Here is a 144,179-nt window from a genome sequence, read left to right as displayed (position 1 = left end):
TTTGGTGCTCATAGCTATGGTGGTTCCCAATGCTGCTATTTTTTCACTCAAAGAAGCGTCTTTGCTTACAAATCTACCAAATGCAGCCTCTTCTAATTTCTTGTCTGCAACATGTCTCTTGTCAAGATCAGAATGTGTGTTGTATGCTATGTCATGGTCTCTGCAAGCACCATCTAGGGGATTTACACCAGGATCCCCTCTGTTTAATCTATGATCCAATTTTGTGCCTGGACCACAATACTGATAGCCTGGAATGTGTAGTTCAAATGGCAACTTGTTTATAATGTCATTAACAAGCCCCCGACCCTCAGAAACATTCCAAAATTTAGGTGGTAGAGTATTAATAATTTTTATGAGATATCCAATCCCCTTAGGGTCATTCACTATAAAATTAGATAATTTGGTGCTTATCATGTCCATAATTCCAACCTTTTCATTGTAAAAATTGTGGTTGCCAGCATTTTCCTCCCCAGCTATCACCAGCAACCTATCCACAAGTTTCCTGACATCATCAACCCAGACAAATTCTTTGGGCAGGGTGTTGTATTGTTTGATTCCACTCCCTGTCTTGATCTGTGACCATATGGGCTTGATTAAATTATTGTATTTTGCTCCACTGCTAGACTTGACTCTTTTTTGTGTGGGATCATTGTTCTGGTATAGAGCATCTGATTTTATTAATATTTCCTTGTAATCCTCATAATCTTGATCTGTATAGCTGCCAGGCCTTTTCCTAGTGATCAGTTCCCACAATCCAGGTGTGCCGGTGTACTTAACAAAACCACCTTTTTCTCCGAGACGAGATTCTGAATATACAATTATATCATCCCCCATAAATGTTACTCTGAAATTGCCAATTCTATGTATGATGCTGCCATCAAGCTCTGTGTCGGCATATAAGCCAAAGACCTCATCTTTGTTGTCTTTAGGTGTGGTTAAATATTTTTGAGCAAGAAGACCCAATTCAATAGGATCCTGACTAGCTTCAATTCTTCTAGGAGCAACAGGACTAGGTGTATGAATACTGGAAAGTGGGGTGAATGGATAATCTAATATGTTCCTTGCAGCTACAGGTACAAGCTCTGTGATCAAATCTTGATTCTGCTCTGTAACAGTTTTGATATTCTTACCTAAATTATTAATAGCATCAATGACAGGCTGTTCTGTTTGTTTGTGTTTTTCATAAATTCCACGGTTCTCTGATTTCCATCCCTTAAATCTTTTTACAAGATAATCTCTTAACTTAAGATCATCAATGACTGGTCGTTTCATGGTTATTTATATATGTTTCAACGTCTAGAAAATCGTTGATTTTATTTCTGTATTTGCCACTACTGGGTGTTCTTGTCATATCAATTGTGACAAACCCATAACTGTCCTGGTTCCAGCACCTGCTGCAAAACTTGGAAAAATCATTGTAGCTCAAGTCCCCACCTACATATTCATCATGTATGTGTTTGAGGTTGGTATGATCCTGATGAAACACACATATAAAATTGCTGTTGTCTCGGATCAGCTGCTTCGGAATTTTAGAAAAAGTCTGTGCCAGGTAGAAACAATCAATGTTTTTGTGCCGCCCCTGTGTAAAAAAATTTCTAACCTTGTTTTGATTATCCAGTATAATGTCATCAAACACAACAACAGAATTATCGAGACATTCATCAAGTGGCTTAACATCTGGTTCAAAAGTGGCTATATCCAATCCATCATATAGCTTCATCAGCTGCTGATATTTTAATTGTTCCAAGCTCTTAGAAAAGACATACAAGTGCCTGTTTTTCCAGTCTAACCAGTTGGGTGCCAATAAAAAATTATCAACCATTAGTGTAGTTTTACCACAAGCAGATGGCCCAACAATAAGACACCTAATATTATCAGGCAGCAAGTTGCCATTTCTCTTATTCTGTTGTTCAGGTTCTGGCAGCCTTTTTATAACATCCCAGGTGCTCATATTATTATTTTGTTTGCATCGATCCAGCTGTTTTCCGGATGACCCAGCCATTTGACAAATAACTTGTTGCCTTTTCTGCGGATTATTTTTTCTATGAGATATGTGTCAGGCTGTTTAGTTTTGCTGAGTTCTTGTTCATAGAACCTGCCTTTGAGAATTTCTCCTCGGTGATCTTTTATTATATATGTGTTAAGGGTCCCGGGTTTAACTTGAACTACTGTAAATAATTCGGTGCTCCAGTTTCTTGTAAAGCCTCTCTTGAATAAGTGCTTATATTTGCTGATTCTTACTTGATCCCCCACCCTGTATTTGGCCTTTCTTGTTGTTGGCTGGTATCTAGGATAATAAACAGTCCTGATCAATTTTTGCTCATCAGATGAAGTTACTTCAGAGGGTTTCATGTTGATTGTGGAATGGACCGAGTTGTTATATTTATGTAGAAGTTCTGGAAGGATTGTAAGCCATTTATAATTTCCTTGGAGGGTAAATTGTTTATACATAAGATTTTTTAAGGTTCTGTTGAATCTCTCTACAATTGAGGCTTTGAGATCACTGTAACTCGAATAATGTTTTATTGCCTGGCTTTTAATAAATTGTTGAAACACTGAATTATAAAATTCTTTGCCATTATCTGTTTGCAAATAGCGCGGTGATCTTCCTGAATGATTGATGATTGTCCTGAAGGCTTCTGTAACACATGCCCCAGTCTTAGATTTGAGTGGCACAGCCCAGGCAAATTTTGAAAATGTGTCTATTACAGTAAGTAGATACTTGTAGCCCTTGTTGATTTTGTCTAAGTTTTTCAACTGTCCAGTTGCCATCTCAATCAAGTCGCTCTGCCATAAATCATCTATGCCTTTTGTAACTACTGGGAGTCTCTTATAATTATGTCTGGCTTGTCTGTGTAATTCATCAACAATAATTTGTCTAGACATAATATGAAAACAAGAATATTGCAACTATGGGGTGTTCAGCAGCTGAGACTGCAGGATTTTCTAAATATAATTTGTCTCCTATTTGTATTTTAAATTCCAGAGAGCCATCATCTTCAGTATAGGCTGTTTCTAATGTATTGGGGTCTGTAAAATCCTCTAACTCTACACTGGTGATTTTCGGTTTGTTGTCAGCATTTGTTATTGATAAGGTGGGGTAGTGGTGTGCCTGTGGCTGATGCCAATATTTGATCTTGATTGGTCTCAATGTGCCCCCAACAAAAAACTGGTAATAAAATTGTGCAGGGGACAGCATATATATTTTGCCACCTGGTGTAAATGGAGAATCATATTCTTTGTTGGGGATGCTGTACAATTCAAGAATTACTGAATGTTTTGGATTCTCGATTATGCCTGTTATTTCCTTTTCTGCTGTGAGCAATCTGCTTGTTACAGATTCAAGGTGCTCATTGATGGTCCTAACAACATCATCGTGGCCTGGCTTGATCTTTATGTCCACAGCAAGTCTCTTGTATTGTTGCACAATCTCTTGAAGCTGGGTGGCAAAAACAGACAGGGCATTTGCTTGATTGGATTCCATGGTTCCTAGCTGTTGCTTGATATTAGCTACAATTTGTTGCAAATTTTCAACAACTGCCAATTTTGAATTTTGAGCAGTAAGATCATGGACCTGTCTTCTGATATCCTCAAACAGGGCATGCAGTTCATTAATATGTTGATTGGTTGGTAGAGTGGCCACTGTCTGAGTGAGATGTTTGATCTCTGTTTGGATATTCTTGATATCTTCTGATTTCAATATCCTATTCACTGCCCTCTTAATATTTTTAAGTTCCTGTGATGTGGGGAGATTTGATACTGTATTTTGCAAAGATTCAAGTGCCAATTTCACATTATTTAATTCAGATGCATCAGCCACATTTTGCATAGCATTTTGGAGCAGGGCTATATCTGCCTGAGTGGGTGTGGATTGTTGTAAAATTTCAAGTTTTGTTTGGATATCATCGATCAAGTGATGAAAATGAGATAGCTCAGATTCAGTGTTGAGGTTTTCAAGCTTTGTGATCTGTTGCTGGACACTGAGAAGAGTATCTACAATCCCAGGCAGGCGAGTTTCTTGTACATTTGCCAAATCACTTTGCACTGCTGCTATTGTACCTTCAAGATGGGTTATGGTACTTTGAATTTTTCCAAAATCTTCATATGTTTCAAGTTGCAGCTTGATGTTTGCAACACTCCGAGTTATTGCATTCAAAGCATCAGAAGATGGCAAATTGTTCATAAAATTTTCAAGTGCCTCAATTTTTTCTTTAACCTCGGCTATGGCATTGTGCAGAGGGTCCAGATTAGGTATCTGCAGTGACTGAATCTGTTCTTTTAGAGTGGAAATCACTAGATCAAAATCTTCTTGTGATTTTATGCTTTTGACAATTGTTTGGAGCTGTGCCTGGACATTATTTATCTGCTCTTCCAATTGTTGTTTCAATTGCTCGGAGTTGGTGGCCTGGGTCTTAAATTTGGCTTGAAGAGCTGCTACAGCTTCTTCTAAACTTTGAAAATTATCTAATGTTGCCAGATCAGTATATTTCTGAAGCAGCACTTTGAGTTCAGAATCAATTTTGAGAAGAGGGTCCATGCATTGTGATTGCAAATTTGTAATTTCTAATTGAAGACTGGCATTGAGTGTGGTTTGCAAAGCTTGTAAATCACTTCTTAATTTCTTGACTCTGACATCAAGCATCAGAATCTCATCACTGTGATCTTCATGTCTTGTATGGCCAAATATATCATTAGGCATTTTTGTTTTAATGGTTATTTATTATAGAGTATCTGATTCTTAATTCTATAAAAAAGGGTATAAGCTTGTCATATGATCCCGGGACCTCAATATATAAGCAGTCACCAGCAGAAACAGTATATACAGTGCCAGAAATCATGTTTGAGTGCTTAATTCTGTAAATATTTCTCCCTACTGAAATCTTGACATCACCCTCAGGGGTTGTAATAAATTGCAATTGCCCACCTACAGGTAATTGGTAATGATTTAAATTATTGTTAAATATGTACAATATTTTGCCTGTTTCTTCATCATTATCTGTAAGTATGCTGTTCAGATGAATAATTAACAAGCCACTCAGTTTAGACATTACAGATTGTAAATCAGGAGAGGCTTGTGGTGTGGGCAGGTCCATAATAGCCTGTTTTTTGAACCCAAATAAGTTCATAGGCATGTTTATTTATTTCAAATCATGCTCTGTAATTGGGCATTGTTTGCCATTTTTCAAATCACAATGCCCCCAAGGTAAAGTATGTATGTTACATGATAAAATGCATCTCTTGTCATCATGTGGGTCCAGGGTCACTTTTCTTACAATATTGCTAGTCAGCAAGTGATTCTCACTCTGAATTCTATTTTCTGATGTTCTCATTGAACTCTGTGATTTGATGCAATTTTTATAATCTTCAAATTGGAGATCTTTTTCAACAGTAACTCTGCCAATACCCTTGGCCTTTTTGGCAACAGCACCACTACATGTTTCAAAACTGTACATCTTGGCACTTAACCCAGCAAATTCCACAATAACATCACCAAGTGTCTCATCTTTTAACTTGCCAGGCACCTTTTTGTTGTGGGGTTGAATTCTTGTATGTTCACTGGTATCAAAGTATTGAAACAATTCAGGCTGTGACATATCTTGATAAACATCTTCTGTTTGAATTTCAAGAATAAAACTATCCGTGTCCATGTACAATAATTTTACACGATCACCATAAAAAGGTTTCAGCACATCATAATATAATATTAACATATGTAATTTGGACAATTCCAATATCACAGCCCCTACATAAATAGGTTTATCAAATTTGATCTTTGTTTTCATCATGTTGAAAAGTGCCATGTGCTCATCATAAATTCTTCTGTAATTGAAGTTGGGCTTTGCAACCAATTTTTTGCTCCGGCTGGGGTCAGTAATTATTTTAACATCGGTATGTTTCCTGACATTTTCAATTGTTTTGCCATACACTGAATTCACCATCAATTTAAACAAGCTCTTATCAAATTGGCTCTTTGCAGATGTTCGAAGCTCTGTGTTTGTATCAATATAAGGTTTCAACCATTCTGAGTGCCTGAACCTCAAAACTTTTCCAACTTTGGTTACTTGAACACCATGCTTCATCAGGAACTGGAGGTTTTTGTAATATATGACATATCCCTGTTTCGGCTCCAGAGTCATCATGAGCTTCTTCTGTTTAGAACCAGGTGAACACTGAACCTCGGGAATTGGGGGCAGATCAGAAAATTTATTGTGCAAATGATCTGGAATTGTCAGATCAAGAAGCTCTAAGAAGAGGCCATATTCACTGTCATCAAAGTCCTGAAGATCTTCAATCTTGAAATTTTCAACCCATTCAAGCTCTGCATATGGCAGTTTATCCATCATGGCGTGACCATAGAGGTTGTTTGCATCCACATAAAGTATATAATTTGATGGCCGTGTTGCATCATAATCAGGCATATGCTTGTTATTTGCTCTGGCATATCTCTGGGAACATTGCACCATCCCTCCTCTTATACATTTCTCCATAAACTGATACATATCTTGATCGTGGATCAGATCCAATTGCATTTTGGTGTTCAAAAACGTTGCGGCCCATGCTAGGCCTGGGGCACTGAAAAAATACACTGGGTCCAGTCCATAATTTTGCATGGAAGATTTTCTGAATGCTTGCAATATATCAGCTAAGAGGGTGACATCAAGTTTTAAATATGCCATGTGATAATCACCAAATGTCTGGCAATTTAAATTGTTCCACATCAACTGGGCATGGTGATAATCTTCATCAGTGATTCCAGATCCTCTGATTCTGCTGTAAAACTCTTCTTGTGGTGGCAGGGAACACTCATCAAATTTAGAAAAATCTGTAACATAGTCATATGGATATACACCCTTCCGCCTAATTAATTTCAGGTCCTGATTTGGAAACAATGCACGTGTGATTTTGAATTGATCATCAGATAATAGAGTGGCCAGTGTATCTAGGCTAGCAGATAAAAATCTGTAAGAATCAAGAAATCTTATGTGAATAGGAACACCATCAACTTTAATTATCTTGCTAATAGATATATATTTTTCATCATTTTCAGCTAAAATGTTTAAATTCTGCTTGTCAAACCCCTCGTACCTGATCAGATGATGGAAATCATAATTGGATGCTCCATGGCAAAATATGGGGACAAATCTTGGTCTCTTGATCTTAATATTACAGCTATTACACAGGGCCTGTTTATATCGACCATCTGTATGAGAATGGTGACGTACCTTGATATTTGTATCTGAAAATTCAGAATCACATACCGGGCATTTTTCTGCATTGTTGAAATCTTCAATCTGTTCCTCTGTTAAAGGCAACATAGGCTTTGATATTAATAAGATGTTAGATGCTATGTCACGACACTCATTTTCCATTCTATGTGCAAATTCTTTGATGGCATTTGGTCCCTTGTATGAATATTCTTTAATAACAACACCATCCCGTATAACTATATAACAAAAACTGGAAGGTTTATGTAGCTGGTATGGTGTAATTGAAGATTCATCAGGATCTGGATTGCAGAATGCAAGAGGTTTGAGGTTCGATTCGAAATCACAGACAATATATGCTGGGTGTTCCAACAAGGCTTCATACTTTTTGAATTCTGCTTTTTCACTTGGATTGGGCATCACCATATGAACAGGTTTATGGTTCCCACAGTATTTTAGATGCTCAATTAACTTGTTTTTGGCAATTTCTGCATTCACTTCACTAATCCCATTTATTATTTTTTTACCATCAAATACAGTCAAACATCTTCTGCACAACTTGAATATTCTATGAGTTTTGTCTAGTTGTGTTCTCACTAAAGCTTCAAGACTGTGTATCAGAGTGTAATGATATGTGCCATCTTTTTCAATTAAGAGCAGATCAATCGGAATTGCAGATTCATCATCAAGTGTACTGATTCTGAGAGGATCTATCAAGCAATTGCCAGTGGAACAAGTAAATACATTAATAGATAATTGCTTGCCATTGATATGCTTGGCCCTTTTTTCAAATTTATCAATATTCTGAATAGACATTGGATATTCCAAACCCTCCATTGCATCGTCAAAATCGTGCTCGTGTTGTTTGTAATAATTTATTCTCTCAGGATGCCTTGAAACTGGATACAAAGCAGCTAAAATACACCACAAAAAGCATTTCTGGTCGGTATTTTTTATATTAACCACGGCTTGTTTGTTTTTAATATTAGCAGGTAATGGCAGATATGTAGAACCTTGTAATGGGCTGAATTCAGAAATATTAACATATAATTTGTGTGATGAACCGCATAGGCTCCATCCTGACTCTTTTGCTGCAAATTCAGAGTGTTTAATATTCAATTGATTTATCAAGCTGCTTATTATTGTGTCCGAATTTGCGTTTGAATATACCGGTACAGTTTCTGTTATGTGGGGCTGTGTAAATTTTGTGCCATTTGGTTTCTTATATTGTGCAAACAATTTAAGGGACAGTTTATAAGATCCATTTTGTGCATTAAGAATTGCCTGCAGATCAGAATTTATACTGTTCAAAAAATTCTTAATGTCACATCTTGGCTCTGATACAAACAGGTAATCCCTAAGTTGGGCATTAAAACTGCTATGGATGGGTGCATGGCGTGGCTGCTTTGCTGCTCTGGTATTAAGAGGTGCTTCGTGCTTTCTTTTCAGAGCAGATGTAGATGGTTGTGAGGGCAATGTTGCTGACTGTGCAGAGCAAGTATCTTTATGTATATATATGAAGTATTGCATGCTGTATTTTCTATTGCATTTGGGGCAAATTTTTGTGGGAGTTCTGTATTTGTCCGGGTTACAAATCTTTTGGTGCTTGGCCCAATTGGGGCTGGATATATTCTTATTGCATTGATTACAATATTTTTGACTTGGCATTTTTGTTGTTGTTTATTATATACAATTTCTTGGGATTCAATTCAAAATTCTATGCTGGATAAAAATAGCAGTTGGGTTCAACACTGTCCTGTGTATGTGTGTGTACGTGTGTATGTGTGTGTACACTTAATATTTTTGGCTTTGGTATTTATATACAATTTCTTGGGATTCAATTCAAAATTCTATGCTGGATAAAAATAGCAGTTGGGTTCAACACTGTCCTGTGTATGTGTGTGTACGTGTGTATGTGTGTGTACACTTAATATTTTTGGCTTTGGTATTTATATACAATTTCTTGGGATTCAATTCAAAATTCTATGCTGGATAAAAATAGCAGTTGGGTTCAACACTGTCCTGTGTATGTGTGTGTACGTGTGTATGTGTGTGGGTGTATGTGGGTGTATGTGTGTGTACGTGTGTATGTGTGTGGGTGTGGGTGGGTGTGGGTGTATGTGGGTGGGTGTGGGTGGGTGTGGGTGTATGTGGGTGGGTGTGGGTGTGTGTGGGTGGGTGTGGGTGTATGTGGGTGGGTGTGGGTGGGTGTGGGTGGGTGTGGGTGGGTGTGGGTGGGTGTGGGTGGGTGTGGGTGGGTGTTAATACGTTTGGCGTAGTTTTAGGTGTGGCCAAAAAAAATATCAAGAGGGGCATATTTTTGACAGGATTATGGACAACAATCTCACAGAAGTGCCTTTTGTAAGTATAGACAAATCAATCTGAGGGGGTTCATACTTTCTGAGAAATTCCCGAGGGCATTTTTACAAAAATCTTGGATTAGACAAGATTCCACACTAGAGCAAAAAGCTCATGTAGGCATGTTGAGCTTGTTTTAAGTATAGCCAAATCTGCTTGAGGGGGGTTCATACTTTCTACACTTGTAAGTGGTCCTGGTAGTATATACTTTTATACTACTCACGTGGAAAAAACGTACAAAACAAGAGATTGGAGACATCAAGATTTTGGACGAATTTTTTAAGAATTTTCAAATTTTCAGAAAGGATGTTCCAGATAAGGTCAAAAACGACATACTCAGATCTTCACCAAACTTTGCAGGGATACATTGGAGGTCGAGACACGTGGAAAAAAAGTACAAAACAAGAGATTGGGGTCATCAAGATTTTGGACTGATTTTTTAGGAATTTTCAAATTTTCAGATGGGAGGTTCCAGATAAGGTCAAAAACTACATACTCAGATCTTCACCAAACATTGCAGGGATACATTGGATGTCAAGACACGTGGAAAAAACGTACAAAACAAGAGATTGGAGACATCAAGATTTTGGACGAATTTTTTAAGAATTTTCAAATTTTCAGATAGGAGGTTCCAGATGAGGTCAAAAACTACATACTCAGATCTTCACCAAACTTTGCAGGAATACTTTGCATGTCAAGACACGTGGAAAAAACGTACAAAACAAGAGATCGGAGACATCAAGATTTTCGACGAATTTTTTAAGAATTTTCAAATTTTCAGATGGGAGGTTCCAGATAAGGTCAAAAACGACATACTCAGATCTTCACCAAACTTTGCAGGGATCCATTGGAGGTCGAGACACGTGGAAAAAACGTACAAAACAAGAGATTGGAGACATCAAGATTTTGGACGAATTTTTTAAGAATTTTCAAATTTTCAGATAGGAGGTTCCATATAAGGTCAAAAACTACATACTCAGATCTTCACCAAACTTTGCAGGGATACATTGGATGTCAAGACACGTGGAAAAAACGTACAAAACAAAAGATTGGAGACATCAAGATTTTCGACGAATTTTTTAAGAATTTTCAAATTTTCAGATGGGAGGTTCCAGATGAGGTCAAAAACGACATACTCAGATCTTCACCAAACTTTGCAGGAATACTTTGCATGTCAAGACACGTGGAAAAAACGTACAAAACAAAAGATCGGAGACATCAAGATTTTCGACGAATTTTTTAAGAATTTTCAAATTTTCAGATGGGAGGTTCCAGATAAGGTCAAAAACGACATACTCAGATCTTCACCAAACTTTGCATGGATACATTGGATGTCAAGACACGTGGAAAAAACATACAAAACATAGGATTCGGAACATCAAGATTTTGGTCGAATTTTTTAAGAATTTTCAAATTTTCAGATAGGAGGTTCCATATAAGGTCAAAAACTACATACTCAGATCTTCACCAAACATTGCAGGAATACATTGGATGTCAAGACACGTGGAAAAAACGTACAAAACAAGAGATTGGGGTCATCAAGATTTTGCACGGATTTTTTAGGAATTTTCAAATTTTCAGATGGGAGGTTCCAGATAAGGTCAAAAACTACATACTCAGATCTTCACCAAACTTTGCAGGGATACATTGGATGTCAAGACACGTGGAAAAAACGTACAAAAAAGAGATTGGAGACATCAAGATTTTGGACGAATTTTTTAACAATTTTCAAATTTTCAGAAAGGATGTTCCAGATAAGGTCAAAAACGACATACTCAGATCTTCACCAAACTTTGCATGGATACATTGGATGTCAAGACACGTGGAAAAAACGTACAAAACAAGAGATTGGGGTCATCAAGATTTTGCACGGATTTTTTAGGAATTTTCAAATTTTCAGATGGGAGGTTCCAGATAAGGTCAAAAACTACATACTCAGATCTTCACCAAACTTTGCAGGGATACATTGGATGTCAAGACACGTGGAAAAAACGTACAAAACAAGAGATTGGAGACATCAAGATTTTGGACGAATTTTTTAACAATTTTCAAATTTTCAGAAAGGATGTTCCAGATAAGGTCAAAAACGACATACTCAGATCTTCACCAAACTTTGCAGGGATACATTGGATATCAAGACACGTGGAAAAAACGTACAAAACAAGAGATTGGGGTCATCAAGATTTTGCACGGATTTTTTAGGAATTTTCAAATTTTCAGATGGGAGGTTCCAGATAAGGTCAAAAACTACATACTCAGATCTTCACCAAACTTTGCAGGGATACATTGGATGTCAAGACATGTGGAAAAAACGTACAAAACAAGAGATTGGAGACATCAAGATTTTGGACGAATTTTTTAAGAATTTTCAAATTTTCAGATAGGAGGTTCCATATAAGGTCAAAAACTACATACTCAGATCTTCACCAAACTTTGCATGGATACATTATGTGTCAAGACACGTGGAAAAAACGTACAAAACAAAAGATTGGAGACATCAAGATTTTCGACGAATTTTTTAAGAATTTTCAAATTTTCAGATGGGAGGTTCCAGATAAGGTCAAAAACGACATACTCAGATCTTCACCAAACTTTGCATGGATACATTGGATGTCAAGACACGTGGAAAAAACGTACAAAACAAGAGATTGGAGACATCAAGATTTTGGACGAATTTTTTAAGAATTCTCAAATTTTCAGAAAGGAGGTTCCATATAAGGTCAAAAACTACATACTCAGATCTTCACCAAACTTTGCAGGGATACTTTGGATGTCAAGACACGTGGAAAAAACGTACAAAACAAGAGATTGGGGTCATCAAGATTTTGGACGAATTTTTTAAGAATTTTCAAATTTTCAGATGGGAGGTTCAATATAAGGTCAAAAACTACATACTCAGATCTTCACCAAACTTTGCATGGATACATTGGATGTCAAGACACGTGGAAAAAACACAAAACATAGGATTCGGAACATCAAGATTTTGGTCGAATTTTTTAAGAATTTTCAAATTTTCAGATAGGAGGTTCCATATAAGGTCAAAAACTACATACTCAGATCTTCACCAAACATTGCAGGAATACATTGGATGTCAAGACACGTGGAAAAAACGTACAAAACAAGAGATTGGGGTCATCAAGATTTTGCACGGATTTTTTAGGAATTTTCAAATTTTCAGATGGGAGGTTCCAGATAAGGTCAAAAACTACATACTCAGATCTTCACCAAACTTTGCAGGGATACATTGGATGTCAAGACACGTGGAAAAAACGTACAAAACAAGAGATTGGAGACATCAAGATTTTGGACGAATTTTTTAAGAATTTTCAAATTTTCAGATAGGAGGTTCCATATAAGGTCAAAAACTACATACTCAGATCTTCACCAAACTTTGCATGGATACATTATGTGTCAAGACACGTGGAAAAAACGTACAAAACAAAAGATTGGAGACATCAAGATTTTGGTCGAATTTTTTAAGAATTTTCAAATTTTCAGATGGGAGGTTCCAGATAAGGTCAAAAACTACATACTCAGATCTTCACCAAACTTTGCAGGGATACATTGGATGTCAAGACACGTGGAAAAAACGTACAAAAAAGAGATTGGAGACATCAAGATTTTGGACGAATTTTTTAACAATTTTCAAATTTTCAGAAAGGATGTTCCAGATAAGGTCAAAAACGACATACTCAGATCTTCACCAAACTTTGCAGGGATACATTGGATATCAAGACACGTGGAAAAAACGTACAAAACAAGAGATTGGAGACATCAAGATTTTGGACGAATTTTTTAAGAATTTTCAAATTTTCAGAAAGGATGTTCCAGATAAGGTCAAAAACGACATACTCAGATCTTCACCAAACTTTGCAGGGATCCATTGGAGGTCGAGACACGTGGAAAAAACGTACAAAACAAGAGATTGGAGACATCAAGATTTTGGACGAATTTTTGAAGAATTTTCAAATTTTCAGATAGGAGGTTCCAGATAAGGTCTAAAACTACATACTCAGATCTCCACCAAACATTGCAGGAATACATTGGATGTCAAGACACGTGGAAAAAACGTACAAAACAAGAGATTGGGGTCATCAAGATTTTGCACGGATTTTTTAGGAATTTTCAAATTTTCAGATGGGAGGTTCCAGATAAGGTCAAAAACTACATACTCAGATCTTCACCAAACTTTGCAGGGATACATTGGATGTCAAGACACGTGGAAAAAACGTACAAAACAAGAGATTGGAGACATCAAGATTTTGGACGAATTTTTTAAGAATTTTCAAATTTTCAGATAGGAGGTTCCATATAAGGTCAAAAACTACATACTCAGATCTTCACCAAACTTTGCATGGATACATTATGTGTCAAGACACGTGGAAAAAACGTACAAAACAAAAGATTGGAGACATCAAGATTTTGGTCGAATTTTTTTAGAATTTTCAAATTTTCAGATGGGAGGTTCCAGATAAGGTCAAAAACTACATACTCAGATCTTCACCAAACTTTGCAGGGATACATTGGATGTCAAGACACGTGGAAAAAACGTACAAAAAAGAGATTGTAGACATCAAGATTTTTGACGAATTTTTTAACAATTTTCAAATTTTCAGAAAGGATGTTCCAGATAAGGTCAAAAACGACATACTCAGATCTTCACCAAACTTTGCAGGGATACATTGGATATCAAGACACGTGGAAAAAACGTACAAAACAAGAGATTGGAGACATCAAGATTTTGGACGAATTTTTTAAGAATTTTCAAATTTTCAGAAAGGATGTTCCAGATAAGGTCAAAAACGACATACTCAGATCTTCACCAAACTTTGCAGGGATCCATTGGAGGTCGAGACACGTGGAAAAAACGTACAAAACAAGAGATTGGAGACATCAAGATTTTGGACGAATTTTTGAAGAATTTTCAAATTTTCAGATAGGAGGTTCCAGATAAGGTCTAAAACTACATACTCAGATCTCCACCAAACATTGCAGGAATACATTGGATGTCAAGACACGTGGAAAAAACGTACAAAACAAGAGATTGGAGACATCAAAATTTTGGACGAATTTTTTAAGAATTTTCAAATTTTCAGATAGGAGGTTCCAGATGAGGTCAAAAACTACCTACTCAGATCTTCACCAAACTTTGCAGGAATACTTTGCATGTCAAGACACGTGGAAAAAACGTACAAAACAAGAGATCGGAGACATCAAGATTTTCGACGAATTTTTTAAGAATTTTCAAATTTTCAGATGGGAGGTTCCAGATAAGGTCAAAAACGACATACTCAGATCTTCACCAAACTTTGCATGGATACATTGGATGTCAAGACACGTGGAAAAAACATACAAAACATAGGATTGGTGACATCAAGATTTTGGACGAATTTTTTAAGAATTTTCAAATTTTCAGATAGGAGGTTCCATATAAGGTCAAAAACTACATACTCAGATCTTCACCAAACTTTGCAGGGATACATTGGAGGTCGAGACACGTGGAAAAAAAGTACAAAACAAGAGATTGGGGTCATCAAGATTTTGGACGGATTTTTTAGGAATTTTCAAATTTTCAGATGGGAGGTTCCAGATAAGGTCAAAAACTACATACTCAGATCTTCACCAAACATTGCAGGGATACATTGGATGTCAAGACACGTGGAAAAAACGTACAAAACAAGAGATTGGAGACATCAAGATTTTGGACGAATTTTTTAAGAATTTTCAAATTTTCAGATAGGAGGTTCCAGATGAGGTCAAAAACTACATACTCAGATCTTCACCAAACTTTGCAGGAATACTTTGCATGTCAAGACACGTGGAAAAAACGTACAAAACAAGAGATCGGAGACATCAAGATTTTCGAAGAATTTTTTAAGAATTTTCAAATTTTCAGATGGGAGGTTCCAGATAAGGTCAAAAACGACATACTCAGATCTTCACCAAACTTTGCAGGGATCCATTGGAGGTCGAGACACGTGGAAAAAACGTACAAAACAAGAGATTGGAGACATCAAGATTTTGGACGAATTTTTTAAGAATTTTCAAATTTTCAGATAGGAGGTTCCATATAAGGTCAAAAACTACATACTCAGATCTTCACCAAACTTTGCAGGGATACATTGGATGTCAAGACACGTGGAAAAAACGTACAAAACAAAAGATTGGAGACATCAAGATTTTCGACGAATTTTTTAAGAATTTTCAAATTTTCAGATGGGAGGTTCCAGATGAGGTCAAAAACTACATACTCAGATCTTCACCAAACTTTGCAGGAATACTTTGCATGTCAAGACACGTGGAAAAAACGTACAAAACAAGAGATCGGAGACATCAAGATTTTCGACGAATTTTTTAATTATTTTCAAATTTTCAGATGGGAGGTTCCAGATAAGGTCAAAAACGACATACTCAGATCTTCACCAAACTTTGCATGGATACATTGGATGTCAAGACACGTGGAAAAAACATACAAAACATAGGATTCGGAACATCAAGATTTTGGTCGAATTTTTTAAGAATTTTCAAATTTTCAGATAGGAGGTTCCATATAAGGTCAAAAACTACATACTCAGATCTTCACCAAACATTGCAGGAATACATTGGATGTCAAGACACGTGGAAAAAACGTACAAAACAAGAGATTGGGGTCATCAAGATTTTGCACGGATTTTTTAGGAATTTTCAAATTTTCAGATGGGAGGTTCCAGATAAGGTCAAAAACTACATACTCAGATCTTCACCAAACTTTGCAGGGATACATTGGATGTCAAGACACGTGGAAAAAACGTACAAAAAAGAGATTGGAGACATCAAGATTTTGGACGAATTTTTTAACAATTTTCAAATTTTCAGAAAGGATGTTCCAGATAAGGTCAAAAACGACATACTCAGATCTTCACCAAACTTTGCATGGATACATTGGATGTCAAGACACGTGGAAAAAACGTACAAAACAAGAGATTGGGGTCATCAAGATTTTGCACGGATTTTTTAGGAATTTTCAAATTTTCAGATGGGAGGTTCCAGATAAGGTCAAAAACTACATACTCAGATCTTCACCAAACTTTGCAGGGATACATTGGATGTCAAGACACGTGGAAAAAACGTACAAAACAAGAGATTGGAGACATCAAGATTTTGGACGAATTTTTTAACAATTTTCAAATTTTCAGAAAGGATGTTCCAGATAAGGTCAAAAACGACATACTCAGATCTTCACCAAACTTTGCAGGGATACATTGGATATCAAGACACGTGGAAAAAACGTACAAAACAAGAGATTGGGGTCATCAAGATTTTGCACGGATTTTTTAGGAATTTTCAAATTTTCAGATGGGAGGTTCCAGATAAGGTCAAAAACTACATACTCAGATCTTCACCAAACTTTGCAGGGATACATTGGATGTCAAGACATGTGGAAAAAACGTACAAAACAAGAGATTGGAGACATCAAGATTTTGGACGAATTTTTTAAGAATTTTCAAATTTTCAGATAGGAGGTTCCATATAAGGTCAAAAACTACATACTCAGATCTTCACCAAACTTTGCATGGATACATTATGTGTCAAGACACGTGGAAAAAACGTACAAAACAAAAGATTGGAGACATCAAGATTTTCGACGAATTTTTTAAGAATTTTCAAATTTTCAGATGGGAGGTTCCAGATAAGGTCAAAAACGACATACTCAGATCTTCACCAAACTTTGCATGGATACATTGGATGTCAAGACACGTGGAAAAAACGTACAAAACAAGAGATTGGAGACATCAAGATTTTGGACGAATTTTTTAAGAATTCTCAAATTTTCAGAAAGGAGGTTCCATATAAGGTCAAAAACTACATACTCAGATCTTCACCAAACTTTGCAGGGATACTTTGGATGTCAAGACACGTGGAAAAAACGTACAAAACAAGAGATTGGGGTCATCAAGATTTTGGACGAATTTTTTAAGAATTTTCAAATTTTCAGATGGGAGGTTCAATATAAGGTCAAAAACTACATACTCAGATCTTCACCAAACTTTGCATGGATACATTGGATGTCAAGACACGTGGAAAAAACACAAAACATAGGATTCGGAACATCAAGATTTTGGTCGAATTTTTTAAGAATTTTCAAATTTTCAGATAGGAGGTTCCATATAAGGTCAAAAACTACATACTCAGATCTTCACCAAACATTGCAGGAATACATTGGATGTCAAGACACGTGGAAAAAACGTACAAAACAAGAGATTGGGGTCATCAAGATTTTGCACGGATTTTTTAGGAATTTTCAAATTTTCAGATGGGAGGTTCCAGATAAGGTCAAAAACTACATACTCAGATCTTCACCAAACTTTGCAGGGATACATTGGATGTCAAGACACGTGGAAAAAACGTACAAAACAAGAGATTGGAGACATCAAGATTTTGGACGAATTTTTTAAGAATTTTCAAATTTTCAGATAGGAGGTTCCATATAAGGTCAAAAACTACATACTCAGATCTTCACCAAACTTTGCATGGATACATTATGTGTCAAGACACGTGGAAAAAACGTACAAAACAAAAGATTGGAGACATCAAGATTTTGGTCGAATTTTTTAAGAATTTTCAAATTTTCAGATGGGAGGTTCCAGATAAGGTCAAAAACTACATACTCAGATCTTCACCAAACTTTGCAGGGATACATTGGATGTCAAGACACGTGGAAAAAACGTACAAAAAAGAGATTGGAGACATCAAGATTTTTGACGAATTTTTTAACAATTTTCAAATTTTCAGAAAGGATGTTCCAGATAAGGTCAAAAACGACATACTCAGATCTTCACCAAACTTTGCAGGGATACATTGGATATCAAGACACGTGGAAAAAACGTACAAAACAAGAGATTGGAGACATCAAGATTTTGGACGAATTTTTTAAGAATTTTCAAATTTTCAGAAAGGATGTTCCAGATAAGGTCAAAAACGACATACTCAGATCTTCACCAAACTTTGCAGGGATACATTGGAGGTCGAGACACGTGGAAAAAAAGTACAAAACAAGAGATTGGGGTCATCAAGATTTTGGACTGATTTTTTAGGAATTTTCAAATTTTCAGATGGGAGGTTCCAGATAAGGTCAAAAACTACATACTCAGATCTTCACCAAACATTGCAGGGATACATTGGATGTCAAGACACGTGGAAAAAACGTACAAAACAAGAGATTGGAGACATCAAGATTTTGGACGAATTTTTTAAGAATTTTCAAATTTTCAGATAGGAGGTTCCAGATGAGGTCAAAAACTACATACTCAGATCTTCACCAAACTTTGCAGGAATACTTTGCATGTCAAGACACGTGGAAAAAACGTACAAAACAAGAGATCGGAGACATCAAGATTTTCGACGAATTTTTTAAGAATTTTCAAATTTTCAGATGGGAGGTTCCAGATAAGGTCAAAAACGACATACTCAGATCTTCACCAAACTTTGCAGGGATCCATTGGAGGTCGAGACACGTGGAAAAAACGTACAAAACAAGAGATTGGAGACATCAAGATTTTGGACGAATTTTTTAAGAATTTTCAAATTTTCAGATAGGAGGTTCCATATAAGGTCAAAAACTACATACTCAGATCTTCACCAAACTTTGCAGGGATACATTGGATGTCAAGACACGTGGAAAAAACGTACAAAACAAAAGATTGGAGACATCAAGATTTTCGACGAATTTTTTAAGAATTTTCAAATTTTCAGATGGGAGGTTCCAGATGAGGTCAAAAACGACATACTCAGATCTTCACCAAACTTTGCAGGAATACTTTGCATGTCAAGACACGTGGAAAAAACGTACAAAACAAAAGATCGGAGACATCAAGATTTTCGACGAATTTTTTAAGAATTTTCAAATTTTCAGATGGGAGGTTCCAGATAAGGTCAAAAACGACATACTCAGATCTTCACCAAACTTTGCATGGATACATTGGATGTCAAGACACGTGGAAAAAACATACAAAACATAGGATTCGGAACATCAAGATTTTGGTCGAATTTTTTAAGAATTTTCAAATTTTCAGATAGGAGGTTCCATATAAGGTCAAAAACTACATACTCAGATCTTCACCAAACATTGCAGGAATACATTGGATGTCAAGACACGTGGAAAAAACGTACAAAACAAGAGATTGGGGTCATCAAGATTTTGCACGGATTTTTTAGGAATTTTCAAATTTTCAGATGGGAGGTTCCAGATAAGGTCAAAAACTACATACTCAGATCTTCACCAAACTTTGCAGGGATACATTGGATGTCAAGACACGTGGAAAAAACGTACAAAAAAGAGATTGGAGACATCAAGATTTTGGACGAATTTTTTAACAATTTTCAAATTTTCAGAAAGGATGTTCCAGATAAGGTCAAAAACGACATACTCAGATCTTCACCAAACTTTGCATGGATACATTGGATGTCAAGACACGTGGAAAAAACGTACAAAACAAGAGATTGGGGTCATCAAGATTTTGCAAGGATTTTTTAGGAATTTTCAAATTTTCAGATGGGAGGTTCCAGATAAGGTCAAAAACTACATACTCAGATCTTCACCAAACTTTGCAGGGATACATTGGATGTCAAGACACGTGGAAAAAACGTACAAAACAAGAGATTGGAGACATCAAGATTTTGGACGAATTTTTTAACAATTTTCAAATTTTCAGAAAGGATGTTCCAGATAAGGTCAAAAACGACATACTCAGATCTTCACCAAACTTTGCAGGGATACATTGGATATCAAGACACGTGGAAAAAACGTACAAAACAAGAGATTGGGGTCATCAAGATTTTGCACGGATTTTTTAGGAATTTTCAAATTTTCAGATGGGAGGTTCCAGATAAGGTCAAAAACTACATACTCAGATCTTCACCAAACTTTGCAGGGATACATTGGATGTCAAGACACGTGGAAAAAACGTACAAAACAAGAGATTGGAGACATCAAGATTTTGGACGAATTTTTTAAGAATTTTCAAATTTTCAGATAGGAGGTTCCATATAAGGTCAAAAACTACATACTCAGATCTTCACCAAACTTTGCATGGATACATTATGTGTCAAGACACGTGGAAAAAACGTACAAAACAAAAGATTGGAGACATCAAGATTTTGGTCGAATTTTTTAAGAATTTTCAAATTTTCAGATGGGAGGTTCCAGATAAGGTCAAAAACTACATACTCAGATCTTCACCAAACTTTGCAGGGATACATTGGATGTCAAGACACGTGGAAAAAACGTACAAAAAAGAGATTGGAGACATCAAGATTTTTGACGAATTTTTTAACAATTTTCAAATTTTCAGAAAGGATGTTCCAGATAAGGTCAAAAACGACATACTCAGATCTTCACCAAACTTTGCAGGGATACATTGGATATCAAGACACGTGGAAAAAACGTACAAAACAAGAGATTGGAGACATCAAGATTTTGGACGAATTTTTTAAGAATTTTCAAATTTTCAGAAAGGATGTTCCAGATAAGGTCAAAAACGACATACTCAGATCTTCACCAAACTTTGCAGGGATCCATTGGAGGTCGAGACACGTGGAAAAAACGTACAAAACAAGAGATTGGAGACATCAAGATTTTGGACGAATTTTTGAAGAATTTTCAAATTTTCAGATAGGAGGTTCCAGATAAGGTCTAAAACTACATACTCAGATCTCCACCAAACATTGCAGGAATACATTGGATGTCAAGACACGTGGAAAAAACGTACAAAACAAGAGATTGGGGTCATCAAGATTTTGCACGGATTTTTTAGGAATTTTCAAATTTTCAGATGGGAGGTTCCAGATAAGGTCAAAAACTACATACTCAGATCTTCACCAAACTTTGCAGGGATACATTGGATGTCAAGACACGTGGAAAAAACGTACAAAACAAGAGATTGGAGACATCAAGATTTTGGACGAATTTTTTAAGAATTTTCAAATTTTCAGATAGGAGGTTCCATATAAGGTCAAAAACTACATACTCAGATCTTCACCAAACTTTGCATGGATACATTATGTGTCAAGACACGTGGAAAAAACGTACAAAACAAAAGATTGGAGACATCAAGATTTTGGTCGAATTTTTTAAGAATTTTCAAATTTTCAGATGGGAGGTTCCAGATAAGGTCAAAAACTACATACTCAGATCTTCACCAAACTTTGCAGGGATACATTGGATGTCAAGACACGTGGAAAAAACGTACAAAAAAGAGATTGTAGACATCAAGATTTTTGACGAATTTTTTAACAATTTTCAAATTTTCAGAAAGGATGTTCCAGATAAGGTCAAAAACGACATACTCAGATCTTCACCAAACTTTGCAGGGATACATTGGATATCAAGACACGTGGAAAAAACGTACAAAACAAGAGATTGGAGACATCAAGATTTTGGACGAATTTTTTAAGAATTTTCAAATTTTCAGAAAGGATGTTCCAGATAAGGTCAAAAACGACATACTCAGATCTTCACCAAACTTTGCAGGGATCCATTGGAGGTCGAGACACGTGGAAAAAACGTACAAAACAAGAGATTGGAGACATCAAGATTTTGGACGAATTTTTGAAGAATTTTCAAATTTTCAGATAGGAGGTTCCAGATAAGGTCTAAAACTACATACTCAGATCTCCACCAAACATTGCAGGAATACATTGGATGTCAAGACACGTGGAAAAAACGTACAAAACAAGAGATTGGAGACATCAAAATTTTGGACGAATTTTTTAAGAATTTTCAAATTTTCAGATAGGAGGTTCCAGATGAGGTCAAAAACTACCTACTCAGATCTTCACCAAACTTTGCAGGAATACTTTGCATGTCAAGACACGTGGAAAAAACGTACAAAACAAGAGATCGGAGACATCAAGATTTTCGACGAATTTTTTAAGAATTTTCAAATTTTCAGATGGGAGGTTCCAGATAAGGTCAAAAACGACATACTCAGATCTTCACCAAACTTTGCATGGATACATTGGATGTCAAGACACGTGGAAAAAACATACAAAACATAGGATTGGTGACATCAAGATTTTGGACGAATTTTTTAAGAATTTTCAAATTTTCAGATAGGAGGTTCCATATAAGGTCAAAAACTACATACTCAGATCTTCACCAAACTTTGCAGGGATACATTGGAGGTCGAGACACGTGGAAAAAAAGTACAAAACAAGAGATTGGGGTCATCAAGATTTTGGACGGATTTTTTAGGAATTTTCAAATTTTCAGATGGGAGGTTCCAGATAAGGTCAAAAACTACATACTCAGATCTTCACCAAACATTGCAGGGATACATTGGATGTCAAGACACGTGGAAAAAACGTACAAAACAAGAGATTGGAGACATCAAGATTTTGGACGAATTTTTTAAGAATTTTCAAATTTTCAGATAGGAGGTTCCAGATGAGGTCAAAAACTACATACTCAGATCTTCACCAAACTTTGCAGGAATACTTTGCATGTCAAGACACGTGGAAAAAACGTACAAAACAAGAGATCGGAGACATCAAGATTTTCGAAGAATTTTTTAAGAATTTTCAAATTTTCAGATGGGAGGTTCCAGATAAGGTCAAAAACGACATACTCAGATCTTCACCAAACTTTGCAGGGATCCATTGGAGGTCGAGACACGTGGAAAAAACGTACAAAACAAGAGATTGGAGACATCAAGATTTTGGACGAATTTTTTAAGAATTTTCAAATTTTCAGATAGGAGGTTCCATATAAGGTCAAAAACTACATACTCAGATCTTCACCAAACTTTGCAGGGATACATTGGATGTCAAGACACGTGGAAAAAACGTACAAAACAAAAGATTGGAGACATCAAGATTTTCGACGAATTTTTTAAGAATTTTCAAATTTTCAGATGGGAGGTTCCAGATGAGGTCAAAAACGACATACTCAGATCTTCACCAAACTTTGCAGGAATACTTTGCATGTCAAGACACGTGGAAAAAACGTACAAAACAAGAGATCGGAGACATCAAGATTTTCGACGAATTTTTTAATTATTTTCAAATTTTCAGATGGGAGGTTCCAGATAAGGTCAAAAACGACATACTCAGATCTTCACCAAACTTTGCATGGATACATTGGATGTCAAGACACGTGGAAAAAACATACAAAACATAGGATTCGGAACATCAAGATTTTGGTCGAATTTTTTAAGAATTTTCAAATTTTCAGATAGGAGGTTCCATATAAGGTCAAAAACTACATACTCAGATCTTCACCAAACATTGCAGGAATACATTGGATGTCAAGACACGTGGAAAAAACGTACAAAACAAGAGATTGGGGTCATCAAGATTTTGCACGGATTTTTTAGGAATTTTCAAATTTTCAGATGGGAGGTTCCAGATAAGGTCAAAAACTACATACTCAGATCTTCACCAAACTTTGCAGGGATACATTGGATGTCAAGACACGTGGAAAAAACGTACAAAAAAGAGATTGGAGACATCAAGATTTTGGACGAATTTTTTAACAATTTTCAAATTTTCAGAAAGGATGTTCCAGATAAGGTCAAAAACGACATACTCAGATCTTCACCAAACTTTGCATGGATACATTGGATGTCAAGACACGTGGAAAAAACGTACAAAACAAGAGATTGGGGTCATCAAGATTTTGCACGGATTTTTTAGGAATTTTCAAATTTTCAGATGGGAGGTTCCAGATAAGGTCAAAAACTACATACTCAGATCTTCACCAAACTTTGCAGGGATACATTGGATGTCAAGACACGTGGAAAAAACGTACAAAACAAGAGATTGGAGACATCAAGATTTTGGACGAATTTTTTAAGAATTTTCAAATTTTCAGATAGGAGGTTCCATATAAGGTCAAAAACTACATACTCAGATCTTCACCAAACTTTGCATGGATACATTATGTGTCAAGACACGTGGAAAAAACGTACAAAACAAAAGATTGGAGACATCAAGATTTTGGTCGAATTTTTTAAGAATTTTCAAATTTTCAGATGGGAGGTTCCAGATAAGGTCAAAAACTACATACTCAGATCTTCACCAAACTTTGCAGGGATACATTGGATGTCAAGACACGTGGAAAAAACGTACAAAAAAGAGATTGGAGACATCAAGATTTTGGACGAATTTTTTAACAATTTTCAAATTTTCAGAAAGGATGTTCCAGATAAGGTCAAAAACGACATACTCAGATCTTCACCAAACTTTGCAGGGATACATTGGATATCAAGACACGTGGAAAAAACGTACAAAACAAGAGATTGGAGACATCAAGATTTTCGACGAATTTTTTAAGAATTTTCAAATTTTCAGATAGGAGGTTCCAGATAAGGTCAAAAACTACATACTCAGATCTTCACCAAACGTTGCAGGGATACTTTGCATGTCAAGACACGTGGAAAAAACGTACAAAACAAAAGATTGGAGACATCAAGATTTTCGACGAATTTTTTAAGAATTTTCAAATTTTCAGATGGGAGGTTCCAGATAAGGTCAAAAACGACATACTCAGATCTTCACCAAACTTTGCATGGATACATTGGATGTCAAGACACGTGGAAAAAACGTACAAAACAAGAGATTGGAGACATCAAGATTTTGGACGAATTTTTTAAGAATTCTCAAATTTTCAGAAAGGAGGTTCCATATAAGGTCAAAAACTACATACTCAGATCTTCACCAAACTTTGCAGGGATACTTTGGATGTCAAGACACGTGGAAAAAACGTACAAAACAAGAGATTGGGGTCATCAAGATTTTGGACGAATTTTTTAAGAATTTTCAAATTTTCAGATGGGAGGTTCAATATAAGGTCAAAAACTACATACTCAGATCTTCACCAAACTTTGCATGGATACATTGGATGTCAAGACACGTGGAAAAAACATACAAAACATAGGATTCGGAACATCAAGATTTTGGTCGAATTTTTTAAGAATTTTCAAATTTTCAGATAGGAGGTTCCATATAAGGTCAAAAACTACATACTCAGATCTTCACCAAACATTGCAGGAATACATTGGATGTCAAGACACGTGGAAAAAACGTACAAAACAAGAGATTGGGGTCATCAAGATTTTGCACGGATTTTTTAGGAATTTTCAAATTTTCAGATGGGAGGTTCCAGATAAGGTCAAAAACTACATACTCAGATCTTCACCAAACTTTGCAGGGATACATTGGATGTCAAGACACGTGGAAAAAACGTACAAAACAAGAGATTGGAGACATCAAGATTTTGGACGAATTTTTTAAGAATTTTCAAATTTTCAGATAGGAGGTTCCATATAAGGTCAAAAACTACATACTCAGATCTTCACCAAACTTTGCATGGATACATTATGTGTCAAGACACGTGGAAAAAACGTACAAAACAAAAGATTGGAGACATCAAGATTTTGGTCGAATTTTTTAAGAATTTTCAAATTTTCAGATGGGAGGTTCCAGATAAGGTCAAAAACTACATACTCAGATCTTCACCAAACTTTGCTGGGATACATTGGATGTCAAGACACGTGGAAAAAACGTACAAAAAAGAGATTGGAGACATCAAGATTTTGGACGAATTTTTTAACAATTTTCAAATTTTCAGAAAGGATGTTCCAGATAAGGTCAAAAACGACATACTCAGATCTTCACCAAACTTTGCAGGTATACATTGGATATCAAGACATGTGGAAAAAACGTACAAAACAAGAGATTGGAGACATCAAGATTTTGGACGAATTTTTTAAGAATTTTCAAATTTTCAGATAGGAGGTTCCAGATAAGGTCAAAAACTACATACTCAGATCTTCACCAAACTTTGCAGGGATACATTGGATGTCAAGACACGTGGAAAAAACGTACAAAACAAGAGATTGGAGACATCAAGATTTTGGACGAATTTTTTAAGAATTTTCAAATTTTCAGATAGGAGGTTCCAGTTGAGGTCAAAAACTACATACTCAGATCTTCACCAAACTTTGCAGGAATACTTTGCATGTCAAGACACGTGGAAAAAACGTACAAAACAAGAGATCGGAGACATCAAGATTTTCGACGAATTTTTTAAGAATTTTCAAATTTTCAGATGGGAGGTTCCAGATAAGGTCAAAAACGACATACTCAGATCTTCACCAAACTTTGCAGGGATCCATTGGAGGTCGAGACACGTGGAAAAAACGTACAAAACAAGAGATTGGAGACATCAAGATTTTGGACGAATTTTTTAAGAATTTTCAAATTTTCATATAGGAGGTTCCATATAAGGTCAAAAACTACATACTCAGATCTTCACCAAACTTTGCAGGGATACATTGGATGTCAAGACACGTGGAAAAAACGTACAAAACAAGAGATTGGAGACATCAAGATTTTGGACGATTTTTTTAAAAATTTTCAAATTTTCAGAAATGCGGTTCCAGATAAGGTCAAAAACTACATACTCAGATCTTCACCAAACTTTGCAGGGATACATTGGATGTCAAGACACGTGGAAAAAACGTACAAAACAAGAGATTCGGGTCAACAAGATTTTGGACGGATTTTTTAGGAATTTTCAAATTTTCAGATGGGAGGTTCCAGATAAGGTCAAAAACTACATACTCAGATCTTCACCAAACTCTGCAGGGATACATTGTATGTCAAGACACGTGGAAAAAACATACAAAACATAGGATTGGGGACATCAAGATTTTGTTAAATTCTTTTAAGAATTTTCAAATTTTCAGATAGGAGGTTCCATATAAGGTCAAAAACTACATACTCAGATCTTCACCAAACATTGCAGGGATACATTGGATGTCAAGACACGTGGAAAGAACGTACAAAACAAGAGATTGGAGACATCAAGATTTTGGACGAATTTTTTAAGAATTTTCAAATTTTCAGATAGGAGGCTCCATATAAGGTCAAAAACTACATACTCAGATCTTCACCAAACATTGCAGGGATACATTGGATGTCAAGACACGTGGAAAAAACGTACAAAACAAGAGATTGGAGACATCAAGATTTTGGACGAATTTTTTAAGAATTTTCAAATTTTCAGATACGAGGTTCCAGATAAGGTCAAAAACTACATACTGAGATCTTCACCAAACGTTGCAGGGATACCTTGCATGTCAAGACACGTGGAAAAAACGTACAAAACAAGAGATTGGAGACATCAAGATTTTCGACGAATTTTTTAAGAATTTTCAAATTTTCAGATGGGAGGTTCCAGATAAGGTCAAAAACGACATACTCAGATCTTCACCAAGCTTTGCATGGATACATTGGATGTCAAGACACGTGGAAAAAACGTACAAAACAAGAGATTGGGGTCATCAAGATTTTGCACGGATTTTTTAAGAATTTTCAAATTTTCAGATGGGAGGTTCCAGATAAGGTCAAAAACGACATACTCAGATCTTCACCAAACTTTGCATGGATACATTGGATGTCAAGACACGTGGAAAAAACGTACAAAACAAGAGATTGGAGACATCAAGATTTTCGACGAATTTTTTAAGAATTCTCAAATTTTCAGAAAGGAGGTTCCATATAAGGTCAAAAACTACATACTCAGATCTTCACCAAACTTTGCAGGGATACTTTGGATGTCAAGACACGTGGAAAAAACGTACAAAACAAGAGATTGGGGTCATCAAGATTTTGGACGAATTTTTTAAGAATTAAAATTTTCAGATGGGAGGTTCAATATAAGGTCAAAAACTACATACTCAGATCTTCACCAAACTTTGCATGGATACATTGGATGTCAAGACACGTGGAAAAAACATACAAAACATAGTATTCGGAACATCAAGATTTTGGTCGAATTTTTTAAGAATTTTCAAATTTTCAGATAGGAGGTTCCATATAAGTTCAAAAACTACATACTCAGATCTTCACCAAACTTTGCAGGGATACATTGGATGTCAAGACACGTGGAAAAAACGTACAAAACAAGAGATTGGAGACATCAAGATTTTGGACGAATTTTTTAAGAATTTTCAAATTTTCAGATAGGAGGTTCCATATAAGGTCAAAAACTACATACTCAGATCTTCACCAAACTTTGCATGGATACATTATGTGTCAAGACACGTGGAAAAAACGTACAAAACAAAAGATTGGAGACATCAAGATTTTGGTCGAATTTTTTAAGAATTTTCAAATTTTCAGATGGGAGGTTCCAGATAAGGTCAAAAACTACATACTCAGATCTTCACCAAACTTTGCAGGGATACATTGGATGTCAAGACACGTGGAAAAAACGTACAAAAAAGAGATTGGAGACATCAAGATTTTGGACGAATTTTTTAACAATTTTCAAATTTTCAGAAAGGATGTTCCAGATAAGGTCAAAAACGACATACTCAGATCTTCACCAAACTTTGCAGGGATACATTGGATATCAAGACACGTGGAAAAAACGTACAAAACAAGAGATTGGAGACATCAAGATTTTCGACGAATTTTTTAAGAATTTTCAAATTTTCAGATAGGAGGTTCCAGATAAGGTCAAAAACTACATACTCAGATCTTCACCAAACGTTGCAGGGATACTTTGCATGTCAAGACACGTGGAAAAAACGTACAAAACAAAAGATTGGAGACATCAAGATTTTCGACGAATTTTTTAAGAATTTTCAAATTTTCAGATGGGAGGTTCCAGATAAGGTCAAAAACGACATACTCAGATCTTCACCAAACTTTGCATGGATACATTGGATGTCAAGACACGTGGAAAAAACGTACAAAACAAGAGATTGGAGACATCAAGATTTTGGACGAATTTTTTAAGAATTCTCAAATTTTCAGAAAGGAGGTTCCATATAAGGTCAAAAACTACATACTCAGATCTTCACCAAACTTTGCAGGGATACTTTGGATGTCAAGACACGTGGAAAAAACGTACAAAACAAGAGATTGGGGTCATCAAGATTTTGGACGAATTTTTTAAGAATTTTCAAATTTTCAGATGGGAGGTTCAATATAAGGTCAAAAACTACATACTCAGATCTTCACCAAACTTTGCATGGATACATTGGATGTCAAGACACGTGGAAAAAACATACAAAACATAGGATTCGGAACATCAAGATTTTGGTCGAATTTTTTAAGAATTTTCAAATTTTCAGATAGGAGGTTCCATATAAGGTCAAAAACTACATACTCAGATCTTCACCAAACATTGCAGGAATACATTGGATGTCAAGACACGTGGAAAAAACGTACAAAACAAGAGATTGGGGTCATCAAGATTTTGCACGGATTTTTTAGGAATTTTCAAATTTTCAGATGGGAGGTTCCAGATAAGGTCAAAAACTACATACTCAGATCTTCACCAAACTTTGCAGGGATACATTGGATGTCAAGACACGTGGAAAAAACGTACAAAACAAGAGATTGGAGACATCAAGATTTTGGACGAATTTTTTAAGAATTTTCAAATTTTCAGATAGGAGGTTCCATATAAGGTCAAAAACTACATACTCAGATCTTCACCAAACTTTGCATGGATACATTATGTGTCAAGACACGTGGAAAAAACGTACAAAACAAAAGATTGGAGACATCAAGATTTTGGTCGAATTTTTTAAGAATTTTCAAATTTTCAGATGGGAGGTTCCAGATAAGGTCAAAAACTACATACTCAGATCTTCACCAAACTTTGCAGGGATACATTGGATGTCAAGACACGTGGAAAAAACGTACAAAAAAGAGATTGGAGACATCAAGATTTTGGACGAATTTTTTAACAATTTTCAAATTTTCAGAAAGGATGTTCCAGATAAGGTCAAAAACGACATACTCAGATCTTCACCAAACTTTGCAGGTATACATTGGATATCAAGACACGTGGAAAAACGTACAAAACAAGAGATTGGAGACATCAAGATTTTGGACGAATTTTTTAAGAATTTTCAAATTTTCAGATAGGAGGTTCCAGATAAGGTCAAAAACTACATACTCAGATCTTCACCAAACTTTGCAGGGATACATTGGATGTCAAGACACGTGGAAAAAACGTACAAAACAAGAGATTGGAGACATCAAGATTTTGGACGAATTTTTTAAGAATTTTCAAATTTTCAGATAGGAGGTTCCAGATGAGGTCAAAAACTACATACTCAGATCTTCACCAAACTTTGCAGGAATACTTTGCATGTCAAGACACGTGGAAAAAACGTACAAAACAAGAGATCGGAGACATCAAGATTTTCGACGAATTTTTTAAGAATTTTCAAATTTTCAGATGGGAGGTTCCAGATAAGGTCAAAAACGACATACTCAGATCTTCACCAAACTTTGCAGGGATCCATTGGAGGTCGAGACACGTGGAAAAAACGTACAAAACAAGAGATTGGAGACATCAAGATTTTGGACGAATTTTTTAAGAATTTTCAAATTTTCATATAGGAGGTTCCATATAAGGTCAAAAACTACATACTCAGATCTTCACCAAACTTTGCAGGGATACATTGGATGTCAAGACACGTGGAAAAAACGTACAAAACAAGAGATTGGAGACATCAAGATTTTGGACGATTTTTTTAAAAATTTTCAAATTTTCAGAAATGCGGTTCCAGATAAGGTCAAAAACTACATACTCAGATCTTCACCAAACTTTGCAGGGATACATTGGATGTCAAGACACGTGGAAAAAACGTACAAAACAAGAGATTCGGGTCAACAAGATTTTGGACGGATTTTTTAGGAATTTTCAAATTTTCAGATGGGAGGTTCCAGATAAGGTCAAAAACTACATACTCAGATCTTCACCAAACTCTGCAGGGATACATTGTATGTCAAGACACGTGGAAAAAACATACAAAACATAGGATTGGGGACATCAAGATTTTGTTAAATTCTTTTAAGAATTTTCAAATTTTCAGATAGGAGGTTCCATATAAGGTCAAAAACTACATACTCAGATCTTCACCAAACATTGCAGGGATACATTGGATGTCAAGACACGTGGAAAGAACGTACAAAACAAGAGATTGGAGACATCAAGATTTTGGACGAATTTTTTAAGAATTTTCAAATTTTCAGATAGGAGGCTCCATATAAGGTCAAAAACTACATACTCAGATCTTCACCAAACATTGCAGGGATACATTGGATGTCAAGACACGTGGAAAAAACGTACAAAACAAGAGATTGGAGACATCAAGATTTTGGACGAATTTTTTAAGAATTTTCAAATTTTCAGATAGGAGGTTCCAGATAAGGTCAAAAACTACATACTGAGATCTTCACCAAACGTTGCAGGGATACCTTGCATGTCAAGACACGTGGAAAAAACGTACAAAACAAGAGATTGGAGACATCAAGATTTTCGACGAATTTTTTAAGAATTTTCAAATTTTCAGATGGGAGGTTCCAGATAAGGTCAAAAACGACATACTCAGATCTTCACCAAGCTTTGCATGGATACATTGGATGTCAAGACACGTGGAAAAAACGTACAAAACAAGAGATTGGGGTCATCAAGATTTTGCACGGATTTTTTAAGAATTTTCAAATTTTCAGATGGGAGGTTCCAGATAAGGTCAAAAACGACATACTCAGATCTTCACCAAACTTTGCATGGATACATTGGATGTCAAGACACGTGGAAAAAACGTACAAAACAAGAGATTGGAGACATCAAGATTTTGGACGAATTTTTTAAGAATTCTCAAATTTTCAGAAAGGAGGTTCCATATAAGGTCAAAAACTACATACTCAGATCTTCACCAAACTTTGCAGGGATACTTTGGATGTCAAGACACGTGGAAAAAACGTACAAAACAAGAGATTGGGGTCATCAAGATTTTGGACGAATTTTTTAAGAATTTTCAAATTTTCAGATGGGAGGTTCAATATAAGGTCAAAAACTACATACTCAGATCTTCACCAAACTTTGCATGGATACATTGGATGTCAAGTCACGTGGAAAAAACATACAAAACATAGTATTCGGAACATCAAGATTTTGGTCGAATTTTTTAAGAATTTTCAAATTTTCAGATAGGAGGTTCCATATAAGGTCAAAAACTACATACTCAGATCTTCACCAAACTTTGCAGGGATACATTGGATGTCAAGACACGTGGAAAAAACGTACAAAACAAGAGATTGGAGACATCAAGATTTTCGACGAATTTTTTAAGAATTTTCAAATTTTCAGAAAGGATGTTCCAGATAAGGTCAAAAACGACATACTCAGATCTTCACCAAACTTTGCAGGGATACATTGGAGGTCGAGACACGTGGAAAAAACGTACAAAACAAGAGATTGGAGACATCAAGATTTTGGACGAATTTTTGAAGAATTTTCAAATTTTCTGATAGGAGGTCCCAGATAAGGTCAAAAACTACATACTCAGATCTCCACCAAACATTGCAGGGATACATTGGATGTCAAGACACGTGGAAAGAACGTACAAAACAAGAGATTGGAGACATCAAGATTTTCGACGAATTTTTGAAGAATTTTCAAATTTTCAGATAGGAGGTTCCAGATAAGGTCAAAAACTACATACTCAGATCTTCACCAAACGTTGCAGGGATACTTTGCATGTCAAGACACGTGGAAAAAACGTACAAAACAAGAGATTGGAGACATCAAGAAGTAGTGGGGTTTGTGGTGGGATAAACTCACGAAAGTATGAACCCCCCTCCAGCAGATTTGCTTACACTTAAAACTTGCTTAACATGCCCATATGAGCTTTTTGCTCTAGTGTGGAACCCCCCTCTAATCCAAGATTTTTGTAAAAAAGCCCTCAGGAATTTCTCGGAAAGTATGACCCCCTCAGATTGATGAGGCTATACTTATAAAAGGCACTTCTGTGAGATTGTTGTCCATAAACTTGTCAAAAATATGCTCTTCTTGATATTGTATGATATCTTAAGTATAGTAACTGTTATAGTGCCCTAGCATGTATAGATTTCAAAATTTTGTTAATATTGTATTTTTCAGAAAATTCTATTTTTAAAAATTAGGCATTTACAGCTTAAATATTTCATATATCAGAAAAATTATAGAGACATAAAATGTAGAGAATCTCGAGTAGAATGTGTATACAAAATTTCAAGTCTCCAGTACTGATAGTTTTTGAAAAATCTCAAATTTAAACAAATTATCGATTTTTTCAAAAACTTCTAAATCTCATCTAGAATTGAAATAAACAACTCCCATGCACCTATCTTAAAAAATAGGTGAGTTATTCACGATCTAGAGAACTGTAAAATATTTTGAAAAATTTAAAGAGACCAAAAAATTGCGTCTTGCCGTGCTGAGTCCAAAGCAACAAACCCCATGTCTCTAGGATTTATGGTTCTCAAGATATAAGAGAAACAAAATTATCCCAAAATTTCAGTATGTTGTTCAGGGGACCCGCGGTAGGTTCGTGCTAGGAAATCAATATATTGATTCTCAACTCCCACCTTGTTGGGGGAAAACAAATAGTTTTATTACCTTCAACAACTCTTATTAGTTCTTCAGATTCTTGCGGCGCGGCGCTGGCAGTACCAAGGTGGGATTAATACTTGAGCAAGTTCCTCAGATTCCTGCAGAGCATGGCGCGGCACTGTAGGATGGGGCAGCACCGAGGGGTATGGGATCAATACTTGAACGATGTGTGCGCATGGCAGCCCTGAGGTACAAGATCAATTATTGGCGCGGCAGTTCTATTGCCGCAAAACTCCGGCAGATTAGTTCCAAACAATTCCACCGCCGCACTGGGAACATGGCGCTGCGGTATGGATTGCGTGTACGCTCAGCAGAAAAACGGGATGTACGCTCAGAAGAAAATACTTCAGCAAAAATATTAGAGAAGAGTTCATGTTTCTGAATACACCCCCAACACACCCCCAACACACCCCCAACACACCCCCAACACACCCCCACCCACCCACACCCATACCTACCCACCCCCACACCCACCCACCCACATCCATACATATTTACTTCCCGGTCCACTTCTATTGCATCATGTTGTGCAATATTAATTGATTAAATGGTTATGACATAATGTGATTATGTGGTGTTTTCTGATTGGCTAAAGCAAGCAAGGTTTTGATTGGTCCGACAAAACTATAAAAGCCAGGGCACAGTGCAGATTCTTCACCATTGCTGGCTCGGCAGTGGAACCCACAAGTGGGGGATAGAACCTGAACAGGCTCCACCAAAGTATAGGAGACTTGAAGCATATAATTTGGCGGAATAACCTAAGTAAGGTCATAGAGACAATATACACTGATACAATAAAAGCCAATTTTTGGCAGGGGGGGGGGGCCAAAGTGGTTCCTAAATACAAAATAATTAATATCTCAAGAACTAATTGACATAGAGCTATGCGGTTTTTTTTGTCTGCACTGGAATAGCCCAAGTAAGGTCATAGAGACAATATACACTGATACAATAAAAGCCAATTTTTGGCAGGGGGGCCAAAGTGGTTCCTAAATACAATATCTCAAGAACTAATTGACATAGAGCTATGCAGTTTTTTTGTCTGCACTGAACTCAACTGATCCAGCATAGAGTTTTGATTTGAACCCCAGGAAATTGTATATAAATACCAAAGCCAAAAATATTAATACACATACACACATATATACATACACACACACACAAAGCACAGTACTGAACCCAACTGATATTTTTATCCAGCATAGAATTTTGATTTGAATCCCAGGAAATTGTATATAATAAACAACAACAAAAATGCCGAATCAAAAATATTGTAATCAATGCAATAAGAATATATCCAGCCCCAATTGGGCCAAGCATCAAAAAATTTGTAATCCAGACAAAAGCAGAACTCCCACAAAAAATTGCCCCAAATGCAATAGAAAATACAGCATGCAATACTTCACATATACACATAAAGATACTTGCTCTGTACAGTCATCAACACAACCATCCACATCTGGTCTGAAAAGAAAGCACGAAGCACCTCTTAATGCCAGAGCAGCAAAGCAGCCACGCTATGAACCTATCCGTAGCAGTTTTAATGGCCAATTAAGGGATCACCGGTTTGTATCAGAGCCAAGATGCGGCATTAAGAATTTCTTGAACAGTGTAAATCCTAATGTGCAGGCAATTCTAAATGCACAAAATGGGTCTTATAAGCTGTCCCTCAAATTGTTTGTACAATATAAGAAACCAAACGGCACAAAATTTATACATCCCCACTTAACAGAAACTGTACCGGTATATTCAAATACAAATTTAGACAGAATAATAAGCAGATTGATGGATCAATTGAATATGAAACACTCTGAATTTGCAGCAAAAGAGTCCGGATGGAGCCTATGTGGCTCTCCGCACAGGCTCTATGTTAATATTTCCGAATTCAACCCGTTACAAGGATCTACATATCTGCCATTACCTGCTAATATCAAAAACAAAAGAGCCGTGGTCAATATTGAAAATACTGACCAGAAATGCTTTTTGTGGTGTATATTAGCTGCTCTGTTTCCAGCTTCAAGAAATCCTCAGAGAATAAATTATTACAAACAGCATGAACATGATTTTGACGATGCAATGGAGGGTTTGGAATATCCAATGTCTGTTCAGAATATTGATAAATTTGAAAAAAGGGCCAGGCACATCAATGGCAAGCAATTATCTATTAATGTATTTATTTGTTCCACTGGCAATTGCCCGATAGCACCTCTCAGAATCAGTACACTTGATGATCAATCTGCTATTCCGATTGATTTGCTCTTAATTGAAGGGGATGGCACATATCATTACACTCTGATACATAATCTTGAAGCTTTAGTGAGAACACAACTAGACAAATATAAAAAAATATTCAAGTTGTGCAGAAGATGTTTAACTGAATTTGATGGTAGAAAAATGGTGAAGGGGGTTTGTGAAGAGAGTGCAGAAATTGCCAAAAACAAGTTAATTGAGCATCTGAAATACTGTGGCAACCATAAACCTGTTCATATGGTGATGCCCAATCCAAGTGAAAATTGCAAATTCAAAAAGTATGAAGCCTCGTTGGAACACCCAGCATATATTGTCTGGGATTCCGAATCAAATCTCAAATCTCTTGCATTCTGTAGCCCAGATCCCGAAGAATCTTCAAGTACACCATACCAGCAACATGAACCTTCCAGCTTTTGTTATATGGTTATACGGGATGGTGTTGTTATTAAAGAATATTCATACAAGGGACCAAATGCCATCAAAATATTTGCACATAGAATAGAAAATGAGTGCCGTGACATAGCATCTAACATCTTATTAATATCAAAACCTATGTTGCCTTTAACAGAGGATCAGATTGAGGATTTCAACAATGCAGAAAAATGCCCGGTATGTGATTGTGAATTTTCAGATACAAATATCAAGGTACATCACCATTCTCATACAGATGGTAAATTCTTAATGGCCCTGTGTAATAGCTGTAATATTAAGATCAAGAGACCAAGATTTATCCCCATATTTTGCCACGGAGCATCCAATTATGATTTCCATCATCTGATCAGGTACGAGGGGTTTGAGAAGCAGAATTTAAATATTTTAGCTGAAAATGATGAAAAATATATATCTATTAGCAAGATAATTAAAGTTGATGGTGTTCCTATTCACATAAGATTTCTTGATTCTTACAGATTTTTATCTGCTAGCCTGGATACACTGGCCACTCAATTACCTGATGATAAATTAAAAATCACACGTGCATTGTTTCCAAATCAGGACCTGAAATTAATTAGGCGGAAGGGTGTATATCCATATGACTATGTCACAGATTTTTCTAAATTTGATGAGTGTTCCCTGCCACCACAAGAAGAGTTTTACAGCAAAATCAGAGGATCTGGAATCAGTGATGATGATTATCACCATGCTCAGTTGATGTGGAACGATTTAAAATGCAAGACATTTGGTGATTATCACATGGCATATTTGAAACTTGATGTGACCCTCTTAGCTGATATATTGCAGGCATTCAGAAAATCTTCCATGCAAAATTATGGACTGGATCCAATCTATTTTTACAGTGCTCCGGGCCTAGCATGGGCTGCAAAGTTTTTCAACACTAAAATGCAATTGGATCTGATCCACGATCAAGATATGTATCTGTTTATGGAGAAATGTATAAGAGGAGGGATGGTGCAATGTTCCCAGAGATATGCCAGAGCAAATAACAAGCATATTATGCTGCCCGATTATGATCCAGCACGGCCATCAAATTATATACTGTATGTAGATGCAAACAACCTCTATGGTCATGCCATGATGCAAAAACTGCCATATGCAGGGCTTGAGTGGGTCGAAGATTTTAATATTGAGGATCTTCAGGATTTTGATGACAGTGACTGTGGCCTCTTCCTAGAGGTTGATCTGACAATTCCTGATGATTTGCACAATACATTTTCTGATCTGCCCCCAATTCCCGAGGTTCAGTGCTCACCTGGCTCTAAACAGAAGAAGCTCATGATGACTCTAGAGCCAAAACAGGGATATGTGACATATTACAAAAACCTCCAGTTCCTGATGAAACATGGTGTCCAAGTGACCAAAGTTGGCAAAGTTTTGAGGTTCAGGCACTCAGAATGGTTGAAACCATACATTGATACAAACACGGAACTTCGAACATCTGCAAAGAGCCAATTTGATAAGGCCTTGTTTAAATTGATGGTGAATTCAGTGTATGGCAAAACTATTGAAAATGTCAGAAAACATACCGATGTTAAAATAATTACTGACCCCAGCCGGAGCAAAAAATTGGTTGCAAAGCCCAACTTCAATTACAGAAGAATTTATGATGAGCACATGGCACTTTTCAACATGATGAAAACAAAGATTAAGTTTGATAAACCTATTTATGTAGGGGCTGCGATATTGGAATTGTCCAAATTACATATGTTAACATTGTATTATGATGTGCTGAAACCTTTTTATGGTGATCGTGTAAAATTATTGTACATGGACACGGATAGTTTTATTCTTGATATTCAAACAGAAGATGTTTATCAAGATATGGCACAGCCTGAATTGTTTCAATACTTTGATACCAGTGAACATACAATAATTCAACATCACCACAACAAAAAGGTGCCTGGCAAGTTAAAAGATGAGACGCTTGGTGATGTTATTGTGAAATTTGCTGGGTTAAGTGCCAAGATGTACACTTTTGAAACATGTAGTGGCGCTGTTGCCAAAAAGGCCAAGGGCATTGGCAGAGTTACTGTTGAAAAAGATCTTCAATTTGAAGATTATGAAAATTGCATCAAATCCCAGAGTTTAATCAGAACATCAGAAAATAGAATTCAGAGTGAGGATCACTTGCTGACTTCAAATGGTGTAAGAAAAGTGGCCCTGGACCCACATGATGATAAGAGATGCATTTTATCATGTGACATACATACTTTACCTTGGGGGCATTGTAATTTGAAAAATGGCAAACAATGCTCAATTACAGAGCATGATTTGAAATAAATAAACATGCCTATGAACTTATTTGGGTTCAAGAAACAAGGTATTATGGACCTGCCAACACCACAACAATCTCCTGATATGCTGTCTAAACTGAGTGGCTTGTTAATTATTCATCTGAACAGCATACTTACAGATAATGATGATGAAACAGGCAAAACATTGTACATATTTAACAATAATATAAATCATTACCAATTACCTGTAGGTGGTCAATTGCAATTTATTACAACCCCTGAGGGTGATGTCAAGATTTCAGTAGGGAGAAATATTTATAGAATCAAGCACTCAAACATGGTTTCTGGCACTGTATATACTGTTTCTGCTGGTGACTGCTTATATATTGAGGTCCCTGGATCATATGACAAGCTTATACCCTTTTTTATAGAATTAAGAATCAGATACTCTATAATAAATAACCAGTAAAACAAAAATGCCTAATGATATATTTGGCCACACAAGGCATGAAGATCACAGTGATGAGATTCTGATGCTTGATGTCAGAGTCAAGAAATTAAGAAGTGATTTGCAAGCTTTACAAACCACACTCAATGCCAGTCTTCAATTAGAAATTACAAATTTACAATCACAATGCATGGACCCTCTTCTTAAAATTGATTCTGAACTTAAATTATTGCTTCAGAAATATACTGATCTGGCAACATTAGATAATTTTCAAAGTTTAGAAGAAGCTGTAGCAGCTCTTCAAGCCAAATTTAAGACCCAGACCACCAACTCCGAGCAATTGAAACAGCAATTGGAAGAGCAGATAAATAATGTCCAGGCACAGCTCCAAACAATTGTCAAAAGCATAAAATCACAAGAAGATTTTGATCTAGTCATTTCCACTCTAAAAGAACAGATTCAATCACTCCAGATACCTAACCTGGATCCTCTGAACAATGCCATAGCCGAGGTTAAAGATAAAATTGAGACACTTGAAAATTTTATGAACAACTTGCCATCTTCTGATGCTTTGAATGCAATAACTCGGAGTGTTGCAAACATTAAGCTGCAACTTGAAACATATGAAGATTTTGGAAAAATTCAAAGTACCATAACCCATCTTGAAGGTATCATAGCAGCAGTGCAAAGTGATTTGGCAAATGTACAAGAAACTCGCCTGCCCGGTATTGTAGACACTCTTGTCAGTGTCCAGCACCAAATCACAAAGCTTGAAAACCTCAACACTGAATCTGAACTGTCTCATTTTCATCACTTGATCGATGATATCCAAACAAAGCTTGAAATTTTACAACAATCAACACCCACTCAGGCTGATATAGCCCTGCTCCAAAATGCTATGCAAAATGTGGCTGATGCTTCTGAATTAAACAATGTAAAATTGGCACTTGAATTTTTGCAAAATACAGTATCAAATCTTCCCACATCACAGGAACTTAAAAATATTAAGAGGGCAGTGAATCGCATATTGAAATCAGAAGATATCAAGAATATCCAGACAGAGATCAAACAACTCACTCAGACAGTGGCCACTCTTCCAACCAATCAACATATTAATGAACTGCATGCCCTGTTTGAGGATATCAGAAGACAGGTCCATGATCTTACTGCTCAAAATTCAAAATTGGCAGTTGTTGAAAATTTGCAACAAATTGTAGCTAATATCAAGCAACAGCTAGGAACCATGGAATCCAATCAAGCAAATGCTCTGTCTGTTTTTGCCACCCAGCTACAAGAGATTGTGCAACAATACAAGAAACTTGTTGTGGACATAAAAATCAAGCCAGGCCATGATGATGTTGTTAGGACCATCAATGAGCACCTTGAATCTGTAACAAGCAGATTGCTTACAGCAGAAAAAGAAATAACAGGCATAATCGAGAATCCAAAACATACAGTAATTCTTGAATTGTACAGCATTCCCAACAAAGAATATGATTCACCATTTACACCAGGTGGCAAAATATATATGCTGTCCCCTGCACAATTTTATTACCAGTTTTTTGTTGGAGGCACACTTAGACCAATCAAGATCAAATATTGGCTTCAACCACAGGCACACCACTACCCCACCTTATCAATAACAAATGCTGACAACAAACCAAAAATCACCAATGTAGAGTTAGAGGATTTTACAGATCCCAATACATTAGAAACAGCCTATACTGAAGATGATGGCTCTTTGGAATTTAAAATACATATTGGGGACAAATTATATTTAGAAAATCCTGCAGTCTCAGCTGCTGAACACCCCATAGTTGCAATATTCTTGTTTACATATTATGTCTAGACAAATTATTGTTGATGAATTACACAGACAAGCCAGACATAATTATAAGAGACTTCCAGTAGTCACAAAGGGCATAGATGATTTATGGCAGAGCGACTTGATTGAAATGGCAAGTGGGCAGTTGAAAAACTTAGACAAAATCAACAAGGGCTACAAGTATCTACTCACTGTAATAGACACATTTTCAAAATTTGCATGGGCTGTGCCACTCAAATCCAAGACTGGAAAATGTGTTACAGAAGCCCTCAGGACAATCATCAATCATTCAGGAAGATCACCCCGCTATTTGCAAACAGATAATGGTAAAGAATTTTATAACTCAGTGTTTCAACAATTTATTAAAAGCCAGGCAATAAAACATTATTCGAGTTACAGTGACCTCAAAGCCTCAATTGTAGAGAGATTCAACAAAACCCTAAAAAATCTTATGTATAAACAATTTACCCTCCAAGGTAACTATAAATGGCTTAATATTCTTCCAGAACTTCTACATAAATATAACAACTCGGTCCATTCCACAATCAACATGAAACCCTCTGAAGTAACTCCATCTGATGAGCAAAAATTGATCAGGACTGTTTATTATCCTAGATACCAGCCAACAACAAGAAAGGCCAAATACAGGGTAGGCGATCAAGTAAGAATCAGCAAATATAAGCACTTATTCAAAAGAGGCTTTACGAGAAACTGGAGCACCGAATTATTTACAGTGGTTCAAGTTAAACCCGGGACCCTTAACACATATATAATAAAGGATCACCGAGGAGAAATTCTCAAAGGCAGGTTCTATGAACAAGAGCTCAGCAAAACTAAACAGCCTGACACATATCTCATAGAAAAAATCATCCGCAGAAAAGGCAGCAAGTTATTTGTCAAATGGCTAGGTCATCCGGAAAACAGCTGGATCGATGCAAACAAAATAATAATATGAGCACCTGGGATGTTATAAAAAGGCTGCCAGAACCTGAACAGCAGAATAAGATAAATGGAGTGCTGCTGCCTGATAATATTAGGTGTCTTATTGTTGGGCCATCTGCTTGTGGTAAAACTACACTAATGGTTGATAATTTTTTATTGGCACCCAACTGGTTAGACTGGAAAAACAGGTACTTGTATGTTTTCTCTAAGAGCTTGGAACAATTAAAATATCAGCAGTTGATGAAGCTATATGATGGATTGGATATTGCCACTTTTGAACCAGATGTTAAGCCACTTCATGAATGTCTCGATAATTCTGTTGTTGTGTTTGATGACATTATACTGGATAATCAAATCAAGGTTAGAAATTTCTTTACACAGGGCCGCCACAAAAACATAGATTGCTTCTACCTGGCACAGACTTTTTCAAAAATACCGAAGCAACTGATCCGAGACAATAGCAATTTTATATGTGTGTTTCATCAAGATCATACCAACCTCAAACACATACATGATGAATATGTAGGTGGGGACTTGAGCTACAATGATTTTTCCAAATTTTGCAGCAAGTGCTGGAACCAGGACAGTTATGGGTTTGTCACAATTGATATGACAAGAACACCTAATACTGGCAAATACAGAAATAAAATCAACGATTTTCTAGACGTTGAGACATAAATAAACAACCATGAAACGACCAGTCATTGATGATCTTAAGTTAAGAGATTATCTTGTAAAAAGATTTAAGGGATGGAAATCAGAGAACCGTGGAATTTATGAAAAACACAAACAAACAGAACAGCCTGTTATTGATGCTATTAATAATTTAGGTAAGAATATCAAAACTGTTACAGAGCAAAATCAAGATTTGATCACAGAGCTTGTGCCTGTAGCTGCAAGGAACATATTAGATTATCCATTCACCCCACTTTCCAGTATTCATACACCTAGTCCTGTTGCTCCTAGAAGAATTGAGGCTAGTCAGGATCCTATTGAATTGGGTCTTCTTGCTCAAAAATATTTAAGCACACCTAAAGACAACAAAGATGAGGTTTTTGGCTTATATGCCGACACAGAGCTTGATGGCAGCATTATTCATAGAATCGGTAATTTCAGAGTAACTTTTATGGGGGATGATATCATTGTTTATTCAGAATCTCGTCTCGGAGAAAAAGGTGCTTTTGTTAAGTACCCCGGCACACCTGGGTTGTGGGAACTGATGACTAGGAAAAGGCCTGGCAGCTATACAGATCAAGATTATGAACATTACAAAGAAATATTAATAAAATCAGATGCTCTATACCAGAACAATGATCCCACACAAAAAAGAGTCAAGTCGAGCAGTGGGGCAAAATACAATAATTTAATCAAGCCCATATGGTCACAGATTAAGACAGGCAGTGGAATCAAACAATACAACACCTTGCCTAAAGAATTTGTGTGGGTTGATGATGTCCGGAAACTTGTAGATAGGTTATTGGTGATAGCTGGGGAGGAAAATGCTGGCAACCACAATTTTTACAATGAAAAGGTTGGAATTATGGACATGATAAGCACAAAATTATCTAATTTTATAGTGAATGACCCTAAGGGCATTGGATATCTTATAAAAATTATTAATACTCTACCACCTAAATTTTGGAATATTTCTGAGGGTCGGGGCCTTGTTAATGACATTATAAACAAGCTGCCATTTGAACTACACATTCCAGGCTATCAGTATTGCGGTCCCGGTACAAAATTGGATCATAGATTAAACAGAGGGGACCCTGGTGTTAATCCCCTAGATGCTGCTTGCAGAGACCATGACATAGCATACAACACACATTCTGATCTTGACAAGAGACATGTTGCAGACAAGAAATTAGAAGAGGCTGCATTTGGTAGATTTGTAAGCAAAGACGCTTCTTTGAGTGAAAAAATAGCAGCATTGGGAACCACCATAGCTATGAGCACCAAACAAAAACTGGGGTGGGGGCTGTGAATATGTATATAATAAACCTACAATGAAGGCCAAGGGTGTTATGTATCAAATACCTTATGCAGGTCTCAAATCTCTTAAAACTATTGACAGTCTTTTAACCAAAAAGCAGCGGAAGAAAAAAAGCTCTTGTCTTGCAAAGGGCCATGGTATGAAATTATTACTTAGCACCCCCCAATTAAAAAAATTACAGCAATCAAGAAAAAAATCACATGTAGGGGGTTTCATATTTACCATCCCTGCCATCTTAGCTGCTCTCGGGGCAGTTGGGAGCTTGGCTGGGGGATCAGCTGCCATAGCAAAAACAGTAATAGATGCCAAGAAAAATAAGGCAGAATTAGATGAGCAGAAGCGCCATAACCTGGCCATGGAGAAAAAAGGCAAAGGTGTTAAGAGAGCCATGAATAAGTTTAAAAAAAACAAGAGCCGCTTACAAACCAAGATATTGAAGCTTTAATCAAGCCACTGGGCATCAAACATTTTAGGGGTGTGTACATGTCTGATTCTTTACCGGAACAACCACTCAACAAAGAGTGTGGCATTGTTAATTTGGATAAGTACAAAAATCAGGGCACTCACTGGATCTGTTATCTTAAATATTTAAACAATGAGGCATTTGTGTTTGATTCATTTGGAGGTGTTCCACCTGAAAATTTAGTAAAATATCTAAAATCAGCTAATCTTTATTACAATAATGCCCGTGTTCAAAACTTCAAAGATGTTAATTGCGGACATCTGTGTTTATCTGTTCTCAGATACATGTCTCAAATAAATAAACCATCAATTGAAAATTTTCAAAAAGCCTTGTGGTATCTGAAACATCATGGGGGTATTCCATCTCACCAGCCAAAATTCAATATTGAAACTCAAATTGCATGATGACATAGTATATCCCAAAACAATAGCTCTCAGAGCATTTTACGGCATGTACCTGATCCCAAATATTACACACCACAACAATACAATTGCAGTAGGGGATCAAAAAATTGTCATAACTCCAGGGCAATATAATGTGTCCACTCTAAATGCTCAGTTACCCAGAGGTATAGTTTTAACTCAAAATTCTGTCACTCACAGAGTAGAGATTGTATCTGCTACAGAAACAGTGGAACTGGGTACTATAGGAGAGCTGTTAGGATTTGAGAACAACACAAAACTTGAAGCAGCCATCAAACACACTGCTATTAATATACCTAAATTCTTAGCCATAGAGACTCTGAATATTCACTGTAATGTGGCCGAGGGTATGATCACCAAATCAAATGGCATAGGCACTCACAAACAAACCGGCATCATTGCAACATTCAAACCTAATTCCGAATTCATGGAGCCAATCATCTACAATCCATCCCCAACATTATATTTTCCTGTGTGCCACAACAGAATAGATAACATTGAATTGATGGTCACTAATGAAAAAGAAGAATTAGTTGATTTTGCTGGAGCCACAACAACTGCTATCATAGAAATTAACATTTAAATAAAAATACATACAATGGAAAATATTGAGAGTTATGAGCTACAATCATTCCCTCCAAACAGGAGGACATTTGCAAATTTAAATCAACCCAACACAGAAATAGAGGTTGATCTTGATGTAGGGGACGGATTTATACACCCTCACAGAGCAGATCTATACATCAAATTTGATGTTGTAAAGCTCGATGGAACAGATTATCCGGCAAATTCAAATATAAGATTGGTGGACAATTTTGTGCCGCATCTGTTCTCTGAAATTGAGATCAGAAAGCATGGCGTTGTTATAAACAGAATAGATTATCCCGGTATTACCTCCACAGCTTTGGCCACACTAAAATTATCCAAAACCGAGGCTTCTTACTACAAAATAGGCGGATTTGAGGCTGGTGATAAGATATTAACCAAGAGCCACACAGTGCTGTTCCCTATGCGCCTGTTGCCAGGATTCTTCTCAGATTACAAAGAAATTATGTGGAAGGGTGGTTTAAGAATTACATTTAGAAGAGCTGCAAATGATAATAATGCTTTGATGAGGTACAGTGCAATAAACCCCACAGGGGAAGCTCTGCCTAATACCCTACCAGATGCAGGCAAGTGCATTATTCAGACTATGGAGCTAAGAATCCCGGTTGTTGAATATGAAGCCAGTTATGCTCTTAAATACAAAGCTGATATCCTAAAAAATCCGCAAATTCCTCTGCAATTTTATACATATCAATGCGTACAGAAGCCCGCATCTGGTACCTATTATGAGTTTGATGCTACAAATTCATTCTCCAGTATACAATATGACATTCCAGATTTTGTGGTGGTACTGTTTCAGACTGGAAGACACAATAATCAGGAAAAAAATTCAAGCAAATTTGTTAACTGCAACATCAAGAACATTTATCTTAAAAATGGCAGAAATGAGGTATTTCCTAGAGAAAATTACAATTTAGACATTTCCAAGGATGATTTCCTCAAATTATATGAGGCTTTTTCGGCTTTCAAGAGGGTCACTACTGGCAATACTGACATGTATTACACACCAGATGAATTCAAAACACAGAGACCCATGTTTGTAATCAACACTTCAAAAAGAAAACAAGTTGTGGTTAATGACAGGACAAACATTAAAATTATCTGTGAATTCCACGAGGCTTTACCTGAAGACACCATATGTAGTGTTATTCTTATAGGTGAAAAATCATATGTTTATGATGTAAGAAATGAGAGAGTCACGGAGCAATTCTAGAAGATTTACATTGTTTTATTATTAGTGAACCTGGTATCCAATTGAACTTAAACCAGAAATAAATATGTGTGTATGTATGTATGGGTGGCCTAGTTTTAAGTGTGGCCCAAGAGGGGCATATTTTTAACAAATTTATGGACAACAATCTCACAGAAGTGCCTTTTATAAGTATAGCCTCATCAATCTGAGGGGGTCATACTTTCCGAAGGGCTTTTTTACAAAAATCTTGGATTAGAGGGGTTTTCCACACTAGAGCAAAAAGCTCATATGGGCATGTTAAGCAAGTTTTAAGTGTAAGCAAATCTGCTGGAGGGGGGTTCATACTTTCGTGAGTTTATCCCACCACAAACATCACTACTTCAAGATTTTCGACGAATTTTTTAAGAATTTTCAAATTTTCAGATGGGAGGTTCCAGATAAGGTCAAAAACGACATACTCAGATCTTCACCAAACTTTGCATGGATACATTGGATGTCAAGACACGTGGAAAAAACGTACAAAACAAGAGATTGGGGTCATCAAGATTTTGCACGGATTTTTTAAGAATTTTCAAATTTTCAGATGGGAGGTTCCAGATAAGGTCAAAAACGACATACTCAGATCTTCACCAAACTTTGCATGGATACATTGGATGTCAAGACACGTGGAAAAAACGTACAAAACAAGAGATTGGAGACATCAAGATTTTGGAAGAATTTTTTAAGAATTCTCAAATTTTCAGAAAGGAGGTTCCATATAAGGTCAAAAACTACATACTCAGATCTTCACCAAACTTTGCAGGGATACTTTGGATGTCAAGACACGTGGAAAAAACGTACAAAACAAGAGATTGGAGACATCAAGATTTTGGACGGATTTTTTAGGAATTTTCAAATTTTCAGATGGGAGGTTCCAGATAAGGTCAAAAACTACATACTCAGATCTTCACCAAACATTGCAGGGATACATTGGATGTCAAGACACGTGGAAAAAACGTACAAAACAAGAGATTGGAGACATCAAAATTTTGGACGAATTTTTTAAGAATTTTCAAATTTTCAGATAGGAGGTTCCAGATGAGGTCAAAAACTACATACTCAGATCTTCACCAAACTTTGCAGGAATACTTTGCATGTCAAGACACGTGGAAAAAACGTACAAAACAAGAGATCGGAGACATCAAGATTTTCGACGAATTTTTTAAGAATTTTCAAATTTTCAGATGGGAGGTTCCAGATAAGGTCAAAAACGACATACTCAGATCTTCACCAAACTTTGCATGGATACATTGGATGTCAAGACACGTGGAAAAAACATACAAAACATAGGATTGGTGACATCAAGATTTTGGACGAATTTTTTAAGAATTTTCAAATTTTCAGATAGGAGGTTCCATATAAGGTCAAAAACTACATACTCAGATCTTCACCAAACTTTGCAGGGATACATTGGAGGTCGAGACACGTGGAAAAAAAGTACAAAACAAGAGATTGGGGTCATCAAGATTTTGGACGGATTTTTTAGGAATTTTCAAATTTTCAGATGGGAGGTTCCAGATAAGGTCAAAAACTACATACTCAGATCTTCACCAAACATTGCAGGGATACATTGGATGTCAAGACACGTGGAAAAAACGTACAAAACAAGAGATTGGAGACATCAAGATTTTGGACGAATTTTTTAAGAATTTTCAAATTTTCAGATAGGAGGTTCCAGATGAGGTCAAAAACTACATACTCAGATCTTCACCAAACTTTGCAGGAATACTTTGCATGTCAAGACACGTGGAAAAAACGTACAAAACAAGAGATCGGAGACATCAAGATTTTCGACGAATTTTTTAAGAATTTTCAAATTTTCAGATGGGAGGTTCCAGATAAGGTCAAAAACGACATACTCAGATCTTCACCAAACTTTGCAGGGATCCATTGGATGTCAAGACACGTGGAAAAAACATACAAAACATAGGATTGGTGACATCAAGATTTTGGACGAATTTTTTAAGAATTTTCAAATTTTCAGATAGGAGGTTCCATATAAGGTCAAAAACTACATACTCAGATCTTCACCAAACTTTGCAGGGATACATTGGAGGTCGAGACACGTGGAAAAAAAGTACAAAACAAGAGATTGGGGTCATCAAGATTTTGGACGGATTTTTTAGGAATTTTCAAATTTTCAGATGGGAGGTTCCAGATAAGGTCAAAAACTACATACTCAGATCTTCACCAAACATTGCAGGGATACATTGGATGTCAAGACACGTGGAAAAAACGTACAAAACAAGAGATTGGAGACATCAAGATTTTGGACGAATTTTTTAAGAATTTTCAAATTTTCAGATAGGAGGTTCCAGATGAGGTCAAAAACTACATACTCAGATCTTCACCAAACTTTGCAGGAATACTTTGCATGTCAAGACACGTGGAAAAAACGTACAAAACAAGAGATCGGAGACATCAAGATTTTCGACGAATTTTTTAAGAATTTTCAAATTTTCAGATGGGAGGTTCCAGATAAGGTCAAAAACGACATACTCAGATCTTCACCAAACTTTGCAGGGATCCATTGGAGGTCGAGACACGTGGAAAAAACGTACAAAACAAGAGATTGGAGACATCAAGATTTTGGACGAATTTTTTAAGAATTTTCAAATTTTCAGATAGGAGGTTCCATATAAGGTCAAAAACTACATACTCAGATCTTCACCAAACTTTGCAGGGATACATTGGATGTCAAGACACGTGGAAAAAACGTTCAAAACAAGAGATTGGAGACATCAAGATTTTGGACGAATTTTTTAAGAATTCTCAAATTTTCAGAAAGGAGGTTCCATATAAGGTCAAAAACTACATACTCAGATCTTCACCAAACTTTGCAGGGATACTTTGGATGTCAAGACACGTGGAAAAAACGTACAAAACAAGAGATTGGAGACATCAAGATTTTGGACGAATTTTTTAAGAATTTTCAAATTTTCAGATAGGAGGTTCCAGATAAGGTCAAAAACTACATACTCAGATCTTCACCAAACTTTGCAGGGATACATTGGATGTCAAGACACGTGGAAAAAACGTACAAAACAAGAGATTGGGGTCATCAAGATTTTGGACGGATTTTTTAGGAATTTTCAAATTTTCAGATGGGAGGTTCCAGATAAGGTCAAAAACTACATACTCAGATCTTCACCAAACATTGCAGGGATACATTGGATGTCAAGACACGTGGAAAAAACGTACAAAACAAGAGATTGGAGACATCAAAATTTTGGACGAATTTTTTAAGAATTTTCAAATTTTCAGATAGGAGGTTCCAGATGAGGTCAAAAACTACATACTCAGATCTTCACCAAACTTTGCAGGAATACTTTGCATGTCAAGACACGTGGAAAAAACGTACAAAACAAGAGATCGGAGACATCAAGATTTTCGACGAATTTTTTAAGAATTTTCAAATTTTCAGATGGGAGGTTCCAGATAAGGTCAAAAACGACATACTCAGATCTTCACCAAACTTTGCATGGATACATTGGATGTCAAGACACGTGGAAAAAACATACAAAACATAGGATTGGTGACATCAAGATTTTGGACGAATTTTTTAAGAATTTTCAAATTTTCAGATAGGAGGTTCCATATAAGGTCAAAAACTACATACTCAGATCTTCACCAAACTTTGCAGGGATACATTGGATGTCAAGACACGTGGAAAAAACGTACAAAACAAGAGATTGGAGACATCAAGATTTTCGACGAATTTTTTAAGAATTTTCAAATTTTCAGAAAGGATGTTCCAGATAAGGTCAAAAACGACATACTCAGATCTTCACCAAACTTTGCAGGGATCCATTGGAGGTCGAGACACGTGGAAAAAACGTACAAAACAAGAGATTGGAGACATCAAGATTTTGGACGAATTTTTGAAGAATTTTCAAATTTTCAGATAGGAGGTTCCAGATAAGGTCTAAAACTACATACTCAGATCTCCACCAAACATTGCAGGAATACATTGGATGTCAAGACACGTGGAAAAAACGTACAAAACAAGAGATTGGAGACATCAAGATTTTCGACGAATTTTTGAAGAATTTTCAAATTTTCAGATAGGAGGGTCCAGATAAGGTCAAAAACTACATACTCAGATCTTCACCAAACGTTGCAGGGATACTTTGCATGTCAAGACACGTGGAAAAAACGTACAAAACAAGAGATTGGAGACATCAAGATTTTCGACGAATTTTTTAAGAATTTTCAAATTTTCAGATGGGAGGTTCCAGATAAGGTCAAAAACGACATACTCAGATCTTCACCAAACTTTGCATGGATACATTGGATGTCAAGACACGTGGAAAAAACGTACAAAACAAACAAGAGATTGGAGACATCAAGATTTTGGACGAATTTTTTAAGAATTCTCAAATTTTCAGAAAGGAGGTTCCATATAAGGTCAAAAACTACATACTCAGATCTTCACCAAACTTTGCATGGATACATTATGTGTCAAGACACGTGGAAAAAACGTACAAAACAAAAGATTGGAGACATCAAGATTTTGGTCGAATTTTTTAAGAATTTTCAAATTTTCAGATGGGAGGTTCCAGATAAGGTCAAAAACTACATACTCAAATCTTCACCAAACTTTGCAGGGATACATTGGATGTCAAGACACGTGGAAAAAACGTACAAAAAAGAGATTGGAGACATCAAGATTTTGGACGAAATTTTTAACAATTTTCAAATTTTCAGAAAGGATGTTCCAGATAAGGTCAAAAACGACATACTCAGATCTTCACCAAACTTTGCAGGGATACATTGGATATCAAGACACGTGGAAAAAACGTACAAAACAAGAGATTGGAGACATCAAGATTTTCGACGAATTTTTTAAGAATTTTCAAATTTTCAGATAGGAGGTTCCAGATAAGGTCAAAAACTACATACTCAGATCTTCACCAAACGTTGCAGGGATACTTTGCATGTCAAGACACGTGGAAAAAACGTACAAAACAAAAGATTGGAGACATCAAGATTTTCGACGAATTTTTTAAGAATTTTCAAATTTTCAGATGGGAGGTTCCAGATAAGGTCAAAAACGACATACTCAGATCTTCACCAAACTTTGCATGGATACATTGGATGTCAAGACACGTGGAAAAAACGTACAAAACAAGAGATTGGAGACATCAAGATTTTGGACGAATTTTTTAAGAATTCTCAAATTTTCAGAAAGGAGGTTCCATATAAGGTCAAAAACTACATACTCAGATCTTCACCAAACTTTGCAGGGATACTTTGGATGTCAAGACACGTGGAAAAAACGTACAAAACAAGAGATTGGGGTCATCAAGATTTTGGACGAATTTTTTAAGAATTTTCAAATTTTCAGATGGGAGGTTCAATATAAGGTCAAAAACTACATACTCAGATCTTCACCAAACTTTGCATGGATACATTGGATGTCAAGACACGTGGAAAAAACATACAAAACATAGGATTCGGAACATCAAGATTTTGGTCGAATTTTTTAAAAATTTTCAAATTTTCAGATAGGAGGTTCCATATAAGGTCAAAAACTACATACTCAGATCTTCACCAAACATTGCAGGAATACATTGGATGTCAAGACACGTGGAAAAAACGTACAAAACAAGAGATTGGGGTCATCAAGATTTTGCACGGATTTTTTAGGAATTTTCAAATTTTCAGATGGGAGGTTCCAGATAAGGTCAAAAACTACATACTCAGATCTTCACCAAACATTGCAGGGATACATTGGATGTCAAGACACGTGGAAAAAACGTACAAAACAAGAGATTGGAGACATCAAGATTTTGGACGAATTTTTTAAGAATTTTCAAATTTTCAGATAGGAGGTTCCAGATGAGGTCAAAAACTACATACTCAGATCTTCACCAAACTTTGCAGGAATACTTTGCATGTCAAGACACGTGGAAAAAACGTACAAAACAAGAGATCGGAGACATCAAGATTTTCGACGAATTTTTTAAGAATTTTCAAATTTTCAGATGGGAGGTTCCAGATAAGGTCAAAAACGACATACTCAGATCTTCACCAAACTTTGCAGGGATCCATTGGAGGTCGAGACACGTGGAAAAAACGTACAAAACAAGAGATTGGAGACATCAAGATTTTGGACGAATTTTTTAAGAATTTTCAAATTTTCAGATAGGAGGTTCCATATAAGGTCAAAAACTACATACTCAGATCTTCACCAAACTTTGCAGGGATACATTGGATGTCAAGACACGTGGAAAAAACGTTCAAAACAAGAGATTGGAGACATCAAGATTTTGGACGAATTTTTTAAGAATTCTCAAATTTTCAGAAAGGAGGTTCCATATAAGGTCAAAAACTACATACTCAGATCTTCACCAAACTTTGCAGGGATACTTTGGATGTCAAGACACGTGGAAAAAACGTACAAAACAAGAGATTGGAGACATCAAGATTTTGGACGAATTTTTTAAGAATTTTCAAATTTTCAGATAGGAGGTTCCAGATAAGGTCAAAAACTACATACTCAGATCTTCACCAAACTTTGCAGGGATACATTGGATGTCAAGACACGTGGAAAAAACGTACAAAACAAGAGATTGGGGTCATCAAGATTTTGGACGGATTTTTTAGGAATTTTCAAATTTTCAGATGGGAGGTTCCAGATAAGGTCAAAAACTACATACTCAGATCTTCACCAAACATTGCAGGGATACATTGGATGTCAAGACACGTGGAAAAAACGTACAAAACAAGAGATTGGAGACATCAAAATTTTGGACGAATTTTTTAAGAATTTTCAAATTTTCAGATAGGAGGTTCCAGATGAGGTCAAAAACTACATACTCAGATCTTCACCAAACTTTGCAGGAATACTTTGCATGTCAAGACACGTGGAAAAAACGTACAAAACAAGAGATCGGAGACATCAAGATTTTCGACGAATTTTTTAAGAATTTTCAAATTTTCAGATGGGAGGTTCCAGATAAGGTCAAAAACGACATACTCAGATCTTCACCAAACTTTGCATGGATACATTGGATGTCAAGACACGTGGAAAAAACATACAAAACATAGGATTGGTGACATCAAGATTTTGGACGAATTTTTTAAGAATTTTCAAATTTTCAGATAGGAGGTTCCATATAAGGTCAAAAACTACATACTCAGATCTTCACCAAACTTTGCAGGGATACATTGGATGTCAAGACACGTGGAAAAAACGTACAAAACAAGAGATTGGAGACATCAAGATTTTCGACGAATTTTTTAAGAATTTTCAAATTTTCAGAAAGGATGTTCCAGATAAGGTCAAAAACGACATACTCAGATCTTCACCAAACTTTGCAGGGATCCATTGGAGGTCGAGACACGTGGAAAAAACGTACAAAACAAGAGATTGGAGACATCAAGATTTTGGACGAATTTTTGAAGAATTTTCAAATTTTCAGATAGGAGGTTCCAGATAAGGTCTAAAACTACATACTCAGATCTCCACCAAACATTGCAGGAATACATTGGATGTCAAGACACGTGGAAAAAACGTACAAAACAAGAGATTGGAGACATCAAGATTTTCGACGAATTTTTGAAGAATTTTCAAATTTTCAGATAGGAGGGTCCAGATAAGGTCAAAAACTACATACTCAGATCTTCACCAAACGTTGCAGGGATACTTTGCATGTCAAGACACGTGGAAAAAACGTACAAAACAAGAGATTGGAGACATCAAGATTTTCGACGAATTTTTTAAGAATTTTCAAATTTTCAGATGGGAGGTTCCAGATAAGGTCAAAAACGACATACTCAGATCTTCACCAAACTTTGCATGGATACATTGGATGTCAAGACACGTGGAAAAAACGTACAAAACAAACAAGAGATTGGAGACATCAAGATTTTGGACGAATTTTTTAAGAATTCTCAAATTTTCAGAAAGGAGGTTCCATATAAGGTCAAAAACTACATACTCAGATCTTCACCAAACTTTGCATGGATACATTATGTGTCAAGACACGTGGAAAAAACGTACAAAACAAAAGATTGGAGACATCAAGATTTTGGTCGAATTTTTTAAGAATTTTCAAATTTTCAGATGGGAGGTTCCAGATAAGGTCAAAAACTACATACTCAAATCTTCACCAAACTTTGCAGGGATACATTGGATGTAAAGACACGTGGAAAAAACGTACAAAAAAGAGATTGGAGACATCAAGATTTTGGACGAATTTTTTAACAATTTTCAAATTTTCAGAAAGGATGTTCCAGATAAGGTCAAAAACGACATACTCAGATCTTCACCAAACTTTGCAGGGATACATTGGATATCAAGACACGTGGAAAAAACGTACAAAACAAGAGATTGGAGACATCAAGATTTTCGACGAATTTTTTAAGAATTTTCAAATTTTCAGATAGGAGGTTCCAGATAAGGTCAAAAACTACATACTCAGATCTTCACCAAACGTTGCAGGGATACTTTGCATGTCAAGACACGTGGAAAAAACGTACAAAACAAAAGATTGGAGACATCAAGATTTTCGACGAATTTTTTAAGAATTTTCAAATTTTCAGATGGGAGGTTCCAAATAAGGTCAAAAACGACATACTCAGATATTCACCAAACTTTGCATGGATACATTGGATGTCAAGACACGTGGAAAAAACGTACAAAACAAGAGATTGGAGACATCAAGATTTTGGACGAATTTTTTAAGAATTCTCAAATTTTCAGAAAGGAGGTTCCATATAAGGTCAAAAACTACATACTCAGATCTTCACCAAACTTTGCAGGGATACTTTGGATGTCAAGACACGTGGAAAAAACGTACAAAACAAGAGATTGGGGTCATCAAGATTTTGGACGAATTTTTTAAGAATTTTCAAATTTTCAGATGGGAGGTTCAATATAAGGTCAAAAACTACATACTCAGATCTTCACCAAACTTTGCATGGATACATTGGATGTCAAGACACGTGGAAAAAACATACAAAACATAGGATTCGGAACATCAAGATTTTGGTCGAATTTTTTAAGAATTTTCAAATTTTCAGATAGGAGGTTCCATATAAGGTCAAAAACTACATACTCAGATCTTCACCAAACATTGCAGGAATACATTGGATGTCAAGACACGTGGAAAAAACGTACAAAACAAGAGATTGGGGTCATCAAGATTTTGCACGGATTTTTTAGGAATTTTCAAATTTTCAGATGGGAGGTTCCAGATAAGGTCAAAAACTACATACTCAGATCTTCACCAAACTTTGCAGGGATACATTGGATGTCAAGACACGTGGAAAAAACGTACAAAACAAGAGATTGGAGACATCAAGATTTTGGACGAATTTTTTAAGAATTTTCAAATTTTCAGATAGGAGGTTCCATATAAGGTCAAAAACTACATACTCAGATCTTCACCAAACTTTGCATGGATACATTATGTGTCAAGACACGTGGAAAAAACGTACAAAACAAAAGATTGGAGACATCAAGATTTTGGTCGAATTTTTTAAGAATTTTCAAATTTTCAGATGGGAGGTTCCAGATAAGGTCAAAAACTACATACTCAGATCTTCACCAAACTTTGCAGGGATACATTGGATGTCAAGACACGTGGAAAAAACGTACAAAAAAGAGATTGGAGACATCAAGATTTTGGACGAATTTTTTAACAATTTTCAAATTTTCAGAAAGGATGTTCCAGATAAGGTCAAAAACGACATACTCAGATCTTCACCAAACTTTGCAGGGATACATTGGATATCAAGACACGTGGAAAAAACGTACAAAACAAGAGATTGGAGACATCAAGATTTTGGACGAATTTTTTAAGAATTTTCAAATTTTCAGATAGGAGGTTCCAGATAAGGTCAAAAACTACATACTCAGATCTTCACCAAACTTTGCAGGGATACATTGGATGTCAAGACACGTGGAAAAAACGTACAAAACAAGAGATTGGAGACATCAAGATTTTGGACGAATTTTTTAAGAATTTTCAAATTTTCAGATAGGAGGTTCCAGATGAGGTCAAAAACTACATACTCAGATCTTCACCAAACTTTGCAGGAATACTTTGCATGTCAAGACACGTGGAAAAAACGTACAAAACAAGAGATCGGAGACATCAAGATTTTCGACGAATTTTTTAAGAATTTTCAAATTTTCAGATGGGAGGTTCCAGATAAGGTCAAAAACGACATACTCAGATCTTCACCAAACTTTGCAGGGATCCATTGGAGGTCGAGACACGTGGAAAAAACGTACAAAACAAGAGATTGGAGACATCAAGATTTTGGACGAATTTTTTAAGAATTTTCAAATTTTCAGATAGGAGGTTCCATATAAGGTCAAAAACTACATACTCAGATCTTCACCAAACTTTGCAGGGATACATTGGGTGTCAAGACACGTGGAAAAAACGTACAAAACAAGAGATTGGAGACATCAAGATTTTGGACGATTTTTTTAAAAATGTTCAAATTTTCAGAAATGCGGTTCCAGATAAGGTCAAAAACTACATACTCAGATCTTCACCAAACTTTGCAGGGATACATTGGATGTCTAGACACGTGGAAAAAACGTACAAAACAAGAGATTCGGGTCAACAAGATTTTGGACGGATTTTTTAGGAATTTTCAAATTTTCAGATGGGAGGTTCCAGATAAGGTCAAAAACTACATACTCAGATCTTCACCAAACTCTGCAGGGATACATTGTATGTCAAGACACGTGGAAAAAACATACAAAACATAGGATTGGTGACATCAAGATTTTGTTAAATTATTTTAAGAATTTTCAAATTTTCAGATAGGAGGTTCCATATAAGGTCAAAAACTACATACTCAGATCTTCACCAAACATTGCAGGGATACATTGGATGTCAAGACACGTGGAAAGAACGTACAAAACAAGAGATTGGAGACATCAAGATTTTGGACGAATTTTTGAAGAATTTTCAAATTTTCAGATAGGAGGGTCCAGATAAGGTCAAAAACTACATACTCAGATCTTCACCAAACATTGCAGGGATACATTGGATGTCAAGACACGTGGAAAAAACGTACAAAACAAGAGATTGGAGACATCAAGATTTTGGACGAATTTTTTAAGAATTTTCAAATTTTCAGATAGGAGGTTCCAGATAAGGTCAAAAACTACATACTCAGATCTTCACCAAACGTTGCAGGGATACTTTGCATGTCAAGACACGTGGAAAAAACGTACAAAACAAGAGATTGGAGACATCAAGATTTTCGACGAATTTTTTAAGAATTTTCAAATTTTCAGATGGGAGGTTCCAGATAAGGTCAAAAACGACATACTCAGATCTTCACCAAACTTTGCATGGATACATTGGATGTCAAGACACGTGGAAAAAACGTACAAAACAAGAGATTGGAGACATCAAGATTTTGGACGAATTTTTTAAGAATTCTCAAATTTTCAGAAAGGAGGTTCCATATAAGGTCAAAAACTACATACTCAGATCTTCACCAAACTTTGCAGGGATACTTTGGATGTCAAGACACGTGGAAAAAACGTACAAAACAAGAGATTGGGGTCATCAAGATTTTGGACGAATTTTTTAAGAATTTTCAAATTTTCAGATGGGAGGTTCAATATAAGGTCAAAAACTACATACTCAGATCTTCACCAAACTTTGCATGGATACATTGGATGTCAAGACACGTGGAAAAAACATACAAAACATAGGATTCGGAACATCAAGATTTTGGTCGAATTTTTTAAGAATTTTCAAATTTTCAGATAGGAGGTTCCATATAAGGTCAAAAACTACATACTCAGATCTTCACCAAACTTTGCAGGGATACATTGGATGTCAAGACACGTGGAAAAAACGTACAAAACAAGAGATTGGAGACATCAAGATTTTCGACGAATTTTTTAAGAATTTTCAAATTTTCAGAAAGGATGTTCCAGATAAGGTCAAAAACGACATACTCAGATCTTCACCAAACTTTGCAGGGATACATTGGAGGTCGAGACACGTGGAAAAAACGTACAAAACAAGAGATTGGAGACATCAAGATTTTGGACGAATTTTTGAAGAATTTTCAAATTTTCTGATAGGAGGTCCCAGATAAGGTCAAAAACTACATACTCAGATCTCCACCAAACATTGCAGGGATACATTGGATGTCAAGACACGTGGAAAAAACGTACAAAACAAGAGATTGGAGACATCAAGATTTTCGACGAATTTTTGAAGAATTTTCAAATTTTCAGATGGGAGGTTCCAGATAAGGTCAAAAACGACATACTCAGATCTTCACCAAACTTTGCATGGATACATTGGATGTCAAGACACGTGGAAAAAACGTACAAAACAAGAGATTGGAGACATCAAGATTTTGGACGAATTTTTTAAGTATTCTCAAATTTTCAGAAAGGAGGTTCCATATAAGGTCAAAAACTACATACTCAGATCTTCACCAAACTTTGCAGGGATACTTTGGATGTCAAGACACGTGGAAAAAACGTACAAAACAAGAGATTGGAGACATCAAGATTTTGGACGAATTTTTTAAGAATTTTCAAATTTTCAGATAGTAGGTTCGAGATAAGGTCAAAAACTACATACTCAGATCTTCACCAAACTTTGCAGGGATACATTGGATGTCAAGACACGTGGAAAAAACGTACAAAACAAGAGATTGGAGTCATCAAGATTTTGGACGGATTTTTTAGGAATTTTCAAATTTTCAGATGGGAGGTTCCAGATAAGGTCAAAAACTACATACTCAGATCTTCACCAAACATTGCAGGGATACATTGGATGTCAAGACACGTGGAAAAAACGTACAAAACAAGAGATTGGAGACATCAAAATTTTGGACGAATTTTTTAAGAATTTTCAAATTTTCAGATAGGAGGTTCCAGATGAGGTCAAAAACTACATACTCAGATCTTCACCAAACTTTGCAGGAATACTTTGCATGTCAAGACACGTGGAAAAAACGTACAAAACAAGAGATCGGAGACATCAAGATTTTCGACGAATTTTTTAAGAATTTTCAAATTTTCAGATGGGAGGTTCCAGATAAGGTCAAAAACGACATACTCAGATCTTCACCAAACTTTGCATGGATACATTGGATGTCAAGACACGTGGAAAAAACATACAAAACATAGGATTGGTGACATCAAGATTTTGGACGAATTTTTTAAGAATTTTCAAATTTTCAGATAGGAGGTTCCATATAAGGTCAAAAACTACATACTCAGATCTTCACCAAACTTTGCAGGGATACATTGGAGGTCGAGACACGTGGAAAAAAAGTACAAAACAAGAGATTGGGGTCATCAAGATTTTGGACGGATTTTTTAGGAATTTTCAAATTTTCAGATGGGAGGTTCCAGATAAGGTCAAAAACTACATACTCAGATCTTCACCAAACATTGCAGGGATACATTGGATGTCAAGACACGTGGAAAAAACGTACAAAACAAGAGATTGGAGACATCAAGATTTTGGACGAATTTTTTAAGAATTTTCAAATTTTCAGATAGGAGGTTCCAGATCAGGTCAAAAACTACATACTCAGATCTTCACCAAACTTTGCAGGAATACTTTGCATGTCAAGACACGTGGAAAAAACGTACAAAACAAGAGATCGGAGACATCAAGATTTTCGACGAATTTTTTAAGAATTTTCAAATTTTCAGATGGGAGGTTCCAGATAAGGTCAAAAACGACATACTCAGATCTTCACCAAACTTTGCATGGATACATTGGATGTCAAGACACGTGGAAAAAACATACAAAACATAGGATTGGTGACATCAAGATTTTGGACGAATTTTTTAAGAATTTTCAAATTTTCAGATAGGAGGTTCCATATAAGGTCAAAAACTACATACTCAGATCTTCACCAAACTTTGCAGGGATACATTGGAGGTCGAGACACGTGGAAAAAAAGTACAAAACAAGAGATTGGGGTCATAAAGATTTTGGACGGATTTTTTAGGAATTTTCAAATTTTCAGATGGGAGGTTCCAGATAAGGTCAAAAACTACATACTCAGATCTTCACCAAACATTGCAGGGATACATTGGATGTCAAGACACGTGGAAAAAACGTACAAAACAAGAGATTGGAGACATCAAGATTTTGGACGAATTTTTTAAGAATTTTCAAATTTTCAGATAGGAGGTTCCAGATGAGGTCAAAAACTACATACTCAGATCTTCACCAAACTTTGCAGGAATACTTTGCATGTCAAGACACGTGGAAAAAACGTACAAAACAAGAGATCGGAGACATCAAGATTTTCGACGAATTTTTTAAGAATTTTCAAATTTTCAGATGGGAGGTTCCAGATAAGGTCAAAAACGACATACTCAGATCTTCACCAAACTTTGCAGGGATCCATTGGAGGTCGAGACACGTGGAAAAAACGTACAAAACAAGAGATTGGAGACATCAAGATTTTGGACGAATTTTTTAAGAATTTTCAAATTTTCAGATAGGAGGTTCCATATAAGGTCAAAAACTACATACTCAGATCTTCACCAAACTTTGCAGGGATACATTGGATGTCAAGACACGTGGAAAAACGTACAAAACAAGAGATTGGAGACATCAAGATTTTCGACGAATTTTTTAAGAATTTTCAAATTTTCAGAAAGGATGTTCCAGATAAGGTCAAAAACGACATACTCAGATTTTCACCAAACTTTGCAGGGATCCATTGGAGGTCGAGACACGTGGAAAAAACGTACAAAACAAGAGATTGGAGACATCAAGATTTTGGACGAATTTTTGAAGAATTTTCAAATTTTCAGATAGGAGGTTCCAGATAAGGTCAAAAACTACATACTCAGATCTTCACCAAACTTTGCAGGGATACATTGGATGTCAAGACACGTGGAAAAAACGTACAAAACAAGAGATTGGAGACATCAAGATTTTCGACGAATTTTTTAAGAATTTTCAAATTTTCAGAAAGGATGTTCCAGATAAGGTCAAAAACGACATACTCAGATCTTCACCAAACTTTGCAGGGATACATTGGAGGTCGAGACACGTGGAAAAAACGTACAAAACAAGAGATTGGAGACATCAAGATTTTGGACGAATTTTTGAAGAATTTTCAAATTTTCTGATAGGAGGTCCCAGATAAGGTCAAAAACTACATACTCAGATCTCCACCAAACATTGCAGGGATACATTGGATGTCAAGACACGTGGAAAAAACGTACAAAACAAGAGATTGGAGACATCAAGATTTTCGACGAATTTTTGAAGAATTTTCAAATTTTCAGATGGGAGGTTCCAGATAAGGTCAAAAACGACATACTCAGATCTTCACCAAACTTTGCATGGATACATTGGATGTCAAGACACGTGGAAAAAACGTACAAAACAAGAGATTGGAGACATCAAGATTTTGGACGAATTTTTTAAGAATTCTCAAATTTTCAGAAAGGAGGTTCCATATAAGGTCAAAAACTACATACTCAGATCTTCACCAAACTTTGCAGGGATACTTTGGATGTCAAGACACGTGGAAAAAACGTACAAAACAAGAGATTGGAGACATCAAGATTTTGGATGAATTTTTTAAGAATTTTCAAATTTTCAGATAGTAGGTTCGAGATAAGGTCAAAAACTACATACTCAGATCTTCACCAAACTTTGCAGGGATACATTGGATGTCAAGACACGTGGAAAAAACGTACAAAACAAGAGATTGGAGTCATCAAGATTTTGGACGGATTTTTTAGGAATTTTCAAATTTTCAGATGGGAGGTTCCAGATAAGGTCAAAAACTACATACTCAGATCTTCACCAAACATTGCAGGGATACATTGGATGTCAAGACACGTGGAAAAAACGTACAAAACAAGAGATTGGAGACATCAAAATTTTGGACGAATTTTTTAAGAATTTTCAAATTTTCAGATAGGAGGTTCCAGATGAGGTCAAAAACTACATACTCAGATCTTCACCAAACTTTGCAGGAATACTTTGCATGTCAAGACACGTGGAAAAAACGTACAAAACAAGAGATCGGAGACATCAAGATTTTCGACGAATTTTTTAAGAATTTTCAAATTTTCAGATGGGAGGTTCCAGATAAGGTCAAAAACGACATACTCAGATCTTCACCAAACTTTGCATGGATACATTGGATGTCAAGACACGTGGAAAAAACATACAAAACATAGGATTGGTGACATCAAGATTTTGGACGAATTTTTTAAGAATTTTCAAATTTTCAGATAGGAGGTTCCATATAAGGTCAAAAACTACATACTCAGATCTTCACCAAACTTTGCAGGGATACATTGGAGGTCGAGACACGTGGAAAAAAAGTACAAAACAAGAGATTGGGGTCATCAAGATTTTGGACGGATTTTTTAGGAATTTTCAAATTTTCAGATGGGAGGTTCCAGATAAGGTCAAAAACTACATACTCAGATCTTCACCAAACATTGCAGGGATACATTGGATGTCAAGACACGTGGAAAAAACGTACAAAACAAGAGATTGGAGACATCAAGATTTTGGACGAATTTTTTAAGAATTTTCAAATTTTCAGATAGGAGGTTCCAGATGAGGTCAAAAACTACATACTCAGATCTTCACCAAACTTTGCAGGAATACTTTGCATGTCAAGACACGTGGAAAAAACGTACAAAACAAGAGATCGGAGACATCAAGATTTTCGACGAATTTTTTAAGAATTTTCAAATTTTCAGATGGGAGGTTCCAGATAAGGTCAAAAACGACATACTCAGATCTTCACCAAACTTTGCAGGGATCCATTGGATGTCAAGACACGTGGAAAAAACATACAAAACATAGGATTGGTGACATCAAGATTTTGGACGAATTTTTTAAGAATTTTCAAATTTTCAGATAGGAGGTTCCATATAAGGTCAAAAACTACATACTCAGATCTTCACCAAACTTTGCAGGGATACATTGGAGGTCGAGACACGTGGAAAAAAAGTACAAAACAAGAGATTGGGGTCATCAAGATTTTGGACGGATTTTTTAGGAATTTTCAAATTTTCAGATGGGAGGTTCCAGATAAGGTCAAAAACTACATACTCAGATCTTCACCAAACATTGCAGGGATACATTGGATGTCAAGACACGTGGAAAAAACGTACAAAACAAGAGATTGGAGACATCAAGATTTTGGACGAATTTTTTAAGAATTTTCAAATTTTCAGATAGGAGGTTCCAGATGAGGTCAAAAACTACATACTCAGATCTTCACCAAACTTTGCAGGAATACTTTGCATGTCAAGACACGTGGAAAAAACGTACAAAACAAGAGATCGGAGACATCAAGATTTTCGACGAATTTTTTAAGAATTTTCAAATTTTCAGATGGGAGGTTCCAGATAAGGTCAAAAACGACATACTCAGATCTTCACCAAACTTTGCAGGGATCCATTGGAGGTCGAGACACGTGGAAAAAACGTACAAAACAAGAGATTGGAGACATCAAGATTTTGGACGAATTTTTTAAGAATTTTCAAATTTTCAGATAGGAGGTTCCATATAAGGTCAAAAACTACATACTCAGATCTTCACCAAACTTTGCAGGGATACATTGGATGTCAAGACACGTGGAAAAAACGTACAAAACAAGAGATTGGAGACATCAAGATTTTCGACGAATTTTTTAAGAATTTTCAAATTTTCAGAAAGGATGTTCCAGATAAGGTCAAAAACGACATACTCAGATTTTCACCAAACTTTGCAGGGATCCATTGGAGGTCGAGACACGTGGAAAAAACGTACAAAACAAGAGATTGGAGACATCAAGATTTTGGACGAATTTTTGAAGAATTTTCAAATTTTCAGATAGGAGGTTCCAGATAAGGTCTAAAACTACATACTCAGATCTCCACCAAACATTGCAGGAATACATTGGATGTCAAGACACGTGGAAAAAACGTACAAAACAAGAGATTGGAGACATCAAGATTTTCGACGAATTTTTGAAGAATTTTCAAATTTTCAGAAAGGAGGTTCCAGATAAGGTCAAAAACTACATACTCAGATCTTCACCAAACGTTGCAGGGATACTTTGCATGTCAAGACACGTGGAAAAAACGTACAAAACAAGAGATTGGAGACATCAAGATTTTCGACGAATTTTTAAGAATTTTCAAATTTTCAGATGGGAGGTTCCAGATAAGGTCAAAAACGACATACTCAGATCTTCACCAAACTTTGCATGGATACATTGGATGTCAAGACACGTGGAAAAAACGTACAAAACAAGAGATTGGAGACATCAAGATTTTGGATGAATTTTTTAAGAATTCTCAAATTTTCAGAAAGGAGGTTCCATATAAGGTCAAAAACTACATACTCAGATCTTCACCAAACTTTGCAGGGATACTTTGGATGTCAAGACACGTGGAAAAAACGTACAAAACAAGAGATTGGGGTCATCAAGATTTTGGACGAATTTTTTAAGAATTTTCAAATTTTCAGATGGGAGGTTCAATATAAGGTCAAAAACTACATACTCAGATCTTCACCAAACTTTGCATGGATACATTGGATGTCAAGACACGTGGAAAAAACATACAAAACATAGGATTCGGAACATCAAGATTTTGGTCGAATTTTTTAAGAATTTTCAAATTTTCAGATAGGAGGTTCCATATAAGGTCAAAAACTACATACTCAGATCTTCACCAAACATTGCAGGAATACATTGGATGTCAAGACACGTGGAAAAAACGTACAAAACAAGAGATTGGGGTCATCAAGATTTTGCACGGATTTTTTAGGAATTTTCAAATTTTCAGATGGGAGGTTCCAGATAAGGTCAAAAACTACATACTCAGATCTTCACCAAACTTTGCAGGGATACATTGGATGTCAAGACACGTGGAAAAAACGTACAAAACAAGAGATTGGAGACATCAAGATTTTGGACGAATTTTTTAAGAATTTTCAAATTTTCAGATAGGAGGTTCCATATAAGGTCAAAAACTACATACTCAGATCTTCACCAAACTTTGCATGGATACATTATGTGTCAAGACACGTGGAAAAAACGTACAAAACAAAAGATTGGAGACATCAAGATTTTGGTCGAATTTTTTAAGAATTTTCAAATTTTCAGATGGGAGGTTCCAGATAAGGTCAAAAACTACATACTCAGATCTTCACCAAACTTTGCAGGGATACATTGGATGTCAAGACACGTGGAAAAAACGTACAAAAAAGAGATTGGAGACATCAAGATTTTGGACGAATTTTTTAACAATTTTCAAATTTTCAGAAAGGATGTTCCAGATAAGGTCAAAAACGACATACTCAGATCTTCACCAAACTTTGCAGGGATACATTGGATATCAAGACACGTGGAAAAAACGTACAAAACAAGAGATTGGAGACATCAAGATTTTGGACGAATTTTTTAAGAATTTTCAAATTTTCAGATAGGAGGTTCCAGATAAGGTCAAAAACTACATACTCAGATCTTCACCAAACTTTGCAGGGATACATTGGATGTCAAGACACGTGGAAAAAACGTACAAAACAAGAGATTGGGGTCATCAAGATTTTGGACGGATTTTTTAGGAATTTTCAAATTTTCAGATGGGAGGTTCCAGATAAGGTCAAAAACTACATACTCAGATCTTCACCAAACATTGCAGGGATACATTGGATGTCAAGACACGTGGAAAAAACGTACAAAACAAGAGATTGGAGACATCAAAATTTTGGACGAATTTTTTAAGAATTTTCAAATTTTCAGATAGGAGGTTCCAGATGAGGTCAAAAACTATACTCAGATCTTCACCAAACTTTGCAGGAATACTTTGCATGTCAAGACACGTGGAAAAAACGTACAAAACAAGAGATCGGAGACATCAAGATTTTCGACGAATTTTTTAAGAATTTTCAAATTTTCAGATGGGAGGTTCCAGATAAGGTCAAAAACGACATACTCAGATCTTCACCAAACTTTGCATGGATACATTGGATGTCAAGACACGTGGAAAAAACATACAAAACATAGGATTGGTGACATCAAGATTTTGGACGAATTTTTTAAGAATTTTCAAATTTTCAGATAGGAGGTTCCATATAAGGTCAAAAACTACATACTCAGATCTTCACCAAACTTTGCAGGGATACATTGGATGTCAAGACACGTGGAAAAAACGTACAAAACAAGAGATTGGAGACATCAAGATTATGGACGAATTTTTTGAGAATTTTCAAATTTTCAGAAAGGAGGTTCCATATAAGGTCAAAAACTACATACTCAGATCTTCACCAAACTTTGCAGGGATACATTGGATGTCAAGAAACGTGGAAAAAACGTACAAAACAAGAGATTGGAGACATCAAGATTTTCGACGAATTTTTTAAGAATTTTCAAATTTTCAGAAAGGATATTCCAGATAAGGTCAAAAACGACATACTCAGATCTTCACTAACTTTGCAGGGATACATTGGAGGTCGAGACACGTGGAAAAAACGTACAAAACAAGAGATTGGAGACATCAAGATTTTGGACGAATTTTTGAAGAATTTTCAAATTTTCAGATAGGAGGTTCCAGATAAGGTCAAAAACTACATACTCAGATCTCCACCAAACATTGCAGGGATACATTGGATGTCAAGACACGTGGAAAAAACGTACAAAGCAAGAGATTGGAGACATCAAGATTTTCGACGAATTTTTGAAGAATTTTCAAATTTTCAGATAGGAGGTTCCAGATAAGGTCAAAAACTACATACTCAGATCTTCACCAAACGTTGCAGGGATACTTTGCATGTCAAGACACGTGGAAAAAACGTACAAAACAAGAGATTGGAGACATCAAGATTTTCGACGAATTTTTTAAGAATTTTCAAATTTTCGGATGGGAGGTTCCAGATAAGGTCAAAAACGACATACTCAGATCTTCACCAAACTTTGCATGGATACATTGGATGTCAAGACACGTGGAAAAAACGTACAAAACAATAGATTGGAGACATCAAGATTTTGGACGAATTTTTTAAGAATTCTCAAATTTTCAGAAAGGAGGTTCCATATAAGGTCAAAAACTACATACTCAGATCTTCACCAAACTTTGCAGGGATACATTGGATGTCAAGACACGTGGAAAAAACGTACAAAACAAGAGATTGGGGTCTTCAAGATTTTGGACGAATTTTTTAAGAATTTTCAAATTTTCAGATAGGAGGTTCCAGATAAGGTCAAAAACTACATACTCAGATCTTCAACAAAACGTTGCAGGGATACTTTGCATGTCAAGACACGTGGAAAAAACGTACAAAACAAGAGATTGGAGACATCAAGATTTTCGACGAATTTTTTAAGAATTTTCAAATTTTCAGATAGGAGGTTCCATATAAGGTCAAAAACTACATACTCAGATCTTCACCAAACATTGCAGGAATACATTGGATGTCAAGACACGTGGAAAAAACGTACAAAACAAGAGATTGGAGACATCAAGATTTTCGACGAATTTTTGAAGAATTTTCAAATTTTCAGATAGGAGGTTCCAGATAAGGTCAAAAACTACATACTCAGATCTTCACCAAACGTTGCAGGGATACTTTGCATGTCAAGACACGTGGAAAAAACGTACAAAACAAGAGATTGGAGACATCAAGATTTTCGACGAATTTTTTAAGAATTTTCAAATTTTCAGATAGGAGGTTCCATATAAGGTCAAAAACTACATACTCAGATCTTCACCAAACATTGCAGGAATACATTGGATGTCAAGACACGTGGAAAAAACGTACAAAACAAGAGATTGGGGTCATCAAGATTTTGCACGGATTTTTTAGGAATTTTCAAATTTTCAGATGGGAGGTTCCAGATAAGGTCAAAAACTACATACTCAGATCTTCACCAAACTTTGCAGGGATACATTGGATGTCAAGACACGTGGAAAAAACGTACAAAACAAGAGATTGGAGACATCAAGATTTTGGACGAATTTTTTAAGAATTTTCAAATTTTCAGATAGGAGGTTCCATATAAGGTCAAAAACTACATACTCAGATCTTCACCAAACTTTGCATGGATACATTATGTGTCAAGACACGTGGAAAAAACGTACAAAACAAAAGATTGGAGACATCAAGATTTTGGTCGAATTTTTTAAGAATTTTCAAATTTTCAGATGGGAGGTACCAGATAAGGTCAAAAACTACATACTCAGATCTTCACCAAACTTTGCAGGGATACATTGGATGTCAAGACACGTGGAAAAAACGTACAAAACAAGAGATTGGAGACATCAAGATTATGGACGAATTTTTTTATGAATTTTCAAATTTTCAGAAAGGAGGTTCCATATAAGGTCAAAAACTACATACTCAGATCTTCACCAAACTTTGCAGGGATACATTGGATGTCAAGACACGTGGAAAAAACGTACAAAACAAGAGATTGGAGACATCAAGATTTTCGAAGAATTTTTTAAGAATTTTCAAATTTTCAGAAAGGATGTTCCAGATAAGGTCAAAAACGACATACTCAGATCTTCACCAAACTTTGCAGGGATACATTGGAGGTCGAGACACGTGGAAAAAACGTACAAAACAAGAGATTGGAGACATCAAGATTTTGGACGAATTTTTGAAGAATTTTCAAATTTTCTGATAGGAGGTCCCAGATAAGGTCAAAAACTACATACTCAGATCTCCACCAAACATTGCAGGGATACATTGGATGTCAAGACACGTGGAAAAAACGTACAAAACAAGAGATTGGAGACATCAAGATTTTCGACTAATTTTTGAAGAATTTTCAAATTTTCAGATAGGAGGTTCCAGATAAGGTCAAAAACTACATACTCAGATCTTCACCAAACGTTGCAGGGATACTTTGCATGTCAAGACACGTGGAAAAAACGTACAAAACAAGAGATTGGAGACATCAAGATTTTCGACGAATTTTTTAAGAATTTTCAAATTTTCAGATGGGAGGTTCCAGATAAGGTCAAAAACGACATACTCAGATCTTCACCAAACTTTGCATGGATACATTGGATGTCAAGACACGTGGAAAAAACGTACAAAACAAGAGATTGGGGTCATCAAGATTTTGCACGGATTTTTTAGGAATTTTCAAATTTTCAGATGGGAGGTTCCAGATAAGGTCAAAAACTACATACTCAGATCTTCACCAAACTTTGCAGGGATACATTGGATGTCAAGACACGTGGAAAAAACGTACAAAACAAGAGATTGGAGACATCAAGATTTTGGACGAATTTTTTAAGAATTTTCAAATTTTCAGATAGGAGGTTCCATATAAGGTCAAAAACTACATACTCAGATCTTCACCAAACTTTGCATGGATACATTATGTGTCAAGACACGTGGAAAAAACGTACAAAACAAAAGATTGGAGACATCAAGATTTTGGTCGAATTTTTTAAGAATTTTCAAATTTTCAGATGGGAGGTTCCAGATAAGGTCAAAAACTACATACTCAGATCTTCACCAAACTTTGCAGGGATACATTGGATGTCAAGACACGTGGAAAAAACGTACAAAAAAGAGATTGGAGACATCAAGATTTTGGACGAATTTTTTAACAATTTTCAAATTTTCAGAAAGGATGTTCCAGATAAGGTCAAAAACGACATACTCAGATCTTCACCAAACTTTGCAGGGATACATTGGATATCAAGACACGTGGAAAAAACGTACAAAACAAGAGATTGGAGACATCAAGATTTTGGACGAATTTTTTAGGAATTTTCAAATTTTCAGATAGGAGGTTCCAGATAAGGTCAAAAACTACATACTCAGATCTTCACCAAACGTTGCAGGGATACTTTGCATGTCAAGACACGTGGAAAAAACGTACAAAACAAAAGATTGGAGACATCAAGATTTTCGACGAATTTTTTAAGAATTTTCAAATTTTCAGATGGGAGGTTCCAGATAAGGTCAAAAACGACATACTCAGATCTTCACCAAACTTTGCATGGATACATTGGATGTCAAGACACGTGGAAAAAACGTACAAAACAAGAGATTGGAGACATCAAGATTTTGGACGAATTTTTTAAGAATTCTCAAATTTTCAGAAAGGAGGTTCCATATAAGGTCAAAAACTACATACTCAGATCTTCACCAAACTTTGCAGGGATACTTTGGATGTCAAGACACGTGGAAAAAACGTACAAAACAAGAGATTGGGGTCATCAAGATTTTGGACGAATTTTTTAAGAATTTTCAAATTTTCAGATGGGAGGTTCAATATAAGGTCAAAAACTACATACTCAGATCTTCACCAAACTTTGCATGGATACATTGGATGTCAAGACACGTGGAAAAAACATACAAAACATAGGATTCGGAACATCAAGATTTTGGTCGAATTTTTTAAGAATTTTCAAATTTTCAGATAGGAGGTTCCATATAAGGTCAAAAACTACATACTCAGATCTTCACCAAACATTGCAGGAATACATTGGATGTCAAGACACGTGGAAAAAACGTACAAAACAAGAGATTGGGGTCATCAAGATTTTGCACGGATATTTTAGGAATTTTCAAATTTTCAGATGGGAGGTTCCAGATAAGGTCAAAAACTACATACTCAGATCTTCACCAAACTTTGCAGGGATACATTGGATGTCAAGACACGTGGAAAAAACGTACAAAACAAGAGATTGGAGACATCAAGATTTTGGACGAATTTTTTAAGAATTTTCAAATTTTCAGATAGGAGGTTCCATATAAGGTCAAAAACTACATACTCAGATCTTCACCAAACTTTGCATGGATACATTATGTGTCAAGACACGTGGAAAAAACGTACAAAACAAAAGATTGGAGACATCAAGATTTTGGTCGAATTTTTTAAGAATTTTCAAATTTTCAGATGGGAGGTTCCAGATAAGGTCAAAAACTACATACTCAGATCTTCACCAAACTTTGCAGGGATACATTGGATGTCAAGACACGTGGAAAAAACGTACAAAAAGAGATTGGAGACATCAAGATTTTGGACGAATTTTTTAAGAATTTTCAAATTTTCAGAAAGGATGTTCCAGATAAGGTCAAAAACGACATACTCAGATCTCCACCAAACAATGCAGGGATACATTGGATGTCAAGACACGTGGAAAAAACGTACAAAACAAGAGATTGGAGACATCAAGATTTTCGACGAATTTTTGAAGAATTTTCAAATTTTCAGATAGGAGGTTCCAGATAAGGTCAAAAACTACATACTCAGATCTTCACCAAACGTTGCAGGGATACTTTGCATGTCAAGACACGTGGAAAAAACGTACAAAACAAGAGATTGGAGACATCAAGATTTTCGTCGAATTTTTAAAGAATTTTCAAATTTTCAGATGGGAGGTTCCAGATAAGGTCAAAAACGACATACTCAGATCTTCACCAAACTTTGCATGGATACATTGGATGTCAAGACACGTGGAAAAAACGTACAAAACAAGAGATTGGGGTCATCAAGATTTTGCACGGATTTTTTAGGAATTTTCAAATTTTCAGATGGGAGGTTCCAGATAAGGTCAAAAACTACATACTCAGATCTTCACCAAACTTTGCAGGGATACATTGGATGTCAAGACACGTGGAAAAAACGTACAAAACAAGAGATTGGAGACATCAAGATTTTGGACGAATTTTTGAAGAATTTTCAAATTTTCAGATAGGAGGTTCCATATAAGGTCAAAAACTACATACTCAGATCTTCACCAAACTTTGCATGGATACATTATGTGTCAAGACACGTGGAAAAAACGTACAGAACAAAAGATTGGAGACATCAAGATTTTGGTCGAATTTTTTAAGAATTTTCAAATTTTCAGATGGGAGGTTCCAGATAAGGTCAAAAACTACATACTCAGATCTTCACCAAACTTTGCAGGGATACATTGGATGTCAAGACACGTGGAAAAAACGTACAAAAAAGAGATTGGAGACATCAAGATTTTGGACGAATTTTTTAACAATTTTCAAATTTTCAGAAAGGATGTTCCAGATAAGGTCAAAAACGACATACTCAGATCTTCACCAAACTTTGCAGGGATACATTGGATATCAAGACACGTGGAAAAAACGTACAAAACAAGAGATTGGAGACATCAAGATTTTCGACGAATTTTTTAAGAATTTTCAAATTTTCAGATAGGAGGTTCCAGATAAGGTCAAAAACTACATACTCAGATCTTCACCAAACGTTGCAGGGATACTTTGCATGTCAAGACACGTGGAAAAAACGTACAAAACAAAAGATTGGAGACATCAAGATTTTCGACGAATTTTTTAAGAATTTTCAAATTTTCAGATGGGAGGTTCCAGATAAGGTCAAAAACGACATACTCAGATCTTCACCAAACTTTGCATGGATACATTGGATGTCAAGACACGTGGAAAAAACGTACAAAACAAGAGATTGGAGACATCAAGATTTTGGACGAATTTTTTAAGAATTCTCAAATTTTCAGAAAGGAGGTTCCATATAAGGTCAAAAACTACATACTCAGATCTTCACCAAACTTTGCAGGGATACTTTGGATGTCAAGACACGTGGAAAAAACGTACAAAACAAGAGATTGGGGTCATCAAGATTTTGGACGAATTTTTTAAGAATTTTCAAATTTTCAGATGGGAGGTTCAATATAAGGTCAAAAACTACATACTCAGATCTTCACCAAACTTTGCATGGATACATTGGATGTCAAGACACGTGGAAAAAACATACAAAACATAGGATTCGGAACATCAAGATTTTGGTCGAATTTTTTAAGAATTTTCAAATTTTCAGATAGGAGGTTCCATATAAGGTCAAAAACTACATACTCAGATCTTCACCAAACATTGCAGGAATACATTGGATGTCAAGACACGTGGAAAAAACGTACAAAACAAGAGATTGGGGTCATCAAGATTTTGCACGGATTTTTTAGGAATTTTCAAATTTTCAGATGGGAGGTTCCAGATAAGGTCAAAAACTACATACTCAGATCTTCACCAAACTTTGCAGGGATACATTGGATGTCAAGACACGTGGAAAAAACGTACAAAACAAGAGATTGGAGACATCAAGATTTTGGACGAATTTTTTAAGAATTTTCAAATTTTCAGATAGGAGGTTCGATATAAGGTCAAAAACTACATACTCAGATCTTCACCAAACTTTGCATGGATACATTATGTGTCAAGACACGTGGAAAAAACGTACAAAACAAAAGATTGGAGACATCAAGATTTTGGTCGAATTTTTTAAGAATTTTCAAATTTTCAGATGGGAGGTTCCAGATAAGGTCAAAAACTACATACTCAGATCTTCACCAAACTTTGCAGGGATACATTTAATGTCAAGACACGTGGAAAAAACGTACAAAAAAGAGATTGGAGACATCAAGATTTTGGACGAATTTTTTAACAATTTTCAAATTTTCAGAAAGGATGTTCCAGATAAGGTCAAAAACGACATACTCAGATCTTCACCAAACTTTGCAGGGATACATTGGATATCAAGACACGTGGAAAAAACGTACAAAACAAGAGATTGGAGACATCAAGATTTTGGACGAATTTTTTAAGAATTTTCAAATTTTCAGAAAGGATGTTCCAGATAAGGTCAAAAACGACATACTCAGATCTTCACCAAACTTTGCAGGGATCCATTGGAGGTCGAGACACGTGGAAAAAACGTACAAAACAAGAGATTGGAGACATCAAGATTTTGGACGAATTTTTGAAGAATTTTCAAATTTTCAGATAGGAGGTTCCAGATAAGGTCTAAAACTACATACTCAGATCTCCACCAAACATTGCAGGAATACATTGGATGTCAAGACACGTGGAAAAAACGTACAAAACAAGAGATTGGAGACATCAAGATTTTCGACGAATTTTTGAAGAATTTTCAAATTTTCAGATAGGAGGTTCCAGATAAGGTCAAAAACTACATACTCAGATCTTCACCAAACGTTGCAGGGATACTTTGCATGTCAAGACACGTGGAAAAAACGTACAAAACAAGAGATTGGAGACATCAAGATTTTCGACGAATTTTTTAAGAATTTTCAAATTTTCAGATGGGAGGTTCCAGATAAGGTCAAAAACGACATACTCAGATCTTCACCAAACTTTGCATGGATACATTGGATGTCAAGACACGTGGAAAAAACGTACAAAACAAGAGATTGGAGACATCAAGATTTTGGACGAATTTTTTAAGAATTCTCAAATTTTCAGAAAGGTGTTCCATATAAGGTCAAAAACTACATACTCAGATTTTCACCAAACTTTGCAGGGATACTTTGGATGTCAAGACACGTGGAAAAAACGTACAAAACAAGAGATTGGGGTCATCAAGATTTTGGACGAATTTTTTAAGAATTTTCAAATTTTCAGATGGGAGGTTCAATATAAGGTCAAAAACTACATACTCAGATCTTCACCAAACTTTGCATGGATACATTGGATGTCAAGACACGTGGAAAAAACATACAAAACATAGGATTCGGAACATCAAGATTTTGGTCGAATTTTTTAAGAATTTTCAAATTTTCAGATAGGAGGTTCCATATAAGGTCAAAAACTACATACTCAGATCTTCACCAAACATTGCAGGAATACATTGGATAAAAGACACGTGGAAAAAACGTACAAAACAAGAGATTGGGGTCATCAAGATTTTGCACGGATTTTTTAGGAATTTTCAAATTTTCAGATGGGAGGTTCCAGATAAGGTCAAAAACTACATACTCAGATCTTCACCAAACTTTGCAGGGATACATTGGATGTCAAGACACGTGGAAAAAACGTACAAAACAAGAGATTGGAGACATCAAGATTTTGGACGAATTTTTTAAGAATTTTCAAATTTTCAGATAGGAGGTTCCATATAAGGTCAAAAACTACATACTCAGATCTTCACCAAACTTTGCATGGATACATTATGTGTCAAGACACGTGGAAAAAACGTACAAAACAAAAGATTGGAGACATCAAGATTTTGGTCGAATTTTTTAAGAATTTTCAAATTTTCAGATGGGAGGTTCCAGATAAGGTCAAAAACTACATACTCAGATCTTCACCAAACTTTGCAGGGATACATTGGATGTCAAGACACGTGGAAAAAACGTACAAAAAAGAGATTGGAGACATCAAGATTTTGGACGAATTTTTTAACAATTTTCAAATTTTCAGAAAGGATGTTCCAGATAAGGTCAAAAACGACATACTCAGATCTTCACCAAACTTTGCAGGGATACATTGGATATCAAGACACGTGGAAAAAACGTACAAAACAAGAGATTGGAGACATCAAGATTTTGGACGAATTTTTTAAGAATTTTCAAATTTTCAGATAGGAGGTTCCAGATAAGGTCAAAAACTACATACTCAGATCTTCACCAAACTTTGCAGGGATACATTGGATGTCAAGACACGTGGAAAAAACGTACAAAACAAGAGATTGGGGTCATCAAGATTTTGGACGGATTTTTTAGGAATTTTCAAATTTTCAGATGGGAGGTTCCAGATAAGGTCAAAAACTACATACTCAGATCTTCACCAAACATTGCAGGGATACATTGGATGTCAAGACACGTGGAAAAAACGTACAAAACAAGAGATTGGAGACATCAAAATTTTGGACGAATTTTTTAAGAATTTTCAAATTTTCAGATAGGAGGTTCCAGATGAGGTCAAAAACTACATACTCAGATCTTCACCAAACTTTGCAGGAATACTTTGCATGTCAAGACACGTGGAAAAAACGTACAAAACAAGAGATCGGAGACATCAAGATTTTCGACGAATTTTTTAAGAATTTTCAAATTTTCAGATGGGAGGTTCCAGATAAGGTCAAAAACGACATACTCAGATCTTCACCAAACTTTGCATGGATACATTGGATGTCAAGACACGTGGAAAAAACATACAAAACATAGGATTGGTGACATCAAGATTTTGGACGAATTTTTTAAGAATTTTCAAATTTTCAGATAGGAGGTTCCATATAAGGTCAAAAACTACATACTCAGATCTTCACCAAACTTTGCAGGGATACATTGGATGTCAAGACACGTGGAAAAAACGTACAAAACAAGAGATTGGAGACATCAAGATTATGGACGAATTTTTTGAGAATTTTCAAATTTTCAGAAAGGAGGTTCCATATAAGGTCAAAAACTACATACTCAGATCTTCACCAAACTTTGCAGGGATACATTGGATGTCAAGACACGTGGAAAAAACGTACAAAACAAGAGATTGGATACATCAAGATTTTCGACGAATTTTTTAAGAATTTTCAAATTTTCAGAAAGGATGTTCCAGATAAGGTCAAAAACGACATACTCAGATCTTCACTAACTTTGCAGGGATACATTGGAGGTCGAGACACGTGGAAAAAACGTACAAAACAAGAGATTGGAGACATCAAGATTTTGGACGAATTTTTGAAGAATTTTCAAATTTTCAGATAGGAGGTTCCATATAAGGTCAAAAACTACATACTCAGATCTTCACCAAACTTTGCATGGATACATTATGTGTCAAGACACGTGGAAAAAACGTACAGAACAAAAGATTGGAGACATCAAGATTTTGGTCGAATTTTTTAAGAATTTTCAAATTTTCAGATGGGAGGTTCCAGATAAGGTCAAAAACTACATACTCAGATCTTCACCAAACTTTGCAGGGATACATTGGATGTCAAGACACGTGGAAAAAACGTACAAAAAAGAGATTGGAGACATCAAGATTTTGGACGAATTTTTTAACAATTTTCAAATTTTCAGAAAGGATGTTCCAGATAAGGTCAAAAACGACATACTCAGATCTTCACCAAACTTTGCAGGGATACATTGGATATCAAGACACGTGGAAAAAACGTACAAAACAAGAGATTGGAGACATCAAGATTTTCGACGAATTTTTTAAGAATTTTCAAATTTTCAGATAGGAGGTTCCAGATAAGGTCAAAAACTACATACTCAGATCTTCACCAAACGTTGCAGGGATACTTTGCATGTCAAGACACGTGGAAAAAACGTACAAAACAAAAGATTGGAGACATCAAGATTTTCGACGAATTTTTTAAGAATTTTCAAATTTTCAGATGGGAGGTTCCAGATAAGGTCAAAAACGACATACTCAGATCTTCACCAAACTTTGCATGGATACATTGGATGTCAAGACACGTGGAAAAAACGTACAAAACAAGAGATTGGAGACATCAAGATTTTGGACGAATTTTTTAAGAATTCTCAAATTTTCAGAAAGGAGGTTCCATATAAGGTCAAAAACTACATACTCAGATCTTCACCAAACTTTGCAGGGATACTTTGGATGTCAAGACACGTGGAAAAAACGTACAAAACAAGAGATTGGGGTCATCAAGATTTTGGACGAATTTTTTAAGAATTTTCAAATTTTCAGATGGGAGGTTCAATATAAGGTCAAAAACTACATACTCAGATCTTCACCAAACTTTGCATGGATACATTGGATGTCAAGACACGTGGAAAAAACATACAAAACATAGGATTCGGAACATCAAGATTTTGGTCGAATTTTTTAAGAATTTTCAAATTTTCAGATAGGAGGTTCCATATAAGGTCAAAAACTACATACTCAGATCTTCACCAAACATTGCAGGAATACATTGGATGTCAAGACACGTGGAAAAAACGTACAAAACAAGAGATTGGGGTCATCAAGATTTTGCACGGATTTTTTAGGAATTTTCAAATTTTCAGATGGGAGGTTCCAGATAAGGTCAAAAACTACATACTCAGATCTTCACCAAACTTTGCAGGGATACATTGGATGTCAAGACACGTGGAAAAAACGTACAAAACAAGAGATTGGAGACATCAAGATTTTGGACGAATTTTTTAAGAATTTTCAAATTTTCAGATAGGAGGTTCCATATAAGGTCAAAAACTACATACTCAGATCTTCACCAAACTTTGCATGGATACATTATGTGTCAAGACACGTGGAAAAAACGTACAAAACAAAAGATTGGAGACATCAAGATTTTGGTCGAATTTTTTAAGAATTTTCAAATTTTCAGATGGGAGGTTCCAGATAAGGTCAAAAACTACATACTCAGATCTTCACCAAACTTTGCAGGGATACATTTAATGTCAAGACACGTGGAAAAAACGTACAAAAAAGAGATTGGAGACATCAAGATTTTGGACGAATTTTTTAACAATTTTCAAATTTTCAGAAAGGATGTTCCAGATAAGGTCAAAAACGACATACTCAGATCTTCACCAAACTTTGCAGGGATACATTGGATATCAAGACACGTGGAAAAAACGTACAAAACAAGAGATTGGAGACATCAAGATTTTGGACGAATTTTTTAAGAATTTTCAAATTTTCAGAAAGGATGTTCCAGATAAGGTCAAAAACGACATACTCAGATCTTCACCAAACTTTGCAGGGATCCATTGGAGGTCGAGACACGTGGAAAAAACGTACAAAACAAGAGATTGGAGACATCAAGATTTTGGACGAATTTTTGAAGAATTTTCAAATTTTCAGATAGGAGGTTCCAGATAAGGTCTAAAACTACATACTCAGATCTCCACCAAACATTGCAGGAATACATTGGATGTCAAGACACGTGGAAAAAACGTACAAAACAAGAGATTGGAGACATCAAGATTTTCGACGAATTTTTGAAGAATTTTCAAATTTTCAGATAGGAGGTTCCAGATAAGGTCAAAAACTACATACTCAGATCTTCACCAAACGTTGCAGGGATACTTTGCATGTCAAGACACGTGGAAAAAACGTACAAAACAAGAGATTGGAGACATCAAGATTTTCGACGAATTTTTTAAGAATTTTCAAATTTTCAGATGGGAGGTTCCAGATAAGGTCAAAAACGACATACTCAGATCTTCACCAAACTTTGCATGGATACATTGGATGTCAAGACACGTGGAAAAAACGTACAAAACAAGAGATTGGAGACATCAAGATTTTGGACGAATTTTTTAAGAATTCTCAAATTTTCAGAAAGGTGTTCCATATAAGGTCAAAAACTACATACTCAGATCTTCACCAAACTTTGCAGGGATACTTTGGATGTCAAGACACGTGGAAAAAACGTACAAAACAAGAGATTGGGGTCATCAAGATTTTGGACGAATTTTTTAAGAATTTTCAAATTTTCAGATGGGAGGTTCAATATAAGGTCAAAAACTACATACTCAGATCTTCACCAAACTTTGCATGGATACATTGGATGTCAAGACACGTGGAAAAAACATACAAAACATAGGATTCGGAACATCAAGATTTTGGTCGAATTTTTTAAGAATTTTCAAATTTTCAGATAGGAGGTTCCATATAAGGTCAAAAACTACATACTCAGATCTTCACCAAACATTGCAGGAATACATTGGATAAAAGACACGTGGAAAAAACGTACAAAACAAGAGATTGGGGTCATCAAGATTTTGCACGGATTTTTTAGGAATTTTCAAATTTTCAGATGGGAGGTTCCAGATAAGGTCAAAAACTACATACTCAGATCTTCACCAAACTTTGCAGGGATACATTGGATGTCAAGACACGTGGAAAAAACGTACAAAACAAGAGATTGGAGACATCAAGATTTTGGACGAATTTTTTAAGAATTTTCAAATTTTCAGATAGGAGGTTCCATATAAGGTCAAAAACTACATACTCAGATCTTCACCAAACTTTGCATGGATACATTATGTGTCAAGACACGTGGAAAAAACGTACAAAACAAAAGATTGGAGACATCAAGATTTTGGTCGAATTTTTTAAGAATTTTCAAATTTTCAGATGGGAGGTTCCAGATAAGGTCAAAAACTACATACTCAGATCTTCACCAAACTTTGCAGGGATACATTGGATGTCAAGACACGTGGAAAAAACGTACAAAAAAGAGATTGGAGACATCAAGATTTTGGACGAATTTTTTAACAATTTTCAAATTTTCAGAAAGGATGTTCCAGATAAGGTCAAAAACGACATACTCAGATCTTCACCAAACTTTGCAGGGATACATTGGATATCAAGACACGTGGAAAAAACGTACAAAACAAGAGATTGGAGACATCAAGATTTTGGACGAATTTTTTAAGAATTTTCAAATTTTCAGATAGGAGGTTCCAGATAAGGTCAAAAACTACATACTCAGATCTTCACCAAACTTTGCAGGGATACATTGGATGTCAAGACACGTGGAAAAAACGTACAAAACAAGAGATTGGGGTCATCAAGATTTTGGACGGATTTTTTAGGAATTTTCAAATTTTCAGATGGGAGGTTCCAGATAAGGTCAAAAACTACATACTCAGATCTTCACCAAACATTGCAGGGATACATTGGATGTCAAGACACGTGGAAAAAACGTACAAAACAAGAGATTGGAGACATCAAAATTTTGGACGAATTTTTTAAGAATTTTCAAATTTTCAGATAGGAGGTTCCAGATGAGGTCAAAAACTACATACTCAGATCTTCACCAAACTTTGCAGGAATACTTTGCATGTCAAGACACGTGGAAAAAACGTACAAAACAAGAGATCGGAGACATCAAGATTTTCGACGAATTTTTTAAGAATTTTCAAATTTTCAGATGGGAGGTTCCAGATAAGGTCAAAAACGACATACTCAGATCTTCACCAAACTTTGCATGGATACATTGGATGTCAAGACACGTGGAAAAAACATACAAAACATAGGATTGGTGACATCAAGATTTTGGACGAATTTTTTAAGAATTTTCAAATTTTCAGATAGGAGGTTCCATATAAGGTCAAAAACTACATACTCAGATCTTCACCAAACTTTGCAGGGATACATTGGATGTCAAGACACGTGGAAAAAACGTACAAAACAAGAGATTGGAGACATCAAGATTATGGACGAATTTTTTGAGAATTTTCAAATTTTCAGAAAGGAGGTTCCATATAAGGTCAAAAACTACATACTCAGATCTTCACCAAACTTTGCAGGGATACATTGGATGTCAAGACACGTGGAAAAAACGTACAAAACAAGAGATTGGATACATCAAGATTTTCGACGAATTTTTTAAGAATTTTCAAATTTTCAGAAAGGATGTTCCAGATAAGGTCAAAAACGACATACTCAGATCTTCACTAACTTTGCAGGGATACATTGGAGGTCGAGACACGTGGAAAAAACGTACAAAACAAGAGATTGGAGACATCAAGATTTTGGACGAATTTTTGAAGAATTTTCAAATTTTCAGATAGGAGGTTCCAGATAAGGTCAAAAACTACATACTCAGATCTCCACCAAACATTGCAGGGATACATTGGATGTCAAGACACGTGGAAAAAACGTACAATGCAAGAGATTGGAGACATCAAGATTTTCGACGAATTTTTGAAGAATTTTCAAATTTTCAGATAGGAGGTTCCAGATAAGGTCAAAAACTACATACTCAGATCTTCACCAAACGTTGCAGGGATACTTTGCATGTCAAGACACGTGGAAAAAACGTACAAAACAAGAGATTGGAGACATCAAGATTTTCGACGAATTTTTTAAGAATTTTCAAATTTTCGGATGGGAGGTTCCAGATAAGGTCAAAAACGACATACTCTGATCTTCACCAAACTTTGCATGGATACATTGGATGTCAAGACACGTGGAAAAAACGTACAAAACAAGAGATTGGAGACATCAAGATTTTGGACGAATTTTTTAAGAATTCTCAAATTTTCAGAAAGGATGTTCCATATAAGGTCAAAAACTACATACTCAGATCTTCACCAAACTTTGCAGGGATACATTCGATGTCAAGACACGTGGAAAAAACGTACAAAACAAGAGATTGGGGTCTTCAAGATTTTGGACGAATTTTTTAAGAATTTTCAAATTTTCAGATAGGAGGTTCCAGATAAGGTCAAAAACTACATACTCAGATCTTCACCAAACGTTGCAGGGATACTTTGCATGTCAAGACACGTGGAAAAAACGTACAAAACAAGAGATTGGAGACATCAAGATTTTCGACGAATTTTTTAAGAATTTTCAAATTTTCAGATAGGAGGTTCCATATAAGGTCAAAAACTACATACTCAGATCTTCACCAAACATTGCAGGAATACATTGGATGTCAAGACACGTGGAAAAAACGTACAAAACAAGAGATTGGAGACATCAAGATTTTCGACGAATTTTTGAAGAATTTTCAAATTTTCAGATAGGAGGTTCCAGATAAGGTCAAAAACTACATACTCAGATCTTCACCAAACGTTGCAGGGATACTTTGCATGTCAAGACACGTGGAAAAAACGTACAAAACAAGAGATTGGAGACATCAAGATTTTCGACGAATTTTTTAAGAATTTTCAAATTTTCAGATAGGAGGTTCCATATAAGGTCAAAAACTACATACTCAGATCTTCACCAAACATTGCAGGAATACATTGGATGTCAAGACACGTGGAAAAAACGTACAAAACAAGAGATTGGGGTCATCAAGATGTTGCACGGATTTTTTAGGAATTTTCAAATTTTCAGATGGGAGGTTCCAGATAAGGTCAAAAACTACATACTCAGATCTTCACCAAACTTTGCAGGGATACATTGGATGTCAAGACACGTGGAAAAAACGTACAAAACAAGAGATTGGAGACATCAAGATTTTGGACGAATTTTTTAAGAATTTTCAAATTTTCAGATAGGAGGTTCCATATAAGGTCAAAAACTACATACTCAGATCTTCACCAAACTTTGCATGGATACATTATGTGTCAAGACACGTGGAAAAAACGTACAAAACAAAAGATTGGAGACATCAAGATTTTGGTCGAATTTTTTAAGAATTTTCAAATTTTCAGATGGGAGGTTCCAGATAAGGTCAAAAACTACATACTCAGATCTTCACCAAACTTTGCAGGGATACATTGGATGTCAAGACACGTGGAAAAAACGTACAAAACAAGAGATTGGAGACATCAAGATTATGGACGAATTTTTTGAGAATTTTCAAATTTTCAGAAAGGAGGTTCCATATAAGGTCAAAAACTACATACTCAGATCTTCACCAAACTTTGCAGGGATACATTGGATGTCAAGACACGTGGAAAAAACGTACAAAACAAGAGATTGGAGACATCAAGATTTTCGACGAATTTTTTAAGAATTTTCAAATTTTCAGAAAGGATGTTCCAGATAAGGTCAAAAACGACATACTCAGATCTTCACCAAACTTTGCAGGGATGCATTGGAGGTCGAGACACGTGGAAAAAACGTACAAAACAAGAGATTGGAGACATCAAGATTTTGGACGAATTTTTGAAGAATTTTCAAATTTTCTGATAGGAGGTCCCAGATAAGGTCAAAAACTACATACTCAGATCTCCACCAAACATTGCAGGGATACATTGGATGTCAAGACACGTGGAAAAAACGTACAAAACAAGAGATTGGAGACATCAAGATTTTCGACGAATTTTTGAAGAATTTTCAAATTTTCAGATGGGAGGTTCCAGATAAGGTCAAAAACTACATACTCAGATCTTCACCAAACTTTGCAGGGATACATTGGATGTCAAGACACGTGGAAAAAACGTACAAAAAAGAGATTGGAGACATCAAGATTTTGGACTAATTTTTTAACAATTTTCAAATTTTCAGAAAGGATGTTCCAGATAAGGTCAAAAACGACATACTCAGATCTTCACCAAACTTTGCATGGATACATTGGATGTCAAGACACGTGGAAAAAACGTACAAAACAAGAGATTGGGGTCATCAAGATTTTGCACGGATTTTTTAGGAATTTTCAAATTTTCAGATGGGAGGTTCCAGATAAAGTCAAAAACTACATACTCAGATCTTCACCAAACTTTGCAGGGATACATTGGATGTCAAGACACGTGGAAAAAACGTACAAAACAAGAGATTGGAGACATCAAGATTTTGGAAGAATTTTTTAAGAATTTTCAAATTTTCAGATAGGAGGTTCCATATAAGGTCAAAAACTACATACTCAGATCTTCACCAAACTTTGCATGGATACATTATGTGTCAAGACACGTGGAAAAAACGTACAAAACAAAAGATTGGAGACATCAAGATTTTGGTCGAATTTTTTAAGAATTTTCAAATTTTCAGATGGGAGGTTCCAGATAAGGTCAAAAACTACATACTCAGATCTTCACCAAACTTTGCAGGGATACATTGGATGTCAAGACACGTGGAAAAAACGTACAAAAAAGAGATTGGAGACATCAAGATTTTGGACGAATTTTTTAACAATTTTCAAATTTTCAGAAAGGATGTTCCAGATAAGGTCAAAAACGACATACTCAGATCTTCACCAAACTTTGCAGGGATACATTGGATATCAAGACACGTGGAAAAAACGTACAAAACAAGAGATTGGAGACATCAAGATTTTCGACGAATTTTTTAAGAATTTTCAAATTTTCAGATAGGAGGTTCCAGATAAGGTCAAAAACTACATACTCAGATCTTCACCAAACGTTGCAGGGATACTTTGCATGTCAAGACACGTGGAAAAAACGTACAAAACAAAAGATTGGAGACATCAAGATTTTCGACGAATTTTTTAAGAATTTTCAAATTTTCAGATGGGAGGTTCCAGATAAGGTCAAAAACGACATACTCAGATCTTCACCAAACTTTGCATGGATACATTGGATGTCAAGACACGTGGAAAAAACGTACAAAACAAGAGATTGGAGACATCAAGATTTTGGACGAATTTTTTAAGAATTCTCAAATTTTCAGAAAGGAGGTTCCATATAAGGTCAAAAACTACATACTCAGATCTTCACCAAACTTTGCAGGGATACTTTGGATGTCAAGACACGTGGAAAAAACGTACAAAACAAGAGATTGGGGTCATCAAGATTTTGGACGAATTTTTTAAGAATTTTCAAATTTTCAGATGGGAGGTTCAATATAAGGTCAAAAACTACATACTCAGATCTTCACCAAACTTTGCATGGATACATTGGATGTCAAGACACGTGGAAAAAACATACAAAACATAGGATTCGGAACATCAAGATTTTGGTCGATATTTTTAAGAATTTTCAAATTTTCAGATAGGAGGTTCCATATAAGGTCAAAAACTACATACTCAGATCTTCACCAAACATTGCAGGAATACATTGGATGTCAAGACACGTGGAAAAAACGTACAAAACAAGAGATTGGGGTCATCAAGATTTTGCACGGATTTTTTAGGAATTTTCAAATTTTCAGATGGGAGGTTCCAGATGAGGTCAAAAACTGCATACTCAGATCTTCACCAAACTTTGCAGGAATACTTTGCATGTCAAGACACGTGGAAAAAACGTACAAAACAAGAGATCGGAGACATCAAGATTTTCGACGAATTTTTTAAGAATTTTCAAATTTTCAGATGGGAGGTTCCAGATAAGGTCAAAAACGACATACTCAGATCTTCACCAAACTTTGCAGGGATCCATTGGAGGTCGAGACACGTGGAAAAAACGTACAAAACAAGAGATTGGAGACATCAAGATTTTGGACGAATTTTTTAAGAATTTTCAAATTTTCAGATAGGAGGTTCCATATAAGGTCAAAAACTACATACTCAGATCTTCACCAAACTTTGCAGGGATACATTGGATGTCAAGACACGTGGAAAAAACGTACAAAACAAGAGATTGGAGACATCAAGATTTTCGACGAATTTTTTAAGAATTTTCAAATTTTCAGAAAGGATGTTCCAGATAAGGTCAAAAACGACATACTCAGATCTTCACCAAACTTTGCAGGGATCCATTGGAGGTCGAGACACGTGGAAAAAACGTACAAAACAAGAGATTGGAGACATCAAGATTTTGGACGAATTTTTGAAGAATTTTCAAATTTTCAGATAGGAGGTTCCAGATAAGGTCTAAAACTACATACTCAGATCTCCACCAAACATTGCAGGAATACATTGGATGTCAAGACACGTGGAAAAAACGTACAAAACAAGAGATTGGAGACATCAAGATTTTCGACGAATTTTTGAAGAATTTTCAAATTTTCAGATAGGAGGTTCCAGATAAGGTCAAAAACTACATACTCAGATCTTCACCAAACGTTGCAGGGATACTTTGCATGTCAAGACACGTGGAAAAAACGTACAAAACAAAAGATTGGAGACATCAAGATTTTCGACGAATTTTTTAAGAATTTTCAAATTTTCAGATGGGAGGTTCCAGATAAGGTCAAAAACGACATACTCAGATCTTCACCAAACTTTGCATGGATACATTGGATGTCAAGACACGTGGAAAAAACGTACAAAACAAGAGATTGGAGACATCAAGATTTTGGACGAATTTTTTAAGAATTTTCAAATTTTCAGATGGGAGGTTCAATATAAGGTCAAAAACTACATACTCAGATCTTCACCAAACTTTGCAGGGATACTTTGGATGTCAAGACACGTGGAAAAAACGTACAAAACAAGAGATTGGGGTCATCAAGATTTTGGACGAATTTTTTAAGAATTTTCAAATTTTCAGATGGGAGGTTCAATATAAGGTCAAAAACTACATACTCAGATCTTCACCAAACTTTGCATGGATACATTGGATGTCAAGACACGTGGAAAAAACATACAAAACATAGGATTCGGAACATCAAGATTTTGGTCGAATTTTTTAAGAATTTTCAAATTTTCAGATAGGAGGTTCCATATAAGGTCAAAAACTACATACTCAGATCTTCACCAAACATTGCAGGAATACATTGGATGTCAAGACACGTGGAAAAAACGTACAAAACAAGAGATTGGGGTCATCAAGATTTTGCACGGATTTTTTAGGAATTTTCAAATTTTCAGATGGGAGGTTCCAGATAAGGTCAAAAACTACATACTCAGATCTTCACCAAACTTTGCAGGGATACATTGGATGTCAAGACACGTGGAAAAAACGTACAAAACAAGAGATTGGAGACATCAAGATTTTGGACGAATTTTTTAAGAATTTTCAAATTTTCAGATAGGAGGTTCCATATAAGGTCAAAAACTACATACCCAGATCTTCACCAAACTTTGCATGGATACATTATGTGTCAAGACACGTGGAAAAAACGTACAAAACAAAAGATTGGAGACATCAAGATTTTGGTCGAATTTTTTAAGAATTTTCAAATTTTCAGATGGGAGGTTCCAGATAAGGTCAAAAACTACATACTCAGATCTTCACCAAACTTTGCAGGGATACATTGGATGTCAAGACACGTGGAAAAAACGTACAAAACAAGAGATTGGAGACATCAAGTTTTTGGACGAATTTTTGAAGAATTTTCAAATTTTCTGATAGGAGGTCCCAGATAAGGTCAAAAACTACATACTCAGATCTCCACCAAACATTGCAGGGATACATTGGATGTCAAGACACGTGGAAAAAACGTACAAAACAAGAGATTGGAGACATCAAGATTTTCGACGAATTTTTGAAGAATTTTCAAATTTTCAGATAGGAGGTTCCAGATAAGGTCAAAAACTACATACTCAGATCTTCACCAAACGTTGCAGGGATACTTTGCATGTCAAGACACGTGGAAAAAACGTACAAAACAAGAGATTGGAGACATCAAGATTTTGGACGAATTTTTTAAGAATTTTCAAATTTTCAGATAGGAGGTTCCATATAAGGTCAAAAACTACATACTCAGATCTTCACCAAACTTTGCATGGATACATTATGTGTCAAGACACGTGGAAAAACCGTACAAAACAAAAGATTGGAGACATCAAGATTTTGGTCGAATTTTTTTAGAATTTTCAAATTTTCAGATGGGAGGTTCCAGATAAGGTCAAAAACTAAATACTCAGATCTTCACCAAACTTTGCATGGATACATTGGATGTCAAGACACGTGGAAAAAACATACAAAACATAGGATTCGGAACATCAAGATTTTGGTCGAATTTTTTAAGAATTTTCAAATTTTCAGATAGGAGGTTCCATATAAGGTCAAAAACTACATACTCAGATCTTCACCAAACATTGCAGGAATACATTGGATGTCAAGACACGTGGAAAAAACGTACAAAACAAGAGATTGGGGTCATCAAGATTTTGCACGGATTTTTTAGGAATTTTCAAATTTTCAGATGGGAGGTTCCAGATAAGGTCAAAAACTACATACTCAGATCTTCACCAAACTTTGCAGGGATACATTGGATGTCAAGACACGTGGAAAAAACGTACAAAACAAGAGATTGGAGACATCAAGATTTTGGACGAATTTTTTAAGAATTCTCAAATTTTCAGATAGGATGTTCCATATAAGGTCAAAAACTACATACTCAGATCTTCACCAAACTTTGCAGGGATACATTCGATGTCAAGACACGTGGAAAAAACGTACAAAACAAGAGATTGGAGACATCAAGATTTTCGACGAATTTTTTAAGAATTTTCAAATTTTCAGATGGGAGGTTCCAGATAAGGTCAAAAACGACATACTCAGATCTTCACCAAACTTTGCATGGATACATTGGATGTCAAGACACGTGGAAAAAACGTACAAAACAAGAGATTGGAGACATCAAGATTTTGGACGAATTTTTTAAGAATTCTCAAATTTTCAGAAAGGTGTTCCATATAAGGTCAAAAACTACATACTCAGATCTTCACCAAACTTTGCAGGGATACTTTGGATGTCAAGACACGTGGAAAAAACGTACAAAACAAGAGATTGGGGTCATCAAGATTTTGGACGAATTTTTTAAGAATTTTCAAATTTTCAGATGGGAGGTTCAATATAAGGTCAAAAACTACATACTCAGATCTTCACCAAACTTTGCATGGATACATTGGATGTCAAGACACGTGGAAAAAACATACAAAACATAGGATTCGGAACATCAAGATTTTGGTCGAATTTTTTAAGAATTTTCAAATTTTCAGATAGGAGGTTCCATATAAGGTCAAAAACTACATACTCAGATCTTCACCAAACATTGCAGGAATACATTGGATAAAAGACACGTGGAAAAAACGTACAAAACAAGAGATTGGGGTCATCAAGATTTTGCACGGATTTTTTAGGAATTTTCAAATTTTCAGATGGGAGGTTCCAGATAAGGTCAAAAACTACATACTCAGATCTTCACCAAACTTTGCAGGGATACATTGGATGTCAAGACACGTGGAAAAAACGTACAAAACAAGAGATTGGAGACATCAAGATTTTGGACGAATTTTTTAAGAATTTTCAAATTTTCAGATAGGAGGTTCCATATAAGGTCAAAAACTACATACTCAGATCTTCACCAAACTTTGCATGGATACATTATGTGTCAAGACACGTGGAAAAAACGTACAAAACAAAAGATTGGAGACATCAAGATTTTGGTCGAATTTTTTAAGAATTTTCAAATTTTCAGATGGGAGGTTCCAGATAAGGTCAAAAACTACATACTCAGATCTTCACCAAACTTTGCAGGGATACATTGGATGTCAAGACACGTGGAAAAAACGTACAAAAAAGAGATTGGAGACATCAAGATTTTGGACGAATTTTTTAACAATTTTCAAATTTTCAGAAAGGATGTTCCAGATAAGGTCAAAAACGACATACTCAGATCTTCACCAAACTTTGCAGGGATACATTGGATATCAAGACACGTGGAAAAAACGTACAAAACAAGAGATTGGAGACATCAAGATTTTGGACGAATTTTTTAAGAATTTTCAAATTTTCAGATAGGAGGTTCCAGATAAGGTCAAAAACTACATACTCAGATCTTCACCAAACTTTGCAGGGATACATTGGATGTCAAGACACGTGGAAAAAACGTACAAAACAAGAGATTGGGGTCATCAAGATTTTGGACGGATTTTTTAGGAATTTTCAAATTTTCAGATGGGAGGTTCCAGATAAGGTCAAAAACTACATACTCAGATCTTCACCAAACATTGCAGGGATACATTGGATGTCAAGACACGTGGAAAAAACGTACAAAACAAGAGATTGGAGACATCAAAATTTTGGACGAATTTTTTAAGAATTTTCAAATTTTCAGATAGGAGGTTCCAGATGAGGTCAAAAACTACATACTCAGATCTTCACCAAACTTTGCAGGAATACTTTGCATGTCAAGACACGTGGAAAAAACGTACAAAACAAGAGATCGGAGACATCAAGATTTTCGACGAATTTTTTAAGAATTTTCAAATTTTCAGATGGGAGGTTCCAGATAAGGTCAAAAACGACATACTCAGATCTTCACCAAACTTTGCATGGATACATTGGATGTCAAGACACGTGGAAAAAACATACAAAACATAGGATTGGTGACATCAAGATTTTGGACGAATTTTTTAAGAATTTTCAAATTTTCAGATAGGAGGTTCCATATAAGGTCAAAAACTACATACTCAGATCTTCACCAAACTTTGCAGGGATACATTGGATGTCAAGACACGTGGAAAAAACGTACAAAACAAGAGATTGGAGACATCAAGATTATGGACGAATTTTTTGAGAATTTTCAAATTTTCAGAAAGGAGGTTCCATATAAGGTCAAAAACTACATACTCAGATCTTCACCAAACTTTGCAGGGATACATTGGATGTCAAGACACGTGGAAAAAACGTACAAAACAAGAGATTGGATACATCAAGATTTTCGACGAATTTTTTAAGAATTTTCAAATTTTCAGAAAGGATGTTCCAGATAAGGTCAAAAACGACATACTCAGATCTTCACTAACTTTGCAGGGATACATTGGAGGTCGAGACACGTGGAAAAAACGTACAAAACAAGAGATTGGAGACATCAAGATTTTGGACGAATTTTTGAAGAATTTTCAAATTTTCAGATAGGAGGTTCCAGATAAGGTCAAAAACTACATACTCAGATCTCCACCAAACATTGCAGGGATACATTGGATGTCAAGACACGTGGAAAAAACGTACAAAGCAAGAGATTGGAGACATCAAGATTTTCGACGAATTTTTGAAGAATTTTCAAATTTTCAGATAGGAGGTTCCAGATAAGGTCAAAAACTACATACTCAGATCTTCACCAAACGTTGCAGGGATACTTTGCATGTCAAGACACGTGGAAAAAACGTACAAAACAAGAGATTGGAGACATCAAGATTTTCGACGAATTTTTTAAGAATTTTCAAATTTTCGGATGGGAGGTTCCAGATAAGGTCAAAAACGACATACTCTGATCTTCACCAAACTTTGCATGGATACATTGGATGTCAAGACACGTGGAAAAAACGTACAAAACAAGAGATTGGAGACATCAAGATTTTGGACGAATTTTTTAAGAATTCTCAAATTTTCAGAAAGGATGTTCCATATAAGGTCAAAAACTACATACTCAGATCTTCACCAAACTTTGCAGGGATACATTCGATGTCAAGACACGTGGAAAAAACGTACAAAACAAGAGATTGGGGTCTTCAAGATTTTGGACGAATTTTTTAAGAATTTTCAAATTTTCAGATAGGAGGTTCCAGATAAGGTCAAAAACTACATACTCAGATCTTCACCAAACGTTGCAGGGATACTTTGCATGTCAAGACACGTGGAAAAAACGTACAAAACAAGAGATTGGAGACATCAAGATTTTCGACGAATTTTTTAAGAATTTTCAAATTTTCAGATAGGAGGTTCCATATAAGGTCAAAAACTACATACTCAGATCTTCACCAAACATTGCAGGAATACATTGGATGTCAAGACACGTGGAAAAAACGTACAAAACAAGAGATTGGAGACATCAAGATTTTCGACGAATTTTTGAAGAATTTTCAAATTTTCAGATAGGAGGTTCCAGATAAGGTCAAAAACTACATACTCAGATCTTCACCAAACGTTGCAGGGATACTTTGCATGTCAAGACACGTGGAAAAAACGTACAAAACAAGAGATTGGAGACATCAAGATTTTCGACGAATTTTTTAAGAATTTTCAAATTTTCAGATAGGAGGTTCCATATAAGGTCAAAAACTACATACTCAGATCTTCACCAAACATTGCAGGAATACATTGGATGTCAAGACACGTGGAAAAAACGTACAAAACAAGAGATTGGGGTCATCAAGATGTTGCACGGATTTTTTAGGAATTTTCAAATTTTCAGATGGGAGGTTCCAGATAAGGTCAAAAACTACATACTCAGATCTTCACCAAACTTTGCAGGGATACATTGGATGTCAAGACACGTGGAAAAAACGTACAAAACAAGAGATTGGAGACATCAAGATTTTGGACGAATTTTTTAAGAATTTTCAAATTTTCAGATAGGAGGTTCCATATAAGGTCAAAAACTACATACTCAGATCTTCACCAAACTTTGCATGGATACATTATGTGTCAAGACACGTGGAAAAAACGTACAAAACAAAAGATTGGAGACATCAAGATTTTGGTCGAATTTTTTAAGAATTTTCAAATTTTCAGATAGGAGGTTCCAGATAAGGTCAAAAACTACATACTCAGATCTTCACCAAACTTTGCAGGGATACATTGGATGTCAAGACACGTGGAAAAAACGTACAAAACAAGAGATTGGAGACATCAAGATTATGGACGAATTTTTTGAGAATTTTCAAATTTTCAGAAAGGAGGTTCCATATAAGGTCAAAAACTACATACTCAGATCTTCACCAAACTTTGCAGGGATACATTGGATGTCAAGACACGTGGAAAAAACGTACAAAACAAGAGATTGGAGACATCAAGATTTTCGACGAATTTTTTAAGAATTTTCAAATTTTCAGAAAGGATGTTCCAGATAAGGTCAAAAACGACATACTCAGATCTTCACCAAACTTTGCAGGGATGCATTGGAGGTCGAGACACGTGGAAAAAACGTACAAAACAAGAGATTGGAGACATCAAGATTTTGGACGAATTTTTGAAGAATTTTCAAATTTTCTGATAGGAGGTCCCAGATAAGGTCAAAAACTACATACTCAGATCTCCACCAAACATTGCAGGGATACATTGGATGTCAAGACACGTGGAAAAAACGTACAAAACAAGAGATTGGAGACATCAAGATTTTCGACGAATTTTTGAAGAATTTTCAAATTTTCAGATGGGAGGTTCCAGATAAGGTCAAAAACTACATACTCAGATCTTCACCAAACTTTGCAGGGATACATTGGATGTCAAGACACGTGGAAAAAACGTACAAAAAAGAGATTGGAGACATCAAGATTTTGGACGAATTTTTTAACAATTTTCAAATTTTCAGAAAGGATGTTCCAGATAAGGTCAAAAACGACATACTCAGATCTTCACCAAACTTTGCATGGATACATTGGATGTCAAGACACGTGGAAAAAACGTACAAAACAAGAGATTGGGGTCATCAAGATTTTGCACGGATTTTTTAGGAATTTTCAAATTTTCAGATGGGAGGTTCCAGATAAAGTCAAAAACTACATACTCAGATCTTCACCAAACTTTGCAGGGATACATTGGATGTCAAGACACGTGGAAAAAACGTACAAAACAAGAGATTGGAGACATCAAGATTTTGGAAGAATTTTTTAAGAATTTTCAAATTTTCAGATAGGAGGTTCCATATAAGGTCAAAAACTACATACTCAGATCTTCACCAAACTTTGCATGGATACATTATGTGTCAAGACACGTGGAAAAAACGTACAAAACAAAAGATTGGAGACATCAAGATTTTGGTCGAATTTTTTAAGAATTTTCAAATTTTCAGATGGGAGGTTCCAGATAAGGTCAAAAACTACATACTCAGATCTTCACCAAACTTTGCAGGGATACATTGGATGTCAAGACACGTGGAAAAAACGTACAAAAAAGAGATTGGAGACATCAAGATTTTGGACGAATTTTTTAACAATTTTCAAATTTTCAGAAAGGATGTTCCAGATAAGGTCAAAAACGACATACTCAGATCTTCACCAAACTTTGCAGGGATACATTGGATATCAAGACACGTGGAAAAAACGTACAAAACAAGAGATTGGAGACATCAAGATTTTCGACGAATTTTTTAAGAATTTTCAAATTTTCAGATAGGAGGTTCCAGATAAGGTCAAAAACTACATACTCAGATCTTCACCAAACGTTGCAGGGATACTTTGCATGTCAAGACACGTGGAAAAAACGTACAAAACAAAAGATTGGAGACATCAAGATTTTCGACGAATTTTTTAAGAATTTTCAAATTTTCAGATGGGAGGTTCCAGATAAGGTCAAAAACGACATACTCAGATCTTCACCAAACTTTGCATGGATACATTGGATGTCAAGACACGTGGAAAAAACGTACAAAACAAGAGATTGGAGACATCAAGATTTTGGACGAATTTTTTAAGAATTCTCAAATTTTCAGAAAGGAGGTTCCATATAAGGTCAAAAACTACATACTCAGATCTTCACCAAACTTTGCAGGGATACTTTGGATGTCAAGACACGTGGAAAAAACGTACAAAACAAGAGATTGGGGTCATCAAGATTTTGGACGAATTTTTTAAGAATTTTCAAATTTTCAGATGGGAGGTTCAATATAAGGTCAAAAACTACATACTCAGATCTTCACCAAACTTTGCATGGATACATTGGATGTCAAGACACGTGGAAAAAACATACAAAACATAGGATTCGGAACATCAAGATTTTGGTCGATATTTTTAATAATTTTCAAATTTTCAGATAGGAGGTTCCATATAAGGTCAAAAACTACATACTCAGATCTTCACCAAACATTGCAGGAATACATTGGATGTCAAGACACGTGGAAAAAACGTACAAAACAAGAGATTGGGGTCATCAAGATTTTGCACGGATTTTTTAGGAATTTTCAAATTTTCAGATGGGAGGTTCCAGATGAGGTCAAAAACTGCATACTCAGATCTTCACCAAACTTTGCAGGAATACTTTGCATGTCAAGACACGTGGAAAAAACGTACAAAACAAGAGATCGGAGACATCAAGATTTTCGACGAATTTTTTAAGAATTTTCAAATTTTCAGATGGGAGGTTCCAGATAAGGTCAAAAACGACATACTCAGATCTTCACCAAACTTTGCAGGGATCCATTGGAGGTCGAGACACGTGGAAAAAACGTACAAAACAAGAGATTGGAGACATCAAGATTTTGGACGAATTTTTTAAGAATTTTCAAATTTTCAGATAGGAGGTTCCATATAAGGTCAAAAACTACATACTCAGATCTTCACCAAACTTTGCAGGGATACATTGGATGTCAAGACACGTGGAAAAAACGTACAAAACAAGAGATTGGAGACATCAAGATTTTCGACGAATTTTTTAAGAATTTTCAAATTTTCAGAAAGGATGTTCCAGATAAGGTCAAAAACGACATACTCAGATCTTCACCAAACTTTGCAGGGATCCATTGGAGGTCGAGACACGTGGAAAAAACGTACAAAACAAGAGATTGGAGACATCAAGATTTTGGACGAATTTTTGAAGAATTTTCAAATTTTCAGATAGGAGGTTCCAGATAAGGTCTAAAACTACATACTCAGATCTCCACCAAACATTGCAGGAATACATTGGATGTCAAGACACGTGGAAAAAACGTACAAAACAAGAGATTGGAGACATCAAGATTTTCGACGAATTTTTGAAGAATTTTCAAATTTTCAGATAGGAGGTTCCAGATAAGGTCAAAAACTACATACTCAGATCTTCACCAAACGTTGCAGGGATACTTTGCATGTCAAGACACGTGGAAAAAACGTACAAAACAAAAGATTGGAGACATCAAGATTTTCGACGAATTTTTTAAGAATTTTCAAATTTTCAGATGGGAGGTTCCAGATAAGGTCAAAAACGACATACTCAGATCTTCACCAAACTTTGCATGGATACATTGGATGTCAAGACACGTGGAAAAAACGTACAAAACAAGAGATTGGAGACATCAAGATTTTGGACGAATTTTTTAAGAATTTTCAAATTTTCAGATGGGAGGTTCAATATAAGGTCAAAAACTACATACTCAGATCTTCACCAAACTTTGCAGGGATACTTTGGATGTCAAGACACGTGGAAAAAACGTACAAAACAAGAGATTGGGGTCATCAAGATTTTGGACGAATTTTTTAAGAATTTTCAAATTTTCAGATGGGAGGTTCAATATAAGGTCAAAAACTACATACTCAGATCTTCACCAAACTTTGCATGGATACATTGGATGTCAAGACACGTGGAAAAAACATACAAAACATAGGATTCGGAACATCAAGATTTTGGTCGAATTTTTTAAGAATTTTCAAATTTTCAGATAGGAGGTTCCATATAAGGTCAAAAACTACATACTCAGATCTTCACCAAACATTGCAGGAATACATTGGATGTCAAGACACGTGGAAAAAACGTACAAAACAAGAGATTGGGGTCATCAAGATTTTGCACGGATTTTTTAGGAATTTTCAAATTTTCAGATGGGAGGTTCCAGATAAGGTCAAAAACTACATACTCAGATCTTCACCAAACTTTGCAGGGATACATTGGATGTCAAGACACGTGGAAAAAACGTACAAAACAAGAGATTGGAGACATCAAGATTTTGGACGAATTTTTTAAGAATTTTCAAATTTTCAGATAGGAGGTTCCATATAAGGTCAAAAACTACATACCCAGATCTTCACCAAACTTTGCATGGATACATTATGTGTCAAGACACGTGGAAAAAACGTACAAAACAAAAGATTGGAGACATCAAGATTTTGGTCGAATTTTTTAAGAATTTTCAAATTTTCAGATGGGAGGTTCCAGATAAGGTCAAAAACTACATACTCAGATCTTCACCAAACTTTGCAGGGATACATTGGATGTCAAGACACGTGGAAAAAACGTACAAAACAAGAGATTGGAGACATCAAGTTTTTGGACGAATTTTTGAAGAATTTTCAAATTTTCTGATAGGAGGTCCCAGATAAGGTCAAAAACTACATACTCAGATCTCCACCAAACATTGCAGGGATACATTGGATGTCAAGACACGTGGAAAAAACGTACAAAACAAGAGATTGGAGACATCAAGATTTTCGACGAATTTTTGAAGAATTTTCAAATTTTCAGATAGGAGGTTCCAGATAAGGTCAAAAACTACATACTCAGATCTTCACCAAACGTTGCAGGGATACTTTGCATGTCAAGACACGTGGAAAAAACGTACAAAACAAGAGATTGGAGACATCAAGATTTTCGACGAATTTTTTAAGAATTTTCAAATTTTCAGATGGGAGGTTCCAGATAAGGTCAAAAACGACATACTCAGATCTTCACCAAACTTTGCATGGATACATTGGATGTCAAGACACGTGGAAAAAACGTACAAAACAAGAGATTGGGGTCATCAAGATTTTGCACGGATGATTTAGGAATTTTCAAATTTTCAGATGGGAGGTTCCAGATAAGGTCAAAAACTACATACTCAGATCTTCACCAAACTTTGCAGGGATACATTGGATGTCAAGACACGTGGAAAAAACGTACAAAACAAGAGATTGGAGACATCAAGATTTTGGACGAATTTTTTAAGAATTTTCAAATTTTCAGATAGGAGGTTCCATATAAGGTCAAAAACTACATACTCAGATCTTCACCAAACTTTGCATGGATACATTATGTGTCAAGACACGTGGAAAAACCGTACAAAACAAAAGATTGGAGACATCAAGATTTTGGTCGAATTTTTTTAGAATTTTCAAATTTTCAGATGGGAGGTTCCAGATAAGGTCAAAAACTAAATACTCAGATCTTCACCAAACTTTGCATGGATACATTGGATGTCAAGACACGTGGAAAAAACATACAAAACATAGGATTCGGAACATCAAGATTTTGGTCGAATTTTTTAAGAATTTTCAAATTTTCAGATAGGAGGTTCCATATAAGGTCAAAAACTACATACTCAGATCTTCACCAAACATTGCAGGAATACATTGGATGTCAAGACACGTGGAAAAAACGTACAAAACAAGAGATTGGGGTCATCAAGATTTTGCACGGATTTTTTAGGAATTTTCAAATTTTCAGATGGGAGGTTCCAGATAAGGTCAAAAACTACATACTCAGATCTTCACCAAACTTTGCAGGGATACATTGGATGTCAAGACACGTGGAAAAAACGTACAAAACAAGAGATTGGAGACATCAAGATTTTGGACGAATTTTTTAAGAATTCTCAAATTTTCAGATAGGATGTTCCATATAAGGTCAAAAACTACATACTCAGATCTTCACCAAACTTTGCAGGGATACATTCGATGTCAAGACACGTGGAAAAAACGTACAAAACAAGAGATTGGGGTCTTCAAGATTTTGGACGAATTTTTTAAGAATTTTCAAATTTTCAGATAGGATGTTCCAGATAAGGTCAAAAACTACATACTCAGATCTTCACCAAACGTTGCAGGGATACTTTGCATGTCAAGACACGTGGAAAAAACGTACAAAACAAGAGATTGGAGACATCAAGATTTTCGACGAATTTTTTAAGAATTTTCAAATTTTCAGATAGGAGGTTCCATATAAGGTCAAAAACTACATACTCAGATCTTCACCAAACATTGCAGGAATACATTGGATGTCAAGACACGTGGAAAAAACGTACAAAACAAGAGATTGGAGACATCAAGATTTTCGACGAATTTTTGAAGAATTTTCAAATTTTCAGATAGGAGGTTCCAGATAAGGTCAAAAACTACATACTCAGATCTTCACCAAACGTTGCAGGGATACTTTGCATGTCAAGACACGTGGAAAAAACGTACAAAACAAGAGATTGGAGACATCAAGATTTTCGACGAATTTTTTAAGAATTTTCAAATTTTCAGATAGGAGGTTCCATATAAGGTCAAAAACTACATACTCAGATCTTCACCAAACATTGCAGGAATACATTGGATGTCAAGACACGTGGAAAAAACGTACAAAACAAGAGATTGGGGTCATCAAGATTTTGCACGGATTTTTTAGGAATTTTCAAATTTTCAGATGGGAGGTTCCAGATAAGGTCAAAAACTACATACTCAGATCTTCACCAAACTTTGCAGGGATACATTGGATGTCAAGACACGTGGAAAAAACGTACAAAACAAGAGATTGGAGACATCAAGATTTTGGACGAATTTTTTAAGAATTTTCAAATTTTCAGATAGGAGGTTCCATATAAGGTCAAAAACTACATACTCAGATCTTCACCAAACTTTGCATGGATACATTATGTGTCAAGACACGTGGAAAAAACGTACAAAACAAAAGATTGGAGACATCAAGATTTTGGTCGAATTTTTTAAGAATTTTCAAATTTTCAGATGGGAGGTTCCAGATAAGGTCAAAAACTACATACTCAGATCTTCACCAAACTTTGCAGGGATACATTGGATGTCAAGACACGTGGAAAAAACGTACAAAACAAGAGATTGGAGACATCAAGATTATGGACGAATTTTTTGAGAATTTTCAAATTTTCAGAAAGGAGGTTCCATATAAGGTCAAAAACTACATACTCAGATCTTCACCAAACTTTGCAGGGATACATTGGATGTCAAGACACGTGGAAAAAACGTACAAAACAAGAGATTGGAGACATCAAGATTTTCGACGAATTTTTTAAGAATTTTCAAATTTTTAGAAAGGATGTTCCAGATAAGGTCAAAAACGACATACTCAGATCTTCACCAAACTTTGCAGGGATACATTGGAGGTCGAGACACGTGGAAAAAACGTACAAAACAAGAGATTGGAGACATCAAGATTTTGGACGAATTTTTGAAGAATTTTCAAATTTTCTGATAGGAGGTCCCAGATAAGGTCAAAAACTACATACTCAGATCTCCACCAAACATTGCAGGGATACATTGGATGTCAAGACACGTGGAAAAAACGTACAAAACAAGAGATTGGAGACATCAAGATTTTCGACGAATTTTTGAAGAATTTTCAAATTTTCAGATGGGAGGTTCCAGATAAGGTCAAAAACTACATACTCAGATCTTCACCAAACTTTGCAGGGATACATTGGATGTCAAGACACGTGGAAAAAACGTACAAAAAAGAGATTGGAGACATCAAGATTTTGGTCGAATTTTTTAAGAATTTTCAAATTTTCAGATGGGAGGTTCCAGATAAGGTCAAAAACTACATACTCAGATCTTCACCAAACTTTGCAGGGATACATTGGATGTCAAGACACGTGGAAAAAACGTACAAAAAAGAGATTGGAGACATCAAGATTTTGGACGAATTTTTTAACAATTTTCAAATTTTCAGAAAGGATGTTCCAGATAAGGTCAAAAACGACATACTCAGATCTTCACCAAACTTTGCAGGGATACATTGGATATCAAGACACGTGGAAAAAACGTACAAAACAAGAGATTGGAGACATCAAGATTTTCGACGAATTTTTTAAGAATTTTCAAATTTTCAGATAGGAGGTTCCAGATAAGGTCAAAAACTACATACTCAGATCTTCACCAAACGTTGCAGGGATACTTTGCATGTCAAGACACGTGGAAAAAACGTACAAAACAAAAGATTGGAGACATCAAGATTTTCGACGAATTTTTTAAGAATTTTCAAATTTTCAGATGGGAGGTTCCAGATAAGGTCAAAAACGACATACTCAGATCTTCACCAAACTTTGCATGGATACATTGGATGTCAAGACACGTGGAAAAAACGTACAAAACAAGAGATTGGAGACATCAAGATTTTGGACGAATTTTTTAAGAATTCTCATATTTTCAGAAAGGAGGTTCCATATAAGGTCAAAAACTACATACTCAGATCTTCACCAAACTTTGCAGGGATACTTTGGATGTCAAGACACGTGGAAAAAACGTACAAAACAAGAGATTGGGGTCATCAAGATTTTGGACGAATTTTTTAAGAATTTTCAAATTTTCAGATGGGAGGTTCAATATAAGGTCAAAAACTACATACTCAGATCTTCACCAAACTTTGCAGGGATACATTGGATGTCAAGACACGTGGAAAAAACGTACAAAACAAGAGATTGGGGTCATCAAGATTTTGCACGGATTTTTTAGGAATTTTCAAATTTTCAGATGGGAGGTTCCAGATGAGGTCAAAAACTGCATACTCAGATCTTCACCAAACTTTGCAGGAATACTTTGCATGTCAAGACACGTGGAAAAAACGTACAAAACAAGAGATCGGAGACATCAAGATTTTCGACGAATTTTTTAAGAATTTTCAAATTTTCAGATGGGAGGTTCCAGATAAGGTCAAAAACGACATACTCAGATCTTCACCAAACTTTGCAGGGATCCATTGGAGGTCGAGACACGTGGAAAAAACGTACAAAACAAGAGATTGGAGACATCAAGATTTTGGACGAATTTTTTAAGAATTTTCAAATTTTCAGATAGGAGGTTCCATATAAGGTCAAAAACTACATACTCAGATCTTCACCAAACTTTGCAGGGATACATTGGATGTCAAGACACGTGGAAAAAACGTACAAAACAAGAGATTGGAGACATCAAGATTTTCGACGAATTTTTTAAGAATTTTCAAATTTTCAGAAAGGATGTTCCAGATAAGGTCAAAAACGACATACTCAGATCTTCACCAAACTTTGCAGGGATCCATTGGAGGTCGAGACACGTGGAAAAAACGTACAAAACAAGAGATTGGAGACATCAAGATTTTGGACGAATTTTTGAAGAATTTTCAAATTTTCAGATAGGAGGTTCCAGATAAGGTCTAAAACTACATACTCAGATCTCCACCAAACATTGCAGGAATACATTGGATGTCAAGACACGTGGAAAAAACGTACAAAACAAGAGATTGGAGACATCAAGATTTTCGACGAATTTTTGAAGAATTTTCAAATTTTCAGATAGGAGGTTCCAGATAAGGTCAAAAACTACATACTCAGATCTTCACCAAACGTTGCAGGGATACTTTGCATGTCAAGACACGTGGAAAAAACGTACAAAACAAAAGATTGGAGACATCAAGATTTTCGACGAATTTTTTAAGAATTTTCAAATTTTCAGATGGGAGGTTCCAGATAAGGTCAAAAACGACATACTCAGATCTTCACCAAACTTTGCATGGATACATTGGATGTCAAGACACGTGGAAAAAACGTACAAAACAAGAGATTGGAGACATCAAGATTTTGGACGAATTTTTTAAGAATTTTCAAATTTTCAGATGGGAGGTTCAATATAAGGTCAAAAACTACATACTCAGATCTTCACCAAACTTTGCAGGGATACTTTGGATGTCAAGACACGTGGAAAAAACGTACAAAACAAGAGATTGGGGTCATCAAGATTTTGGACGAATTTTTTAAGAATTTTCAAATTTTCAGATGGGAGGTTCAATATAAGGTCAAAAACTACATACTCAGATCTTCACCAAACTTTGCATGGATACATTGGATGTCAAGACACGTGGAAAAAACATACAAAACATAGGATTCGGAACATCAAGATTTTGGTCGAATTTTTTAAGAATTTTCAAATTTTCAGATAGGAGGTTCCATATAAGGTCAAAAACTACATACTCAGATCTTCACCAAACATTGCAGGAATACATTGGATGTCAAGACACGTGGAAAAAACGTACAAAACAAGAGATTGGGGTCATCAAGATTTTGCACGGATTTTTTAGGAATTTTCAAATTTTCAGATGGGAGGTTCCAGATAAGGTCAAAAACTACATACTCAGATCTTCACCAAACTTTGCAGGGATACATTGGATGTCAAGACACGTGGAAAAAACGTACAAAACAAGAGATTGGAGACATCAAGATTTTGGACGAATTTTTTAAGAATTTTCAAATTTTCAGATAGGAGGTTCCATATAAGGTCAAAAACTACATACCCAGATCTTCACCAAACTTTGCATGGATACATTATGTGTCAAGACACGTGGAAAAAACGTACAAAACAAAAGATTGGAGACATCAAGATTTTGGTCGAATTTTTTAAGAATTTTCAAATTTTCAGATGGGAGGTTCCAGATAAGGTCAAAAACTACATACTCAGATCTTCACCAAACTTTGCAGGGATACATTGGATGTCAAGACACGTGGAAAAAACGTACAAAACAAGAGATTGGAGACATCAAGTTTTTGGACGAATTTTTGAAGAATTTTCAAATTTTCTGATAGGAGGTCCCAGATAAGGTCAAAAACTACATACTCAGATCTCCACCAAACATTGCAGGGATACATTGGATGTCAAGACACGTGGAAAAAACGTACAAAACAAGAGATTGGAGACATCAAGATTTTCGACGAATTTTTGAAGAATTTTCAAATTTTCAGATAGGAGGTTCCAGATAAGGTCAAAAACTACATACTCAGATCTTCACCAAACGTTGCAGGGATACTTTGCATGTCAAGACACGTGGAAAAAACGTACAAAACAAGAGATTGGAGACATCAAGATTTTCGACGAATTTTTTAAGAATTTTCAAATTTTCAGATGGGAGGTTCCAGATAAGGTCAAAAACGACATACTCAGATCTTCACCAAACTTTGCATGGATACATTGGATGTCAAGACACGTGGAAAAAACGTACAAAACAAGAGATTGGGGTCATCAAGATTTTGCACGGATGATTTAGGAATTTTCAAATTTTCAGATGGGAGGTTCCAGATAAGGTCAAAAACTACATACTCAGATCTTCACCAAACTTTGCAGGGATACATTGGATGTCAAGACACGTGGAAAAAACGTACAAAACAAGAGATTGGAGACATCAAGATTTTGGACGAATTTTTTAAGAATTTTCAAATTTTCAGATAGGAGGTTCCATATAAGGTCAAAAACTACATACTCAGATCTTCACCAAACTTTGCATGGATACATTATGTGTCAAGACACGTGGAAAAACCGTACAAAACAAAAGATTGGAGACATCAAGATTTTGGTCGAATTTTTTTAGAATTTTCAAATTTTCAGATGGGAGGTTCCAGATAAGGTCAAAAACTAAATACTCAGATCTTCACCAAACTTTGCATGGATACATTGGATGTCAAGACACGTGGAAAAAACATACAAAACATAGGATTCGGAACATCAAGATTTTGGTCGAATTTTTTAAGAATTTTCAAATTTTCAGATAGGAGGTTCCATATAAGGTCAAAAACTACATACTCAGATCTTCACCAAACATTGCAGGAATACATTGGATGTCAAGACACGTGGAAAAAACGTACAAAACAAGAGATTGGGGTCATCAAGATTTTGCACGGATTTTTTAGGAATTTTCAAATTTTCAGATGGGAGGTTCCAGATAAGGTCAAAAACTACATACTCAGATCTTCACCAAACTTTGCAGGGATACATTGGATGTCAAGACACGTGGAAAAAACGTACAAAACAAGAGATTGGAGACATCAAGATTTTGGACGAATTTTTTAAGAATTTTCAAATTTTCAGATAGGAGGTTCCATATAAGGTCAAAAACTACATACTCAGATCTTCACCAAACTTTGCATGGATACATTATGTGTCAAGACACGTGGAAAAAACGTACAAAACAAAAGATTGGAGACATCAAGATTTTGGTCGAATTTTTTAAGAATTTTCAAATTTTCAGATGGGAGGTTCCAGATAAGGTCAAAAACTACATACTCAGATCTTCACCAAACTTTGCAGGGATACATTGGATGTCAAGACACGTGGAAAAAACGTACAAAACAAGAGATTGGAGACATTAAGATTATGGACGAATTTTTTGAGAATTTTCAAATTTTCAGAAAGGAGGTTCCATATAAGGTCAAAAACTACATACTCAGATCTCCACCAAACATTGCAGGGATACATTGGATGTCAAGACACGTGGAAAAAACGTACAAAACAAGAGATTGGAGACATCAAGATTTTCGACGAATTTTTGAAGAATTTTCAAATTTTCAGATAGGAGGTTCCATATAAGGTCAAAAACTACATACTCAGATCTTCACCAAACGTTGCAGGGATACTTTGCATGTCAAGACACGTGGAAAAAACGTACAAAACAAGAGATTGGAGACATCAAGATTTTCGACGAATTTTTTAAGAATTTTCAAATTTTCAGATGGGAGGTTCCAGATAAGGTCAAAAACGACATACTCAGATCTTCACCAAACTTTGCATGGATACATTGGATGTCAAGACACGTGGAAAAAACGTACAAAACAAGAGATTGGGGTCATCAAGATTTTGCACGGATGATTTAGGAATTTTCAAATTTTCAGATGGGAGGTTCCAGATAAGGTCAAAAACTACATACTCAGATCTTCACCAAACTTTGCAGGGATACATTGGATGTCAAGACACGTGGAAAAAACGTACAAAACAAGAGATTGGAGACATCAAGATTTTGGACGAATTTTTTAAGAATTTTCAAATTTTCAGATAGGAGGTTCCATATAAGGTCAAAAACTACATACTCAGATCTTCACCAAACTTTGCATGGATACATTATGTGTCAAGACACGTGGAAAAAACGTACAAAACAAAAGATTGGAGACATCAAGATTTTGGTCGAATTTTTTAAGAATTTTCAAATTTTCAGTTGGGAGGTTCCAGATAAGGTCAAAAACTACATACTCAGATCTTCACCAAACTTTGCAGGGATACATTGGATGTCAAGACACGTGGAAAAAACGTACAAAAAAGAGATTGGAGACATCAAGATAGTAGTGGTATTTGTGGTACTACTGGCGCCAGAAAGGAAGAGCCCCCCTCAAGCAGATTTGGCTATACTTAAAACAAGCTCAACATGCCCATATGAGTTTTTTGCTCTAGTGTGGCACCCCGTCTAATCCAAGATTTTTGTGAAAATGCCCTCATGGATTCCATGAGAAAGGAAGAGCTCCCTCAGATTGATTTGCCTACACTTACAAAAGGCACTTCTGTGAGATTGTTGTCCATAAATTTGTTTTCTTGTAGCCATACTTAAAACTAGGCCACCCACACCCATACACACCTACACCCACCCACACCCACCCACACATATTTACTTCCGGTCCACTTCCGGTCCACTTCCGGTCCACTTCCGGTTTACTTCCGGTCCACTTCCGGTCCACTTCCGGTCTACTTCCGGTCCACTTCCGGTCCACTTCCGGTCCACTTCCGGTCCACTTCCGGTCCACTTCCGGTCCACTTCCGGTTTGCCTACTTCCGGTTTACTTGTGGCCAAGTTGTGGCCTATTTCTGCTATTTTTATCCAGCATAGAATTTTGAATTGAATCCCAAGAAATTGTATATAAATACCAATGTCAAAAATATCAACACACATACACATACACACACACACACATACACACACACACACACACACATACACATACACACATACACACGTACACACGTACACACACATACACAGGACAGTGTTGAACCCAACTGCTATTTTTATCCAGCATAGAATTTTGAATTGAATCCCAAGAAATTGTATATAAATACCAAAGCCAAAAATATTAAGTGTATACACACATACACACGTACACACACATACACAGGACAGTGTTGAACCCAACTGCTATTTTTATCCAGCATAGAATTTTGAATTGAATCCCAAGAAATTGTATATAAATACCAAAGCCAAAAATATTAAGTGTATACACACATACACACGTACACACACATACACAGGACAGTGTTGAACCCAACTGCTATTTTTATCCAGCATAGAATTTTGAATTGAATCCCAAGAAATTGTATATAAATACCAAAGCCAAAAATATTAAGTGTATACACACATACACACGTACACACACATACACAGGACAGTGTTGAACCCAACTGCTATTTTTATCCAGCATAGAATTTTGAATTGAATCCCAAGAAATTGTATATAAATACCAAAGCCAAAAATATTAAGTGTATACACACATACACACGTACACACACATACACAGGACAGTGTTGAACCCAACTGCTATTTTTATCCAGCATAGAATTTTGAATTGAATCCCAAGAAATTGTATATAAATACCAAAGCCAAAAATATTAAGTGTATACACACATACACACGTACACACACATACACAGGACAGTGTTGAACCCAGCTGCTATTTTTATCCAGCATAGAATTTTGAATTGAATCCCAAGAAATTGTATATAAATACCAAAGCCAAAAATATTAAGTGTATACACACATACACACGTACACACACATACACAGGACAGTGTTGAACCCAACTGCTATTTTTATCCAGCATAGAATTTTGAATTGAATCCCAAGAAATTGTATATAATAAACAACAACAAAAATGCCGAATCAAAAATATTGTAATCAATGCAATAAAAATATATTTAGCTCTAATTGGGCCAGACACCAAAAGATTTGTAACCCGGACAAATGCAGAACTCCCACAAAAATTTGCCCCAAATGCAATAGAAAATATAACATGCAATACTTCACATATACACATAAAAATACTTGCTCTGTACAGTCATCAACATTGCCCCCTCAACCATCTACATCTGGTCTGAAAAGAAAGCACGAAGCACCTCTTAATGCCAGAGCAGCAAAGCAGCTACGCCATGCACCTATCCGTAGCAGTTTTAATGCCCAACTTAGGGATTACCGGTTTGTATCAGAGCCAAGATGTGGCATTGAGAATTTCTTGAACAGTGTAAATCCTGATCTGCAGGCAATTCTTAATGCACAAAATGGCTCTTATAAGCTGTCTCTCAAATTGTTTGTACAATATAAGAAACCAAATGGCACAAAATTTACACATCCCCACATAACAGAAATTGTACCGGTATATTCAAATGCAAATTCGGACAAAATAATAAGCAGTTTGATGGATCAACTGAACATCAAACACTCTGAATTTGCGGCAAAAGAGTCAGGATGGAGCCTATGCGGTTCATCACACAAGCTCTATGTTAATATTTCTGAATTCAACCCATTACAAGGTTCCACTTATGTGCCATTACCTGCCAATATTAAAAACAAACAAGCCGTGGTTAATATAAAAAACGCCGACCAGAAATGCTTTTTGTGGTGTATATTAGCTGCTTTGTATCCAGTTTCAAGGGATCCTCAGAGAATAACTTATTACAAACAACATGAGCACGATTTTGACGATGCAATGGAGGGTTTGGAATATCCAATGTCAGTTCAGAATATTGATAAATTTGAAAAAAGGGCCAGGCACATCAATGGCAAACAATTATCTATTAATGTATTTATTTGTTCCACTGGCAATTGCCCGATAGCACCTCTCAGAATCAGTACACTTGATGATGAAGCTGCAATTCCGATTGATCTGCTCTTAATTGAAGGGGATGGCACATATCATTATACTCTGATACATAATCTTGAAGCTTTAGTGAGAACACAACTAGACAAAACTCATACAATATTCAAGTTGTGCAGAAGATGCTTAACTGTATTTGATGGTAGAAAAATGGTGAAGGGGGTTCGGGAAGAGAGTGCAGAAATTGCTAAAAACAAGTTAATTGAGCATCTGAAATACTGTGGCAACCATAAACCTGTTCATATGGTGATGCCCAATCCAAGTGAAAATTGCAAATTCAAAAAGTATGAAGCCTTGTTGGAACACCCAGCATATATTGTCTGTGATTTTGAATCGAATCTCAAATCTCTTGCATTCTGTAGCCCAGATCCAGAAGAATCTTCAAGTACACCATACCAGCTACATGAACCTTCCAGCTTTTGTTTTATGGTTATACGGGATGGTGTTGTTATTAAAGAATATTCATACAAGGGACCAAATGCCATCAAAGAATTTGCACATATAATAGAAAATGTGTGCCGTGACATAGCATCTAACATCTTATTAATATCAAAACCTATGTTGCCTTTAACAGAGAAACAGATTGAAGATTTCAACAATGCAGAAAAATGCCCGGTATGTGATTCTGAATTTTCAGATACAAATATCAAGGTTCATCACCATTCTCATACAGATGGTAAATTCTTAATGGCCCTGTGTAATAGGTGTAATATTCAGATCAAGAGACCAAGATTTATCCCCATATTTTGCCATGGAGCATCCAATTATGATTTCCATCATTTGATCAGATACGAGGGGTTTGACAAGCAGAATTTAAATATTTTAGCTGAAAATGATGAAAAATATATATCTATTAGCAAGATAATTAAAGTTGATGGTGTTCCTATTCACATAAGATTTCTTGATTCTTACAGATTTTTACCTGCTAGCCTGGCTACACTGGCCTCTCAATTATCTGATGATGACTTGAAAATCACACGTGCAATGTTTCCAAATCTGGACCTGAAATTAATTAGGCGGAAGGGTGTATATCCATATGACTATGTTACAGATTTTTCTAAATTTGATGAGTGTTCCCTGCCACCACAAGAAGCATTTTATAGCAAAATCAGAGGATCTGGAATTACTGATGAAGATTATCACCATGCCAAATTGATGTGGAACAGTTTAAAATGCAAGACATTTGGTGATTACCACATGGCTTATTTGAAACTTGATGTCACTCTCTCAGCTGATATATTGCAAGCATTCAGAAAATCTTCTATGCAAAATTATGGACTGGACCCAGTGTATTTTTACAGTGCCCCGGGCCTAGCATGGTCTGCAATGTTTTTCAACACCAAAAAGCCATTGGATCTGATCCACGATCAAGATAAGTATCTGTTTATGGAGGAATGTATAAGAGGAGGGATGGTGCAATGTTCCCAGAGATATGCCAGAGCAAATAACAAGTATATGCCTGATTATGATCCAGCACGGCCATCAAATTATATACTTTATGTAGATGCAAACAACCTCTATGGTCACGCCATGATGCAAAAACTGCCATATGCAGGGCTTGAGTGGGTTGAAGATTTCAATATTGAAGATCTTCAGAATTTTGATGACAGTGAATATGGCCTCTTCTTAGAGGTTGATCAGATATTTCCAGATCATTTGCACAACAAATTTTCTGATCTGCCCCCAATTCCCGAGGTTCAGTGCTCACCTGGCTCTAAACAGAAGAAGCTCATGATGACTCTGGAGCCGAAACAGGGTTATGTTACATATTACAAAAACCTCCAGTTCCTGATGAAACATGGTGTTCAAGTGACCAAAGTTAGAAAAGTTTTGAGGTTCAGGCACTCAGAATGGTTGAAACCTTATATTGATACAAACACGGAGCTTCGAACATCTGCAAAGAGCCAATTTGATAAGAGCTTGTTTAAATTGATGGTGAATTCAGTGTATGGCAAAACAATTGAAAATGTCAGAAAACATACCGATGTTAAAATAATTACTGACCCCAGCCGGAGCAAAAAATTGGTTGCAAAGCCCAACTTCAATTACAGAAGAATTTATGATGAGCACATGGCACTTTTCAACATGATGAAAACAAAGATTAAGTTTGATAAACCTATTTATGTAGGGGCTGTGATATTGGAATTGTCCAAATTACATATGTTAATATTGTATTATGATGTGCTGAAACCTTTTTATGGTGATCGTGTAAAATTATTGTACATGGACACGGATAGTTTTATTCTCGATATTCAAACAGAAGATGTTTATCAAGATATGTCACAGCCTGAATTGTTTCAATACTTTGATACCAGTGAACATACATTAGTTCAACCCCACAACAAAAAGGTGCCTGGCAAGTTAAAAGATGAGACACTTGGCGATGTTATTGTGGAATTTGCTGGGTTAAGTGCCAAGACGTACAGTTTTAAAACATGTAGTGCTGTTGTCAAAAAAGCCAAGGGCATTGGCAGAGTTACTGTGGAAAAAGAGCTTGCATTTGAAGATTATAAAAATTGCATCAAATCCCAGAGTTCAATTAGAACATCAGAAAATAGAATTCAGAGTGAGAATCACTTATTGACTTCAAATATTGTAACAAAAGTGGCTCTGGACCCACATGATGATAAGAGATGCATTTTATCATGTGGCATGCATACTTTACCTTGGGGGCATTGTGATTTGAAAAATGGGAAACAATGCCCAATTACAGAGCATGATTTGAAATAAATAAACATGCCTATGAACTTATTTGGGTTCAAAAAACAGGCTATTATGAACCTGCCAACACCACAACCCTCTTCTGATTTACAATCTGTAATGTCTAAACTGAGTGGCTTGTTAATTATTCATCTGAACAGCATATTTACAGATAATGATGAAGAAACAGGCAAAACATTGTACATATTTAACAATAATTTAAATTATTACCAATTACCTGTAGGTGGGCAATTGCAATTTATTACAACCCCTGAGGGTGATGTCAAGATTTCAATAGGGAGAAATATTTACAGAATTAAGCACTCAAACATGGTTTCTGGCACTGTATATACTGTTTCTGCTGGTGACTGCTTATATATTGAGGTCCCGGGATCTTATGACAAGCTTATACCCTTTTTTATAGAATTAAGAATCAGATACTCTATAATAAATAACCAGTAAAAGAAAATGCCTTATGATATATTTGGCCATACAAGACATGAAGATCACAGTGATGAGATTCTGATGCTTGATGTCAGAGTCAAGAAATTAAGAAGTGATTTACAAGCTTTACAAACCACACTCAATGCCAGTCTTCAATTAGAAATTACAAATTTGCAATCACAATGCATGGACCCTCTTCTCAAAATTGATTCCGAACTCAAACTGCTGCTTCAGAAATATACTGATTTGGCAACATTAGATAATTTTCAAAGTTTAGAAGAAGCTGTAGCAGCTCTTCAAGCCAAATTTAAGACCCAGGCTAACAACTCCGAGCAATTGAAACAGCAATTGGAAGAGCAGATAAATAATGTCCAGGCACAGCTCCAAACAATTGTCAAAAGCATAAAATCACAAGAAGATTTTGATCTAGTCATTTCCACTCTGAAAGAACAGATTCAGTCACTCCAGATACCTAATCTGGACCCTCTGCACAATGCCATAGCTGAGGTTAAAGAAAAAATTGAGACACTTGAAAATTTTATGAACAATTTGCCATCTTCTGATGCTTTGAATGCAATAACTCGGAGTGTAGCAAATATTAAGCTGCAACTTGAAACATATGAAGATTTTGGAAAAATTCAAAGTACCATAACCCATCTTGAAGGTACAATAGCAGCAGTGCAAAGTGATTTGGCAAATGTACAAGAAACTCGCCTGCCTGGGATTGTAGACACACTTGTCAGTGTCCAGCAACAAATCACAAAGCTTGAAAACCTCAACACTGAATCTGAGCTATCTCATTTTCATCACTTGATCGATGATATCCAAACAAAACTTGAAATTTTACAACAATCCACACCCTCTCAGGCAGATATAGCCCTGCTCCAAAATGCTATGCAAAATGTGGCTGATGCTTCTGAATTAAACAATGTGAAATTGGCACTTGAATCTTTGCAAAATACAGTATCAAATCTTCCCACATCACAGGAACTTAAAAATATTAAGAGAGCTGTGAATCGCATATTGAAATCAGAAGATATCAAGAATATCCAGACAGAGATCAAACATCTCACTCAGACAGTGGCCACTCTTCCAACCAATCAACATATTAATGAACTGCATGCCCTGTTTGAGGATATCAGAAGACAGGTCCATGATCTTACTGCTCAAAATTCAAAATTGGCAGTTGTTGAAAATTTGCAACAAATTGTAGCTAATATCAAGCAACAGCTAGGAACCATGGAATCCAATCAAGCAAATGCTCTGTCTGTTTTTGCCACCCAGCTACAAGAGATTGTGCAACAATACAAGAGACTTGCTGTGGACGTAAAAATCAAGCCAGGCCATGATGATGTTGTTAGGACCATCAATGAGCACCTTGAATCTGTAACAAGCAGATTGCTCACAGCAGAAAAGGAAATAACAGGCATAATCGAGAATCCAAAACATACAGTAATTCTTGAATTGTACAGCATCCCCAACAAAGAATATGATTCTCCATTTACACCAGGTGGCAAAATATATATGCTGTCCCCTGCACAATTTTATTACCAGTTTTTTGTTGGGGGCACACTGAGACCAATCAAGATCAAATATTGGCATCAGCCACAGGCACACCACTACCCTACCTTATCAATAACAAATGCTGAGAACAAAGTGAAAATCACCAGTGTAGAGTTAGAGGATTTTACAGATCCCAATACATTAGAAACATCTTATGCTGAAGATGATGGATCTCTGGAATTTAAAATACAAATAGGGGACAAATTATATTTAGAAAATCCTGCAGTCTCAGCTGCTGAACACCCTATAGTTGCAATATTCTTGTTTTCATATTATGTCTAGACAAATTATTGTTGATGAATTACACAGACAGGCCAGACATAATTTTAAGAGACTCCCAGTAGTCACAAAGGCCATAGATGATTTATGGCAGAGCGACTTGATTGAGTTGTCAAGTGGACAGTTGAAAAATTTAGACAAAATCAACAAGGGCTACAAGTATCTACTCACTGTAATAGACACATTTTCAAAATTTGCCTGGGCTCTGCCACTCAAATCCAAGACTGGAAAATGTGTTACAGAAGCCATCAGGACAATCATCAATCAGAGTGGAAGATCACCGCGCTATTTGCAAACAGATAATGGCAAAGAATTTTATAATTCAGTGTTTCAACAATTTATTAAAAGCCAGGCAATAAAACATTACTCGAGTTACAGTGATCTCAAAGCCTCAATTGTAGAGAGATTCAACAGAACTCTAAAAAATCTTATGTATAAACAATTTACCCTCCAAGGTAATTATAAATGGGTTACAATCCTTCCAGAACTTCTACATAAATATAACAACTCGGTCCATTCCACAATCAACATGAAACCCTCTGAAGTAACTTCATCTGATGAGCAAAAATTGATCAGGACTGTTTATTATCCTAGATACCAGCCAACAACAAGAAAGGCCAAATACAAGATAGGTGATCAAGTAAGAATCAGCAAATATAAGCACTTATTCAAAAGAGGCTTTACAAGAAACTGGAGCACAGAATTATTTACAGTGGTTCAAGTTAAACCCGGAACCCTTAACACATATATAATAAAAGATCACAGAGGAGAAATTCTCAAAGGCAGGTTCTATGAACAAGAGCTCAGCAAAACTAAACAGCCTGACACATATCTCATAGAAAAAATCATCCGCAGGAAAGGCAACAAGTTATTTGTCAAATGGCTAGGACTTCCAGAACACAGCTGGATCGATGCAGACAAAGTGATAATATGAGCACCTGGGATGTTATAAAAAGGCTGCCAGAACCTGAACAGCAGAATAAGAGAAATGGCAACTTGCTGCCTGATAATATTAGGTGTCTTATTGTTGGGCCATCTGCTTGTGGTAAAACTACACTAGTAGTTGATAATTTTTTATTGGCACCAAACTGGTTAGACTGGAAAAACAGGCACTTGTATATCTTCTCTAAGAGCTTGGAACAATTAAAATATCAGCAGCTGATGAAGCTATATGATGGATTGGATATAGCCACTTTTGAATCAGATGTTAAGCCACTTGATGAATGTCTCGATAATTCCGTTGTTGTGTTTGATGATGTTATACTGGATAATCAAAACAAGGTTAGAAATTTCTTTACACAGGGCCGGCACAAAAACATTGATTGTTTCTACCTGGCACAGACTTTTTCTAAAATACCGAAGCAGCTGATCCGAGACAACAGCAATTTTATATGTGTGTTTCATCAAGATCATACCAACCTCAAACACATACATGATGAATATGTAGGTGGGGACTTGGGCTACAATGATTTTTCTAAATTTTGCAGTAGGTGCTGGAATCAAAACAGTTATGGGTTTGTCACAATTGATATGACAAGAACACCCAGTAGCGGCAAATACAGAAATAAAATCAACGATTTTCTAGACGTTGAAACATATATAAATAACCATGAAACGACCAGTCATTGATGATCTTAAGTTAAGAGATTATCTTGTAAAAAGATTTAAGGGATGGAAATCAGAGAACCGTGGAATTTATGAAAAACACAAACAAACAGAACAGCCTGTCATTGATGCTATTAATAATTTAGGTAAGAATATCAAAACTGTTACAGAGCAAAATCAAGATTTGATCACAGAGCTTGTACCTGTAGCTGCAAGGAACATATTAGATTATCCATTCACCCCACTTTCCAGTATTCATACACCTAGTCCTGTTGCTCCTAGAAGAATTGAAGCTAGTCAGGATCCTATTGAATTGGGTCTTCTTGCTCAAAAATATTTAACCACACCTAAAGACAACAAAGATGAGGTGTTTGGCTTATATGCTGACACAGAGCTTGATGGGAGCATCATTCATAGAATTGGCAATTTCAGAGTAACATTTATGGGGGATGATATAATTGTATATTCTGAATCTCGTCTCGGAGAAAAAGGTGCTTTTGTTAAGTATACCGGCACACCTGGGTTGTGGGAACTGATAACTAGGAAGAGGCCTGGCAGCTATACAGATCAAGATTATGAGGATTACAAGGAAATATTAATAAAATCAGATGCTCTATACCAGAACAATGATCCCACACAAAAAAGAGTCAAGTCTAGCAGTGGGGCAAAATACAATAATTTAATCAAGCCCATATGGTCACAGATCAAAACAGGTAGTGGAATCAAACAATACAACACTCTGCCCAAAGAATTTGTGTGGGTTGATGATGTCAGGAAACTTGTAGATAGGTTGCTGGTGATAGCTGGGGAGGAAAATGCTGGGAACCACAATTTTTACAATGAAAAAGTTGGAATTATGGACATGATAAGCACAAAATTGTCTAATTTTATAGTGAATGACCCTAAGGGGATTGGATATCTCATAAAAATTATTAATACTCTACCACCTAAATTTTGGAATATTTCTGAGGGTCGGGGATTAGTTAATGACATTATAAACAAGCTGCCATTTGAACTACACATTCCAGGCTATCAGTATTGTGGTCCAGGCACAAAATTGGATCATAGATTAAACAGAGGTGATCCTGGTGTTAATCCCCTAGATGCTGCTTGTAGAGACCATGACATAGCATACAACACACATACTGATCTTGACAAGAGACATGTTGCAGACAAGAAATTAGAAGAGGCTGCATTTGGTAGATTTGTAAGCAAAGATGCTTCTTTGAGTGAGAGAATAGCAGCATTGGGAACCACCATAGCTATGAGCACCAAACAAAAACTGGGGTGGGGGTTGTGAATATGTATATAATAAACCTACGATGAAGGCCAAGGGTGTTATGTATCAGATACCTTATGCAGGTCTTAAATCTCTTAAAACTATTGATAGTCTTTTAACCAAAAAACAGCGCAAGAAAAAAAATTCTTGTCTTGCAAAGGGACATGGTATGAAATTGTTGCTTAGTACCCCCCAATTAAAAAAAATTACAGCAATCAAGAAAAAAATTGCATACAGGGGGATTTATATTTACCATCCCTGCCATCTTAGCTGCTCTCGGGGCTGTGGGGAGCTTGGCTGGGGGATCAGCTGCCATAGCAAAAACAGTGATAGATGCGAAGAAAAATAAGGCAGAATTAGATGAGCAGAGGCGCCATAACCTGGCCATGGAGAAAAAAGGCAAAGGTATTAAGAGAGCCATGAATAAGTTTAAAAAAAACAAGAGCCGCTTACAAACCAAGATATTGAAGCTTTAATCAAGCCACTGGGCATCAAACATTTTAGGGGTGTGTACATGTCTGATTCTTTGCCAGAACAACCACTCAACAAAGAGTGTGGCATTGTTAATTTGGATAAGTATAAAAATCAGGGCACTCACTGGATTTGTTATCTTAAATATTTAAAGAATGAGGCATTTGTGTTTGATTCATTTGGAGGTGTTCCACCTGAAAATTTAGTAAAATATCTAAAATCAGCTAATCTTTATTACAATAATGCCCGTGTTCAAAACTTCAAAGATGTTAATTGTGGACATTTGTGTTTATCTGTTCTCAGATATATGTCTCAAATAAATAAACCATCAATTGAAAATTTTCAAAAAGCCTTGTGGTATTTGAAACACCATGGGGGTATTCCATCTCACCAGCCAAAATTCAATATTGAAACTCAAATTGCATGATGACATAGTGTATCCCAAAACAATAGCTCTCAGAGCATTTTACGGCATGTACCTGATCCCTAATATTACACACCACAACAACAAAATTGCAGTAGGGGATCAAAAAATTGTCATCACTCCAGGGCAGTATAATCTGTCCACTCTAAATGCTCAATTACCCAGAGGTATAGTATTAAGTCAAAATTCTGTCACTCACAGAGTAGAGATTGTATCTGCTACAGAAACAGTGGATCTGGGTACTATAGGAGAGCTGTTAGGCTTTGAGAACAACACAAAACTTGAAGCGGCCATCAAACACACTGCTATGAATATACCCAAATTCTTAGCCATAGAGACTCTGAATATTCACTGTAATGTGGCTGAGGGTATGATCACCAAATCAAATGGCATAGGCACTCACAAACAAACCGGCATCATTGCAACATTCAAACCTAACTCTGAATTCATGGAGCCAATCATCTACAATCCATCCCCAACATTATATTTTCCTGTGTGCCATAATAGAATAGATTACATTGAGTTGATGGTCACTAATGAAAAAGAAGAATTAGTTGATTTTGCTGGAGCCACAACAACTGCAATCATAGAGATTAACATTTAAATAAAAATACATACAATGGAAAATATTGAGAGTTATGAGCTACAATCATTCCCCCCAAACAGGAGGACATTTGCAAATTTAAATCAACCCAACACACAGATCGAGGTTGATCTTGATGTAGGGGACGGCTTTATACACCCCCACAGAGCAGATCTATACATCAAATTTGATGTTGTAAAGCTCGATGGAACAGATTACCCTGCAAATTCAAATATAAGACTTGTAGACAATTTTGTACCGCATCTGTTCTCTGAAATTGAGATCAGAAAGCATGGCGTTGTTATAAACAGAGTGGATTATCCCGGCATTACCTCCACAGCTTTGGCCACACTAAAATTATCCAAAACCGAGGCTTCTTACTACAAAATAGGTGGTTTTGAAGCTGGTGATAAGATATTATCTAAAAATCACACAGTGCTGTTCCCGATGCGCCTATTGCCAGGATTCTTCTCGGATTACAAAGATATTATGTGGAAGGGTGGGTTAAGAATTACATTTAGAAGAGCTGCAAATGATAACAATGCTTTGATGAGGTACAGCACATTAAATTCTACAGGAGAAGCTCTGCCTAATACCTTACCAGATGCAGGCAAATGCATTATTCAGACTATGGAGTTAAGAATCCCTGTTGTTGAATATGAGGCCAGTTATGCTCTTAAATACAAAGCTGATATAATAAAAAATCCACAGGTTCCTCTTCAATTTTACACATATCAATGCGTACAGAAGCCTGCATCTGGTACTTATTATGAATTTGATGCTACAAATTCATTCTCCAGCATTCAATTTGACATGCCCGATTTTGTAGTGGTACTGTTTCAGACTGGGAGACACAATAATCAGGAAAAAAATTCAAGTAGATTTGATAACTGCAACATCAAGAACATATATCTTAAAAATGGCAGAAATGAAGTCTTTCCTAGAGAAAATTACAATTTAGACATTTCCAAGGATGATTTTCTCAAATTATATGAAGCTTTTTCGGCTTTCAAGCGCGTCACTACTGGCAGTACTGACCTGTATTACTCACCAGATGAATTCAAGACACAGAGACCCATGTTTGTAATCAACACTTCAAAAAGGAAACAAGTTGTGGTTAATGACAGGACAAACATTAAAATTATCTGTGAATTCCACGAGGCATTACCCGATGACACCATATGTAGTGTCATTCTCATAGGTGAAAAATCATATGTTTATGATGTAAGAAATGAGAGAGTCACGGAGCAATTCTAGAGGGTCTCTGTACAATACATTGTTTTAATAATAGATATGCAATACGGGCCTGGAGTCCAATTGAACTTAAACCGGAAGTGGACCGGAAGTAGACCGGAAGTGGACCGGAAGTGGACCGGAAGTGGACCGGAAGTGGACCGGAAGTGGACCGGAAGTGGACCGGAAGTAAATATGTGTGGGTGGGTGTGGGTGGGTGTAGGTGTGTATGGGTGTGGGTGGCCTAGTTTTAAGTATGGCTACAAGAGAACAAATTTATGGACAACAATCTCACAGAAGTGCCTTTTGTAAGTGTAGGCAAATCAATCTGAGGGAGCTCTTCCTTTCTCATGGAATCCATGAGGGCATTTTCACAAAAATCTTGGATTAGACGGGGTGCCACACTAGAGCAAAAAACTCTTATGGGCATGTTGAGCTTGTTTTAAGTATAGCCAAATCTGCTTGAGGGGGGCTCTTTCTTTCTGGCGCCAGTAGTACCACAAATACCACTACTCAAGATTTTGGACGAATTTTTTAACAATTTTCAAATTTTCAGAAAGGATGTTCCAGATAAGGTCAAAAACGACATACTCAGATCTTCACCAAACTTTGCAGGGATACATTGGATATCAAGACACGTGGAAAAAACGTACAAAACAAGAGATTGGAGACATCAAGATTTTCGACGAATTTTTTAAGAATTTTCAAATTTTCAGATAGGAGGTTCCAGATAAGGTCAAAAACTACATACTCAGATCTTCACCAAACGTTGCAGGGATACTTTGCATGTCAAGACACGTGGAAAAAACGTACAAAACAAAAGATTGGAGACCAAGATTTTCGACGAATTTTTTAAGAATTTTCAAATTTTCAGATGGGAGGTTCCAGATAAGGTCAAAAACGACATACTCAGATCTTCACCAAACTTTGCATGGATACATTGGATGTCAAGACACGTGGAAAAAACGTACAAAACAAGAGATTGGAGACATCAAGATTTTGGACGAATTTTTTAAGAATTCTCAAATTTTCAGAAAGGAGGTTCCATATAAGGTCAAAAACTACATACTCAGATCTTCACCAAACTTTGCAGGGATACTTTGGATGTCAAGACACGTGGAAAAAACGTACAAAACAAGAGATTGGGGTCATCAAGATTTTGGACGAATTTTTTAAGAATTTTCAAATTTTCAGATGGGAGGTTCAATATAAGGTCAAAAACTACATACTCAGATCTTCACCAAACTTTGCATGGATACATTGGATGTCAAGACACGTGGAAAAAACAAACAAAACATAGGATTCGGAACATCAAGATTTTGGTCGAATTTTTTAAGAATTTTCAAATTTTCAGATAGGAGGTTCCATTTAAGGTCAAAAACTACATACTCAGATCTTCACCAAAACATTGCAGGAATACATTGGATGTCAAGACACGTGGAAAAAACGTACAAAACAAGAGATTGGGGTCATCAAGATTTTGCACGGATTTTTTAGGAATTTTCAAATTTTCAGATGGGAGGTTCCAGATAAGGTCAAAAACTACATACTCAGATCTTCACCAAACTTTGCAGGGATACATTGGATGTCAAGACACGTGGAAAAAACGTACAAAACAAGAGATTGGAGACATCAAGATTTTGGACGAATTTTTTAAGAATTTTCAAATTTTCAGATGGGAGGTTCCAGATAAGGTCAAAAACGACATACTCAGATCTTCACCAAACTTTGCATGGATACATTGGATGTCAAGACACGTGGAAAAAACGTACAAAACAAGAGATTGGAGACATCAAGATTTTGGACGAATTTTTTAAGAATTCTCAAATTTTCAGAAAGGAGGTTCCATATAAGGTCAAAAACTACATACTCAGATCTTCACCAAACTTTGCAGGGATACTTTGGATGTCAAGACACGTGGAAAAAACGTACAAAACAAGAGATTGGGGTCATCAAGATTTTGGACGAATTTTTTAAGAATTTTCAAATTTTCAGATGGGAGGTTCAATATAAGGTCAAAAACTACATACTCAGATCTTCACCAAACTTTGCATGTATACATTGGATGTCAAGACACGTGGAAAAAACATACAAAACATAGGATTCGGAACATCAAGATTTTGGTCGAATTTTTTAAGAATTTTCAAATTTTCAGATAGGAGGTTCCATATAAGGTCAAAAACTACATACTCAGATCTTCACCAAACATTGCAGGAATACATTGGATGTCAAGACACGTGGAAAAAAAGTACAAAACAAGAGATTGGGGTCATCAAGATTTTGCACGGATTTTTTAGGAATTTTCAAATTTTCAGATGGGAGGTTCCAGATGAGGTCAAAAACTACATACTCAGATCTTCACCAAACTTTGCAGGAATACTTTGCATGTCAAGACACGTGGAAAAAACGTACAAAACAAGAGATCGGAGACATCAAGATTTTCGACGAATTTTTTAAGAATTTTCAAATTTTCAGATGGGAGGTTCCAGATAAGGTCAAAAACGACATACTCAGATCTTCACCAAACTTTGCAGGGATCCATTGGAGGTCGAGACACGTGGAAAAAACGTACAAAACAAGAGATTGGAGACATCAAGATTTTGGACGAATTTTTTAAGAATTTTCAAATTTTCAGATAGGAGGTTCCATATAAGGTCAAAAACTACATACTCAGATCTTCACCAAACTTTGCAGGGATACATTGGATGTCAAGACACGTGGAAAAAACGTACAAAACAAGAGATTGGAGACATCAAGATTTTCGACGAATTTTTTAAGAATTTTCAAATTTTCAGAAAGGATGTTCAGATAAGGTCAAAAACGACATACTCAGATCTTCACCAAACTTTGCAGGGATCCATTGGAGGTCGAGACACGTGGAAAAAACGTACAAAACAAGAGATTGGAGACATCAAGATTTTGGACGAATTTTTGAAGAATTTTCAAATTTTCAGATAGGAGGTTCCAGATAAGGTCTAAAACTACATACTCAGATCTCCACCAAACATTGCAGGAATACATTGGATGTCAAGACACGTGGAAAAAACGTACAAAACAAGAGATTGGAGACATCAAGATTTTCGACGAATTTTTGAAGAATTTTCAAATTTTCAGATTGGAGGTTCCAGATAAGGTCAAAAACTACATACTCAGATCTTCACCAAACGTTGCAGGGATACTTTGCATGTCAAGACACGTGGAAAAAACGTACAAAACAAAAGATTGGAGACATCAAGATTTTCGACGAATTTTTTAAGAATTTTCAAATTTTCAGATGGGAGGTTCCAGATAAGGTCAAAAACGACATACTCAGATCTTCACCAAACTTTGCATGGATACATTGGATGTCAAGACACGTGGAAAAAACGTACAAAACAAGAGATTGGAGACATCAAGATTTTGGACGAATTTTTTAAGAATTTTCAAATTTTCAGATGGGAGGTTCAATATAAGGTCAAAAACTACATACTCAGATCTTCACCAAACTTTGCAGGGATACTTTGGATGTCAAGACACGTGGAAAAAACGTACAAAACAAGAGATTGGGGTCATCAAGATTTTGGACGAATTTTTTAAGAATTTTCAAATTTTCAGATGGGAGGTTCAATATAAGGTCAAAAACTACATACTCAGATCTTCTCCAAACTTTGCATGGATACATTGGATGTCAAGACACGTGGAAAAAACATACAAAACATAGGATTCGGAACATCAAGATTTTGGTCGAATTTTTTAAGAATTTTCAAATTTTCAGATAGGAGGTTCCATATAAGGTCAAAAACTACATACTCAGATCTTCACCAAACATTGCAGGAATACATTGGATGTCAAGACACGTGGAAAAAACGTACAAAACAAGAGATTGGGGTCATCAAGATTTTGCACGGATTTTTTAGGAATTTTCAAATTTTCAGATGGGAGGTTCCAGATAAGGTCAAAAACTACATACTCAGATCTTCACCAAACTTTGCAGGGATACATTGGATGTCAAGACACGTGGAAAAAACGTACAAAACAAGAGATTGGAGACATCAAGATTTTGGACGAATTTTTTAAGAATTTTCAAATTTTCAGATAGGAGGTTCCATATAAGGTCAAAAACTACATACTCAGATCTTCACCAAACTTTGCATGGATACATTATGTGTCAAGACACGTGGAAAAAACGTACAAAACAAAAGATTGGAGACATCAAGATTTTGGTCGAATTTTTTAAGAATTTTCAAATTTTCAGATGGGAGGTTCCAGATAAGGTCAAAAACTACATACTCAGATCTTCACCAAACTTTGCAGGGATACATTGGATGTCAAGACACGTGGAAAAAACGTACAAAAAAGAGATTGGAGACATCAAGATTATGGACGAATTTTTTAACAATTTTCAAATTTTCAGAAAGGATGTTCCAGATAAGGTCAAAAACGACATACTCAGATCTTCACCAAACTTTGCATGGATACATTGGATGTCAAGACACGTGGAAAAAACGTACAAAACAAGAGATTGGAGACATCAAGATTTTGGACGAATTTTTTAAGAATTCTCAAATTTTCAGAAAGGAGGTTCCATATAAGGTCAAAAACTACATACTCAGATCTTCACCAAACTTTGCAGGGATACTTTGGATGTCAAGACACGTGGAAAAAACGTACAAAACAAGAGATTGGGGTCATCAAGATTTTGGACGAATTTTTTAAGAATTTTCAAATTTTCAGATGGGAGGTTCAATATAAGGTCAAAAACTACATACTCAGATCTTCACCAAACTTTGCATGGATACATTGGATGTCAAGACACGTGGAATAAACATACAAAACATAGGATTCGGAACATCAAGATTTTGGTCGAATTTTTTAAGAATTTTCAAATTTTCAGATAGGAGGTTCCATATAAGGTCAAAAACTACATACTCAGATCTTCACCAAACATTGCAGGAATACATTGGATGTCAAGACACGTGGAAAAAACGTACAAAACAAGAGATTGGGGTCATCAAGATTTTGCACGGATTTTTTAAGAATTTTCAAATTTTCAGATAGGAGGTTCCAGATGAGGTCAAAAACTACATACTCAGATCTTCACCAAACTTTGCAGGAATACTTTGCATGTCAAGACACGTGGAAAAAACGTACAAAACAAGAGATCGGAGACATCAAGATTTTCGACGAATTTTTTAAGAATTTTCAAATTTTCAGATGGGAGGTTCCAGATAAGGTCAAAAACGACATACTCAGATCTTCACCAAACTTTGCAGGGATCCATTGGAGGTCGAGACACGTGGAAAAAACGTACAAAACAAGAGATTGGAGACATCAAGATTTTGGACGAATTTTTTAAGAATTTTCAAATTTTCAGATAGGAGGTTCCATATAAGGTCAAAAACTACATACTCAGATCTTCACCAAACTTTGCAGGGATACATTGGATGTCAAGACACGTGGAAAAAACGTACAAAACAAGAGATTGGAGACATCAAGATTTTCGACGAATTTTTTAAGAATTTTCAAATTTTCAGAAAGGATGTTCCAGATAAGGTCAAAAACGACATACTCAGATCTTCACCAAACTTTGCAGGGATCCATTGGAGGTCGAGACACGTGGAAAAAACGTACAAAACAAGAGATTGGAGACATCAAGATTTTGGACGAATTTTTTAAGAATTTTCAAATTTTCAGATAGGAGGTTCCAGATAAGGTCTAAAACTACATACTCAGATCTCCACCAAACATTGCAGGAATACATTGGATGTCAAGACACGTGGAAAAAACGTACAAAACAAGAGATTGGAGACATCAAGATTTTCGACGAATTTTTGAAGAATTTTCAAATTTTCAGATAGGAGGTTCCAGATAAGGTCAAAAACTACATACTCAGATCTTCACCAAACGTTGCAGGGATACTTTGCATGTCAAGACACGTGGAAAAAACGTACAAAACAAAAGATTGGAGACATCAAGATTTTCGACGAATTTTTTAAGAATTTTCAAATTTTCAGATGGGAGGTTCCAGATAAGGTCAAAAACGACATACTCAGATCTTCACCAAACTTTGCATGGATACATTGGATGTCAAGACACGTGGAAAAAACGTACAAAACAAGAGATTGGAGACATCAAGATTTTGGACGAATTTTTTAAGAATTTTCAAATTTTCAGATGGGAGGTTCAATATAAGGTCAAAAACTACATACTCAGATCTTCACCAAACTTTGCAGGGATACTTTGGATGTCAAGACACGTGGAAAAAACGTACAAAACAAGAGATTGGGGTCATCAAGATTTTGGACGAATTTTTTAAGAATTTTCAAATTTTCAGATGGGAGGTTCAATATAAGGTCAAAAACTACATACTCAGATCTTCACCAAACTTTGCATGGATACATTGGATGTCAAGACACGTGGAAAAAACATACAAAACATAGGATTCGGAACATCAAGATTTTGGTCGAATTTTTTAAGAATTTTCACATTTTCAGATAGGAGGTTCCATATAAGGTCAAAAACTACATACTCAGATCTTCACCAAACATTGCAGGAATACATTGGATGTCAAGACACGTGGAAAAAACGTACAAAACAAGAGATTGGGGTCATCAAGATTTTGCACGGATTTTTTAGGAATTTTCAAATTTTCAGATGGGAGGTTCCAGATAAGGTCAAAAACTACATACTCAGATCTTCACCAAACTTTGCAGGGATACATTGGATGTCAAGACACGTGGAAAAAACGTACAAAACAAGAGATTGGAGACATCAAGATTTTGGACGAATTTTTTAAGAATTTTCAAATTTTCAGATAGGAGGTTCCATATAAGGTCAAAAACTACATACTCAGATCTTCACCAAACTTTGCATGGATACATTATGTGTCAAGACACGTGGAAAAAACGTACAAAACAAAAGATTGGAGACATGAAGATTTTGGTCGAATTTTTTAAGAATTTTCAAATTTTCAGATGGGAGGTTCCAGATAAGGTCAAAAACTACATACTCAGATCTTCACCAAACTTTGCAGGGATACATTGGATGTCAAGACACGTGGAAAAAACGTACAAAACAAGAGATTGGAGACATCAAGATTATGGACGAATTTTTTGAGAATTTTCAAATTTTCAGAAAGGAGGTTCCATATAAGGTCAAAAACTACATACTCAGATCTTCACCAAACTTTGCAGGGATACATTGGATGTCAAGACACGTGGAAAAAACGTACAAAACAAGAGATTGGAGACATCAAGATTTTCGACGAATTTTTTAAGAATTTTCAAATTTTCAGAAAGGATGTTCCAGATAAGGTCAAAAACGACATACTCAGATCTTCACCAAACTTTGCAGGGATACATTGGAGGTCGAGACACGTGGAAAAAACGTACAAAACAAGAGATTGGAGACATCAAGATTTTGGACGAATTTTTGAAGAATTTTCAAATTTTCTGATAGGAGGTCCCAGATAAAATCAAAAACTACATACTCAGATCTCCACCAAACATTGCAGGGATACATTGGATGTCAAGACACGTGGAAAAAACGTACAAAACAAGAGATTGGAGACATCAAGATTTTCGACGAATTTTTGAAGAATTTTCAAATTTTCAGATAGGAGGTTCCAGATAAGGTCAAAAACTACACACTCAGATCTTCACCAAACGTTGCAGGGATACTTTGCATGTCAAGACACGTGGAAAAAACGTACAAAACAAGAGATTGGAGACATCAAGATTTTCGACGAATTTTTTAAGAATTTTCAAATTTTCAGATGGGAGGTTCCAGATAAGGTCAAAAACGACATACTCAGATCTTCACCAAACTTTGCATGGATACATTGGATGTCAAGACACGTGGAAAAAACGTACAAAACAAGAGATTGGGGTCATCAAGATTTTGCACGAATTTTTTAGGAATTTTCAAATTTTCAGATGGGAGGTTCCAGATAAGGTCAAAAACTACATACTCAGATCTTCACCAAACTTTGCAGGGATACATTGGATGTCAAGACACGTGGAAAAAACGTACAAAACAAGAGATTGGAGACATCAAGATTTTGGACGAATTTTTTAAGAATTTTCAAATTTTCAGATAGGAGGTTCCATATAAGGTCAAAAACTACATACTCAGATCTTCACCAAACTTTGCATGGATACATTATGTGTCAAGACACGTGGAAAAAACGTACAAAACAAAAGATTGGAGACATCAAGATTTTGGTCGAATTTTTTAAGAATTTTCAAATTTTCAGATGGGAGGTTCCAGATAAGGTCAAAAACTACATACTCAGATCTTCACCAAACTTTGCAGGGATACATTGGATGTCAAGACACGTGGAAAAAACGTACAAAAAAGAGATTGGAGACATCAAGATTTTGGACGAATTTTTTAACAATTTTCAAATTTTCAGAAAGGATGTTCCAGATAAGGTCAAAAACGACATACTCAGATCTTCACCAAACTTTGCAGGGATACATTGGATATCAAGACACGTGGAAAAAACGTACAAAACAAGAGATTGGAGACATCAAGATTTTGGACGAATTTTTTAAGAATTTTCAAATTTTCAGATAGGAGGTTCCAGATAAGGTCAAAAACTACATACTCAGATCTTCACCAAACTTTGCAGGGATACATTGGATGTCAAGACACGTGGAAAAAACGTACAAAACAAGAGATTGGGGTCATCAAGATTTTGGACAGATTTTTTAGGAATTTTCAAATTTTCAGATGGGAAGTTCCAGATAAGGTCAAAAACTACATACTCAGATCTTCACCAAACATTGCAGGGATACATTGGATGTCAAGACACGTGGAAAAAACGTACAAAACAAGAGATTGGAGACATCAAGATTTTCGACGAATTTTTTAAGAATTTTCAAATTTTCAGAGAGGAGGTTCCAGATGAGGTCAAAAACTACATACTCAGATCTTCACCAAACTTTGCAGGAATACTTTGCATGTCAAGACACGTGGAAAAAACGTACAAAACAAGAGATCGGAGACATCAAGATTTTCGACGAATTTTTTAAGAATTTTCAAATTTTCAGATGGGAGGTTCCAGATAAGGTCAAAAACGACATACTCAGATCTTCACCAAACTTTGCATGGATACATTGGATGTCAAGACACGTGGAAAAAACATACAAAACATAGGATTGGTGACATCAAGATTTTGGACGAATTTTTTAGGAATTTTCAAATTTTCAGATAGGAGGTTCCATATAAGGTCAAAAACTACATACTCAGATCTTCACCAAACTTTGCAGGGATACATTGGATGTCAAGACACGTGGAAAAAACGTACAAAACAAGAGATTGGAGACATCAAGATTATGGACGAATTTTTTGAGAATTTTCAAATTTTCAGAAAGGAGGTTCCATATAAGGTCAAAAACTACATACTCAGATCTTCACCAAACTTTGCAGGGATACATTGGATGTCAAGAAACGTGGAAAAAACGTACAAAACAAGAGATTGGAGACATCAAGATTTTCGACGAATTTTTTAAGAATTTTCAAATTTTCAGAAAGGATGTTCCAGATAAGGTCAAAAACGACATACTCAGATCTTCACTAACTTTGCAGGGATACATTGGAGGTCGAGACACGTGGAAAAAACGTACAAAACAAGAGATTGGAGACATCAAGATTTTGGACGAATTTTTGAAGAATTTTCAAATTTTCAGATAGGAGGTTCCAGATAAGGTCAAAAACTACATACTCAGATCTCCACCAAACATTGCAGGGATACATTGGATGTCAAGACACGTGGAAAAAACGTACAAAGCAAGAGATTGGAGACATCAAGATTTTCGACGAATTTTTGAAGAATTTTCAAATTTTCAGATAGGAGGTTCCAGATAAGGTCAAAAACTACATACTCAGATCTTCACCAAACGTTGCATGGATACATTATGTGTCAAGACACGTGGAAAAAACGTACAAAACAAAAGATTGGAGACATCAAGATTTTGGTCGAATTTTTTAAGAATTTTCAAATTTTCAGATGGGAGGTTCCAGATAAGGTCAAAAACTACATACTCAGATCTTCACCAAACTTTGCAGGGATACATTGGATGTCAAGACACGTGGAAAAAACGTACAAAACAAGAGATTGGAGACATCAAGATTATGGACGAATTTTTTGAGAATTTTCAAATTTTCAGAAAGGAGGTTCCATATAAGGTCAAAAACTACATACTCAGATCTTCACCAAACTTTGCAGGGATACATTGGATGTCAAGACACGTGGAAAAAACGTACAAAACAAGAGATTGGAGACATCAAGATTTTCGACGAATTTTTTAAGAATTTTCAAATTTTCAGAAAGGATGTTCCAGATAAGGTCAAAAACGACATACTCAGATCTTCACCAAACTTTGCAGGGATACATTGGAGGTCGAGACACGTGGAAAAAACGTACAAAACAAGAAATTGGGGTCATCAAGATTTTGCACGGATTTTTTAAGAATTTTCAAATTTTCAGATGGGAGGTTCAATATAAGGTCAAAAACTACATACTCAGATCTTCACCAAACTTTGCATGGATACATTGGATGTCAAGACACGTGGAAAAAACATACAAAACATAGGATTCGGAACATCAAGATTTTGGTCGAATTTTTTAAGAATTTTCAAATTTTCAGATAGGAGGTTCCATATAAGGTCAAAAACTACATACTCAGATCTTCACCAAACATTGCAGGAATACATTGGATGTCAAGACACGTGGAAAAAACGTACAAAACAAGAGATTGGGGTCATCAAGATTTTGCACGGATTTTTTAGGAATTTTCAAATTTTCAGATGGGAGGTTCCAGATAAGGTCAAAAACTACATACTCAGATCTTCACCAAACTTTGCAGGGATACATTGGATGTCAAGACACGTGGAAAAAACGTACAAAAAAGAGATTGGAGACATCAAGATTTTGGACGAATTTTTTACAAATTTTAAAATTTTCAGAAAGGATGTTCCAGATAAGGTCAAAAACGACATACTCAGATCTTCACCAAACTTTGCAGGGATACATTGGATATCAAGACACGTGGAAAAAACGTACAAAACAAGAGATTGGAGACATCAAGATTTTGGACGAATTTTTTAAGAATTTTCAAATTTTCAGATAGGAGGTTCCAGATAAGGTCAAAAACTACATACTCAGATCTTCACCAAACTTTGCAGGGATACATTGGATGTCAAGACACGTGGAAAAAACGTACAAAACAAGAGATTGGGGTCATCAAGATTTTGGACGGATTTTTTAGGAATTTTCAAATTTTCAGATGGGAAGTTCCAGATAAGGTCAAAAACTACATACTCAGATCTTCACCAAACATTGCAGGGATACATTGGATGTCAAGACACGTGGAAAAAACGTACAAAACAAGAGATTGGAGACATCAAGATTTTCGACGAATTTTTTAAGAATTTTCAAATTTTCAGATAGGAGGTTCCAGATGAGGTCAAAAACTACATACTCAGATCTTCACCAAACTTTGCAGGAATACTTTGCATGTCAAGACACGTGGAAAAAACGTACAAAACAAGAGATCGGAGACATCAAGATTTTCGACGAATTTTTTAAGAATTTTCAAATTTTCAGATGGGAGGTTCCAGATAAGGTCAAAAACGACATACTCAGATCTTCACCAAACTTTGCATGGATACATTGGATGTCAAGACACGTGGAAAAAACATACAAAACATAGGATTGGTGACATCAAGATTTTGGACGAATTTTTTAGGAATTTTCAAATTTTCAGATAGGAGGTTCCATATAAGGTCAAAAACTACATACTCAGATCTTCACCAAACTTTGCAGGGATACATTGGATGTCAAGACACGTGGAAAAAACGTACAAAACAAGAGATTGGAGACATCAAGATTATGGACGAATTTTTTGAGAATTTTCAAATTTTCAGAAAGGAGGTTCCATATAAGGTCAAAAACTACATACTCAGATCTTCACCAAACTTTGCAGGGATACATTGGATGTCAAGAAACGTGGAAAAAACGTACAAAACAAGAGATTGGAGACATCAAGATTTTCGACGAATTTTTTAAGAATTTTCAAATTTTCAGAAAGGATGTTCCAGATAAGGTCAAAAACGACATACTCAGATCTTCACTAACTTTGCAGGGATCCATTGGAGGTCGAGACACGTGGAAAAAACGTACAAAACAAGAGATTGGAGACATCAAGATTTTGGACGAATTTTTGAAGAATTTTCAAATTTTCAGATAGGAGGTTCCAGATAAGGTCAAAAACTACATACTCAGATCTCCACCAAACATTGCAGGGATACATTGGATGTCAAGACACGTGGAAAAAACGTACAAAGCAAGAGATTGGAGACATCAAGATTTTCGACGAATTTTTGAAGAATTTTCAAATTTTCAGATAGGAGGTTCCAGATAAGGTCAAAAACTACATACTCAGATCTTCACCAAACGTTGCATGGATACATTATGTGTCAAGACACGTGGAAAAAACGTACAAAACAAAAGATTGGAGACATCAAGATTTTGGTCGAATTTTTTAAGAATTTTCAAATTTTCAGATGGGAGGTTCCAGATAAGGTCAAAAACTACATACTCAGATCTTCACCAAACTTTGCAGGGATACATTGGATGTCAAGACACGTGGAAAAAACGTACAAAACAAGAGATTGGAGACATCAAGATTATGGACGAATTTTTTGAGAATTTTCAAATTTTCAGAAAGGAGGTTCCATATAAGGTCAAAAACTACATACTCAGATCTTCACCAAACTTTGCAGGGATACATTGGATGTCAAGACACGTGGAAAAAACGTACAAAACAAGAGATTGGAGACATCAAGATTTTCGACGAATTTTTTAAGAATTTTCAAATTTTCAGAAAGGATGTTCCAGATAAGGTCAAAAACGACATACTCAGATCTTCACCAAACTTTGCAGGGATACATTGGAGGTCGAGACACGTGGAAAAAACGTACAAAACAAGAGATTGGAGACATCAAGATTTTGGACGAATTTTTGAAGAATTTTCAAATTTTCTGATAGGAGGTCCCAGATAAGGTCAAAAACTACATACTCAGATCTCCACCAAACATTGCAGGGATACATTGGATGTCAAGACACGTGGAAAAAACGTACAAAACAAGAGATTGGAGACATCAAGATTTTCGACGAATTTTTGAAGAATTTTCAAATTTTCAGATGGGAGGTTCCAGATAAGGTCAAAAACTACATACTCAGATCTTCACCAAACTTTGCAGGGATACATTGGATGTCAAGACACGTGGAAAAAACGTACAAAAAAGAGATTGGAGACATCAAGATTTTGGACGAATTTTTTAACAATTTTCAAATTTTCAGAAAGGATGTTCCAGATAAGGTCAAAAACGACATACTCAGATCTTCACCAAACTTTGCATGGATACATTGGATGTCAAGACACGTGGAAAAAACGTACAAAACAAGAGATTGGGGTCATCAAGATTTTGCACGGATTTTTTAGGAATTTTTAAATTTTCAGATGGGAGGTTCCAGATAAGGTCAAAAACTACATACTCAGATCTTCACCAAACTTTGCAGGGATACATTGGATGTCAAGACACGTGGAAAAAACGTACAAAACAAGAGATTGGAGACATCAAGATTTTGGACGAATTTTTTAAGAATTTTCAAATTTTCAGATAGGAGGTTCCATATAAGGTCAAAAACTACATACTCAGATCTTCACCAAACTTTGCATGGATACATTATGTGTCAAGACACGTGGAAAAAACGTACAAAACAAAAGATTGGAGACATCAAGATTTTGGTCGAATTTTTTAAGAATTTTCAAATTTTCAGATGGGAGGTTCCAGATAAGGTCAAAAACTACATACTCAGATCTTCACCAAACTTTGCAGGGATACATTGGATGTCAAGACACGTGGAAAAAACGTACAAAAAAGAGATTGGAGACATCAAGATTTTGGACGAATTTTTTAACAATTTTCAAATTTTCAGAAAGGATGTTCCAGATAAGGTCAAAAACGACATACTCAGATCTTCACCAAACTTTGCAGGGATACATTGGATATCAAGACACGTGGAAAAAACGTACAAAACAAGAGATTGGAGACATCAAGATTTTCGACGAATTTTTTAAGAATTTTCAAATTTTCAGATAGGAGGTTCCTGATAAGGTCAAAAACTACATACTCAGATCTTCACCAAACGTTGCAGGGATACTTTGCATGTCAAGACACGTGGAAAAAACGTACAAAACAAAAGATTGGAGACATCAAGATTTTCGACGAATTTTTTAAGAATTTTCAAATTTTCAGATGGGAGGTTCCAGATAAGGTCAAAAACGACATACTCAGATCTTCACCAAACTTTGCATGGATACATTGGATGTCAAGACACGTGGAAAAAACGTACAAAATAAGAGATTGGAGACATCAAGATTTTGGACGAATTTTTTAAGAATTCTCAAATTTTCAGAAAGGAGGTTCCATATAAGGTCAAAAACTACATACTCAGATCTTCACCAAACTTTGCAGGGATACTTTGGATGTCAAGACACGTGGAAAAAACGTACAAAACAAGAGATTGGGGTCATCAAGATTTTGGACGAATTTTTTAAGAATTTTCAAATTTTCAGATGGGAGGTTCAATATAAGGTCAAAAACTACATACTCAGATCTTCACCAAACTTTGCAGGGATACATTGGATGTCAAGACACGTGGAAAAAACATACAAAACATAGGATTCGGAACATCAAGATTTTGGTCGAATTTTTTAAGAATTTTCAAATTTTCAGATAGGAGGTTCCATATAAGGTCAAAAACTACATACTCAGATCTTCACCAAACATTGCAGGAATACATTGGATGTCAAGACACGTGGAAAAAACGTACAAAACAAGAGATTGGGGTCATCAAGATTTTGCACGGATTTTTTAGGAATTTTCAAATTTTCAGATGGGAGGTTCCAGATAAGGTCAAAAACTACATACTCAGATCTTCACCAAACTTTGCAGGGATCCATTGGATGTCAAGACACGTGGAAAAAACGTACAAAACAAGAGATTGGAGACATCAAGATTTTGGACGAATTTTTTAAGAATTTTCAAATTTTCAGATAGGAGGTTCCATATAAGGTCAAAAACTACATACTCAGATCTTCACCAAACTTTGCATGGATACATTATGTGTCAAGACACGTGGAAAAAACGTACAAAACAAAAGATTGGAGACATCAAGATTTTGGTCGAATTTTTTAAGAATTTTCAAATTTTCAGATGGGAGGTTCCAGATAAGGTCAAAAACTACATACTCAGATCTTCACCAAACTTTGCAGGGATCCATTGGAGGTCGAGACACGTGGAAAAAACGTACAAAACAAGAGATTGGAGACATCAAGATTTTGGACGAATTTTTTAACAATTTTCAAATTTTCAGAAAGGATGTTCCAGATAAGGTCAAAAACGACATACTCAGATCTTCACCAAACGTTGCATGGATACATTATGTGTCAAGACACGTGGAAAAAACGTAGAAAACAAAAGATTGGAGACATCAAGATTTTGGTCGAATTTTTTAAGAATTTTCAAATTTTCAGATGGGAGGTTCCAGATAAGGTCAAAAACTACATACTCAGATCTTCACCAAACTTTGCAGGGATACATTGGATGTCAAGACACGTGGAAAAAACGTACAAAACAAGAGATTGGAGACATCAAGATTATGGACGAATTTTTTGAGAATTTTCAAATTTTCAGAAAGGAGGTTCCATATAAGGTCAAAAACTACATACTCAGATCTTCACCAAACTTTGCAGGGATACATTGGATGTCAAGACACGTGGAAAAAACGTACAAAACAAGAGATTGGAGACATCAAGATTTTCGACGAATTTTTTAAGAATTTTCAAATTTTCAGAAAGGATGTTCCAGATAAGGTCAAAAACGACATACTCAGATCTTCACCAAACTTTGCAGGGATACATTGGAGGTCGAGACACGTGGAAAAAACGTACAAAACAAGAGATTGGAGACATCAAGATTTTGGACGAATTTTTGAAGAATTTTCAAATTTTCTGATAGGAGGTCCCAGATAAGGTCAAAAACTACATACTCAGATCTCCACCAAACATTGCAGGGATACATTGGATGTCAAGACACGTGGAAAAAACGTACAAAACAAGAGATTGGAGACATCAAGATTTTCGACGAATTTTTGAAGAATTTTCAAATTTTCAGATGGGAGGTTCCAGATAAGGTCAAAAACTACATACTCAGATCTTCACCAAACTTTGCAGGGATACATTGGATGTCAAGACACGTGGAAAAAACGTACAAAAAAGAGATTGGAGACATCAAGATTTTGGACGAATTTTTTAACAATTTTCAAATTTTCAGAAAGGATGTTCCAGATAAGGTCAAAAACGACATACTCAGATCTTCACCAAACTTTGCATGGATACATTGGATGTCAAGACACGTGGAAAAAACGTACAAAACAAGAGATTGGGGTCATCAAGATTTTGCACGGATTTTTTAGGAATTTTTAAATTTTCAGATGGGAGGTTCCAGATAAGGTCAAAAACTACATACTCAGATCTTCACCAAACTTTGCAGGGATACATTGGATGTCAAGACACGTGGAAAAAACGTACAAAACAAGAGATTGGAGACATCAAGGTTTTGGACGAATTTTTTAAGAATTTTCAAATTTTCAGATAGGAGGTTCCATATAAGGTCAAAAACTACATACTCAGATCTTCACCAAACTTTGCATGGATACATTATGTGTCAAGACACGTGGAAAAAACGTACAAAACAAAAGATTGGAGACATCAAGATTTTGGTCGAATTTTTTAAGAATTTTCAAATTTTCAGATGGGAGGTTCCAGATAAGGTCAAAAACTACATACTCAGATCTTCACCAAACTTTGCAGGGATACATTGGATGTCAAGACACGTGGAAAAAACGTACAAAAAAGAGATTGGAGACATCAAGATTTTGGACGAATTTTTTAACAATTTTCAAATTTTCAGAAAGGATGTTCCAGATAAGGTCAAAAACGACATACTCAGATCTTCACCAAACTTTGCAGGGATACATTGGATATCAAGACACGTGGAAAAAACGTACAAAACAAGAGATTGGAGACATCAAGATTTTCGACGAATTTTTTAAGAATTTTCAAATTTTCAGATAGGAGGTTCCAGATAAGGTCCAAAACTACATACTCAGATCTTCACCAAACGTTGCAGGGATACTTTGCATGTCAAGACACGTGGAAAAAACGTACAAAACAAAAGATTGGAGACATCAAGATTTTCGACGAATTTTTTAAGAATTTTCAAATTTTCAGATGGGAGGTTCCAGATAAGGTCAAAAACGACATACTCAGATCTTCACCAAACTTTGCATGGATACATTGGATGTCAAGACACGTGGAAAAAACGTACAAAATAAGAGATTGGAGACATCAAGATTTTGGACGAATTTTTTAAGAATTCTCAAATTTTCAGAAAGGAGGTTCCATATAAGGTCAAAAACTACATACTCAGATCTTCACCAAACTTTGCAGGGATACTTTGGATGTCAAGACACGTGGAAAAAACGTACAAAACAAGAGATTGGGGTCATCAAGATTTTGGACGAATTTTTTAAGAATTTTCAAATTTTCAGATGGGAGGTTCAATATAAGGTCAAAAACTACATACTCAGATCTTCACCAAACTTTGCAGGGATACATTGGATGTCAAGACACGTGGAAAAAACATACAAAACATAGGATTCGGAACATCAAGATTTTGGTCGAATTTTTTAAGAATTTTCAAATTTTCAGATAGGAGGTTCCATATAAGGTCAAAAACTACATACTCAGATCTTCACCAAACATTGCAGGAATACATTGGATGTCAAGACACGTGGAAAAAACGTACAAAACAAGAGATTGGGGTCATCAAGATTTTGCACGGATTTTTTAGGAATTTTCAAATTTTCAGATGGGAGGTTCCAGATAAGGTCAAAAACTACATACTCAGATCTTCACCAAACTTTGCAGGGATACATTGGATGTCAAGACACGTGGAAAAAACGTACAAAACAAGAGATTGGAGACATCAAGATTTTGGACGAATTTTTTAAGAATTTTCAAATTTTCAGATAGGAGGTTCCATATAAGGTCAAAAACTACATACTCAGATCTTCACCAAACTTTGCATGGATACATTATGTGTCAAGACACGTGGAAAAAACGTACAAAACAAAAGATTGGAGACATCAAGATTTTGGTCGAATTTTTTAAGAATTTTCAAATTTTCAGATGGGAGGTTCCAGATAAGGTCAAAAACTACATACTCAGATCTTCACCAAACTTTGCAGGGATCCATTGGAGGTCGAGACACGTGGAAAAAACGTACAAAACAAGAGATTGGAGACATCAAGATTTTGGACGAATTTTTTAACAATTTTCAAATTTTCAGAAAGGATGTTCCAGATAAGGTCAAAAACGACATACTCAGATCTTCACCAAACTTTGCAGGGATACATTGGATATCAAGACACGTGGAAAAAACGTACAAAACAAGAGATTGGAGACATCAAGATTTTGGACGAATTTTTTTAGAATTTTCAAATTTTCAGATAGGAGGTTCCAGATAAGGTCAAAAACTACATACTCAGATCTTCACCAAACTTTGCAGGGATACATTGGATGTCAAGACACGTGGAAAAAACGTACAAAACAAGAGATTGGAGACATCAAGATTTTGGACGAATTTTTTAAGAATTTTCAAATTTTCAGATAGGAGGTTCCAGATGAGGTCAAAAACTACATACTCAGATCTTCACCAAACTTTGCAGGGATCCATTGGAGGTCGAGACACGTGGAAAAAACGTACAAAACAAGAGATTGGAGACATCAAGATTTTGGACGAATTTTTTAACAATTTTCAAATTTTCAGAAAGGATGTTCCAGATAAGGTCAAAAACGACATACTCAGATCTTCACCAAACTTTGCAGGGATACATTGGATATCAAGACACGTGGAAAAAACGTACAAAACAAGAGATTGGAGACATCAAGATTTTGGACGAATTTTTTAAGAATTTTCAAATTTTCAGATAGGAGGTTCCAGATAAGGTCAAAAACTACATACTCAGATCTTCACCAAACTTTGCAGGGATACATTGGATGTCAAGACACGTGGAAAAAACGTACAAAACAAGAGATTGGAGACATCAAGATTTTGGACGAATTTTTTAAGAATTTTCAAATTTTCAGATACGAGGTTCCAGATGAGGTCAAAAACTACATACTCAGATCTTCACCAAACTTTGCAGGAATACTTTGCATGTCAAGACACGTGGAAAAAACGTACAAAACAAGAGATCGGAGACATCAAGATTTTCGACGAATTTTTTAAGAATTTTCAAATTTTCAGATGGGAGGTTCCAGATAAGGTCAAAAACGACATACTCAGATCTTCACCAAACTTTGCAGGGATCCATTGGAGGTCGAGACACGTGGAAAAAACGTACAAAACAAGAGATTGGAGACATCAAGATTTTGGTCGAATTTTTTAAGAATTTTCAAATTTTCAGATAGGAGGTTCCATATAAGGTCAAAAACTACATACTCAGATCTTCACCAAACTTTGCAGGGATACATTGGATGTCAAGACACGTGGAAAAAACGTACAAAACAAGAGATTGGAGACATCAAGATTTTGGACGAATTTTTTAACAAATTTCAAATTTTCAGAAAGGATGTTCCAGATAAGGTCAAAAACGACATACTCAGATCTTCACCAAACTTTGCATGGATACATTGGATGTCAAGACACGTGGAAAAAACGTACAAAACAAGAGATTGGGGTCATCAAGATTTTGCACGGATTTTTTAGGAATTTTCAAATTTTCAGATGGGAGGTTCCAGATAAGGTCAAAAACTACATACTCAGATCTTCACCAAACTTTGCAGGGATACATTGGATGTCAAGACACGTGGAAAAAACGTACAAAACAAGAGATTGGAGACATCAAGATTTTGGACGAATTTTTTAAGAATTTTCAAATTTTCAGATAGGAGGTTCCATATAAGGTCAAAAACTACATACTCAGATCTTCACCAAACTTTGCATGGATACATTATGTGTCAAGACACGTGGAAAAAACGTACAAAACAAGAGATTGGAGACATCAAGATTTTGGTCGAATTTTTTAAGAATTTTCAAATTTTCAGATGGGAGGTTCCAGATAAGGTCAAAAACTACATACTCAGATCTTCACCAAACTTTGCAGGGATACATTGGATGTCAAGACACGTGGAAAAAACGTACAAAAAAGAGATTGGAGACATCAAGATTTTGGACGAATTTTTTAACAATTTTCAAATTTTCAGAAAGGATGTTCCAGATAAGGTCAAAAACGACATACTCAGATCTTCACCAAACTTTGCAGGGATACATTGGATATCAAGACACGTGGAAAAAACGTACAAAACAAGAGATTGGAGACATCAAGATTTTCGACGAATTTTTTAAGAATTTTCAAATTTTCAGATAGGAGGTTCCAGATAAGGTCAAAAACTACATACTCAGATCTTCACCAAACGTTGCAGGGATACTTTGCATGTCAAGACACGTGGAAAAAACGTACAAAACAAAAGATTGGAGACATCAAGATTTTCGACGAATTTTTTAAGAATTTTCAAATTTTCAGATGGGAGGTTCCAGATAAGGTCAAAAACGACATACTCAGATCTTCACCAAACTTTGCATGGATACATTGGATGTCAAGACACGTGGAAAAAACGTACAAAACAAGAGATTGGAGACATCAAGATTTTGGACGAATTTTTTAAGAATTCTCAAATTTTCAGAAAGGAGGTTCCATATAAGGTCAAAAACTACATACTCAGATCTTCACCAAACTTTGCAGGGATACTTTGGATGTCAAGACACGTGGAAAAAACGTACAAAACAAGAGATTGGGGTCATCAAGATTTTGGACGAATTTTTTAAGAATTTTCAAATTTTCAGATGGGAGGTTCAATATAAGGTCAAAAACTACATACTCAGATCTTCACCAAACTTTGCAGGGATACATTGGATGTCAAGACTCGTGGAAAAAACATACAAAACATAGGATTCGGAACATCAAGATTTTGGTCGAATTTTTTAAGAATTTTCAAATTTTCAGATAGGAGGTTCCATATAAGGTCAAAAACTACATACTCAGATCTTCACCAAACATTGCAGGAATACATTGGATGTCAAAACACGTGGAAAAAACGTACAAAACAAGAGATTGGGGTCATCAAGATTTTGCACGGATTTTTTAGGAATTTTCAAATTTTCAGATGGAAGGTTCCAGATAAGGTCAAAAACTACATACTCAGATCTTCACCAAACTTTGCAGGGATACATTGGATGTCAAGACACGTGGAAAAAACGTACAAAACAAGAGATTGGAGACATCAAGATTTTGGACGAATTTTTTAAGAATTTTCAAATTTTCAGATAGGAGGTTCCATATAAGGTCAAAAACTACATACTCAGATCTTCACCAAACTTTGCATGGATACATTATGTGTCAAGACACGTGGAAAAAACGTACAAAACAAAAGATTGGAGACATCAAGATTTTGGTCGAATTTTTTAAGAATTTTCAAATTTTCAGATGGGAGGTTCCAGATAAGGTCAAAAACTACATACTCAGATCTTCACCAAACTTTGCAGGGATACATTGGATGTCAAGACACGTGGAAAAAACGTACAAAAAAGAGATTGGAGACATCAAGATTTTGGACGAATTTTTTAACAATTTTCAAATTTTCAGAAAGGATGTTCCAGATAAGGTCAAAAACGACATACTCAGATCTTCACCAAACTTTGCAGGGATACATTGGATATCAAGACACGTGGAAAAAACGTACAAAACAAGAGATTGGAGACATCAAGATTTTCGACGAATTTTTTAAGAATTTTCAAATTTTCAGATAGGAGGTTCCAGATAAGGTCAAAAACTACATACTCAGATCTTCACCAAACTTTGCAGGGATACATTGGATGTCAAGACACGTGGAAAAAACGTACAAAAACAAGAGATTGGAGACATCAAGATTTTGGACGAATTTTTTAAGAATTTTCAAATTTTCAGATAGGAGGTTCCAGATGAGGTCAAAAACTACATACTCAGATCTTCACCAAACTTTGCAGGAATACTTTGCATGTCAAGACACGTGGAAAAAACGTACAAAACAAGAGATCGGAGACATCAAGATTTTCGACGATTTTTTTAAGAATTTTCAAATTTTCAGATGGGAGGTTCCAGATAAGGTCAAAAACGACATACTCAGATCTTCACCAAACTTTGCAGGGATCCATTGGAGGTCGAGACACGTGGAAAAAACGTACAAAACAAGAGATTGGAGACATCAAGATTTTGGACGAATTTTTTAAGAATTTTCAAATTTTCAGATAGGAGGTTCCATATAAGGTCAAAAACTACATACTCAGATCTTCACCAAACTTTGCAGGGATACATTGGATGTCAAGACACGTGGAAAAAACGTACAAAACAAGAGATTGGAGACATCAAGATTTTGGACGATTTTTTTAAAAATTTTCAAATTTTCAGAAATGCGGTTCCAGATAAGGTCAAAAACTACATACTCAGATCTTCACCAAACTTTGCAGGGATACATTGGATGTCAAGACACGTGGAAAAAACGTACAAAACAAGAGATTCGGGTCAACAAGATTTTGGACGGATTTTTTAGGAATTTTCAAATTTTCAGATGGGAGGTTCCAGATAAGGTCAAAAACTACATACTCAGATCTTCACCAAACTCTGCAGGGATACATTGTATGTCAAGACACGTGGAAAAAACATACAAAACATAGGATTGGGGACATCAAGATTTTGTTAAATTCTTTTAAGAATTTTCAAATTTTCAGATAGGAGGTTCCATATAAGGTCAAAAACTACATACTCAGATCTTCACCAAACATTGCAGGGATACATTGGATGTCAAGACACGTGGAAAGAACGTACAAAACAAGAGATTGGAGACATCAAGATTTTGGACGAATTTTTTAAGAATTTTCAAATTTTCAGATAGGAGGCTCCATATAAGGTCAAAAACTACATACTCAGATCTTCACCAAACATTGCAGGGATACATTGGATGTCAAGACACGTGGAAAAAACGTACAAAACAAGAGATTGGAGACATCAAGATTTTGGACGAATTTTTTAAGAATTTTCAAATTTTCAGATAGGAGGTTCCAGATAAGGTCAAAAACTACATACTCAGATCTTCACCAAACGTTGCAGGGATACTTTGCATGTCAAGACACGTGGAAAAAACGTACAAAACAAGAGATCGGAGACATCAAGATTTTCGACGAATTTTTTAAGAATTTTCAAATTTTCAGATGGGAGGTTCCAGATAAGGTCAAAAACGACATACTCAGATCTTCACCAAACTTTGCATGGATACATTGGATGTCAAGACACGTGGAAAAAACATACAAAACATAGGATTGGTGACATCAAGATTTTGGACGAATTTTTTAAGAATTTTCAAATTTTCAGATAGGAGGTTCCATATAAGGTCAAAAACTACATACTCAGATCTTCACCAAACTTTGCAGGGATACATTGGAGGTCGAGACACGTGGAAAAAAAGTACAAAACAAGAGATTGGGGTCATCAAGATTTTGGACGGATTTTTTAGGAATTTTCAAATTTTCAGATGGGAGGTTCCAGATAAGGTCAAAAACTACATACTCAGATCTTCACCAAACATTGCAGGGATACATTGGATGTCAAGACACGTGGAAAAAACGTACAAAACAAGAGATTAGAGACATCAAGATTTTGGACGAATTTTTTAAGAATTTTCAAATTTTCAGATAGGAGGTTCCAGATGAGGTCAAAAACTACATACTCAGATCTTCACCAAACTTTGCAGGAATACTTTGCATGTCAAGACACGTGGAAAAAACGTACAAAACAAGAGATCGGAGACATCAAGATTTTCGACTAATTTTTTAAGAATTTTCAAATTTTCAGATGGGAGGTTCCAGATAAGGTCAAAAACGACATACTCAGATCTTCACCAAACTTTGCAGGGATCCATTGGAGGTCGAGACACGTGGAAAAAACGTACAAAACAAGAGATTGGAGACATCAAGATTTTGGACGAATTTTTTAAGAATTTTCAAATTTTCAGATGGGAGGTTCCAGATAAGGTCAAAAACGACATACTCAGATCTTCACCAAACTTTGCATGGATACATTGGATGTCAAGACACGTGGAAAAAACATACAAAACATAGGATTGGTGACATCAAGATTTTGGACGAATTTTTTAAGAATTTTCAAATTTTCAGATAGGAGGTTCCATATAAGGTCAAAAACTACATACTCAGATCTTCACCAAACTTTGCAGGGATACATTGGAGGTC

Source organism: Lepisma saccharinum, unplaced genomic scaffold, assembly GCF_977018435.1.
Source record: "Lepisma saccharinum unplaced genomic scaffold, izLepSacc3.1 HAP1_SCAFFOLD_44, whole genome shotgun sequence".
NCBI lineage: Eukaryota > Metazoa > Arthropoda > Insecta > Zygentoma > Lepismatidae > Lepisma > Lepisma saccharinum.
This window is presented reverse-complemented; position numbering follows the sequence as displayed.